Source organism: Halichoeres trimaculatus, unplaced genomic scaffold (genome assembly GCF_033239565.1).
Source record: "Halichoeres trimaculatus isolate MK-OKI-2021-1 unplaced genomic scaffold, fHalTri1.1 fHalTri1_scaffold_2, whole genome shotgun sequence".
Taxonomy (NCBI): domain Eukaryota; kingdom Metazoa; phylum Chordata; class Actinopteri; order Labriformes; family Labridae; genus Halichoeres; species Halichoeres trimaculatus.
This window is the reverse complement of record NW_027437180.1, coordinates 22,064,960-22,194,337: the sequence shown is the minus strand read 5'-3', so window position 1 is coordinate 22,194,337 and position 129,378 is coordinate 22,064,960. Positions and strand designations below refer to the sequence as shown.

At 40.5% G+C, this 129,378-nt stretch overlaps 8 protein-coding genes and 1 long non-coding RNA gene across 11 annotated transcripts; 5 read left to right on the top strand and 4 right to left on the bottom strand.

Moving 5' to 3' along the window:
* Window positions 1–21,554: 21,554 nt before the first annotated feature.
* myo15ab (myosin XVAb) lies at window positions 21,555–69,016 on the top strand. Its single transcript, XM_074661853.1, is given in 73 exon segments — window positions 21,555–23,022; window positions 23,128–23,236; window positions 23,239–23,666; window positions 23,921–24,118; window positions 24,291–24,532; window positions 25,228–25,621; window positions 25,973–26,055; window positions 26,444–26,507; window positions 26,605–26,714; window positions 27,306–27,380; window positions 27,679–27,769; window positions 27,894–27,899; window positions 28,399–28,502; window positions 29,111–29,174; window positions 29,455–29,568; window positions 31,718–31,879; window positions 32,116–32,229; window positions 32,399–32,457; window positions 32,754–32,877; window positions 32,981–33,076; window positions 34,400–34,531; window positions 35,140–35,265; window positions 37,962–38,039; window positions 38,299–38,450; window positions 39,114–39,159; window positions 39,258–39,382; window positions 40,140–40,257; window positions 40,348–40,523; window positions 41,353–41,437; window positions 41,558–41,590; window positions 41,676–41,757; window positions 41,993–42,123; window positions 42,451–42,546; window positions 42,884–43,012; window positions 43,119–43,225; window positions 43,338–43,516; window positions 44,160–44,232; window positions 44,350–44,541; window positions 45,356–45,429; window positions 45,521–45,594; window positions 48,697–48,805; window positions 49,710–49,778; window positions 49,877–49,941; window positions 50,025–50,423; window positions 51,479–51,560; window positions 51,702–51,797; window positions 51,975–52,035; window positions 52,418–52,511; window positions 52,646–52,763; window positions 54,844–54,959; window positions 55,049–55,108; window positions 55,256–55,331; window positions 55,448–55,563; window positions 55,670–55,788; window positions 57,043–57,184; window positions 57,737–57,848; window positions 58,030–58,104; window positions 59,904–60,109; window positions 60,198–60,316; window positions 61,446–61,515; window positions 61,628–61,700; window positions 61,932–62,005; window positions 62,146–62,228; window positions 62,344–62,474; window positions 62,570–62,664; window positions 64,331–64,408; window positions 64,504–64,600; window positions 65,359–65,519; window positions 65,596–65,729; window positions 67,324–67,457; window positions 68,059–68,192; window positions 68,333–68,473; window positions 68,562–69,016. Coding segments are annotated over 73 exon segments (10,038 nt in total). The 5' UTR covers window positions 21,555–21,570; the 3' UTR covers window positions 68,664–69,016.
* A 956-nt stretch (window positions 69,017–69,972) lies between these two features.
* Window positions 69,973–74,933, top strand: alkbh5 (alkB homolog 5, RNA demethylase). The gene is made up of 4 exons (XM_074665548.1): window positions 69,973–71,362; window positions 71,449–71,529; window positions 71,625–71,747; window positions 73,381–74,933. Exons 1-4 carry the CDS (start codon window positions 70,644–70,646, stop codon window positions 73,538–73,540), a joined length of 1,083 nt encoding a protein of 360 aa, XP_074521649.1. The 5' UTR covers window positions 69,973–70,643; the 3' UTR covers window positions 73,541–74,933.
* A 357-nt stretch (window positions 74,934–75,290) lies between these two features.
* On the top strand, window positions 75,291–83,879 carry mief2 (mitochondrial elongation factor 2). Its single transcript, XM_074682432.1, has 8 exons — window positions 75,291–75,482; window positions 78,869–79,029; window positions 79,488–79,653; window positions 79,738–79,835; window positions 80,900–81,076; window positions 81,183–81,346; window positions 81,922–82,074; window positions 82,575–83,879. The coding sequence occupies exons 2-8, from the start codon at window positions 78,892–78,894 to the stop codon at window positions 83,083–83,085; spliced, it is 1,407 nt and encodes a 468-aa protein (XP_074538533.1). The 5' UTR covers window positions 75,291–75,482; window positions 78,869–78,891; the 3' UTR covers window positions 83,086–83,879.
* A 2,498-nt stretch (window positions 83,880–86,377) lies between these two features.
* On the top strand, window positions 86,378–88,640 carry LOC141784268 (uncharacterized). 2 transcript variants are annotated; one of them, XR_012597428.1, is made up of 6 exons: window positions 86,378–86,615; window positions 87,216–87,269; window positions 87,360–87,521; window positions 87,626–87,762; window positions 87,858–87,941; window positions 88,105–88,640. It is a non-coding gene; the product is annotated as an uncharacterized LOC141784268 (long non-coding RNA). The 2 variants fall into 2 exon arrangements; XR_012597427.1 differs by having other exon boundaries at window positions 86,380–86,615; window positions 87,623–87,762.
* Window positions 88,641–89,153: 513 nt separating this feature from the next.
* smcr8b (Smith-Magenis syndrome chromosome region, candidate 8b) lies at window positions 89,154–99,834 on the top strand. 2 transcript variants are annotated; one of them, XM_074698906.1, is made up of 7 exons: window positions 89,154–89,329; window positions 89,585–89,837; window positions 91,773–92,185; window positions 95,489–96,249; window positions 96,593–97,051; window positions 97,421–97,925; window positions 98,658–99,834. In XM_074698906.1, the coding sequence occupies exons 2-7, from the start codon at window positions 89,655–89,657 to the stop codon at window positions 99,106–99,108; spliced, it is 2,772 nt and encodes a 923-aa protein (XP_074555007.1). In that variant the 5' UTR covers window positions 89,154–89,329; window positions 89,585–89,654; the 3' UTR covers window positions 99,109–99,834. The 2 variants fall into 2 exon arrangements, with proteins under 2 accessions (XP_074555007.1, XP_074555001.1); XM_074698900.1 differs by having other exon boundaries at window positions 89,154–89,837.
* Window positions 99,835–100,391: 557 nt separating this feature from the next.
* Window positions 100,392–109,428, bottom strand: LOC141811058 (uncharacterized). The gene is made up of 20 exons (XM_074698914.1): window positions 109,314–109,428; window positions 108,798–108,942; window positions 108,590–108,710; window positions 108,417–108,510; window positions 108,129–108,279; window positions 107,892–108,009; window positions 107,341–107,466; window positions 106,879–106,941; window positions 106,571–106,693; window positions 106,333–106,488; window positions 106,095–106,148; window positions 105,448–105,674; window positions 105,286–105,365; window positions 103,761–103,832; window positions 103,580–103,657; window positions 103,385–103,489; window positions 102,728–102,824; window positions 102,350–102,419; window positions 102,010–102,070; window positions 100,392–100,843 (listed from the first exon to the last, which is right to left on the bottom strand). The coding sequence occupies exons 2-19, from the start codon at window positions 108,919–108,921 to the stop codon at window positions 102,052–102,054; spliced, it is 1,878 nt and encodes a 625-aa protein (XP_074555015.1). The 5' UTR covers window positions 108,922–108,942; window positions 109,314–109,428; the 3' UTR covers window positions 100,392–100,843; window positions 102,010–102,051.
* A 1,079-nt stretch (window positions 109,429–110,507) lies between these two features.
* On the bottom strand, window positions 110,508–114,778 carry ptcd1 (pentatricopeptide repeat domain 1). Its single transcript, XM_074695052.1, is given in 9 exon segments — window positions 110,508–110,824; window positions 110,827–110,956; window positions 111,677–111,859; window positions 112,048–112,164; window positions 112,384–113,052; window positions 113,164–113,265; window positions 113,345–113,563; window positions 113,716–113,856; window positions 113,940–114,778. Coding segments are annotated over 9 exon segments (2,163 nt in total). The 5' UTR covers window positions 114,429–114,778; the 3' UTR covers window positions 110,508–110,711.
* Window positions 114,779–116,136: 1,358 nt separating this feature from the next.
* fbxl18 (F-box and leucine-rich repeat protein 18) lies at window positions 116,137–120,474 on the bottom strand. The gene is made up of 7 exons (XM_074695064.1): window positions 120,276–120,474; window positions 119,520–119,717; window positions 119,012–119,361; window positions 118,563–118,698; window positions 117,379–118,451; window positions 116,778–116,996; window positions 116,137–116,685 (listed from the first exon to the last, which is right to left on the bottom strand). The coding sequence occupies exons 1-7, from the start codon at window positions 120,294–120,296 to the stop codon at window positions 116,529–116,531; spliced, it is 2,154 nt and encodes a 717-aa protein (XP_074551165.1). The 5' UTR covers window positions 120,297–120,474; the 3' UTR covers window positions 116,137–116,528.
* Window positions 120,475–121,937: 1,463 nt separating this feature from the next.
* On the bottom strand, window positions 121,938–125,848 carry actb1 (actin, beta 1). The gene is made up of 7 exons (XM_074686880.1): window positions 125,691–125,848; window positions 124,504–124,629; window positions 124,158–124,397; window positions 123,365–123,611; window positions 123,078–123,269; window positions 122,793–122,974; window positions 121,938–122,615 (listed from the first exon to the last, which is right to left on the bottom strand). The coding sequence occupies exons 2-7, from the start codon at window positions 124,624–124,626 to the stop codon at window positions 122,472–122,474; spliced, it is 1,128 nt and encodes a 375-aa protein (XP_074542981.1). The 5' UTR covers window positions 124,627–124,629; window positions 125,691–125,848; the 3' UTR covers window positions 121,938–122,471.
* Window positions 125,849–129,378: the final 3,530 nt, after the last annotated feature.

Genomic DNA, 129,378 nt, shown 5'->3' with positions numbered 1-129,378 from the left:
TTGATTAAGTCATAAAATTTTAAATCAAAACAGCCTTGATTTGATGAGACATAGACTCCACTAGACCCAAAAATAGGTTGGGGGTTGGGTTTTATGACTCCAAGATCCTTTGACTCCTGGTAGTCGTAAAGTGGGACCCCCATGGATCGGACTTAGTTGTCTAGCAGCCTTTGGTTGGATAGAATTCTTAGGAACTGCAAGTTAAGACCTTGAACTCATAGTTTTCTAATGTTAACATACCCAATGTAGGCTTTTTTGTGCTGTGGACAGCGGTCAGTGACACCCAGACTGGGCTATGTGGAACCATAGACTGTAAATAAAAAATGAAGGTCATCTTGCTCGGCTCGAAGTGAGGTCGCCACAAAAACTGCTCCCCCTGGTGGCTGGCTGCGGTATAGGTAAAAAAATCTGACTCTCCAGTCATTCCACATGTGCTGTGGTCAAACTTTAAAAGGACTGTAAAATATGTTGGGAGGTTGAGCCAAGAAGAGATTAGACTCTGGAAAGAAAAAAATAATCATAATTTTTGTCACCTGGCTCCACTCAGATTCTCCCAGAATCCCTCACAGTCTAACTGAGCAGACTCTGGCCGCACAACTGCTACCAATGGCTGTGCCTGAGACAGGGGTATTTTGGCTACAAAACTGAACAATGGTAAATTGCCGAGCCACGCTGTCCACTCTATATACACTCTATATGTTACTCTATATAAAAACCTTTCTTTTTAGCGTTCCCTGAAGGCATTTAACCTTTTTGTAATCTTGTTGTTGTTTTTAACCTTTTTACTGTCGCACTTTGAGATCACTTTGATGAAAAGTGCTCTACAAATAAAATTTATTATTATAATTATTATATACAGTCTTTGTGTTGAACCCATACGCAGCAAACTGTGATGCACTGTGCCAAACTATCACCCTGTCAAAGTCACTCACACCTTTATAAATACTTTTTTTCCCTGCTTTCAACACATCACCTTCAAAATAAAATGCCCATTTGCTGCCGTATGTATCCCACCCACTGGCAGGTGCCATCATAAAGAAATATTAGGATTAAATTCAACAGTAAGTGGTCATAATGTTGTGAAAATTATATTATCATTTATCTCAATAACACAATTTTGTCTGATAAAAACAGCAGGTAAAAGCCATTTTCTTTACCTATTAAAAAGCCTACACATTCTGATACACAATCTGCCATTTCATGCAGAGAAAGAGAGGAAGCACAGCCGCAGCAGGCTGACAAGATAATAAGAATGATGTCCAATGTGTGGATTTTTTTTTTTTACATTTTTGGAGAATGAAAGAACTGCACAAAGTCCCTGAGCTTTGACACCCAGCAAAATCACACCTAACAATCAAAGGTGCAGAGTGCTTTATTGGCACCCTACCTCTATTTCCATTCAGACTGCAGCTGTGTGGTAATAGCCCAAGTATAAATCCTGTAACGCATCATGTTGGTGAAGTTTTTTCCCACTATGATTTTATCAAAGGCCATGAGATGGCCAGATGCCACCAGAAGTATTAAAGTGTAAGAAATAAGTTTAAAACATACAAATGTTACTTCTTATTATTATCAAACCACAGCAAAACAGTGTTAAAACATCTTGAATCTTTCAGATCCTGCATTAAGTTTATAAGCTGCATTAATGTTTGAGCTGGTCTGCAGCAATTAATGTGGCATTGCTAGGTAAAAAAAAATATGTTTATGGAAACGTTTAAACTTCTTACCCTCAAGTGCGCATAAACTACACAATTTACACAACAGTAGGAGGAAAATATAATGGTAATCTTATCAGTATAAGCTATTAGGGGCAAGTTTTTCTCAGTTATCAGTGCTGGATCAAAAATCATTTTTTCCCATCCGTTAGTGTGGGGATGGATAGATGTTTTAGAGATGAACAGAAGAAACAATCTGTGGTTGTGATGCACTTGCTTGTTCAACTAGGTGAAAGATTATCGTACTGCATGTAAAAAATGATTACGTTGACTACTGCAGAAATATAAAGTATAATTGCTGTATAGTGATCTTTATAAATCCATTTTTGTAACATCAGTCCTTTTCCATGAATGTAGACATAATTAATCATTTCAGTCAGGTACATTTGCAATATGGTAACCTTTAATTTCTAGGTCCACACATTCTGTGTTATATCACCTCATTAAGGGTTTGCACATTTCTTCAGTCTTCTATTATGAAAGATTACATGAGTAGATTGCTTTCTCAGTCAGTCAATTAAATAAATGTTGCTTAAATGGGCTTTCATACTGAGTGTATTAGTATAAATCTGTTTGTGTGCTGGTATGTTTTAGCCTGAGTCCCAGTTCGGTCATTTTATAATCTCATGCAGTCTGGTTTTGGGGACATTTTTCTCCTGAATGGGGAACTTGTCCATCTGCTGCATCTCCTAGAGGACCACTGAGAGTGAGGGAGACAGAGAGAGGGAGAGAGCTGGATGGCTACATTACAGTGTTAGACACAGTTGGATGCACACACACACACAAACACACAGTTACCTTTGTAAGGTGAAACTGTGTCATTTTCTTGGCACATACGGTCCAGTCAATGTGATCAGAGAAGGCCACATTTACATGGAGCAGTGGGACTATTTGTCTCTCACGGAAGGCAGTGTGTTTTCAACCTGCTGTGTAATCTTTTGTGACACGTTGTATGCAAATGCCCACAAGCTCCTATTAACCGTCCTTACACACCATCATGGGAACAACAAAAACAGGCTGTTATAGACTTTCACACTGCCAATGATATTAGAGCTCCAATACCTCAGAGAATGATATCAGTGAGGGGACTACACCGAGCAGGATTATTAGTATTGAACCATAACAACTAGATATACCTTTTTTCTCAATGTGTGTGAAAATGTTGGTTAATAAAATACTTCATTTTTTGAGTAAACATTGAGAGCATTTGTGTCTTGTAACCCCCTGTTTTGATCTGGTCTTGCCTTGGTCACGTCTTGATCTAAGGTATTTTGGTCTTGGTTACAACACTGCACTTGAATAATATCTAATTGATTGGGAGTAATTGCTGACTCAGCACTGATGCCTGTTTTGTGAAGATGAGGGCAGCATTTGATAGAGAAGGTGTTGAATCCTTTTGAATCTGTGTAAATTTCAGAGTGGAGGATAAGGAAGCTTACTTTTGTTTTAATTCCTTAATTGTGCAGAGCCCAGTTTTACTGTAAATCAATAATCCCACTTAGTGCCTCTTCAGCACATTTTCAAATCCAAGCTTCGAAGTGCCAAGTTTTTAAGAGAGCATTTCTACACATAATGAAGAAGTTTAACAGCTGTAAGGTTATTTTTTCCCATTTTACACCTTAGTTGTTCAAATTGCCAATTTTCCTTTGTTTTGTATTGTATTGAGAAAGTAAAAAAAAAAAAAAAAACTTTTTAAATGTTTTTGAAATCCTGTCTTTAATGTCATAATGATTGAAGTCAGAATTAGATTTTAGACCAACTTCTGCCAATTCAAGAGGTTGAATTCCAATTGTATTGGTTTTGTCTCTCAGCCCTACCTTCCATGTTTTTCTGTGGCCCTAATCCTCTTTATATACTTACTCATCTATTAATATTTGTTTTATTTTATATGTAAGTTATGCTTTGTACTCTAACTTGTGATCACTAATTAAAAAAATGATTTTGAACTTGTTTACCAATCTCGTTGTCTAACAGTCATGAGCGGCACATTTCATAAAGAGCTGCAGGTAACTTTTTAACAGAAGTATGGGAAGGTTCACATTTAACATGAGATGCTGCGGCTCAACCAATGCATTACTGAAAGATGACCTGAAAGACCTGTCAATGGTCAGCTGCAGAGCATGTGTGAGGCACCGTGGGTTATCAGACTCAAGGGGCAAGAGAGTGATGACAGGTTGTCTAAATCATTCATCACAGATAGAAATTTGTATTATAAAGATAGAAAAAAAAGTTTGAAGAAGTGGTTGTTATTAATTTTGGGTGGCTGAAAATATATCCAAGTGGTCTACCAAGGTATCACCCATGTGTAAACACTGGATTATTAGGGTGCAGTAGAGAAGCAACAAAGAAAGGATTCATATACAAACTGAAGGGTGTCTCTAATGATTTAAGGGTAAAACGTGTTACAGAAAGGTCCAGGAAAAACACACAAAAGTGGTCCTCCAAAACAAATTCATCAAACAAGACTCCAGGAAGTGGACCTGTAAGTAATGGGTGACTGATTAGGAACTGAGTACAAAGTGTGCAAGACCTGATTCAACAGAGCACCATTTGGCTGCAGTTGACTATCTTCTTACTTAAGATGACAACAACTAATTTCCATTTCAAGGAAACGTTTGCTTTGTGGTGTCAGGGCTGAACATATCCCTACAAATCCCTCCAAACTGGGAAGCAGGAGGTGGAAGTTGGAACAGTTGTGGAGATTAGAGAGGTACTTGGTAGTCAGGGAAAGACACAGAAAGAGCCTTTCTTAAACCAACCCCTGTGCTGAACAAATGAAACTGTTAGTCAAGTCTGGCTTGGAATATTCTGTGGTTTTAGTTTCAGGCCATAAAGCCCAGCCTACATCTTCTAAAATGAGCAGTAAATGACATTACACCTGTCCAGTAAGTAAGCAGCAATGTAGACTCACTATTTCAGGGTTAATCAACCCCAGTCTTATCCACACTCAGAGGTTTGGGACAGCACTCAAGTGTCGCATACCCTCCACACAAGCTTGGGTATTGAATAGGAGTGTGTGTGGAGAGGATGGAGAGGGTAGTTAGAGAAAGGCCCCACTTGTTTGGATGATAGCAAGTCTGGGGCGTAGGGTACACATTACACTTACCCCTGCTGTCATCAAACTAAATATCCAAAATTAAAGTAACTGACTGCTGGACTCAACAAACTTCATGTAATGTAATGTCAGACTTCAGTGACTTTGACCCCAGCTACTTCCCTGACTTTTGGCTGCCTGCCTGGTCCCTTGGTTCAGTTTGCCTCCGCTGACTGCCTACCTGTTTCCGACCATCCTGCTTTTTCACTGCTGATTTTATTTATTTATAACTCCCACCTACTGATTCTGCCTCTGGGTCTCACTCCAGAATTGTTGCAGTAATATGTAAATTTGAAAACTGCAATATTGTCTCAAAGGGGAGAACAATGTATTTAGTCTCACAGTGTACGTTTAAAGATCCATCCATTTTCTGCTGTGAGTTTATGTGCAGCTATTCATCTTTTTAAGTGTCCATTAGGCCAGACTCAGACCACAGGAGTTTTAAAATCTTAACTGATTAAAAAAAGCCTAGTTGCAACATACACAGATATTCTTCTATCTGATCTTAGGCATGAACCCAATGGAAGACATAAATAATGTGACCCAACTCTCAGAACAGAATACTGTTAAGGTTATGTGCAGGAGTGAAGGGGTATCTATCACTTTATGTGATCTTGCTTGACCTCATGGTGTAGCAGATGTAATCAAAGCCAAAACCTAACACCCTGTTCTTGTAATACTCTTCCAGGAAGGATAGACAATGAGAAATGTTTTATACTTTTGGATCACAAAATATTGGAGGGGGGATGCTGCTGGCACAGGTTATCTATTCTTCCGCAAACACTTGAGATGATATTTAACCTGTCCGTTGTTTGTCAGCAGTGTCATGCTAAAAAACGAATGCCTAGGGGAACAATGGGGAACAACAGCTTTGTCTCTGTCTCTTTCTCTCTCACTTGTTGGCTGTTATTGTTCACTCTGAAAGTGTTGCAAGTATTGAGCCAGGTTTCCAGTACAAAAAGTACAAATGTTTGAAATTATGAGGTAAGTTTAAGATCAAATCTGTAAAACCCTAATGATAATGGATAACGTACACTTACACCAACTAAGGGTCAAAATCAGATATTTAACAGATTTTCTGGAGGGCAAAAATCAAACTGATTTCCTGTAGTCTAAGTACAGCCTCAGATATCCTAGCATGTTCCCCCTTTTTCTATCAAGACCCCCTTCCTGTCTCCAGGCTTTCACTCTCCTACCCCACCAGCCCAAAGCCAGAAACTACCAAGCAAGTCTCTGATACTCCACATTTTCTACTGCAGCCTCGTTTCTGTATCTACCTGCCTGTGTTGGTGCCTTTGAACCCAGCAAGTTTTTTGGTATCTTGGCTGCCTGCCTGATCCCCTCTGGTCTTGTTTGCCTCTGCTGCCTGCCTACCTGTTGCTGACCTATATTCTCCCTTTTGACTAGTAAAGGCTGCTTTTGCACTATCACTCCTACCTGCTGATCTTGCTTCTGGGTCTCTATCCAAACTGTAACAGTGATAACCTAAATTTCGTTGCACCAAATTTTTTTAAATGTAGAGGCAGAGAGCACAGAAACCATGCCAACAATGGTAACAGCAGAGTCTACAAATGTTCTATTATATTCATTTCCAAACATTTTTCATCTCACCTCTTGTCAGGGGCAGGTCACAGTGACAGAAGTCTAAGCAAATCGACCAAATCATCTTTCTGCACTGTCCCATCCTCCTGTTTCTACTTTCTTTACTCCAGGCCGAAGCTATGGAATACAATATCTTGTGGATATTGAATTATTTAAATTCATATAAAATTCAATGTTACTGAAGGTACAGCTATGTCTGTTGTTTGCAGCTTTTGCACTGTAAAGTGAGATCTTGTGAAGAGCCCCGGAGGGGAGTGTTTATTCCTGCAGGCTGTTCGGTTCAATACAAGAGAATCCAAACTCATCCGAATGTTAAATTTCACATTAAAATTCATCACCCATCAGGGTCATTAAAACGCCAAATCTATCCCTGGAGTTCTATTTTCAAAAAATATATTTAGTATGCTTTTGTAGACTGTTCTTTGTTTCAGTGAGTCTGGAGAGTGAGTAACAGAGTGTGGGGCCACTGCAGGTCAGTCCCTCTGAATGTAAACTTATACAACACTCCAGTTCACATAGCATCAGTATGCAGAGAGTGATACAGAGCAATTTGATAAATTACAGCTGTATATCCTCTACATATCATGTATAATGTGAATAAATGTCTCAAATTGCAGCACAATTAGTCAAAGCACCAAGTCTGCCAAGTGTGAGGTTGCAGGTGTTCTTTATGCAGCGTGTCTGCTTTGTGTTTGAACAGATAATCAACACTGGTTGGACTGCCCACTTTTCTCTTTTTAAAAAGATCTTAAATGGTAATTTGTCTTAATCGAACAGGCTTATAAACTACATAAGCTTTCATATATACTTCATTTCTATGTTTCCGCATGCCAAGATAGGTGTTATCTCAATTCCACAGCACCAACATGAAAGTATGATCTCAGCACTGAGTGGTTGCTGCTGATCAAATAATCACCTGCTGTGCAGGAAACAACATGATAATTTCATCTCTGTTGCCCCTTTGCTCTCGTATACTCCTGAGTGGAGGGGATCTAATGCTGTGCTAAGCAAAACCCTCATTCTGCTGTGTTTTCAAAACACCCCAGAGGAAAAGATGTTAAATTCTTTAAGCTGTATCATGTTAAGCAGTCATTCAAAGAAATGCTCCCACATACTGAATGTATCTTGGTAGATCCTCTCTGAATGTTGTTTTAGATAAATACAGATTTACACAGAGATAAAAGAAAAAGCTTGTTACTGGGATTGATTTTTATTTTTATCCGTGTTCAACCAATCAAATAGCACTCAATGATGTGAGGTTATCACCCATTGAGAAAAGGAAAATTGTCATACATATTTCATGCTAATGTTGCTATAAAGCTGACAGAAGGAATCCTATGTCTAATGTACTTTGAACAAACTCCCCTCCCCTCTGAACACTTTGGAGGTTCCTAATTCCCAATGTCAAGACAAAGTGACGCATAATCTTGTTTATTCCCTGGAGGCTGCAGCACCTTACTACCCATCTAGTGTAATTCAAAGTCTTATAAATCATGAACAGGGAATGGACAGACAAGTGCAGTATTAGAATAATAACTGGAAATCACTTGCCAACATTTTTGAAAAACTGGTCTAATGATTTTTCCAATAAAAAAACTCAACCATTATTTTTTTGTTTGTTTTCAGTCTCTAATTTGTGAATTTTTGCTGTAATTATGGACCTTATTTGTAACAATGAGAGTCTTTGAGTTTTGATCTGTGACAAAAATATCAATTTTAAAAGCAGACTTTAGGCCCTCATAAAATCTTATGAGTTTCTTAATTTTTATTTTCTTTGTAAAATGTAAATAATCCATAACAGCTGCCCTATGCCAACATACTTAAAACTAAGTTTTGCAACTGCTGGAAATGGCCATCATGTTTTTTCTTCTGCTATGTATCTATTTCTGATCATTTGGTGTTACATGGATTGCTGTCTAAGCACTTTTATCTTAAATTGATTTAAGAACGGCATTAACGGACAGGAACATGTGAAACACAGATCTAGATGACTTAAACACAGTAATTATGGATTTATGGATCAATCCACAAACTGTAAAGATGGAATGCTGTGCTTTTAAACTAAAGTTGATGGATGTCTATACCAAGCATGTGCAGATTTTCAAATTGCTACATATTGTTATGTTGTAGAAATCTGGGAATCAGTCTGTACCAAGCCGCAACCTCTGGTCTAAAAATATGAGATGCGCAAGTGATGAAATCTGCAAGTTTTCCAGTGTCTGCTTGAGGTTTGCTCCAGAAGTACTGGAAATGACATACACACCGAGCCAGGTAGGCGTCATTGGTGTTACGGCCCAAACCCTGATGATTTGATTCAGAACTCTGTTTCAGAGACAGATGGGTGACATCACTGACACTACATCCATTTATCATGCAGCCTATGGTCAGTACACTGCTCAAATCGGTCCATTCCAAAAAGTAAAATGGGAGCTTAACAAGATCTTCATAAGAATTAAGAGGTCACTACATAAGAATGGCCTAAAAGGTTTGCAACACACAGGGGAGTCAGCCTTCAAATACCATGGTCTGCCCACAACGTCACCCTAAACAGGCTTCCAGCTGGCCAATCAGAGAGAAGGGTGTTTGTGGGTCAGGTAGCTTTAAGAGGACAGCAGCTGAAATGAAGCGTTGTAGACAAAGGCTGAATTAAAGATTTTTGAAAACACAAGTGTGAGAAAAACATGTTTCATTTTTAGTGGTCACTCAAAGGTAGCTACTAAGGGGATACCAGTGGGCCATTAAAAAACCACCCCCTTAAAAATTTCTCCAGACCTTTCTTGAATCATGAACACAATTTTTAAGCCTCCAGATTTAATCTGTGTTTGAATTTGCAATGGGAATCAAACAGATAATGAGTATCAATTATTTGTTACAGTTGTTTAAACTGATGGTGGACTAAAACATAGTAGGTATCAATGTCTAACTCAGTCCATTTTTTTCAATTTTGAGAATTTTCTATCACTCCTGTTGTATTTTTACCAATTTGTCCAACATGAGCGTTATTCTATGCGACTGACTTATCGTTTGTGTTTTCTATCAGCGCTACACTGATGACTCATATGTTTACTTACAAGGTCCATTGATTTCTAACATTTAATTTCCCCTGCGAAAATACTTGACAGTCACGCAATGTTGACACCAGAGAGTGAACTTCAAATTTTTGCCCTGGATCAGGGGAGCGGCAGTGGCTCAGTGGTAGACCCTGTCCGATATCAACAGTAAATCTATTCCCCCTAAATTTTAGATTTAATTTGGAGCTGTTGAAATTTAGTAAACATGTCAAGTCAGTGATTCAGTCTTGCTAATTCTACTTGAAAACTGTTACAAAAATGTTAACTGGTAATAGATAATCCACTACCCATTATACCCGCCAGGACGGAGGAACACACCCCTCAGTCAGGTTCATGAGTCACAACACTCAGTTTAACATTCAGTTAAAATTGTTCTCATTATTCATATGATCTTTAAGTCAGCTCCAGACTATATGTTCATGAACATTTACTGCACTCTACCCCTCTAGTCCTGTAAGTGGTTTACTAGCAGTCCTTTATTCAGGGCTAGAATTATGTGAGGACTGTGCCTTTTCTGTCCTGAGTCCCAGAATGTGGAACAGTGCCCTCCAGGGAGTCAGGTCAGCAAACCCTCTTGGGTACTTCCAGTCACAGCTGAGAAGCCATGCTTTCTGTGTTTTTGTCCTGGATTCATTTTTAACATTTAGATGGTGCTATCTGTAACTGCGTTTTAACATTGTGAGTAATGTGTCCTGTTCACATGTAGGTTATAAACAGTGTTGAAAAATAAAAATCAAACTTAGTTACTCCACTCTTACTTTTATCATGTATGCCAATTAAAAATGTGATAGTGTTCAGTTGAAGGTAGTTTAATGAACAGCCCTGCTATCACGCTTTTCGTGTTGTAATCTATTGTTATGTGTTTGTTATTTGAACATTTACAGAGCAGGCGAATGGAACAAGACCAGAACAGGCGGATATTTTTTTTTCTATGCAACAATTGGTTTTGCTGTCTTTTGTTTCATTTTTTAGATTAATGTTCTTCTTTGCTCTTTATAACTCTTTGAGGCTTTCCCTGATAGAAATATTGTACTCCTCTCTCTCCTGTAAGGCTCCTCTAATTCATCATTTAAGTCCACAGATACACTCTGCTGCTATGTATTCTTCTGACATTAATCTAATATTCAACAAATGCAGCTTCTTTTCCCCCTAAAGACTATTTGTCATTGTTTCATACCCTGAATACATAGAACAACTTTGGGACACTCACCTTTGCTTTATCCATCTTAGTGAGGGGACTGTGGTTGATGCAGGCAACGTGTCCATCCTTGTTCCCTTGCTGAGCTGTTTTGGAGCCATAATCTTGTCTGTAGAAAAAGACAGGTGCATTTAGCAAGTAATAGGGAAATATTCACTAAAGTTTTGAGTGAAACAGCAGTCAGGTGTGTCTCGTAACAGGCAGGAGTTCAACATGTGATTCAAGGATGCTTCAGAAGCAGCAGGGATTGTCGTGAACTGGTGGACACACAGCAGGACTCTTGCTTTCCAACAGCCTTGCTGTCCTCCACTTTCGAGTATCCAGGTGGAGCCTCATTTAAGTGGATATGGTTGGATGTAACCTGCTGCTTTTCCATCTATCTACCTATCTTTTTATCTATCTATTTTTTTTCTCTTTTGCTGTTATTAAAAAAAACACACATTAAAAAGAAAATTAACTGGTCTTCATCTATACCAGTGGGAGCTTATTGCAGTCACCCTCTGACCGGCTGTGGAGGCCATGTGTCTCTGAGCAGCTGCTCCAGCTTCAGACTCGGCTGACTCCTTCAGGAAGAAAACTAATGTTGGTGATCTGCTCGCTGATCTGTTGCCTGCTGTCAGACCAGCAGCTCCTAGTAGTGGGAAAGCTCACGACTGCATCAATTCCAAACTAAGAAGCATAGAGGCAGAGCTTTACTTCCTTTTTGAGAGATCAAAGTATGCATTTTTTTAATCTGTTTAAGATGATTTTGAGGCAACTGACATCTACAGTCTTTGTTCTAAAAATCTCTGACATTAATCTTTTATGATTGTGTACATTGCTTGTAATATACATCTTCAAATGCAACATTTTTCCTGCAGAAATATCACAACCTTCCTGAAAAAGGTTATGCTGTGTCTAATTCAAAAAAAGAGCTTGTGCCTGCAGGATGAAGCCATTACTTTCCTTGAATGATTCACAGAGCCCAGAGCTGGACAGGTCCCCTGGAACATGTCAAGTATTATAGATATTTACTGTTGAGGGCCCTGAGCTAGCTGATGTCAGGGGGCAACAATTTCCACTAGCTGCTCCTGTTGTAAACACTGCTTTCACAAAAACCAAATCATTCAGGTAAGACATGCTTCTAAGAAAGAACAAAATAGGTTCCACCTCATGGCTCTGTACAATCACAGCACAACACCAAAGAGATGGTCTGTATTAACATAGGATACAATTCCTCTAATTCAGAGGTTGCTGGTCCTTGTCATAGATTTTATAGACTGCACATTCATGATGAACTAAGAGTTATTCAGTTCCTTGAAATCTGTTTGACTTTGATTGGAAAAGTTAAGTTACCCATACATTAATCAGTAAAATGACAGTAAATTACAGGAAAGTCTGCTTCTAAATAGTCTTAAATCAAAGCTTGAGAACATCACATGTATAGAACTCACAGTGTGAGTGAGCCCAGGATTTTGGATTCTTTTACAGCATGTATTTCGTTTGATTGCCTAAACAGACTAACAAGTTATTTGCTGTTATTCAGTAACATGTATTAGAATTGAAGAAGTGCTCTGGCTTTCGGTTGGAAAACAAGCTGTCAGGCTGAGGACTGACCCCGACTTTGGCTGCCAGCTGCAGAATGTCAACGGTATACGAAGCTTGTTGACCCGAAACACAGCAAATTTGCCTATTGGTGGAAGTCTATGTATATCACTGTTTTAGGAACAGCGCTATAAATAGCCCACATGTGGCCAAAGGCTTATTTCTCTGAAGAACCAGCGAGGTCGTGCATCGTGGTTCTCCACGGTGGGTTTAATATCAAAGCCAAAACCTGTTAGGAAACGTGATGTGGGGGAGACGGCAAGGTCGTCTGGGTTATGGAGTGAATCCAGTGGAGATGCAGCAGTTTGTGGCTCTGCGCCGCTCGTTTGCTGTCAGCCGGGTCCATCTGGCGGACAACAGGAGGATTACTTATGTGGAGACGCTCACTGTAAACTCGTGTTGTAACGTTCACCTTCATCTGTTGTGCTGCACTCACCCCTTGAGTCATGGCACACTTTCTCACCATGTACAGTCCGGATGAGAGGAATCCGACTTCATCCGAAATCTGACAGAGTGATCTCCCAGACAACAGTCAGGTGTTTCCGGTGAGGGGTGAGGAGAGGGAAATGTGGCAGGGAAGGATTGGGGGCTAGGGGTACTAATCTTAAAATGTGATCATGGTTTTAGGTCAATATAAGTAATTCTAACACATCATGGCGGGGTGAAAACATACTGGACGCGTGTTACTAAATTTAGAAAGCAAGAACAGAAACGCGCAAGTTTAAAGCAACAAGCACCAAATCCCAGTGCCCAAATCAAAGTCAAAACTTCGTCTCAACAAAAGCAACTGTGGCTTCAAAAACAGCTGCAGCTGTGAACAAACCCCAACCGCAAATGCAGATTACGCATACAAAACGCCGCGTTAAACAACTGTGGCCAGCCAGCAGCTCCCTGATAGCTTCAATTAACATAACCCCGAGGTGAAGGCATATAAAATTAGCTTTCTTTGACAATACAAGCACAATTATCTTGTTCAGACATACACACCTTCCTTCTCGTCGTGATCGTCTCACTTTAGCGCTTTTACACAGGCCACTTTTTTGTTCGTTTGTTCTGCTGTTACGGTCACAGTTGGACACTGAATCGATTCATCTCCTTCAACACTTGAAGTCACAACGGTTTTAACAATGTAAAGTATTTCTTTCCCTCAAACTCTCACCTAACTCAACCAAACTGTCGCTTCCAACCAATCAAAAGTTTAACGAGCCCCATCTTTGCGTCATTTACGTCATCACGTAAATGAAAAACTAAACATGGTAGTTTTTTTCTTCTTGACGAATCGGTGATTTTGTGTAGAGTATGTGTTCTAATTTGATTCCATTAGATTTCGAAGAGAGTGTAATTTTACCTCAACTTCAAGGGAAACTTTATCGTATTTTTTTTGTATTTTAATATCTTAATACCCAGCTTGTTTATTTACCAGTGTGTACATCAGTGTGTAACACCGTGTAACCAACATTTCCCACCCGCAGTGCTTCTCACCGGAGTGTGTGGAACTCAAGCCCCCGGCTGGTCACCAAAGAATAGTGGTCGTTAAATATTCATTCTCCGTCCCGGTGGCACACTTTTCCCTCTCTACTGACCGACCCCTGCTGCTCTGAGCCCGGCTACACAAGAAACCGTTGAGGTGAGGAATGTGTGAGCTGTTAGAATGAGGAAATTGTCCAATTAACTGTATTAAGTTCCGGTCAACATTTTTACTTTTAATGTTTCAATTCGGCCTCTAAACTAAGTAGATGGAGAAACGTGACTACGGAACCCCGGTGACGTGAGAAACTTCCATGTGTGGGTCTGCCTGAAAAAAAGGTGAGTTTTGTGAGTGCGTACAACACTCCTCCACCTCCCCTCTCTTCGCTGATAGTTTTCCTCCTTACTCTGGTAAATCCTCATCTCCTAAAAGATAAATGTTTATCCTGGAGTCAAACAACCTGATAGACCTCCTCGCTCCTCGCATTGCAAGGCAAAATTCAATCGGATAAAGTAGGCTCTGCAAACTGTTCTGGTAACTGCATTGTGTTATGCAATCTTTGCACAAGCTACAGACATCCAGTCACCTGATACTTCTAACTTTTAGCTATTAGGATTGCTGCAGGTGTAGTGCTGGTCCACTAGATAGCAGCAGATTTCTGTGTGTGTGTGTGTGTGTGTGTGTGTGTGTGTGTGTGTGTGTGTGTGTGTGTGTGTGTGTGTGTGTGTGTGCAAATGGTCTTACAGCTCCCCCTTACCCCCAGGCCCTGAATGATTTTGATGAGCCTCATCAAGTCCAACTCTGTCACAAGTCTACTTGTCTCTCCCGGGCATGTATCCCAGTTCCTCTGTGTTGTCTCTCTTCTCTACAAATTCTATCAAAAGATGGGGGACCACCTGCCAGCAGTGATTGCTTTGGGAAGAGGGAGACAGTGGCTGCAACTGAAGAGCTTTTCACGTTTGATAGGGTCTTTTCATTCTGCATCAAAGGCAGATGTACTGGCAAAGACAAACCCAGGGAAATCCTGCAAAAAAACCCTTACATCTTCCTTTCCATCTTTTAAAGGGGCCACTCAGAGACATACTGTAGCCGTGGACAAGTATGCACACACACACACACACACACACGTGCACACTATATATGCTCCCAGCTTTTCAGTAATGATCACATAGACTCACAGCAAGGCCAAAAGATCAGGATCTGGCAACCCAACACCTACACTCTGTAACAGGACAGATCTGGCAATCCGACCCCTTCCTTCTGGAAGAGGAATAATTTGGTTGATGGCACTTATAATCACAGCCCTGTTACCGATCCTTTCCTGGCTCTAGGTGTGTGTGTGTTTGTGTGTGTGTGTGTGTGTGTGTGTGTGTGTGTGTGTGTGTGTGTGTGTGTGTGTGTGTGTGTGTGTGTGTGTGTGTGTGTGTGTGTGTGTGTGTGTATGTGTGTGTGTGCGTTGAGAGACTCAATACTCTGTTACTGATACCTGGAGCAAAGACGTCACATAACTAACTGGTGGGTGTTTCTCTTGCCTGTGCTTCTTCCCCTGCTGTTACGTATGTGGATGTGGGTTGCTGGCTGCCTGCATTGCTCATACTGATGCTGTTCGACAATGTTCAATGATACATCACCTTACTTTGCTCATACACAATCATAATGGTACACTGTATGTTATTATAGAAAAGAAAGGCTGACAAAAGATTAGAAACTGTTCTCTCATGCATAAGTGCACATACAACAAGCAGTTTTTTATGACTTGAGATTTTGGGGATTTGATTACATCTTACTGCCAGGCAAGCTTATCTTTTGCATCCCATATCTTTCTTTCTTTCTTTCTTTCTTTCTTTCTTTCTTTCTTTCTTTCTTTCTTTCTTTCTTTCTGTCTCTCTCCCTCTCCCTCTACCTTTTGTATTATTTATGCCCCGCCCCCTCAGCCGCCTAGAGCTCTCAAGTTTCACCTGTAGAGCCAGATGACAAATTAAGACTCCTTCTACTACCTGCCACAAGGAACTCCTCAAATGCACACAAACACATACACATATATGCATGGAAACACACACGCTAACTCACAAGATAGGCATCTCATTTGCTTTTCTCTCTCTCTCTCTCTCTCTCTCTCTCTCTCTTTCTCTCACACACATACACACACACACAAACTTCCTCTAAAACACACACTAGCTGTAACACACTCTGAGGAGGGCAGTGAGGACAGACAGTCGTGTTGAGTGAAGAAATGTGTTGTAGTGAGCAGCAGAAGAAGGAGTAGGTCAAACGAAGAAGTCTGACCTCAGAAACTGTCCTGGAGATTTTTTGCTTTTGCTTTTTTTGTAACCTACATTAGAAGAGACCCCAGCAAGGAAGGAAGGAAGGAAGGATTGAAGACACATTTGAAGACTGCAGAGATTCTGGAGACCAAAACACTCTCTTTTCTGTACTGTTTGTCATTGAATGAGGAGGTGACTAAGATGGAAAGCTGGCTTGATGAATGAGTGTGCTGGCAATGCCACAGGAGTTTGTGTATTCCTGCATCTCTGCTAGCTGGACAAAATAGAGGGTAGAGCTTAAGCTGGAGTATCAACTGCATGTTTTGTTTGTGTGCTTTTAATGGTTATTTGCAATTTACAGAGTGCCTCAAGGATTACACTGTGTTGAAATTAGTTATACCAACACAGAGAGTTTTCAGCCAGCTTTAGCTTGATAACGGTGTGAATTCTGCCAGTGTTAAGGGCTCTGATAAATTCAGACCTTTTACTTAAGGCTCTAGCTTTAGTGACAAATCCTGAAATGGGGCTTTGGGATGCACAGTTGAGGGGTTTAAATTCCTAATTAGGAGTTTGAGATCCTTGCTAAAGCAATGGTAACCCAATTTAAGAAGATTTCCAGTAGTTTTTATTGGAAAATCTAGGCCATAAACCAAGCAAAGATAAAGAAAAATTAGGACAATTTAACACATTATTTTTTTAAAGTTTTTAGCACCATAGAAGACTTTCAATACCCATGTGAATACCCAAGTGCTTCTGTATATACTTATCTAGATGAATGTGTGATTGTATTAAGGTTTCAAGGTTCCTGATTTTGAGCTTTGTTTTTCTGGGCAGGAGCCTTCATGGGGACCAGACTTTGGCAGGGCAGAACTGCTCTGGTCAGGCGGACCTGTCCCCTCACAGATACAAAACCTGCATATGTATTGCCAGAATAAAGTATACCAGACATATATAAACCAAGGAAACCTCAAAGGTCAGCCTACATATAATATTTTATTAACATACCACATCATCCAGATTTTTTTGTCTACCTATGAAATATTGTCTTTTTAAAAGACTGCTTATACTTTTTTTCTGTGTTAAACTTTTACAGCATAGCAGAAGGAAGGGAGGGCATGGTGTGTTCATAGCCACTCTTCAAAATGCCTGGCAAGAAAGACAACAAGAAGGACACAAAAAAAGGTGGAAAACCTGAACCAGAAAAAAAGAAAGAGGAGGAAAAGAAAGGCAAAGATGACAAAAAGGGGGGGAAAGAAGACAAGAAAGCTGGCAAGGATGACAAGAAAGGAGGAAAAGATGATAAGAAAGGTGGGAAGGATGACAAGAAAGGAGGGAAGAAGGGCAAAGAGGAGCCAACCAAGGGAAAAGATGATGGGAAAAAGCAAAAAGACAAAGGTAAAGGTAAAAAGGTGGAGTCTGAGGAGGAAGAGGAGGAGCTTCTGAGTGATGAAGAGGAGGAAGAGGAATTCAGTGATGAAGAATATGATGAAGATGAGGATGACAGACGGGGGAAAGGGCGAGGGGGGAAGGGGGCTAAAGGCAAGAAAGGGGGAAAATCTAGACGTGGGGAATACTCAGAAGAGGATGAAGATGAGGAGGATGAAGAGTATGACGAGTATGAAGAGGATTATGGCAGGTCCAAAAAGAAGGGGAAAGATCATCATAAAGGAGAGAGATCTGATGCTGATGCAAAGAAGAAGAAAGCCAAAAAGAAAGAGGAAGCTCTGCAGCTTCCTGTCAGAGAAATTCCAAAGAAAGGTCTGAAGAACATGTCAAGGATGTTCATGAAGTTTTCTGGCTTTAAAAGACGAAGAAACAGCAGGAAGAAGCTGAAAAGTACATCAAGACTGTTTTTGGGGCTTGGGAAGAGAAAGTTTCGCCTTGCTAAGAAGAAACGCCGGAAGTCCATGTTGAAGAACACCTCTCGATTCATGATGAGGTTCAAGGCTAGCAAAAAGAGAAAAAAGGAGAAAGAGGCCAAAGAGAGAGCAGCAGCAAATGGTGGGAAGAAACACACCTACATGCTACTACGGCTCGGAGGGAACTCAAGCGAAAAGAAAGGAGGGTTTTTCAAAGGCTTATTCAAAAAGAAGGATGGTGATGGGCCAAGCGATGACTTCAAAAACAGAAGTGCTTTACTGGGTAAAGTGGCAGCTGCAACTAACTGGCTGACCAAACGCTTCTTGTCCACTAAGATGCAAGGAAATGGAGGACGCCATGGCTGGGGCGGTCGTAGAGAACATAGGAGACAAGCCAGCTCTAGAGGTTATCTGCGTGGACACTATAACAATGGTTATGAGCATGAGGAAGAAGCTTATGGATATGGCCAGCAGGGTTATGGAGGCTACCATGACGGTTATGGAGATTATATGGACGATCCGAATGCAGCATATGGAGGCCAAGGTCAGTTTGGTTACTATGATGATGGGGTAGGTGGTGCTGACTATCAAGACCAAGGTTATTATGAGGAGGAAGGACTGTATGACCCAAATTTAGAATATTATAATGATGGTCTTTATGATGAGGGCATGGGGGACTACCTTGAGCCATATTCCACTGCCCAAGGGTATTATGACAGCCAGGAAGGGGACTACTATGGTTACCAGCATCAACAAGCAGCAGCAATGTATGGTGAAGGGGGTCTGGACTACTATGCACTGATGGGTGAGGGCCATGCGTACGCAGGTGAGGAAGATGGATTCTTTGACCCTCATGCTCAGGGTTACTATGACACAAATGGCCAAGGACTGTACTATCATGGACAGACAGGTTTATATGACAACTCGTATGCAGCAACTATGGGAATGCAAGGGGGATTTCCACCAGAGTATCAACTTAGATATAGTGATGCTGGTATGCCTTACCAAGACTTCAGCTCCCAGCAGGTCATTGGAATCCCACAAGGGGGCCAGCAAGTCTTTGGATTTGGAGGTCAAGGGGTAGATCAGGCACAGGGCATGTATGGGGACCAGTTTGCAGATCAGTTGGATCAATATGGAGATGATACAGGTGGAGTTCAGGGAGGGGAGATGACATTTAGAGTCCCAAGACCTCAAGTGCGCCTATTTGGGAAAGAGCGTCTAGAAGTGCCTCTACCTCCTCCACCTACTTTGCCACCAGATCCAGAATTTGAAAGTATGTCCGAAATCCAGTACGAAGACCAGATTCCTCTTGTGATGGGTCAACCTGGCGACATGATGTCATTACAGCAACAAATGGGAATGCCACCACAACAACATATGATGTTTCCTCAACAAATGATGATGCCTTCTCAGCAACAAACTATGATGCCCTCCCCTGATCAAATGATGCCTCCACTGGTAATGTCACCCCAGCAGCAGATAATGTCACCACAACAGCTGATGATGTCACCACAGCAGCAGATGATGTTACAGCAAGAACCAAGTATGTCCCCCCAAATGCTGCCATCACAGACTCTGTCCCCACAGCAACAAATGATGCTACCACAGCAACAAATGATGCCTCAGCCTGTAGTGTCTCCACAGCTACAAATGATGCCACAACAAATGATGTCACCACAAGAGCAGATGATGATGGCACAGCAACAGGCAGTGTCCCCACAAATGATGTCACCACAGGTAACTCTAGCTCTGTTGTATCACTGAACTTGCATGACCTACATGGCCCTTTAGAAGAAATTCCCCTGTACTTGCAGAGCCAATTACTCCTGGCCCTCCAAATAGCGGCTTGAATTTCACAGCCTGTAGTTCTTGATTTGAAGTTATCTCACACTAAAGAGATAAAGTTTTTTGCTTTCAAGTAGAGGAGAAAAGATATTTCTCGAGACAGGGTGTGACAATAGCGCTTTACTGAATAAAAAACATGTTTTGTATTTTTATGACTGCACAGCTTTGTTCTTGGTTGAAAAAAAGGCAGTCAACTTTACCTTTGCAGATCAGGGTAGGCTTTCTTTAAATTTAGTTTTCACAGCAATACAGGTTTTTGTTATCAGTTTACGTTGCTTAAACTGATCATTTGGTCAGGGTTAAATCCATCTATGTTGGTGAGTGGTGTTGATGACCCTTTCTAAAGAGCCCACTGCCCCTGTTTTCCAATTGCTCATTTAGAGACAATAGTTAAAAAAGAAACAGCTTCATTTCATTGACTTTCATTGGTACCACATGGCAATTTACAGTATTTTAGACCATATTTGGGACAAACCCGGGACTGGATGGCAACAATCAACACGCCCTCTATCTGCAAAATGATGAGATTGACCTTTTCCACTTTAATGCATTTTGTAGTAGACTCCTTTTAAGCCTGTCTTACATACACAGTGAGCCTTAAGATTTAGGGTTGTGAAGGAGTAATATTAAGGCTTTAGGAGTGCTTCAACTGCAGTTGACAAAATATATATAATAAAACCAGTATGGTTTTAGAACAATTCGTTTATGACACATTTAATTTCAAATAGTTACGTGTATAATGACTACATTACTGTGTCACATGAATTTTTTATAAATGATCAAGCAAACTTCATTCAAAACAATAAGGGTAAAATCCCAATAAGTAATACAGTGGTGAATTAATGCTCCATAACTTACCCTCCTCCTTAACAAGTTATGGTACTTTATCTCCATATGATAAACGTTAGGATAATCACCCATCATAGGGGTTGTCATATCTTATTCAACTGCCTGAAATTTTCAGTAATGTGTTCAATGAAAGTATAAACTATAAGTTGGTATGACTACACTGATACTGTTCAGCACTGCTTCTCATTTTGATAAATGAGATTTTGATTTTCAGTTAATGTGACTCATATTTCTGTTGTCTTTCTGTCAGCAAATGATAGCAGACCCAATGATAATGTCACAGCAAGAGGGTTACAGCCCAGTGCCAATCCCTACTCCAACTGCCATGATTATCAAGCAAGCAGGTATGTCCCCCCTTGCTGGGCGGCGCATGCAACCCTCTCCAGCTCTGTCTCGTCGTTCTGTTATGATGGCTTCACCAGTGATGCAGCGCCATCCATCTGCTGTTGCTTCCCCATTACCTTCTCCAATGCTACCACAGAGACGAAGCCCCTCTCCACAACCATCCATAAGAAGTGGATTCATCAATGCCCAACGACCCCCCTCTGTCCGATCCAGACGAATCTCACCCTCTCCATCTCCCATGGCTTCACCTCTTGCCCATCCTAGAATGCAACCTCAAAGGTCACCCTCTCCACTTGCCAGAAGACCTTCACCCCCCCACTCTCCCCGTGCTTCTATGGTTCGGCGAAGTCCTCCACCTTCACCAAGAGCGTCAATGAGACAGCGTTCTCCACCTCCCTCACCCCGTGCGTCAATGATGAGACAAAGCCCACCACCCTCTCCCGCCCCAGCCCGTAGCCCATTAGGGATGAGAAAGATGGCAGGACCAATCTCTCCTCCCCTCTCCCATGGTCATGCATCTCCCCATCTCTCTCCACAGATTAGTAGAAGACCATCTCCCTCTCCTTCTCTGTCTCGCCGCACTATGACCCCTGCAGGGCCACCATCCTCTCCCACTCTCTCCCGACGCTCAACTCGGCTGCTCAGGGATCCCACACCATTAGCTCGGCCAAGGATGGGTGGAAATGTTCCCCTAGGTACTGTCAGACCCTCACCTATGGGTTTGCGAGGAAGGCCAGTCCCCCCTCCCACCCAGAATGTGCGTCCGTTTCGTGCCTCCTCTGTTCGAAGCAACAGATCTTCTGTTCTTACGGTTGAATCCTCCCTCTCCTCCCCCTTTCACTCTCCACATATGGTTCACCGTGCACCCCTTGGTAGAAGAGAATCTGGCCGGTTTCCTCCTCGCCCCGTAGCTCGAGGTCGTCCCCTGATGGCCAGGCAGTCAATAAGAAGAATGTCCCCTGCTTCTCCACAGCCCTCCCTTAAACACATGTCACATCCTGCTTCCCCACACTTTTCTCCTAGGCTTTCCCGTCAATCCTCCCTTCTTCGATCACCTCAAGTTACCTATTCACCCACCTATGAACCAGAAACATTTGCAGATCCTTACCACGTACCACAGCAGTTTAGTCCTCCCTCTTCTCCCATGTTATCTGGAGCTTTGCAGAACCGGGCTATTCGACAGGCCTCTTATGCTTCCCCTCTAGGCCCACAGCCACCCCAGATAGCAGGCATGAGTGAGATGGCTGCAGAATATGGAGAGCCTTATGCTCCCTCATCACCACTACTTTCTGGTGCACTACAAAACCAAGCTATTCGGGATGCATCATATGTTTCCCCACTGCGTAGACCAGTGTCTCTTTATGAGCAGCCAATGGCCCCTACATCTCCCATGCTGTCTGAAGCGCTTCAGAATCAAGCCATACATGATGCATCTTATGTGTCCCCACTACAAAGACCAATGTCTCCTTATGAACAGCCAATACCCCCTTCCTCACCATTGCTGTCTGGGGCTCTGCAAAACCAGGCAGTAAGAGATGCCTCCTATGTGTCTCCTTTTCAAAGGCCTCAGTCTCCATATGCTGCATCTGTGCCTTCATCTCCAATGCTCCCTGGAGCCATGAGACATGGTCAGGCCCTACGAGGTGTTGCTTCTTATCAGACTCCAATGCTTCGTTCACCATACGGACCTACAGTTGTTACTCCTTATGATTACATTTCTGAACCTGGACCAGCCCCACTGCTTCATGATGCACTACAGAACCGGTCCGGACTTCAAAATGTTTCACATTTGAGATCACCTATGATGGGACGTCGTAACCCTTATGCACCAGCTGGGCCTCAGCTCCACCGTGCTCTTCAGCAAAACCCAAACCTTCGCCACGCATCATATCAGACACCTATGCAACTCAGACAGTCCCCATATGGACCCCTGCCACCATCTTCACCGATGTTAGGAAGTGCCCTACAAAATCCACAGTTGATGCAGGCATCGTACCGTCTGCCTGATGGAACCTTGGTGTCACCGTACGCATCAACACCTTCCTCCCCTTTACTTGGCCGTGCCTTGCAAAACCAACAAGTGCGTGGGGCTTCTTATACCTTGCCTGATGGATCAGTTATCAGGGTTAGTATGAAATTAACATCAACCTGTTTCATTTATTCATCTGCAAATGGAAAAGCATGTTTGTCATGACAGTTTTACCCCCTTTTTTCACTTCAACCTGCATAGGACCCCCGTGTGCCTCAGAAGCCCATGTCTCCCAGTCTCTCCAAAGCTCTACAGAACCAGGATCTCAGGAGTGCTACATACACTCTGCCTGATGGCACCATTGTGGATCCTAGACAGCAAGTAACCAAATTAAGCCTGTAATAAGTTTACCTCATGATCATCTGTGCTCTTATTTACTGTATTAACTGATATTTTTTCTTTTGCTATCTTTTCTTAACAAGCAACCCATTTCACCAAACCTGGCCAAGGCTCTAAACAATACAGCTCTTCGGGAAGCCTCCTATTCTCTGCCCGATGGTACCATTATTATTGATCCCAAGAAACCTAAATCCCCGAACCTTTCAGCAGCACTTCAGAACCCTTACCTGAAGAGTGCATCTTACACACTGCCAGATGGTACTATCATCATTGATCCACGGAAACCCGTCTCTCCTAACCTGTCTAACGCCCTTCAAAACTCTGCTCTGCGCAATGCCTCTTTCATACTACCAGAAGGAGTTCAAGATCCCAATACACCAATTTCACCAAACCTGGCTAAGGTAAACTCTGGGGTCAATGCACACAGGATCACAAGATTAAGAATTGAAAAGTAATGAAGTTTTTGTTTTGCAACCATCATTATTTATAACTTACCGGAAAAATTCAAACATAAGCCGGGCTCTTTATTTACTTTTCTGCAAAAGGCACCAGGCCTTAATATGAAGCAGATCTGTGTCAGAGACACATTGACGGTATTGTACCAATTGAATGACTCAGGCTAACCTGCACTGAAACCAAATTTTGTACTTGTTAGGCTCTAAATAACCCGGCTTTGAAAGGAGCTTCATACACCCTCCCTGATGGAACCATTATAGTGGACCCAAGGAAGCCAAAAAGCCCTACTTTGATCACCGCCCTGCATAACCCTTATCTCAAGGGTGTGTCCTACACACTACCAGATGGAACCATAATTATTGATCCACGGAAACCAACTGCCCCTGACCTGTCTAAAGTATGTGCCCTTTTGATTTAATTCCATTGAAGTTTGATGCAGCACAGCACCCGTTTGTTTGACAATCAACTATAACAGTTTTAGCATCACATACTCTCAAGTTACACACTGTACACAACTAAATATATTCCTTTTTCATGTATTTATGACGTCTTGGTGTCTTGCTCTGCAGGCTCTTTCGAATGAGCTCCTTCGTAATGCATCATACCAGCTCCCCGATGGTTCTCTAGTTCTCCCTGGTCAGAAGCCAACCTCTCCTAACCTTGCTGCTGCCTTAAGGCAAAACCAGGCCATGCGGTCTCCAGGTCTCTTTCATCTGTCAGACAACTCTGTACTTTCTGGTGCCCCCAAACCTTCTGCTCCTAGCATTGTCCGTGCACTGAAGAATGAAGACCTCCAGGGTGCCCATTACAGGTAGGAAACTTCCCTATTAATGGAAACTAGGGCAGAGAATGACACTATGAGCTGGTGCAGGTGTGGCACAGGATTAACTCTTGAGGAATCAAGCCAGACATTAACATTTTACCAAGGGGAAATGAAACAACGCTCTATCTGACCAAAAAGGCCCATCAAACTAAAGACTGACAAGGAGCCAAAAGACTACATTTGGATATCATTTATGTTGAATTCCTCTTTGAAAAACCCAGAATATTTCCAGATGACACATCAGCTGTACTATTAGTCATCTTACACACATAAAAGCAGCAGGACAGTATTTCTGTACACTGTAAACAACAATGCTCCCACTTAGAAGAAAACACACCATTGAAGAATCTAGCAATGTAATCCTATTTCTTAGTGCTCTGTGCCTCATCTAGCATCCAGATTGTGTGCCACTTAGCTCGCAGTATGTGAGCAATACACACTTATTTACTTTGTGCTGTGAGCTTCAATTGTTAAAACAAGTCTCTATGTAAAATAATTTTTTTGTCCAAGCATCGTCTCCTTGACTCCCTTTATGAAATATGAAAGCAGCTTCCCCAGTTTCTCCTCTTCTTCTGTCTCTAGTCTTTCTTCATTCTGACTACCCCTTTTCCTTAAAATGTTTTTGTCATTGGTGTACAACCTAATGGTACTTTTTTTGCTAAGGCTACTTTGGTGTTTGGCAGGCTCCCTGATGGCTCTCTTCTCTCACGACGGTTCCACAACCCAAGTTTGTCCAATGCCATCCAAAACCAGAATCTTCGCTATGCTTCGTACAGGGTGCCAACAGGCCTGCAGGGTGAGGATAACTGCTATGCTGTGGTTCCACCCTATGGTCCGCGCTCAGGACATTGGGCCAGAAATGCCCGAGGTGGAGAGGAGGGAGGGGAGGATGTTTGGGCAGCTGAGAGGGTTTTACCACATGGGACAATTCAGAATCTGTCAAAGTGGTCTATGTACAGAGAAGACGGGATGATGGAAAGATGTTCACCTGCACCCCGAGGTGTGGATGGAAAACTTCTGGAAGCAGATTGGACTCCTGAGAGGGAGCGAGTACCTGGTCAAAGCTGGTATGACAAGGTAATGAATTTAACTGTTTTCAGATGTTTTTGAAAGAGTTACCTTAATTATGAGTTGGTGGAATTAGAGAATTTCAATTTGGAAGCCCCATTGCACACAAAAACATTTTCCAGCACAGTTCACTGGAGTATTTGTTTCAGCATGTTTTAATCTGCTCTGGGTCAAGTAATGACAAGCTTTGACATTGTTGCGTGACATTGTTGGACTAATTACAAGCCACTATTTGTATTTGTGTGTGTGTGTGTGTGTGTGTGTGTGTGTGTGTGTGTGTGTGTGTGTGTGTGTGTGTGTGTGTGTGTGTGTGTGTGTGTGTGTGTGTGTGTGTGTGTGTGTGTGTGTGTGTATGCTCAGATCTACTCTGTCCTTAGCATGCCCACAACAAGCCACAGGGTGAAAAACTGGGCAGAGGGAATGGAGGACATGACACAGCTGCCGTAAGCACGATCCAGTATTAACAAACAGCCTCACAGCTCATTCATTCATCGCACACTCCAGCAAACATTTTGTTGCACCAGTGCAGAGCTGGTAACCAATTTGATGCCAAACTGCAATTACAAAATATTACCCACTGTTTTACACTGTTTGTGTGTTTTTGTTGCTCGGATTGCCTGCCAACTAGTCTTTTACTGACATGCTTAAAAAAAGAAAACTCAGGTCTGATATGACACCAGCAATTGCACTAGTTTTACAAAGATGTTGAAAAATAAAAATTACAAAAATCCATGATAAAAAGATGCCATGTGAGTGTGGAATTAGCTCTAGTGTGATAATAAGTCTTCTGTACATTTGAGTTTTTATCCCTTTGTTTGTTTTTAATTTCAGTGAGCTGAATGAGACAACCGTTCTGATGAACCTGAAGAAGCGCTATGATCAGGAACTTGTATATGTATGCTTCGTTTTAAATATGCAAAATCGATAAATATTATCTTTAAATGTCACACTCACTCTCTGGCCATCCTCTCCCTGTTTTTTCTTCCACTTAGACATACATTGGCAGCATCCTGGTGTCTGTGAATCCCTACAAGTTGTTGAATATTTATGGAACGGACATGGTGCTTCAGTACGAAGGCCATGGCTTGAGTGACAACCCTCCGTAAGAACTGGGAGTTTGTGTGTGTGTGTTTGGGTTTGGGTTTTAACTTAGAAATATGTGCATGATTTTGTTGCCATGACTTAGATTTTTTTATCTTTAGTTAGTCCATGTGTTAGGAAGCAGAACATCTTTAATTTCATGTTTATTTCTTTAAATCTGATGGAGGTAGGGCATAAGGCAAAGAAAAGCAATGTCCCTAGAGTCAGATAGCGACCTTTAGATAGTTTCAGTAAACATCAAGTAAACCGTCCGACCTTTGCTTGTAACCTTTAAGTTTCTGTCTTTGTCTGCTCGATGGTTCTGTTGTACATCAGTGTCTTTTTCTGTCACATTGAAAGCTGTGCTCGTAGATACAGTTTGGCTGTAAAAATAAAAGGTGTAAATGTCAGCACTCTCAGGTGTTCTTAAGAGACTCAGATTACACCGCTGTTGGTTGGTTGCCAAGGGAGAGTTTGGTTATGGATTTCACTACCACTTCTCTCTCACAAACACACACAGACATAAAAAACACGATGAGTCTTTCGCTCTTTCATACTGAAACAACTGATCAGCTTTTAAATGTGTTCATAAAAATGTCTCTTTGTGTTGCAGTCATCTTTTTGCCATTGCTAACCTCTCATATAATACCATGATGGATGCCAAAAAGGATCAGTGTATTGTGATCAGGTACAGAAGAAACTGAGAACATTATTTTTTCTTTGACAGAGCGGTCTTGATCTAATTTGCAGCACTAATTTGCAGCACTTTAACAAAACTCTAAAATCTATAACTGCTTTACACAGTAAAGTGTTATGTAAGTGTTTTAAATGCTTTTCTTCTCTTCATTTTGAATTTATTTCAACGCGATTTTTTAAAATACATTTTATTTTATTTCTTTAATTTTCTAATTTTGTCTTTAAAGTTAAAAGGATTTCAGGTTGTGCTATAAAAGACTCAAGTGAATCTGTTCTGTTTCTTTCAACAGCGGAGAAAGTGGATCAGGAAAGACAGAAGCAACTAAACTGATCCTGCGTTACCTTACAGCCATACATCACAAAAGTAACGTCACACAGCAGGTAGATACACGGTGCATTATGTGAGTGTTGGTTCAAATTAAAAAGTACTGGTGATGCTGTGGTCAGCTAACACTGTAATGTCTTCTCTTTCAATCTCTTTTTCTTCAACCGTTGTTTCCACTAGATAGAGGTAAGGTGTTTTTTTCTAATTGTTCAATGAATATAAAGCCTTAATTTATTCTTCTGTGGTGTCAAATCCACCCTATCGTAGGTGCAATAGGTTCACATGGTCTTGTTTGTTTGCATTAGCTTACCTTTAAGCATGATGAGCATCTCATTGAAGATGCAAATATGCATCTACACAAAGTGGACCTCAAGTTCTATGATTGGTCAGCTTGATAGCGTTGTATTTCCAATATCCACTGTGGTCATATTCCTCATCCTCTGATAGTCTTTTTGTCTTTGGATTACTTTAAAGTCAAGGTACTCATTGTTTAAAAGCAGTGAATGCAGCAGAACTGTTGGCTGGTGATAAAAGTAGCCTGGAAGTCATGCTGCTGGCTGGCATTAAAGCAAAGAACTGCAGAGCATCACAGAAACTCCATTGGCATAATGTCAGAAGTATAATGCAGGCTGAATTAAAACCACTCGCTAAAGTTTAACATGGTAACATTTCTGTCTTTGGTCAGATCCTAGAGGCCACACCACTGCTGGAGTCTTTTGGAAATGCCAAAACAGTGCGCAATGACAACTCTTCCCGTTTTGGCAAATATACACAGATCTTCATGGAGGGGTGAGTAAAACCAGCTCTAATGTATTTAGTTGCTCATTCACTTAATATCAACAACAGTTTTGAAATCTTTGGCCAAAGGTCATCCCACTGTGTCCAGTTTTTGTCATATGTGATGTATTAGGAAAATGATACAGCTAAAGTCGGCTGCTTTTTTTTTTTAACTGTGGGCTGTAGCAGTCCTATGTATCTCATAGCGAGATATATTTTTCCCCTTTGGCTGCAAGCCTCTGTCAAGATACTGAAAACAATGGGTCATGGATGCTGCTTTTAGCTGCAACAGCCTTAAAACAAACTTTGCAGTGGGCTATAACTTGTTTGTAGTGGATCTTGGCTGTGTTTTTTGGGGGATAAACATGGGCCCTTGTGAAGCTGGGAAGGAGCTTGTGCATGAGTACAAACATACACTGCAACACACTTATACAAAGAAGGTGGGCTTAGTGTAGAATAGGCTCACATGTCCTAGTGACACAGATAGAAGAGCAGTGGATCTTCTTCTACAACTGTGACTGACAAGATCACAGGACTTGACGGATGCATGACCTGTTATTTAACTCTGACTTACTTACTCATATGTATTTCTGTGTATACTTGTATGTGTCCTCTTCAAGGGGTGTTATTAGCGGTGCCATAACGTCTCAGTACCTTCTGGAGAAGTCTCGCATTGTCTTTCAGGTGAACAACTCTCTCAACCTCATACACATGAACTGTAACACACTCACACATGCATACTTGCACACACACTGCTGGTCAGGTGAGGTCTTCTTTCCTGTGAGAAATTGGAGATCACAGACGTAGCGTGCATGAGAGCATGTTGGACTGTTTTATGCAAAGTCTAGTCTGTTTATCCGTCACCCCATTGTTAATCAATGTGTTTTATTAACTGTAGATTTAATTTTTCATGCCAGTATGCTAAATATAACTCTTCTGGGTTTGTGTGTGTTTCTGTCCTCAGGCCAAATCAGAGAGGAACTATCACATCTTCTATGAGATGTTGGCCGGTCTTCCTCCACATGAGAAGAGCTCGCTGTATCTGCAGGAGGCTGAGACTTACTACTATCTGAATCAGGTGCTCAGAGAAATACATAACCCATTCCCTCTTCACACCCTGCAAGCACAAAGCGTAGATAGGGAGTGGTCACTGTAATCAATTTCAGAGTCACATTAACAAATTAGATGTCATTTCTTTGAAATGTGACATTTATTCTACTTGGTGATTAATGACACAAACTTAAGACTCATTGCGCTACCCAAGTACAGAGTGAGGGACCTTTGCAGTCCAGATTCCTTGTTCCTCTGAGATATTAAGTGATGAATGGAACCTGTGGGTATATAACTTTTTGTGTATACAGGAAAGGCTTCAGTGATTGATGGCATAACTTGGTATACTTTTCAGCAGTGGGTACAAACAACTTTATGCTTGATTCCAGCAAAGCATTGTGTGTTTGTCACTTCTAGACATGTGTTGCATACATCCTTAGTGTCTATGTAAGGAGAGCAGGGCTCTAATATTAAATGTTGTTTCAATTGAGGAACTGCTGAACCAAAAACAGCAATGTCATGGTTCATGTTATTGCTGTTGTAATACGAGCAAACAAGAAAAAAAAACATGTTTTTATTGCTGATCCCATTGGATAAGAGTTTCTACAAAAGCCCATTTTTTCATTTTTAACATCAGGAAGGTGTTTCTCAAGGTTACAAGATATCAATATTTTGTCAAGTGTTGCTGAAATCAATTTTTGAAATAGGCACAAGTCCAAACTCTTATAGAATAGAATAGAATAGAATAGAATAGAATAGAATAGAATAGAATAGAATAGAACTTTATTTGTCATTGCAACAAGTACAACAAAATTGCAAATACATTTTAAGACCGTCTATAAGTCTGTTTTCAACGCACTGGCTGGGAGAGCAGTTAGCTGCAGATACTGTGAGCGCCGCCATGGTAACGTGGTTAGAAACGAGCACTGTCTTTCTCAGCATAAGTAATTTACCTACTTGAAGTAAACATCGTCTAAGCTTTTACACTGTTTTGTTTTATGAAATAAATTTGAATCTAGCTACCAGCTTCTCACAAAATATCAAGTGAACAAATAACATTTTTTAACGATTTTGGATTCAGAAGGAATATGTTGCAAACAGATTTTGTGATGAAAAGCTCAAACACAGAAAGTTCAGAACGGACTAAGTTCCTTGTCACTTAAACAGAAATTTTAATTCTTAATCCAAAGTATCATGTGTTAGCAATGTTGGTATTTTAGGCCAACAATGATATCAAAGAATTTTTAATTGCTGTAAATGACCTACAGGCTGGTAATTCTGGTGCCAACTAGTGAGGAGATTAAACATGCTCATTCCTGATAGAAACTGTGAGTCTAAGCTAACATGGACTCTTTATATGGTCATAATATATTTGATCTGAGTACCTTCCTGTATTCTGGAATATGTTAGCTGTCCAACATGGCATGAATTGATAAAAATGTGAAATTATTTGGGTGAAATAGATCCCATTCTTTGTGTTTGCTCACTGGACCACACAATGGATTGCCATAAAGGTTGTACAGGCGTCCATGTTTAAAAGAAGAAAACTCAGTCATTAAAGCAGCCTCATGTTCAGCGTTTTTCCTATCCAACAGAGATAATGTTCATGTGATTGTTACATTGTTACTTTTGCCAGATTTGCTAACAAGATGAATCAATATCTGCTTCAGATGCTCTACAGAACGCTTGACAGATGTTTCTTCATTAGAGAAATTTTGCAGCCCTTTATGAAATATAGAAGACACTTTGGACAAAAAGTGTCAGTTTAATGATACTGTAAATATGATGAAACCCAAAGTAAAATATTGCTCATGGTAAGCTGGTTAAAGACCCTTAAATTCACTGTTAGTGGAGTGCGAGCCTGTGGTAACTACCACGAACACCAGTGGCTTAATTTCTAAGTACTACTGTAGCATCATGATGAAAGAATCATTTTCACTGCCTTCAATGGTGGAAAGTCTGAGCACTTATGTGCTTTCTTACAGGAGTAACTCTTGCAGTGAACTGATACACCTCTGAATCTTTGCAATGAGAGCAGTTAGACCACTTTAGTTGGCCCTATACCGACATGCTTATGATGCTTTTGATTAGAGCCCTGGTAAAACAAGCTGACAGGAAGTTACAGTGTTGCTAATTGCTTTGCTTGTACATTTGTTTTTGTGTGTGCATGATTTCAGGGAGGGGATTGTACCATAGAGGGCAAGGATGATGGGGAGGACTTTAGGCGTCTGCTGAGTGCCATGGACATCCTGTGTTTCACCCCAGAGGAGCTAGACGGCATCTACAGGCTGCTCTCCTCCGTCCTCCATCTGGGAAACGTATACTTTCAGCCACACCAGGTAATACACACACACACACACACACACACACACATAAACCCAAAGAGAAATAGGCTATGTGAATTAAGTTTCATGCCTGAATGGTAATTAAGGTGCTGATAGATGATGGTATTAATGAACATGCGTGCCTCTTTGTGTGTGTGTGTGTGTGTGTGTGTGTGTGTGTGTGTGTGTGTGTGTGTGTGTGTGTGTGTGTGTGTGTGTGTGTGTGTGTGTGTGTGGATGTGTCCCTGCAGGCTGAGGGTCAGGAGGTTGCGTCTGTGGTGAGCGCTCAAGAGCTGCGAGTGGTTGCAGAGCTGCTGCAGGTCTCACCTGATGGCCTGCAAAAGTCTGTCACCTTCAAAATGACTGTGAGCTAAACACACTTGTTACTAAACACACTTGTTACTAAACACACACACACACACACACACACACACACACACACACACACACACACACACACACACACACTACTGAAGTCATTATGTTGAAACAATTAGGAGGTGTTGTCAGATGACAGATGTGTGTACCCCACAGGATACAGGTAGAGAGAAGATCCTGACTCCACTCACAGTGGAGAGTGCTGTGGATGCCAGGTGAGTCGGTGAATAACAGTCTGAATATAGTATCTGCTAAATTAAATACTACCCTCCTGCTTCTGCCTGGAATAACCTGAAATAAAAGCACTTTTGAGTCCAACCTCTCTAAAGTTGTACCAAGAGACTACTGAGAGGGGGTGAGGACTCTTTGATATTCTTTTCAAATCTTTAGTAGAGCCATGTGAGGACAAAGGATGTCAGGGCTTGGGGAGAGATTTTTCAGATGTCCTCTGTTTCCATAGGAACCAGTTTTTCTGTTTCCATAGAAACCTTATTGTGTGTTTTTTTCATAGAGATGCTGTTGCCAAGATCCTGTACTCGCTGCTGTTTAGTTGGCTGACAGAGCGCATCAATGGTCGGGTCTACCCTCGCAATGAAGCCCTCTCCATCTCCATTTTGGATATTTATGGATTTGAGGTCAAGTGAAAATTTTTGAAGATGTTTCAGTGTGATGCATCTGAGCTGACCTGTGCTCACTAACTCCCAAACTCCCCTGTGTGTCCTCCTTTTAACCCTCCAGGAGCTACAGGTGAACAGCTTCGAGCAGCTATGCATCAACTATGCCAATGAAACTTTGCAGTTCTACTTTAACCGAGTCATCTTCCAGGAGGAACAGGTCAAGGAAACTACAAGCTAATGTTTCTTCTACTGACAAAGATTTTTCTTTTTCCACTAAGAATGCATTTGCATGCAGTGGTAAAAACTGGTCTACTGCACATGATGTATAGCATAAAGCTTATGTTACCAATAACGGCTAATCAGTGAGAAAAGGGATACTGAATAGAAATATAATCAGGACAAAAGGTAATTGAATGGAAATAACATAAAAACTAAAATGTTGTAACATCTGTATGAGAATATTGTGAACTTTGTGCTCACATCTCACTGAGCTCATACATCATAAAATAAAATCTCAAAGCTGCCCAGTAAAAAGGCCCTAGGTGGCCTCTGGTTCAAAATAACAATAGAACATTTCACATTGTGTTGTTAAAGCTTGATATGTATCAGACCCGAAATGTAACAAGACATATTTCCTTTTTGCCCAAAATGACAAGACTTGTTTCATTTTGGGTCACTTCCATTTTGTGTTTTATTACATTTTTTAATTACATTTCAGGCTCAGGACTTAAGTTAAATTATCTACCTGTTATTTTGTTTCAGGTTTGATAACATTTTCTTCATCACATTTTGGGTCGTTACACATCGGGCTCAAACAGGCCTGTTAGCTGCTCCCATGCAATCTGTGTTGAATAACACAAAATATTGTGTGCAGCCAAGACAAAACAGACCCTTGAGGTATGAGATCCGTGTAAATGCTGTTGATTTATTAGGTAAAAGTTAGACTTGAACAGTAATCTGATTTATTGAACACATTTCTGTCTCTTCTCCTGCCATAGCTCTGTTTTGTTGGCCACATATGCCTTATAAACACTTCCTGAAGAAAAACTGAAAAGAAAATCGTTAAATATTGAAACTATCTAATCATCAGAGCATATTTTGTTTTAGTTGCACAAACAGAATAATGATCAGTTTGTCAAAGGTTAGATTGAGGATAAGTGATCACAGATAAGGAGTGACCTAGGTTTTACTGTGGACGGGAACATAATGTGCACACAGACTGCTCTGCTGTTAAAAGAAAAGTTAACTCTGAACTTTAAAGTGCCTCAGAGTTATTCTTGGTATTTCTTTTTTTGTCTCCAAATCACTCGATTGTTTAACCTCCACGACTTGATTTTCACTAGAGCTAAGAAATGAAAATGTGAACAATCATATCTTGTAATATGGCTCAAATGCATTTAAACAAACTTTCAGAAACCCACAAGGTCATTAAAAACTACAAACTATAGAGAAAACAAACTTGCATCTAAAAAAAGGAATAAAAATAGAGCAAGAAAAAAGTTTTACACGCAGGAAGTTGAAAAACTTGTGCTGTGTGTAGGAGGAGTACATGCGGGAGCAGATCCAGTGGCAGCAGCAGCCCGTCAGCCACAACCAGGCCTGCCTTGACCTCATCGCTGCTAAGCCTCATGGGATACTACGCATCCTGGATGACCAGTGTGGTTTCCCTCAGGTACATCCCTTCACCTGTTGAACTAAACTCTTGTTTAATCAATTTTAGTGTAAGATAAAAGCTGATAATGATAGATGAAAACTGAAAGTAAGATTGATTATATCAATAATGGTTTTGATTGATTGATGGGTTTGTCAGACTGAGAGGATAAAAAATTCATACTTTTATCAACACTGAGTTTATGTGTGTCCATAAAACAAAGTTTTATGATGTTGACACACACGGTGTGTGTTGAAAAAAGAGAATAATTCAAATATTTAATATCTCAGTTTTGAAAAAACAGACAAAAACTCATCTCACTTATTGGATTTCTCATAAAACCTGCAGACTGAAGTGGATTGTTTAGCTGGCTCTGATCAATACAGCACTACCCCACATGTTCACTTAATTGCCTTCCTGCTGTTTGTTATTATTCCCAAGGCTCCTAATGTAAAAAGCTGACAGAGCTCATATTGAGATAAACGTATTACCAGGTGAAATATGAACATGCTGGAACACGAGTAATAGTCTGAAGCAGTCTACATGAAACGCAGACAACATGTGTTTGTGCTGTAGAGATTTAGTTTCCATGGCTCACCAACCCTTAACCGTCCCTTGATCATTGCTAGGCAACAGACCACACTTTCCTTCAGAAGTGCCACTATCACCATGGAAACAACCCACTGTATGCCAGGCCAAAGCTGCCTCTGCCAGAGTTCACGCTCAAACACTACGCCGGAAGGGTCACATATCAGGTAAAGGTGTACATTAAGGTGACTCAGTATATTTGTGACACTTTTAACCCCTCATAGTCTGAAAATGAGATGAAATACAGCTGCCATGTTTGTTGTACAACGTTCCAATTTCATGTTTGAATCATCTGAAATATTTCCGACACTTCTTCAACCTTGGAATTCAGCAGTTTTAGCCAAGATAACAGTGCCTTTCATCTAATCATTTGTCGACAGGGGAAAATGGGAGCACCAAATGATACATCAGAGAGTGAGGGAGGAAGTCAGCCAGCTGTTTACATTAGCTAATGTTACTTGTGGCTATTTGATTAGACTGAACAACCATTTAGACTTCCCTGTAGATTTAAAAATGACTATGACTCCCTAATTTGAAAATCTACAGGGAAGTTAATTTATTTTCTCAGCTGTGCCAGCATCATTGATACGAGATGCAAATACTCAAGTGTATCCTCATCAACTGAAGGCAAACATACAAATCACCTTTTCATCTTGAATGTTGATGAGCAGGGTACAGTTTTCTGAGCTACTTAAAACATGTAGGGACAGCCTAATACAAACTTTCAACAATTTGCCCCAAGAGTGCAACACTCTGCACAGTCAAGAACACAGAGCCTCATGTGAAGTGTCTTTTTTGTAATGGTTAGGAGGAAAAAATGCCAGATAAAAGATCAACTGAAACTAATGCCCCTCTCTGACCTTCAGAATCAAACAAGGCCCCAGAGTTATAAGGCTGGTAATTACTCTGTCATCATTTTTAATGTTTGAAACTACTGTTAGGGAAAAGGTGATAAATCAGAAGAGAAGATTAGTCTCTTGTCTGAAAACTTAACTTCCACATGAACAGATCAAGTAATAAGTAGGCGCAAAAGTGACTACAAACTAAAAATTCTTCACAGTAGCTTTAACGTGCAGGCTTTTTGATTGCTCCTGTGTGGCTTTAACACAATCAACACATGTACTGCTCTGGCTGTGCCATTTTTTCTCATTTGGGGATCTGTACTGCTGAACTAGGCACTGGACTTTCTACCATTAATGTACTTAAAGTTCAAAGTCTTTAACTTATGCACAGTTAGTGGGAGATCAAATGCAGAGACATGCAAAGACTTTAGGAGGGACAGGTGCTCAAAGTTAAAAAGGGGGCACATGGAGCACATGTTAAAATGCCACACAGAAAGTACATACCTTACAATATGAACGGCTGAGTTGTAGCAACCCATATTCATAAAGAATGTAACAGAATCACAACGTACCATATCATTGTCCAACACCTCATAGATTTCTTAGATGCCAGTGGAAAGCAAAAGTAGTGTATGTTTCACCTAATGGCTGAGGACACTGAGCAGCTTCTGTTCAGGGGTTGGTGAGGAGGGTGCTGGTGCTGATTTTGTTGAAAGTGGGCTGTATTCATCTGGGTGTATATACTCAAAAGAGCATGGGAGAAATAGTAACTGATTAAACAAGTGTTATGTGATCATGACAAGATGCAAAGATAAACAGCACTGAAAATGGCTCCCTGTGACTGACCTGTCAAACTGTTGATAGGGACCCTGCTTTCCATTTAAATCAAACTGGAGGACAAAAATGAAGCAGTTATGACAGCTCTTTATTTTAATTTCATAGCTTAATCTTTGATTTCACACCAAAATAACACACTAAATAGCTGTTTTGAACAAAAAGGGGGACATTAATATTTGGAGAAAATTAAGGAGGAGGTGTGTCTGTCTGTGTGTGTGTCTGTCTGTGTTTGTCAGTGTCTTTCTGTGTGTCTCTGTGTTTTTTACCCATCACAGTGACATTTTACGATGCTGCAATCATAACAGCAACTTTCTGTTGCTCTTACTCTAAAAAATGTCAAAAACTTCACTGAGAATGACTGGAATTTCCTTCTCAATTGCCAGTAAAAGAAGCTCAGACAACCTCTCCTCAGAGCAAAGTGTGTGACGTTTTGTTTTCGCTTCAGTTCGGAGAATGAACGTTCAACAATTGCTGAGATGTAGGATGCTTATTGCTCACTTTAACTTGAATCATCTGCAAAAATAAACCGTGCATAAACTAAACGCTGCTGTGCAAAACCTACTTTCCGGACCAGTTGATTCTCCCGATCATCGGCATCTGCAACGACAGCCAAGGCAAACTCAGGCATGTCAGGTCAGGGCAGGTCATGGATCAACTAAGGTCATGTGACCAAACAAGCTAAATCTGAATTATTTTAATTTAATATTAGATAATTTTAGGGCAACACAGCCAGATTTTCTCATGCACACTTACAAAAAAAAAAAAAAAAATCATCAATTTGGCAAAAGGGCACTTTGGGCATAGAGGGGCAAAGGGGCAGGTGCTCCAACACCCTCCGCCTCTACGTCTGCACGTGCCTGATCAAATGTATGTGCACAGCCAGCAGCGCAACACAGAAGAGAATATTTTTCAAATAAACCTTGACTTAGGAGCAGCCAGATGGAGAGGTTAATTCATGTATTATAAAGTAATAAGCGTGGGGCTGCCACTGAGGTGAGGTTTTCTCATAGTGTTTGGATATCATAAGAACAATGTCAAAATGTTAATTTAACATCTCTTGAAACAGGTGCTCAAGGACATAAAACCCTGATTTTTTTCTTTTTCATTTATTTTCATACAGTTTGATCTACTATGAGAATTTCCTGCTTTGAGTTTTGTTTGTCTTTTTCTAATCCATCGGGCAGGTGCACAAATTCTTGGATAAGAACTTCGACATGGTCCGCCAGGATGTTTTAGACCTCTTCATCCAGAGCAAGAATAAAGTGAGACACGCAACAACCCTTACTTTGTCTTATTGTTCTGTAAATGATGTTTAAATGTCATGGCTATTACTCATCATCTTATACTGAAGGAATGTGGCAGATTTATAATTATTGTTTAGCTTATTTGAAATTATGTATTCAGCACACATACCTGCTACAATTCTTGTCTGTTTACCATAAGACAGAGCACTCAAGATCAGGTATTTCCTCTTGAGCTTACCTCACTGTCCTCTGTGTGTGTACATGTGTGTATGTGCAGATGGTGTCCAGTCTCTTTATGAAGCACTCAGAAAACACGTCTCAACAGCAGTCTCATGTGCGACGCAGCAGTGCAGCTCGCCGTTATCAGGCCAACACTGTCAGCGCAAAGTTTCAGAGCAGCCTCTTGGAGCTACTGGAGAAGATGGAAAGGTTTGAATTAACACTTGCCTTTTAAAAGTATTTGGAAACTTGACATAACTTTTTTATTTGATGATGTTACTAGTAATGATAATTGTTTCTGTGTGAAGGGTTTTATTTTCCAAATGTCAAATGTGACACTCATTCCACATTAATGGCAGACTTCAAATTATTTGAGAAGGCAAACATAGATGTTGTACTCTCATAAAACTCCACCTGCACTGATTAAATAACTAAAATACCCAAGAGACAGAGAGTGTGTATGGTATTGATGCTTAGGTATGAGTGAAAGAGGGAGTGACAACAGCCCCTGTGCCTAAACAGACGATGAGTTTTGAATAATTCTCTTTGCCCTGGTGTATCATTGGACTACAGATCAGATCAGACAACCGTGTCAAGCTTCAGTGAGGTTTTTTATAGAAGCCATTTTTCTTGGGAAATGAACTTTATTAGTCTTGTTTTGAAATCAGTCATGTCTCATGTAGATGGAAGCAGGGCCCTAAAGGGGTTTCACTCTGAAACAGTTAAATATGACACTGTGACTGTAAACAATGCCATGCTCTGCAAATTTCACTTTAAAGTTGATTTATATCCTTGCAGAGGAACACTCTTCTGAGCCTTTATCAAATCATTCTTCCATTTATCCATCCATTCGTTCTCATCCATCTGTGACAGGTGTAACCCTTATTTTGTGCGATGCATCAAACCAAACCATCTTAAGGTATATTTGCAAGTTGGATGATATGTCAGGTTTGCAGTGTTTTGCCTTTTTATGTCCATGTGATCGGCTGCTACTGTTAATTATGTGTACATGTGTAGGAGCCAGGAGTGTTTGACATGGAGCTGGTCAACACTCAGCTGCATTACTCTGGTATCATGGACACCATCCATATCAGGAAGGAGGGATATCCAATCAGACTGCACTTTCAAATCTTCCTGGCAAGGTTGGTAAATGAACAATTTTACATTTTGGGAGCTTTGCTGACATCTTCATGTTATGTTTTTATATTGAGTCAGGTTAAAGTTTACATAACGCTACCATCCCAGCCTCCTGTTCTGCTTTCTTTACTACAAACTGTTGCTCTCTGCTCCTCGTTCACCTTTGGCTTTCCAAAACTGCCTGAAATATTGTCTTTCTTCTGGAAAGAGAACTATTCACACACCAATTTCCTCCTGCTGAAAAAGCCATCTGGTACTTGTCAGCTCCTGGGGCAGAAAAGCATCTGAAACCAATTGATCTCACAGCACCTCGGACCACTGGCTGCCAAAGTGGACTGGCTTACGCTGTTACTCAAAAACAGGTTTAGACTCATTTACAGGCAGTTATGGTGGAGTCATTCACAATCAGTTCGATTCACATTAAAACTGTGGCACTCAAACAAACATTTATCGACCCAAACCCAGAGGAACCAGAGTCATAATTAACCTTACACCTCTCAGAGTTGCTGCGAGTAACAACCTGCTGTAGGAGGTGCTGCAGCGTTGGCTTGTCGTGAACCTCTCTCTTGTTTACCACAGAATTCTCACTAGATAGTCTTTTATTAAAAAAAAGTGTGTGTGTGTGTGTGTGTGTGTGTGTGTGTGTGTGTGTGTGTGTGTGTGTGTGTGTGTGTGTGTGTGTGTGTGTGTTTATGTGTGTGTGTGTGTGTGTGTGTGTGTGTGTGTGTGTGTGTGTGTGTGTGTGTGTTTGGACATATGCAGGTATAAAGCCTTGCTGTGCCTGATCGATACTCCACCTGCAGATGGGGAAAACTGTGTCATCATGCTCCACAAGCTTGGTCCAGTTAAGAGCGGCTCCTATCAGCTGGGAGTCAGTAAGGTCAGCGCTAAAAACACGGTCAGATGAATCATGCATTAGAATCAAACTGTGTTGTAAAGCTTTGACTAACTTTGTGTGTGTCTGTTTTAGATTTTTCTGAAAGAGGAGTTGTATCACCTGTTGGAGGGGAAGCGTGACCGTGTGCTGAATATCGCTGCCATGACACTACAGAGATACACACGAATGTTTTTTGTGCGGAAGAATTTTGCCAAATTACGGCGGCGTGTGACTCTGTTTGAAGCACGCTGCAGAGGCTACCAGGCCAGGTGAAGTTCACCTCAGGGCTAGAGTCTGAAAATGTTAAAAGCTTTTTGAGCTAACAGATTATAAATCATTTAATAAAAAAAACAACAAATGAAAGCAAACACGGTTTTTAATCCTATGAATAAGTGCAAAAAGTGCAGGCAAATGCCTCGGATAAATGAAGAAAATTACTCATAGCTTTATTTAAGAGCAGCTCACTGACCCACTTGAGTGTGGTATTTCACTCCTGAGCTTGGCAATTAAGGCTTTAGAGTTTGGTTTCACAGAGCCAAATAGGTCAAAGCTGATCACTGACAACCTGCGTCTTCTGTTCTTGATGTGAAGAGACAGAGCCAGGGGATTCAGTCCGCGCTCATCCATCAAAGGCAAAGCTTTCTACACAAAACCTTGAGAAGTTATGCAAATTAGTATTTTATTGGAGTGCATAAAAAGTCGCTTACTAGCTTAATGAGGACACTAAAAATGGCTATCAAATCAAGGTCAAACATTTTGAATCTGTAATTATGTTTCAAAGAGCGTGTGTAACGCTCCATGATTTATGAAAAGGACCATCTACACACTGACACTAAAATGAATTCTCTAAGTGTGATTAACATAAATCTTGCTACACTCAGCACGCTGTCAGTCTTATTTACTCTGACTGACATTTTAGCACAGTGTCAGATGTAAATACTCTAACATTTCTGCATATTTCATGGAAATTTTTCTGCATCTCGTTGCCAAAAATGTTGAATTTTTGCATGCTGGTGTAGAACTCATTCAACTTTCTTCTCTTACTTTCTCTTTATCTGTATTTTGGTGAAAAATCAACTATTTGCTGTTCCTGAACAGGAAGAAGTACACTTTGAGGAGGAAGCACCTCATCAAGTTTCGCTCTGCTGTGCTGCTTATTGTCAACCGCCAGCGTTACATGAGGGTATGCACGCTTTGTGTCTCTGTGAACAGAGAAACTTCTGGGGACATTTTCAGTACTTGTGTTTGAATGAATAAGAAATGAACAAATGTGTGAAGTGTCATACTGTTGTCCTTCTGTCAGACAGTGGTGGAGCCTGCAAGGAAGGCAGAGGAGGTGAGTAAAGGGTGGAATAACGTTCACTTGTGTTAGTTCAAAGAAGATGAAACATTGGTGAATTTTTGTGTTTATGTTTGTGCAGGATCGCGTCAACAGAGAAGTGGTGAACGTGACTACACTGCCTATCCCTGCTGAGCTTGCAGCACTGCTACAGGCTGCATCAGGTGTGCACACACACTTATATGTTCAACACACTGATCCATATTCAGTCAGTGCTATAAATAAACTTCCATCAACAGACATGTTCCACCTTGTTTGCAGGCAAGTTCAGCAAATTTTCTGCTGTACTTTGCACATGACGCATTGCCTGCTGTTTGTGTATATCTGCTTATGTAATGTGTGTGTGTGTGTGTTTGTTTATGTGCGTGTGTGTGTGTGTGTGTGTGTCTGTACACACAGGAGGTGAGGAGTTGCATTCGGACTGCTTGGCTGTCGTCCAGGCTCCAAAGGTTCAGGTTGACCCCCAGCTGACCCTGCCCCTGGACATCAACAACTACCTCATGACACACTACATCAGGGCCATATTTAGGGTACAAAACACACTCACCAAAACAAACTCACAAACTCAGGCAGAGAAATAAACAGAAAAAGACTTTCTACTCGTGAAACTGTGGAAACACATGAATAAAACATAAATCGACCTCAGAGAACTCTGTTGGGTCGTGCACTGAGTTGTCTCTGTGGTTCAACAATGCACAGTCACTGTGTACAATCATTTATAAGTTGTGTGTGTGTGTGTGTGTGTGTGTGTGTGTGTGTGTGTGTGTGTGTGTGTGTGTGTGTGTGTGTGTGTGTGTGTGTGTGTGTGTGTGAGTGCATGTGTGCGTGTGTGCGTGTGTGTGTGTGTGTGTGTGTAGGAGCCAGTGTTTGGGATGCTGACAGCCCCGCTGGAGAACTCTCTTATTCGATCTGATGAGGAGCTGAAACAAAATTCTCTCAATGTTTTCATCCTGGTATGTGTTGAGTTTAAATGTTGCTGGGACTTTTTAGCACCTGGAGCATTCTTTTATTTGTCACCTCTACATTTATCTCTTTTGTTTTTACAAACCCCTGAGGCCTTTGTTTATTACAAGTACAATTAGTTTTAAAAATGAATATAAGCTTGTTTTTGAAAATAAGCAAATCAGAATATTCTGTCGACTTTATACTTAAAAGTAGCTGAATAAATTGATTAATGAAAGAGAAAATATGACGCACTGGTTGCCCTAACACAGAGCCTCTCAATTTTTAAAGATGTAATTTGACATGTGTACTTGTGCTATGTGTTGTAAATGCCTTCTGTTTTGATAGATATTAAGATTTATGGGTGACCCGAACTTGAATGGGGCTCAGGAGAATCTATTTGGGAACTACATCATACAGAGAGGACTTGCCAATCCCAATCTTAGAGATGAAATCCTGGTTCAGGTAGCAAATCAGGTAAGCTATTTTTTCTATTTTTTTAATCAGCAGGGTAAATGTGACAGATACGTCACGAGTGAAACACACCATTTATTTACCTTAATTTTTACCTTTTGTCCATCAGGTGTGGAGGAATCCGAATATTCTAAATTCAGAGCGGGGCTGGCTTCTGCTCTCCTCCTGTCTTTCTGCTTTTCTGCCCTCTGAAAGGCTGGCCAAGTACCTGCTGAAGTAAGGAAATCATACAGAGAGACATGTTTACATTACCTGTATTATAGAAAGTAACGCTTATGTCTCTGTATTTAGTTGAGGAGGAAACCAATTGTTGCTCATGTTGTTGTAGATTTGTGTCTGACTATGGGCCGGAGGGTTACGACTGTGTGTGTCAGCACCGTCTGCTCCAGGCACTGCAGCGGAGGAATGTTGGTGCAGAGTATGTGCGGACGTACCCGCCCTGTCTACTAGAGTGGACTGCCAATCGCAAGAGAGCTCACACCGTCCTGCACATACACTGCTTTGATGGTGAGAACACACACAAACCCACATACAGAAAAAAAGAGGGTTCAAAACTGATAAACTCTGAACTAGTGAGCTTGTGTGTAATTTTTTAAAATGTTTTTCACGCTACTTTTGTTTGAACTAATTTTTGTTTAATGTTTTTATGTTGTGCTCTGGTTTCAAACCTTTTATTTCATTTCCAAACGACTGTGACTCCTTCTCGTTGACCTCACCTCAACTCTATGCTCCCTTGTTTGTGTTTTTACCTGAGTCCCTGCAATCTACGCACTATTCAGCATGACATAGTTATCTGTCGGCCGTCGTCTCATTTCCTCCTCTCATCCAGCTAATCTGTCCTCTGGCCTTTTGGCAAGCCTACTGAGGATTAGACAACACCTGATACTCGCTCTGGTTCACTGGCTGTGTTTGTGTCTGTTTGTTGCTGCTGGTGTCTGTGTAAATCTCCACAGACAGACAGGAGAGGCTCCTAGCGACTTATTTTTGTGACACAGTTAGGGATTTATTTCTTAACCTGATTATAACGGCTTTTAATGCATTACAAGATAAAAGAACACCCAACATTGTGTCATATAGTCGTAGTTTCTGTTAAGTTTATATTGTGTACCTTTTCGATAGCTTCTTATCTACTGTTGTCTTTCTCCTCCAGCTGTGTCCTTCTTGTGTCCTCTACATTCCTGGACTACAGGAGAGGAAATGGCCAAAGACATTTTGCAACACAGGTATGATTAAGCTTTGCACTATTAACTGTTATTAGGCATGAAAAATTAAAATCAAATAACGATAGGATCTAGGATCTGTGGACCAACGTCTTTATGAGTGTATGTGTGTGTGTGCAGAGGTGTGGTGGAGGGCCGTCGGGGCTGGTCAGTGCTGCTGAAGGAGTCAGCTCAGTGGGTGGAGCTGGAGGGCTCAGACTATGTTCTAGACCTGATGTCAGACCTGGAGCTTCCCATTGATTTCCCCAAACATAGCAGCTACTTCATCATCTCTGCACAGGAACCAAGCAGAGTGAGGCCCAATGCCAGCATGTGAGAAACACACCTACTAATACACACACACACACACACACACACACTGATCAGCCAAAGAAAACAAGTTTAGTTTTTCAACATAACAATGTTGACCTTGTTAGTATTAATAGTTTGTGCTTCTTTACGATTCTACTGCACTATATTTTAAAGGTCTGATTAATTCAAACACTTGCTTCTATAGCCCACCCAATAATAGACTTTAAAGAACAGTTTGAATTTGCTGGTAACATAATAACATGATTTGCATAGTCTGCATGCAAAACCAGTCCCACTGTCAAACCGTTCCTGTTCCTCTTACACTGTTGTGTTTTTGCTCTGGTGTTGCAGAGTTGAGATGTCAAAGGTTAAAGCCAGACACAGATATCTGAATCCTGTCCTGTCCCAGCATTCAAGGATCACAGAAAACAGTGGTTGCTTTTTATTTTTAATAAGGTGCCATCCACTTCTGGTGTTAGTTGTTCTTGCACTTCATCTTTGACTCCTTCAACAACAAGGGTTGACCACATAAAGTTAAACAGGAAATGCAGGGAAATACAAATGTCACTCAATTTTTTAAGTACCACTCAGAGACACGCTGTTGCATCTGCAGCTGTAATGCTTCCAGTTAACTCTAGGTCAGATTCTAGATCGTAAGTGTACACCCATGACACAAAATTGTGTTTTTCCTGCCCCAAAGCATTTACAATTATGAAATGTTACTGACACCTTTTGGAATTGACTTGAAACAAGGTTTTTAGTTTCCCATCACTACTATAAGATTTAAAATAGAATGTAGGGGCTTGCTGTAAAAATGTTTTCTGTTTTTTAACAGAAGCCTTTTGGGAGGAGGATTTGATATGAGCGGTGATGTCATGTCTTCAGCCTTTCCCAGCTCTGATGGACAAGGTGCAGATTAAAGTTAACATATGACAGCTCACAAACACTGATTTTGATTACAGTTGACCTCGAAGTGCTCTCCCATCCTCTCCTGTCACAGACTTTGAGCCGCAGAGGGGGATGGATAATTATCTCGACAGCCTGTTTGACCCAGTGCTGTCTGACGGAGCCACGGTGAGTTACATAACTCTCTCACAATGTCACACTTGACCACCTGAGAGGGTAACCTGGTTACGGTGCAGATCAGGTTAAACTCTGTCAGCTCTTTAACGGAGTGACCTTTTATAATGAGCTTTAGAGTTAGGATGTATCAACAGATCAATTGTGTACTAGTACTGTGCATTCATCATCTATGATGCTTATCTCATTGGGGGAGTTGCAGGCAGATCTCAGCTGACTGGAAAAAGACAGAAAGAGGCGGGGTCTACTTTGGGCACACTGTCAGACTAACACCAAGAGACAAACATTCAACCACTGACACCTATCAGGAATTTAGTGTTACCTTAAAAGTAGTGTGACTTTCTGTCTGGTCTGGCATTCATCACTGAACCAGTGCTGATCAAAATAATTTATATAAATGTGTTTTTGGAGCTTAGGTCAGGAAGTTTTGGTTTTGAATTCTAAATTCAAGGTCAGAATTTTGACTTTTAAGTCTGAATTTTCACCCTTTTTTTTCTAAATCTTGACATTTTACTCAGAATCCATTAAAGGTGGGGTCTGTAGGAGTTTTTCTTACTTATTAGTAAACACAACATTCAAACTGGGCTCCTCCTCCTTGGGCCAGTGTCAGCAGCAGCACATACCCACAGCCTCCAACCGTGACTGCATTAACACACTCACTAGCCTAGCAACCACCTGTAGCATTGCGTTTCTACATTGGAGGGACTTGAGAGCCATGCACCTGACATGGCATGTTAGCACCGGCTAATCACTGATATTTGACACATACGTGGATAGCAAAAAGCCGACTCATGTCGCTCTTTATCCCGTGCCGCTCTCCAAGTGCCCGAAAGCGAGTGAAAGTTGAGAAAAGCATCACCCTCATTTCTGAAAAAGCTTAACCTGTTCGCCGTTTCGTTTCACTTTAGTTTTGCCTTTTTTCTTCTTCTGTGCTACATCCACTATCATAGCTGCTCTGATTAGCTTCCACTTGCAATCATCAATATACAAATTCACTTGTGCACTGGGTGCTCTGTGATTGGCTGATGTGACCACGCTTACTCTCCTCACAGAAACGTCCCAATACAACCAAAACATCAACATACAGGCTGAGTAGGGAGTTGAAACAGACACTGACACTGACACACATGTATAGAGGCCCGTAGGAGGCGAATGGATAGGATTATTCCTGTGAGAGTTGATGTTTTATTTTTTCGGAAAAACCCTGCAGACCCTACCTTTACAGCAAAGAATTCTGACTTTTTGTCAGAATTCTGGCTCTATTTAAATACTGACTGAGGCTGAATTCGAAGAGGAACATGAGTTCATTTCTGGGCGTTAGTTTGGACTAAAACACTACAAAATCTACACTTTAATAAACATCCTACCAAAAACTATGGGACAAAAACTTATTAAACAGGTGTCTGGAGTATTTTTTTTTGGCTTAGAGTCCCAGATAATCTTCATGATGATACAGATCATGCCTTAATATATTTCCCAAACTATGAGACATACATTTCTGATCGCATGTTGGTCAGACAGAAAAATTTAATGAGCTCCTTCTTAACCCACTCTTCCCCTTGTGCTCAGGTTTCAGGAAACCAAACTGTTTTTTCCCAAATCCTGCTGAAAGCTGAAAAACAACACAAGAAAATTATCCTCTCTGGAGGGATAATTACCTGACAAAGTTGTCACTGAACTAATAAAAACTGCAGGGGTCTTAACAGAGTCTTTTTCAGGTTACTCCCTCAATCTTTAGACCTTCTTAGGGCCCATTAAATACATTTACCTGTCACAGTTTTATAGGAAGCATTAAATTGAATCCTAGCTGTTGTAGTGGGAGAGTAAGTGCTTTACGTGACACTTACAGGTGACGTGAAGTGCAGGTAAAATCTGGTCTTCTAATTGTCAGTGTAACACAAGAAATTATTTTCTATTAAGCAGCTTACCTATTTAACTTACGCACTTTGATGAACGACACTAGACCGCAGTAAAACCGCTTTGTCAGCACATTTATACAGCTCCAGCACAAACTTTTTTTTTTTACCACTGTGGTGTAACTTCTAGTTTTAACAATGTCTGTTGGCTGCCGTCTGGGTTGAATTTGTTTTTATCTCGTCAGTAAAGTAAACAATGCCCTTGTTGGATCTATCACTCCTCTGCTGGGACAGTGATGTGGTGAATGTTAGCTGTGCTATCGGATGTAGCTGACAGGAATTAGCATGTATCAGATGTGTTGTACAGACCTCTCCCGCCCAGCAACCTATTACGTTACCCAGTTACCGTAACTGTCAGAGCCACTAGATCGCCACGGTGATTTCCCACCCCAGGCAACGCAAGGATCTGCTTACCAGGAACTGACACTCTGGCAAATGAAGGGCTTACTATTTAATGAGACATGGCTTAAAAACACACACACACACACACACACACGCACACACACACAGCGGTAGATTTATGGGTCAGTGGATGATTTCTGATGGAACGGCTGCACACTTAAGAGGGAGCTTCCTCTGATCTGACAGTCAAAATGTGCTCTTATTACACAAGTGTATGAATATTTTTAATGCTCCTCTTTGGTGCCGTTTGGGGAATACTCAAACAAATATTAGTTTTTAGTATGAAGTGATTCAGCTGTGGGTTTGATATACAGCTCAAGTGCCAAGCCAAGTTTTAATTGCCCCGGAGGAAAAATTATTGTATCTTACTTTAACAAATCATCCTTTAATTTCTTGTGAATATTTTCCACAGCATTCCAAAATATAATACATCAATGTTTTTCTTTTTGTCTTAAACGTCTTGATAAAAAGGTTGTCCGTATTATAATCAGAGACAAGCTTTTGAAATGAGAATTCATAAAATAAAAAATAAAAATGATCATCTGAATAAACAAAATCTGGTGTAAGGTTGATTTTGATGTCCTGGGTTGCTGTTAGATGAACTTAGAACCATCTAAGGTTGGGTATGATAAATGTGCTGTCTTTCCATTACTTTGCCAAAATAAGACACATAAACTGATCCGATTATCTTCAATTAAATCTTAGCCTGAGCTTTTTCTGTAGTCTTATGTGTTGATACATGGTATTAAACTCTGAATTTTCTTGTCTGTCTTCACAGGAAGCTGAATCTGCTGCAGGACTGGCCAGCAGGATCAAGGGGGGCGGAGGAGTTGGAGGGGGATGGGAACAGCAAGGACAGTCATCCAGACCCCCGCCTCCACCCGGGGGTCAGTGAAAAGTCATAAGTCTCACTCTGGATTCCTCCTTTTTTTTCCCCTCATTCACCATGTCCTTTCAAAAGAACGTACCCAAGGTCACGTTTTTGCAAATGGAAAATCTCCGTCTGGGTTAAATTGTTAAATAAGGCACAAAAGTCAAATCTTAACTTATCAAGCATACCCTATCATTTTGGTTAGATGCTACACAAACAATCACATTAAATCCCAGGCACAGTATGGCACAGGTGATCTCAATCCCCTACTGCTGCTGGAGAGAGCAGCCAGAATTTCTGACATGTAACTCAGAGCACCCACACCACCCCTGAGTTCCCAGTAGGAAATTCTGAGTTGAGGAGAAAACAGTAATTAAGCTCCTGTCAGATTCTTTTTATTTAAGAATCTCTGACTAGTGTTTGTCGCGATAAATCAGCAGTATACTTAGTATTGTTCGATGTTTATATACAGAAATACTGCTGTTATGGCAAGTTTTTCCAACTTGGGAACTGGAACACTTAACACTAAGATGACGTCATTCTCACTCCCAACTTCCCAGTTCTGAGCACAAATGGAGGCAGCAGAAGATACAAAGAGAAAAGAGAGATCACAACAAACTCAATAGCTCATGACAGTAGTTATGCTAGTTAACTCAACCGGGTGAGCAGGACCCTGATGCGAGCAGGGGGTCTTGTCTCAAAATTTAACTTTTATAGTGTACTAGAAAAGAAATAGTGAAAATACAAATCTCCAAAATGTTTTAGCTGTTTTTTATTTTTCAGTTTTGAGTCTTTTCGATTAAACACTTTCAGTAATAGCACCTTAATATTTTAACAAAGCATTTGCAAGTGTAATAAAACAAATGTTAAAATCTGACAGGGATGTGGCATGTGTGTTTTTGGTGTTTGTGTCTCCACAGCTGTGAGAGTCCTTCCAGTGGGAGGCGTGATGTCGCCTCCTGTCGCTGCAGTGGCACCTGTAACACCTGGTTTGTGTCAAGTGTGAAGAAAACTATGAAGAAAAAATAATTAAACATGATTTTCCTCCCCTATCGTGTTGATGTGTTGCTCCTCCTCTCCCCTCCAGATGCCCAGCAGGCTGTTTTGGCCCAGCAGCAGCAGGCAATCATGAACCAGCAGGCCATCATCATGGTAAATCTTCCATCTGCGTCTGTTTATGCTGCGATGATGCAGCGCTTTTGTTTCAAATAGATAACTCATTTTTGGTTTCTCAGGCCCAGCAGATGACCATGCAGGCCATGGCCATTGCCAGTAGCCCAGTGACCAGTCCCCCTACTTCGCCAATCACAAGCCCGCCAATGAGTCCCCTTCTGCATCACCCACCCAGCCCATACGCCCCTGCCAGCCCTTACGCTGTCGTCCCACCAAGTCCTTACGCTAACATCCCACCTAGCCCTTACGCCAACTTCACTCCCACTCCTTATGCTGAGGCAAACATCCCACCCAGTCCCTACCAACCACCCACTCGACAGGAGCTAACTCAAGCCCCTGGGCCCCAGACGCTGCCTGCAGCTCACCCCAAGCTTCAGGCCCCCAACCCAAACCCTCATCCAGGCTCTGCGAAAACCAGCAAAAGTGAAGCAACAGAGCCTAGAGCCAGCGCTGCTGCACAGGTCAGTAACTCTGAGACATGTGAGGGAACATCCTAGAATGACTCGTTACATAATGACGCAGTACTTTTTAATTCACAAAACTCCAACAACAACAGACCAGACAGCACTGACCCAAGAAACATGATACCCTAAAAACAGATGGAGTTTCCTTTAATTGACAGGGTGGTTTGTTTTCAGTGTGTTGTCGGGACGATAAGCAAAAGCTACTCCAGCAGTAGAAGTGCACCAACAGAACAAACCAAATATGAGACACTTTATAAATCCATCGCTGAACAAGAAGAACAAATGAAATAAAGTCATGTGTATGCTTCATTTAAACTCATTTAGAAACGTTGTGGAAGAGAAAGTAGGATTGGAAAAGCAAACAGCAAGAAAAACACAAGGACAAATAAATAAACCAAAAAAGCTGATGTAAAAACTAAGTTTAAATGGATTCAAAGGTAGAAAATAGCAAATCAGCCTGTAGGATGGAAATAAAATGACCCGGAAAGTCTCAAAAAAAGAAATGTAATAGGACTGGGACTCACAGCTGTGCTCAGCTGGGGGCATTTTTCCTCTTGTTCCAGTGTCACAGACAAATTTGGTTTGAATCATCTTGAGTCTTTGAGATACTGGCCAGTATTTCAGTATGATAAAACTTCAAAATGCTGCAATGTTTAGACGTCTTTTTATTATTTTCTATTTTTTAATTATGTTCCATTTAGAGTATTTGTTTTTAACATTTCAATGACCCTGGTTGACAGGAGCACATGAGAGTCCAGTTTGGCAAAACACACACACATTTTTTTAACACCACAGCCATCTATGCTTCAAAGATGTTGTCAAAATAAATTAAACGTGTATTATAAGATTTTCACCTTCAAATTTTCTCTTTATGTAACAACAGTTTTGCTTATTTAGGATAACACTACACATTTTATTGTCCTTCTTTTTGCCCTGACATTGCTCTGATTTCATCCAGAACCAGGACCAAATCACCCACGCTTGAGCGCTAACTCTCTGTCCTCCAACTGTGTTTCACTCATTTTTTTATTTATTTATTTATTTATTTTCAGGTTCAGTCAGATAAGGACAGCATCCCTCGCAGGAAAGCTCCCGGCGTTCCCATAAACAAGGACAAACCAGCCAGAAAGTTTGGTAAGAGAAAAAGAGACAGGAAACATGAGAGAGTGAGCAGGCAACAAAACAGAGAGCCAGTCCATTTAGCAGCAAAACTTATTCATGAGAGTTTTACACATGATGAATATAACACAGGATGACCACCTCTCTGTGATACAGACCCAGTGGGAACGGCTCCTCCTCCCTCTGCTGGAGAAGTGGTGAAGTACTCGGCACGGACTACAGACCATGTTGTCCCAAGCCAAGACATCCAAGGTAAGGGGATATTGTATTGCATTAACAAAACAGAGCTACATTATAAACAACTTGTCTATAGATTAACTTATTCTGACACTTGAAGACAAGTTGGCTCATATTTAGATATGAAATAGCAAAAGAAAATTATGTGGATATACTTCCAAATTCTTACAATGTAAAAATTGTTTTTCAAAGAAATCATCAGAAGATACAACTCCCCACCTCCACCACCCGACGTGCTGCCACCTGGAAAAAGGTGAGGTCCCCAATGCACACAGAAACACACAGACACACACTGATAAGGGCTGGGGGTTGATCACAGTTTTAAATTGCTTTGTCTTTGCTTGTAAATACATCACAGCAGTTGATGCTATCTTCAGTCAGAGAATTAACTGTGCATACTGTAAAACCCCGGCTTCAACAAGCCACCAGCAGATACCGACTGAGCACACAGCACCAGAATGATTGTGTTTACACAGATCACACACACACACACACACACAAACACACACACACACACACACACGCACACACGCACACACGCACACACACACACACACACAGATTATACAGAACACTGCATTTGTTGTTCCTGCAAACTGCACTGTGTGGTGTTCACACTGTGTGAATGTATTTAGGAGACCAGAGGGGAAGTTTAAGAAGAAGCAAACTCCTCGAGATGAAGCGCTACAAATCCTCAAACCCCAGATGGACAACCCTCCTGCACCACAGGTACACACACACACACACGTGCGCGCGTGCACACACACAAAATAAAAAGCTGCTCAAAGCAGTATGTGCACATTTACAGAGTTGTTGCACTGTTAGAAATCAGTGATGTAGAGGAAATGTTTGTTTTCATTCAGCCCAAACGTCCTGTTGCACCTGCATCGACTGTCTCTGCAATAAAAGAAGCAGGAGTCAAACCCACCAAGAGCTTGAAGTCGAGAGCACCTGACCGCCCGATCCCCAAACCTCCCCCAGGTACTCACACTCACTGGATAAATGCATTCAACATTGATCCAACACTGTTACTTTCTGATAACTAGATTTTTTTTTAATATGCTTTATTGAAAGACTTTTTTAAATTATCGTTTTGATCATTTCTTTCTTAAAAGCCTTGTTTTTAAGAGACTATGATGCCCTAAAAGCAAAAAAAAAAATCACAGGTTTCTCCACCTAAAACTTGAAGAGAGAACTTATCTATCGTCACAATTTATTGTAATCAAATGTTAACGCTCAAACCAAAATACCTCTGAGTAGGATAAAGTCTGGCAGAACAACCCAGACAAGTGTAATCACCATGATGCATTTCAGAGGTTGTAAACTGTTTTCAGGGGACAGCAAAATCTCCGATTTTTATTTTTAACCCAAAACTTTTCTTACTAGTTTTTCTGTAGATTTCTGTCCTGTACAGGGGAATGATTGGTCTCCCGGAGGAATAAAGATCGGCAGAGATTGGCTCTCAAGGACGTACTGTTTAGCTCTTTCTGCAGAAAATAGAAAGGAAAACAAAACCCCACAGAGGGTCATTGCCGTGCCATCGACCTCTCCTGGAATATGCCAAATGTCCTTACATACGCCCACCAGACATCATTTTGTCAGAGGACATCTCACATTATTCTGCATAAATTCTGCTTTGATTTTAACTAGAGTGACAGTTCTCCTCATTTACTTACCCACATGAAATCACAGCTGGCAATAACATCAAGCCTATTTGCTGATAATTTGCATGTGCAAGTCAAGGTCAGCTGTACAGCAGGGCATGAAACAGGGACACGCTCACCCTCACAGCATGCAGGTGGCAATGTGCCATGACATCTGACAGATATGCAGATTGTAAACACACATCTGTCCTGTCGTCTTGTGGGCACTTGACCTCAAAGTGTTCAAATTTCTGTAAACAGCATTAGCACAATGTCAGCAAAGGAGAGCAAAGCAGTGAGTGGCAATCTATGGGTACTAGAGCAGGACATCTTCAGATCATTAGGAAGAACTCACTTCAAGGCGCCGTTTGATTTCTGGGGGATGTATGAGTTCCTTACCAAAACTCCTGACTGTATATGAGAACAAAAACAACTATATATTAAAATACAGCTGTGACAGGCACACTCCAAAACAACTACTATCCCTTTTGGGCAATATACTTTATTACTTTAAGGTTAATTGCTTTATTCTACAAATTAACTCATTCTTCAACAGCCTAACCCAACCGAAACCTAGCTTCAGCTTCCCCATCTTCCTATCATGTCTTTTCCTGTCATCTCTTCCTATATGAAAATAGCTGATTACATTGAGATGGAGCATCCAGCTTTCCTCAGTCAGGATGAGTTCTGGCCCAACAATAGTCCACAAAAAGACCCAAAGGAAGTTACAAATACACCTTAAAAGACTTGACCATAGGGTTTATCATCAAACCACACAATACAAGATATTTAGAGTGTTATCTAGGGTCAGAAGAGAGGCAGATGGAATGATGCACCCATCATGCCTAGTGTCTACTGTCCAAGCCTGTGGGGGCAGTGCTATGGTCTGGGGTTGCTGCAGTTGGTCAAGTCTAGGTTCAGCAACAGTCTGTGCTCAAAGAATGAGGTCAGCTAACTACCTGAAAAAAACTGGATGACCAGGTTAGTCCATCAACAGATTTTTTCTTCCCTGATGGCATGGGCATATCCCAAGGTGACAATGCCAGGATTCATGGGGCTCGAATTGTAAAAGAGTGGTTCAGGGAGCATAAGACATCATTTTCACACATGGATTGGCCTCCACAGAGACCAGACCTTAACCACATTGAGAATCTCTGGGATGTGCTGGAGAAAGCTTTGCTCAGCGGTCAGACTCTACCATAGTCGATGCAAGATCTGGGTAGAAAATTAATGCAACACTGGATAGAAATTAATCTTGTGACATTGCAGAAGCTTATCAAAACAATGCCACAGCAAATGTGTGCTGTAATCAAAGCTAAAGGTGGTCCAACATAATTTTAGAGTGTGTGACCTTTTTTTGTGGCAGCTTTTTTTTTTGGCCAGGCGGTGTATAAGATACAAGAATTCTTCTGTTGCAGTTTCACGAGAGATTCCTGTAGAGACGGAGACGATCCTGACACAGCTTCATCAGAGCACCAACGAAGAGCACTACACCTACACCAATGTTCCATGGAGATTGTACCTCAGAAAAGAGGTGGGAACACAGCGTAAAAAGAAACACATGATTCACTACTAGAGTGTTTGTGTTCTATTCTCCTGTGAGTATTTTTCTGTCTCTTGCAGGTTTTTTATCCCAAAGACAGCTTCAACAATCCTCTGGTGCTAGATCTCATTTTCAAACAGGTAACTGCAGATTTAGGATGAATGTGTGCACTCAGTTCATTCACCTTCTTTTTCTGCTCTGTCGTTTTTTACCTGACAACAGTAAAATCTGAGACAGAACAAACTAAATAATTTCTAACACTTCCTGTCCTCTGTTCTCTCCTGCAGATAGTGAACGACACTCTGTCAGAGGCATGTGTTCGGATCACCCGGGATGAAAGGCAGAAAATGAAAGCTCTGTTTGGTACGCTTTCTGTTCTTGCCGCCAACATTTTTTTTTCTCTCCAAGACTGAACTCTCTAATCCTAACACATCTCTTTGACATTCATGAGCTCATGTGAATATTTGTGTGATTGACAGCTAAACACGGGGTAGAGCAGAATATGGATCCAGTGGAAGAGCATGTGAAGAAAACAGTTGTGACGGCAGCGAGGGAAACATGGGAAATATACTTCTCCCGGCTGTTTCCTGCATCGGTGAGGGTGATAATCCCCAGAGTATATTAATTACTGACAGTGTTGTGTTTCCTTTTCTTCTGAACCTCTCTTGTGTGTCTCTTTCTGTGTGTGTTTCTGTGTGCAGGGTAGTGTGGGAACAGGTGTGCAGGTTCTGTCCGTGTCTCACAGCGGAATTAAGCTGCTGAAGACGGTAAAAAGCAGCGCTGCAGCCCCAGACTACTTCAGAGTGCTCCGACCCTACACGTATGTGCTGTTTTTGCATTTTGTCACTTTCTTCTCTCTGTTTTTAAAAACTCCAGCTCTCTTCCTGCTGCTGTCGTGATGGAAAATAAAACTTACATTTGCATATTACTGTCAAGAAAAAACATACAAAAATTTAGTGGACAAGTCTTAAGTCATGCGCACTTTATGTCAATCAACACTACAAATTCACTAAAGTACTCTGAGTTTGAGCTATCACCAAAGAGCAAAGCATACAGATGCAGCTATCTGACTAATGTCAGCAGGAACCTGAATCACAAAAGCTAACAGAGCAATATTTCAGAGCAGGGAAATCACCACAGACCTGTGGCTGAAACTAAATATAAGCTGTTTTTGAATAGGTGATTGCTGACTGCAAGTCATCCATCATCTGGGAAGACTCATCTTAAGTTCAGCATGTCAAGACCAGTCATTTGCCTTAATGTTCAACTCCTTGATATGATTTTGTAAACTCTTCTCCAATGCAAAATGACAGTTTAAAAACAAGAAAATGACTGCAATGAGTTACTATTAAGTATTGATATTCTGGGATTAAATGTGGTTAATTTTATTTATTTATTTTTTTTGCTTTTAACAGCCCTGATATTAACATCAGGGGTAAATGTGCAGTAATATGTTAACGTGAATCATGGCTGCTTGTTGTTATACCACTGTATGCTGTGTGATGTTGGCTGGTTGAAGTCCTGGAATATTTTCTTTGACTTTCAGTTTATGTTTCTTAATAATTTAATGAGGGAGAGTCATGTATGTGACCACACGGGAAACTAAATTATTCATTATTTCTTTTATTCCTTCACAGAAATCATTGATGATAAAAATGCATACATTTGATTTTAACATTAGATATTACATAAATACATATCATGAATATATCAAATTGGCCTAAATTTTATGCCGTCATAATCCTCCTGTGTTCAGAATCTTTAGAGGTACTTTGGGCTAAGTTAAAATAGAGCTTAAAAAACAAAATTAAAAATAAAATTGTTTTAAATCAAGCTCAACAGTTTTGAGCTAAATGAATTACAGCATATCCATGACTTAATTCCACATTTTTCCTAAAAGTTATCACTGCTAAAGAGAAAAAATAATATCTTTTATGGTAAAGTTACTTTAAGTGTATTTGTGTTTTTCTTACAATTCTCTGGAATTGAAAAATTAACTGAATGGGCTGACATTTGTTTTCTAACTACCATGTGTTTATTTAATTGAGTTATATGATTTTGTTTTTTTTTTTAGATATGCAGACATCCTGTTTGTAACCATCCCCTCTGAAAACATGCTGGAGTTTAATCTGACCAATGAGAAGCTCATCCTGTTCTCAGCTAAAGCACCCCAAGTCAAACATCTCATAGACACTTTCATCAATGAGATCAAAAAGGTACAACACACATCTACACCAGGGCTGTCGCAGTAACTGCTGTTGACAATAACAGTCTTTGGAAAACAGTTTCTTGTGGTTGTGAAATTTTATCCCACCCGCTAAGTTTTCAATAAATATTGTAATACTAAAGTCAGCGTGATAATATTGAGCCATGATAATCATAAAGTGAAACTGGGACAGCCCTGATCTGTATACAACAACACAGGGTCCGTCATGCACCAAGTGATACATGAGGTTCTGCCGCTACAACATTTGTAATCCTCCAACTGTTTGACTTTTGTGTTTCCAGCGGAGCTATAAATGATTTTAACACATAAGACTTGAACAGCGTGTTCAATCACTATGACTGTTTCTGTTGCTACCTTCATCTGCATATGCAATACATAACAAACACCTTCCTATGAGTTTTGTTTCAGATGTAGTAAACTGAAACAGAAGTAGATATGTGTGTGAGACATTGAACACAAACTTAGGGAAATACATTAAATCTAATTAATATTAAAGTAAGATGTGAGACTGTACATGTTTTTCTTCTCGCTGCCCCCTCAGGACTCAGACTATGTGATTGCAGAGCGAAACTTTGTGACGGACGATCGGTCGATGCTTAATTTTCACAAAGGTGACGTCATCAGGCTCCAGGTTATGGATGGGCTGGAGAAAGGTGAGAAACTGTGGTGCACAAAGAATAAATCCTATTTTCTGTGAAGTTGATCAATGATCCAAGAGTGTGTGTGTGTGTGTGTGTGTGTGTGTGTGTGTGTGTGTGTGTGTGTGTGTGTGTGTGTGTGTGTGTGTGTGTGTGTGTGTGTGTGTGTGTGTGTGTGTGTGTCTGACTCCTCCAGGTTACAGCTATGGCTGCGTGGTGAGGAAGAAGGTGGTGTTTTTGGAGGAGCTGAAAAGAGACACTCAAGACTTTGGTGAGTGTTAAATTAAAACACTTAATTTGTTAAAATAGGATCATGATCTCCACCTGTTTGACAGTGTTAACCAGATGTTTAGTCACAGCCAGGGCCTGATGAAAAACAAGGTGACATTTCGGTTTGACAGCTTTGAGAGATTTTCTAACCTGAACCCCGGAGGTGTGATGAAGATATTTTGAGCCACGGAGAAATAGGTGCAGCAATGTTGACAGTGCCTAAAGCACTTTTAAGATAAAAAATTGTATCAGAAAATTATTTTTCAGATGGAAGATGGCAAGGCAATTTAAAACTATTGATTCATGTCATTTCTTTAGGACAGAAAAGATGGAATAAGACAGCAGACGAAAAGAGGTCACGTAGTTCCATTGATCAATCAACAGATACTGAATGGGTCAAACCAGTGTGTGCTCTCACACACATTTTTGTCATTTACTCTGATATTTTTATTTTGTATTCAAGTGAAGGGGCTTTGCTTTGAAGCTTTTCACTTTGTGGAAAGATTTTTGCACGTCCAACCCTTTAGCTTTAACTTATTTTAAAAGTATTTTTAAAGTATTGTTTTAATCGTTCTTGTGATCACTGCATTGTACTCATTTATTATAATGTGTGCTGCTAACCTCTTGGCCAGGTCACCCTTGTAAAAGAGATCTAGATCTCAATGGGTTTTATCTGGTGAAATAAAGGTTAAACAATGGCCAGGTTTTCTAAATTATAATCCAATGTCTACCATGAATTTACTGAGCTTTGTTACTTTGTTAAATTGTGAAAATGGTTTTCTAAAAGGATGGACAAAATATTAACTGAAGAGCAGAGCTGCATGGTTTTTTCAGAAGATATTTCTCCAAAAATGTTGGGGTTTTGATCAGTGTGCGTGTCATATTATAATCAACCGAGCTATCAATTAATCCTTCTCTCTGTATATACAGTGCTTATTAGACCACCTTCCATAAAACAAGAAATCACAAAGTGATTTACATAAATTTAATAATTTATCATTTTTCCATATTGAGAACAATGACATCAGTAATAAAGCATTCCTTACAAGAATTGTGAACCCGACACTCACCCCATCCAGATGACATCCCCATAACACCTTGACTAAGGTACCCCCGTATCAAACAGGGATCCACACACACGCAAAATAAAGAAACATAGCAAAATAAAACAAAAAGATTCTTTTTTACAGCAGAATAAATTGCTTAAAGCAGGATGTCTATAAAGGGTCTCACTCTCTCAGGTGATGGTAATCCAAAGCTTGGTCCCAGAAGGCAACTGGACTTAAGACCTTGTTTTCCTCACCTCTTGAGGATGCTCCAGTTCTTAACATAAGGAAAGTCTCCAAACATCTTTAAGATTTTCTCCTTATTTAGTTTCCTATCCGGTCAAGCTTTGCACTCAGACACTTGTCATCAAAGTCAGTTCAGTGACTCTATTGACTCAAGGGTTTGAGAGAGCGCTAAATACTCTCCATTTAGTTTACAAGACAGTTACTGATTTTATCTGTCAGCTGTTTGGTGCTGAGCTCAGTGCTCAATGTTTTTTTTGTACCTGTTGGTACAGATTTAGTTTACTAATGCTTGTTACTAAAAAGTTAACCATCAGTAAACAATAAATAGATAAATAAAAATGACTTTTTGACCTGCTCAATTAAGGAGTGTGTGTACTTTTCTGACAGGATTGTGTGTGTGTGTGTGTGTGTGTGTGTGTGTATGTGTGTGTGTGTGTGTGTGTGTGTGTGTGTGTGTGTGTGTGTGTGTGTGTGTGTGTGTGTGTGTGTGTGTGTGTGTGTGTGTTAGGTTGGAAGTTTGGTGCTGTGTTCAGCCGCTCTGGTGCTTTCCCCGCTGAATGTGTCCACCCCATAGCTGCTCCTGACTTCTTGTCACTGCCACTCGACCGCAAGGCAGAGCCTCGAGGAGGAGCAGGACAGTTTGCTGTGTCATCAGCTGTTGCTGTTGCTGTAGCATCCACCATGGCTGCACATGAGATAGATCAAACAATAGAGGTACACAGGGACCCACACACTCACATTTGGAGTGTTTCTTTCCCCTGTCAGTCAAAATGATGTTTCACTGTCATTCTTGTCATTTCAGAGGGTTTCTCTTGACGGCTTTGCTGATGGAGAACTGGATGAGACAGTGCTGCAGGACAGTAAATATGACATGTTGGAGTTTGCCAAGAAGTACTTCAGACAGCCAACCAACAAGACGGGGTGAGGCAAAGAATATGTGCACACGCAGGAGATTCTGGTGACACATGAAAAACCTTATGCAGTGCTTTCTAAAATCCAGTGCAGGGTTTCCTTTGGTCCTCTGCTGAGGTGTATTTTTAAGTTCCTATACTCTTAGTGTCACTAAGGTTTTGTTTATTTATATTCATTTAAAGATTATTTTATCATGAATATTTCCATTAAGATACAAAACCTCTTTTAGCTGATTTTTCCATTCAAGCCCATTTTTGTGTCACACATCCCACTTATTGTTGCACTACATTCATTTTCTGGCACAGTAATAAAAATCACCTCAAGTATATATTAAACTCTTAGAAAGATATAGTGTCTTGCTTAAAGATGCATTCATCTAATCAGGAAAAGGAGGAGCTGTTATGACAAGGGAACTGTTAGCGAGGACTAGAAATGGTGGAGTGTTTTGATTTCTAATATTTCTGTGTTCTTTTTTATCAAAATGGAATGAAATGTATGCTTTTAGATAACATTAATAAAAGGTTAATTTTTAAAGCCATCAGTGCACTCTAAGTTCAGCTATAAAAACAGAACTACATCTTGTTTTAATGTTTGTGTTGGGAGACCCCTAGTGGCAGAAATTAAATACTGTTCCCTTTACATCCAGGGTTGCAATTTGTCTCATTTTCTTATTTATAATTTATTTGTCAAGTAAACTGGGTTTTTTAAATGCATTAAATCCCTATCATTATATACCACCTTAAGCAACTACAGCATCAAGTTTACTGAACTATCTATCATTGTTATCTATTTTGTAACACTAAATCAAATCAGAAGAAGCCTCTTTTTTAATACACATTTTTGGGGCTTTTGTGCCTTTATTTAGAGAGGATTGGACAGATAATAGAGCAAGAAACAGGGAGGGAATGGGATGCTGATAAGGCTCCATAGGTAGGAATTGATCCCAGACCACCTCCCTCAGGACTCTGACCTCAAAATATGGCATACACCTTAACCACAAGGCCAAACAACAACCCCATATAAAAAAATTATTGATTTTATTTGTATTTGAGTTTTTTATACTTCACTAAACAATCTAAATACTTACCAAAATTAATTTTGATACTTAATTGCACTCGCTGACTTGTTTTGTTTTCAGAGATTCTTTGAAGAGCAAAAGCAAGAACAGAGAATCCAGAGAGCTCCCTGAGATGATCAAGTTCTCAAAGGTGCCTGTCATCTTACAACAACTTAAAATATCTTCATGCAACTGTCTTTGTGTTTAATGTTTAGCAGAGTGGTTTATATCATACTTACCTGGTGTGTTTACCTCCTTTCCAGACTCCTCTGACTGAGTCTCTGATAGAGTTTACAGACATAGCCATGAACAGAGTGGCAGCAGACCTCTTCTTGTGTGAGTTTCCTTCTTTAATTACATCGTCTTATTTCATCACTTTTATTGCATCCAGACTCTGATTCATCTGCCCAAGTGCAAGGGTTGGATGTCCAAGGATTTCTCTCATATTCAGTTCTGAGCAGTATGTGTGTGTGTGTGTGTGTGTGTGTGTGTGTGTGTGTGTGTGTGTGTGTGTGTGTGTGTGTGTGTGTGTGTGTGTGTGTGTGTGTGTGTGTGTGTGTGATGTAGCTGTGATGCGTTTCATGGGCGACTCTCCATTAAGGGGATCAACAGAACAAGAAGTGGTTAGCACATTCCTCAAGGTAAATACACTCATTCTTCTCATGAAACTATTCACCTCAGTTTACAGATAATTGTGTGTGTGTTTGTTTTCTATATGCTTGTATATGTGTGTTTGTTATTTGTACGCCTGTGTGTCCATATGTGTGTATCCTCCCTTCAGCTCATCAGAGAGTTCACCTTGATGCGGGATGAAGCTTACTGCCAGCTCCTCAAACAGCTTACCGCTAACACCAGCTCCAAACCGTACGTCTCCTCTAACACATTTACAACATACAAACCCCCCACGTACACACTGTGCTCCTCTCGCTTTCCTGAGCCTGTAATCCTGAGTGTGTCCATGCACTCATGTGTCATAAAGTGATAGTTGCCAACGAGGCTGGAGGCTGCTGTACATCCTGACTGCCTTCCAACGGTGCTCTGAGGTCCTCAAGCCGTTCCTGCTGAAATACCTGCAGCAAGCTTCTCGCAGTGCTGGGACTCAGTATCAGGGTAAAGCACGAAGACATACACAACCACAGAATGTAACACATGTATTCACATCACCAAAACCACCAGAATGGAATATTTTTCCTCACTTGTGACAGGAATCGCTAAAGCCTGTGAGCAGAATCTGAAGAAGACGTTTCAGTTTGGTGGTCGTGTTGTGCCGCCCAACAGCATGGAGCTGAAGGCAGTAATGGTCAGTGTCTTCTTAACAACCATACACAGATGATAACATGACAGTTCCCAAAGGTGAAGCCACAACATTTTAAGCTCTCCCTAGTAACTGACTCCTGTACAGGTCATAAAGCCTGTCTCCTTCATGTGAACAGATGGGACATGGGTTAAACTTTAAAACTAAATACACATCAAATAATTTTTTCTATAACATGATTCCATAAAGGAAAATGTCATCATGCAAATTTATATTTAAATGTCTTTTTCTCCAGGAAAAAAAAATGTTTGAATATGTTTTTATGCTATGAAAGCTAAAGCACTATGGCTGTCATGTGCCAAATGCTGCTACAGCAGCATGTAGCACCAGTATGAAAAGTTTAATCCTTGCTTCTCTGGGTGGGTATCACACACATGCATGGACCGCCTACAACGTTGCAAAGCCTCTGTTTACATGAAGTGCAATCACATCAGCACAATGAGACACAGACACTGTTACACTGCTACAACTTTAGGGACTTTTTGACTTATGGTAAGTCGTTTTAGCGTGACACAGCCCTCTAACACCCCTGCTTTGTTTGAAATGATTGTCCAGAGGTGCGCTCGCATCATGGATCATACGTGCTGTCCGCATGCTTGTGCTCGTACATGAAGTAAATCGTGCTGAAGCCCACCTCTCCGAAGCGTGCCAAAGCAGAGGAGTGAATCGTACTCAAGCACGGCACAGTTGCGGTTACACTGATCATTCCAAATGTGCTTTCGGGCTGAAGCCTCCTTAAGCACGGCACAGTTTGACAGTGTGACCGCGCTCTTGATGGCTCATCGTGCCTTTTAGCAGAAAAATTAAGTGTGTTGTTTGGTGTCTAGAAAAAGGGGCGGGACAGGAATACCTGCAGCCATTACTTACAACACAGACTCTGGCATCAAACATCATCCATCACCTGTACAATCTGGCAGCACCTGCATTTTAGCCTCACTTTTGTCCACCTAAGGATGTTAAAATGTGTTGTCCATCTTTATTAACAGTCACTGACAGGAACTTCAAGCCAGCTTTTTCTTGCAATACTTCATGAATGAAATCTGTCAACTAATGTAGTATGAACTCTATTAAAAGCCACTCTTAAAGGATAAGTCATAGATTTTTAAGTGATAAATACAAACACAACAGAACATCCAGCTTTTGTCTGTTAATTTTCGTTTTCACATTCAGAGTCTGTAACAAAGCCCTAAGGAGGCAAGTAGTTGTACTTAGTCACTTTTTAAAAAAAAACAAAAAACAATGAATGTTGGCAGTGTATCCTAAAAGTTGCCTACAACAAATGCACTAGTTCCTCAGCTTTAAGTAAGATTTGCCAAACACAACAGCACCCAGCTGTACCACAGATGAGCAGGGAGTAAAAAGTAATTAGAGAGGATGCAAAATTTGATTTCCACTTTTCAAAGGATTTGCTAAGTGAGGAAAAGTAAAGGACTTCATTGTCTTTTATCTTAGCTACTTTAGATGTTTGATTTCGTTGAATCTAAAACAGTAATGTCAAATTTACCAAGATGATTCTGTGTCATTTAGAAATTCTTTAACTAATGCACAAGTAGCTTGTTTGTCATTTGTAGTTTTCAAGCACTTTAAACAACCTTAGAGTTCAAGTGTTTGTAAACTGTTTGCTCATGAGGGTGTGTCCATACTTTTTCAGGCAGGACGCAGTTCAAAACGACAGCTGTTTCTCTTTCCAGGAGGCATCGAACGCCACGCCAAAATCAAAACATGCTCGGTGAGTTTCCTGACACTGTTTGGCACTTCACCACCGCCCCTGTCTATGAGGATATGGCTGTGATATAAATCTGTGTGTGTTGTTGTGTTTCTCAGGTTGCCCTGGAGGTGATTGAGGAGCTGTGTTATGAGATGGGTTTACACAGACTGGAGGCCATAGAAGAATACGCCATATTTTTAGTCACAAACAGAGGTGTGTTCACAGACCTCTAATCCCTTTTCTCTCACATGGAAACATTTTTCAAATGTTGTAAGAGCACATGGAGTCAATCAAGAAGCAGATTTGCTCTCAGATAGCATCACAGACTCTTCTTTGGTCTCTTGCTGCAAGAGGAAGTTTCTCATGTTCATGAATCCTGATGGAATTGTCATGTCAAAATAAGAGGTGGCTCAAAATCACGATGCAGTAACAATATAACATACATTTTTCCTCCTTATGACCCTTTATTGTGGTAACAAACAATCTACTGTGACAGCGTAGATGCACTTTACAAGGTCATACATAAACTGAATAGAAACACTGGTTTACATTAATAATGTTGCTACGCTCTGTGCTGCTAGCATCCTGTTTTGACTCTGCCCTTGAAGCGCTCGCACAGGCCTCTTGTGTTGTTTTTTTTCAGCCCTTGTTTGGCATTAAATATCTCCACATGATAACAGCTGGCAGCTGCTCTTGTTAGTGTACTATTCGGAAGCACAGCAGGTCACACAACATGTGGCTACACAAGTATTGGCGCCATCTTTGAAGCTGTTAGAGCCAGTAGTTTGGAAGGATTTTGGTGATGAGAAATCAGAAACTGATACTGGGTGTACAATTTTTTTATTCATTTGTCATTTGTTTGTCAGCAGACTATCCAGGAGAAGAAAGTAATGAAGTAAATAATCTGAATAATTGTTGGGGTTTTTTTGGTGTCGTAAAAAACATTGTATGTGTGTATTTGGTATGTTCAGGTCAGAATGTGCGTCCTCTGAACAAACACGAGTACATCCTTGATGTTGCGACAGAGGCTGAGTTGGTTGACACAAACTACAGCTTCTGGTTCAGACGAGTCATCTGGACTCAACAGCTCAAGTTTGATAACGAGCTGTGTGTGGCCATGCACTATAACCAGGTACATCAGGTGATGCTCTACATACAGGAAATAAAACCTAGATGTGTTTGTAACTGTTATGTTTGTGTATATTTAGATTCTACCAGACTACCGTAAGGGCCTGCTGAATGTTCTCCCACATGGAAAAGTGAGTGACCAGCAGTTCCATCAGATCTCCAAACTGGCCGCTCTGCAGCACAGAGCCAAAGACATCATCTTCATCCCGAGCATGTGAGCGAACACACTCATGTACAAATTGTAGAGGTGCTCTATAAGCGCCATGACGTAGCAAGTTCATCGATACACGCACCTGTTCCCATTAAACATTATTATTAAGCACAATATTTATAAGAGCTATATAGTTATACTCTTATGCAGTTTAACATGCATTCAAGGATGACCCAAGTTTTTACTTAAAATTTTATGCCGGAGCAAATAAGAAAAAGAAAATAACTTAAATAAAGAAACAAGCAAAGAAACAGAGAAGGAAAAAAAGACATTTTTAAATATACTGGGGGGAAATAACTTGTGCAATTTGGGGCAGGAGCCCAATGTAGAGAAAAGGAAAAAAAAACAGAAATAAAACAAAATTAAAGTGTTATAGTTGAGAGAAACAAACACAATCTGCAGTTTCAGCACCTCCCCCATGTTTGTATAGCTCAAATTGCTCTGATGTAAAGTTAAATTATGATACAGCAGAGAATATGAAACGCATCGTTCAATCTGGCCCCAAAAAACGCGCTTTCCATACTTTTTTTTATGATCCGTAAAAAAAAGCTGTCGATGTCTTTTGCGCTGCATACTTGTATTAAGTATAAACCTTGTTGGGTGCTGTATTTGATTGAAAACACCCTTAGATTGAGACAAGTGACCAGTAGAGGTGTGTGATGTGATGGTAGGGGACCAGGCCAATCTCAACTGTAGAAGCTGTAGCTAAAAAGGCAGTTAACTGTCAAATACAGATGCTATTAAAGAAAGCCCTGCAGAAACTGCACAATGAGGACTTTGCTTGAGGGGATGGAAAGAGTCACATATGAAGTCAGTTTCTGACTGTCACCCTCTTGGACTGTGTTGTATCCTTTCTCCCAAAGACAACCATTTACACTGCACGGATATTTAGCTACTACTACTACTACTACTACCTACTTCTAATCTCCTTCTCTCATTTAATGTGTTCCAATAATTCTTGCAATTTTTCTGCTTTCAGCTTCTATACAGCTTGCAGGACCCTGTTATTTTTTGTATCACATCTTCAGTAAAGCTTTGTAAATATCCAGATTTTTTTATTTAAAAATCTGAGGAGCTGTTTGACCTTTCTAATTTGCCCATTAACAACTATCTCAGTAGATTTTTACGTTAACAAGACAAGAAAAATGAAGATTAGAACAAATGTATCCAAAAGCCAACTGCAAATTTACACATAATTGTAAAACTGTTTTTCACTGTCATTATTTTAGCATGATTGTTTCATAATGCAGAAAGTCTGTAAACATCCACATACCGTAGTTCTTTCACAGCATCACTGAAGCTTTTATAGATTTTCCAATATACTCAGAGGTTCAACAACCACATAGAAACCAGCTCTTTGTTAAAGGGATAAAACAGCGCAGCACAGCCTATAGTTTTTGTGTTCAAAGTGCATGACACATTGTTTTCTCAGCTGTAAAATACTCACCTCCTTTCTTTCGGTTACCGTGGTTATCGCTGTGTCCTTCCTCCCACACTCACAGCAGACAGCCAAGCAGAACGGCTCACTGACTGAAATCATTCTGGGAAATCACAGAGTGAAGCAGACTTGTGTTTATCTTCTCCTCTTCTCCCCAAGACACGAGTTATCCGAGTACATCCCAGCACCTCTGTTTAAAAAGCAGCCACCCCAGCAGTGGGTTACCATGGTGACGCAGCACATGCAGCAAGTGCAGGCCCTGAACCAGCATCAGGCCCGGGCTCAGTTTCTGGGTAAGAGCTTTGTTTCATTAATTATGTCCATAAAGTTTTGTCGGCTCTATACCGATACCTAAAGGCTAAAAAGCCTTTTTTGTGGATACTATTAAAGAAACTTATAAAGCTTTCTAAAAAATGCACAAAAATTTTGATGACATACTGCACCTAGTTTTTATGTTCTCCCACTGTGACACATTTAACCAATCAAGCCATCATCTACATAAGCCCAGGGGCTGCTTGTTTTTTTTTTTTTATATTTACATTTCAACAGTTACAATAAAGGGAATTACAATATTGAACAAGTGAAGCCTGAAGTGTTCTTGTAATTTGGAATCCCTCCTCTGCTAATTACTGCAGAAGTTCCGTATGAAAACCTGCTATCAGATCACTCTGCTAATGGCCTGCGGGATAATTTGTTTCGACCTGATAAAGCTCCTTCTGAGAAAGAAGTTTTGCTGATGTCTGAGTCACCTCATGATTTCTTGGACGAATACATCACAAAATGTGGGAATTTCTGGAATAGAACTAGTTTTAATACCCGGTTCATTCAAAACCTCCTCTATAATAGATGCTGCTGATGATGTACTATCACTGAAAATAATATCTGTGTGTGCAGGGCTGGTCAGTGCATTCCCCATGTTCGGATCCTCGTTCTTCTACATCCACAGCAGCAGCTCCACCACCTTCTATGCCCCCTGTATTGTTGCTGTCAATCAACATGGGCTCCACTTCCTGCACAAAAACACACACGTAAGCAACCACCTGCCTACACACATCTATAGCACTGATATGACTCCGCTCGTCTTTACGGAAACATGAGCACAGAAGCAGAATCCCATAGTTTTATTTGACAGTTATATGTGCATTATAATGCTTGGCTTCTGTTTCAGGAGCCAATGGCAGTGGTCGCTCTGGTGGAGGTCCAGTCCAGTCGCACCCAGAGGCCCACTGCTGGAACCAGTTACCCATACGTAGACCTGACACTGGGGGATATCAACACACAGCGGGTCATCCAGCTGCAGTTAGAGCAGGTATCAGAAAAGCACCACAAGGACGCGTCTTATATATCATATATGATGTTTCAGTCTCTTTTCTCATGTCAACCACATTTGTCTTCAGGGCCTGGAGCTGTGTCGAGTCATCGCAATGCATGTGGAAAACATGATGTCTGTGCGGGAGAAGAGGCTCACTCTGCCACCCAGTGAAATCACTATGCTATAACATGCTCTAATGAAGACACACACAAGCACACACACATATCGGGAAAAAAACTCCAAAATACAGCCTACCTCTTCTTGCCTTCAGGTTTTTCTAGTGTGTCACATAAAAACACACACTTACTTGATCATTGACTGACTTGAATCATTACTTGATTGTTATAATGCTTTATCTGAACATGAAAGTCATTGTTAACACAGTCACTCAAAACATTTGTATTTGCACTTACTACTATAGTTTTAATTAATCAAACATTATATGTGTTTTATCTGCACAGAAGTTGTTGAAATTAACTGTGAGGAAGGTTTGTGAGCCTGTGCCTTTTCATTTAAATTTTTTATAAATGATATGCAATGTTTTTTATTTTTTTATTCATACTGTTTCTATGTTAAAAAAATAAAGGTTTGTGTTAAAAGTTATAGTAGAAATGTAAAGTACTGCTTTATTACTTTGTAAATAATATTTATCAAAATAAAATGAGCAAATTAGAGAGACTGCATGTTGTTACTTCTGTTGTGAGTGAGTAAATGCTTTGAAAACAAAACAATATTTAATGGCACATCTTTTTATTTAAATAGGCCCTCAGGTAAAAATCAAGTCTTTTTTAAATTTCACACCTAGCTGCTTTACATACAAAATTATAGAAAACATGGTCAAATAGTAAATCAAAAAGCAGACCAGAAGTTTTCTCCCATTTTCCTACCTATGGTAAACATTTGAGAATCGTTGTGAAACCCCATCGTTGTGCTATTTGATTTTAACTGACACTCACCTGAGTTAATTGTTGTCCAGCCAAAAAGCTAACTGTCTAAATGTCAGGTTTGTTTTCAGTTTTTTGTTTTGATTTGATTTGATTCGATTTAATTATTATTAAATTTAAACATAGAATTATGTCTATTGGCTGACACATTGCTTGATGTAGGTATTAAATGTAAAAAAAAATGAAATTTGGCATAAAATCCAAAAATCTAAATAATTTTAAGCAGCATCATAAAAGCAAAATTCATTCAGTTTCCAATACTAAACTTAAGAAGAAATTTACAAAAAGGAAGATACTTTTAGATTTTACTGTTGCATACAGAGATGATACATTGAATAGATTTTTGTAACATAAAGAAAAAACATGAATCCACCATATGATAAATAGAAAGACTACTTTCGCCTGATGTTCAAGTGTGCACAGTGTGAACTTTGAGGGAAGTAAATAAGAGGTAAGTGAGATAAAATTAGCAGTAGTCTGGCGCGTGCCCTCAAGGCTCCCAAAATGGATTTATGCATCTTCCGCTCAGGACACGTGACACATCCTCCTCAAACAGACAATCCATCACTGAGCATGCGCAAAGCTCCTGCAGGTTACACGAGTTTATTTTCAGCCTTTCTCTTGGATATTCGTTATGATGGTGTAAATCGACTGTGGCTAAGCTTAGTGCGAATGTGAAAAATGTACCTACTGGATACTTGAAGTTAAGACTTCAGTGAAAACGTTTCAGGAGCCCTCCGGAGTGGAAATTAGCGGTGACATGTGAAATGTTGCTGCGTGGTTTGTCGGTATTTGCAGGCGGCACCGGACAGACCAAGCCAGGCTAACGTTAGCTGAGCTAGCTGTAACGTTAGCCAAGAAGGTCGGCTTACCATCTTCAGCCGCTGGTGAGCGTGGTGTGCCATCGACCGAACGTTTAATACAGCTTTGCTTGTACCTGCTACATTATCTTAGTATTTTCAGTTTTCATACAAGAGCGTTTTTTCCACATCACACACAACAACAATGGAGCTTCTTAGCTAATGTTAGCTACTTTTGAATCCTGCAGCAAATGAGAGTTAGTCCTCGCTTATGCAAAAAGACATGACCAAGTAAGGCTCCCTTTGACATCGACTCATTTCACATTAATCACCTCCAGTGTAAACAGTGCTGAAATGCAGCGCTGATACGTGCTGTTAGCGAGGAGCTCACGTCACACTACCAGGGATACTGTTTTGGCTGACATGGCAGCCAGTGGATACTCTGACCTGAGGGAGAAGCTCAAATCCATGACACCGCACAGAGACGAGCAGAAAAACAAATACGTGGACAGGACGAGTAACGGCCGCGGAAAAGGTCGAAAGCGCAAGTTTCGCGAGTCTGACGACGACGATTATGATCACAGTGATGACAGCGCGGAGCTCCGGGAACAGGAGGCCGGCCGGGTGAAGAGCAGCATCCAACAGAAGAGCATCTTCACTCCCGAAGAGTGCGCCCTCATTGAGGAGAAGATCGACGACGTGGTGGCCAAAGGGGAGGCTGGACTTTACCGTGAGCACACCGTTGACAGAGCCCCCCTCCGGAACAAGTACTTCTTTGGGGAAGGATACACGTATGGAGCCCAGCTGGAGAAGCGTGGACCCGGCCAGGAGAGGCTTTACCGCAAGGGAGAGGTTGACGAGATCCCGAACTGGGTGCATGAGCTGGTGATCAAGCGTCTGGTGTCCAGTGGAGTGATACCAGAAGGTTTTGTGAACAGTGCAGTCATCAATGATTATCAACCAGGTGGCTGCATTGTGTCACATGTGGATCCTCTGCATATCTTTGCACGTCCCATAGTCTCAGTGTCCTTCTTCAGTGACAGCGCCCTCTGCTTTGGCTGTCGCTTCCAGTTCAAACCTATTCGGGTGTCAGAGCCAGTGTTTGTCCTGCCTGTGAGGAGAGGAAGTGTCACGGTGCTCAGGTGACAATGGCTAATATTTTTAGAGATGCACTGATATTATTGTTTCTGTGTGGATGTCAAAGGCTGAACTTGTCTTTCTTCTTCAGTGGCTACGCAGCTGATGACATCACTCACTGCATCCGACCTCAAGACATCAAAGAGCGGCGTGCCGTTATCATCCTCAGAAAGTGGGTCATGATGCTGTCAATAAAGTGATAATGTTGTTTGAAATTTTACTCTTGGCCTACATATTTATATTTGCACTCCTTCCTTTGTTTCACAGGACCAGACCTGATGCTCCTCGACTAGATGCAGACACACCTCTGAGCTCATCTCCAGTAGAGAGACCCATTCCTCTGAAAGCCAAACGCTCTCATCGTAGAGCAGACCCAGATGCTGCTCACAGGTAAACATCCACACCTGCACACAGAAAAGGTCTTTTTGAAGTCAAATAAAACCAACCCTATTGAAGATCAACTTGACATGCCTTGATAATTGAAAGATAGTCCAATCTTAAGAGCAATTAGTTAAGTACCTTTCATTTTTATTGTGTGTGGGAATCTCTGGATGTCATATTCAATAGGGGGGCCCAGGATACCAATAGTATCACCATTCACCAATTCCATCATATCATGGAATATCTTAATCTATTTTAGCTCAAGTATACGAAATTCTCTAAGATTATTGTGTTAATTTACTGCACTTGGTCTGACTTCACTGGGATGAAACAATGTTCATGTTTGAAGTCTGTAAATTAAATTTACTGATGTGTAGAAAAACTCTCAATTTTGTTAGGAAAATATGAATTCCTTAAAAAAAAATAGGCACATGTCAAAATGAATAAACACTGCTTAACAGGCTTCTTGTGATAGTTATTAAACACATTACATTATCAGAGTTGTTTGGATGCTCTTGGACTGACATTGACTCTGCATTACAGAAAGCAGCAGCTTCTTGTAAAAGCACCAGGCCTAATTCACCAACATCCTCTATGAATTCTCTTTATTTTTTTCTGAAGAGGTTTCTGAAGGAGAATTCAAAGGCAGATTCATGAACTATTTCTCTTCAAGAAGCAAATAACAAACGGCCTGATTTATCATACAAGGCTCCTTTTTTGTAGCACCATTAGTGGATACAACTAACATATTCACTGGTATCACTTGTTCAGAAAAGACTGATGAAAATGATCATCAGATGAAATAAAACAATAAAAATATCTATATATCTCAAGTCTGAGGGGATATCTTGATGAAAACAGAAGAAAGACAACCTGTCATGATAAAGAAAAAGTTCAGATCCAGCGTTAACGTTTTCTCCATTAAATTTTTGTATTTATAAATTACTTTTATGAATATTAAGGTGCATAATGACAGTAAACATTTTTCGCTAGCATATCATTTAAGAATTTAAGTATTCTTTAGTTTTTTTCTTAGCTAAGAAAAAAATCCCAAATTAGAAAACTGGATGTCAGAATTGTCTTAAAAACTATGCTCGCTGGTTTTTAAAAATACTCTTATTCTATAGAACAGTTGTTAAATGAGGCTCACAGACTTAAAATCAACTCCTACAAAAATGTAGCATCATCCCATGACTAATACAGCATTAGAATCTGCCTTTGTAAGACATGTTGGTGTCAATGTCAGCCATATAGCGTAGTAGTAGTAGTTTTTCAATCTAACATATTTATTCTTCAATATAGAACCGTGTAGTGCTGTGTTCATGTCCAGCATGGAAAATTGCCTACTCTCCTGCTTACCCTGACAGTCACAAAGATGTGTTTAGGTACCTAAACATAGTACTGTTTGATTTTATGTGAATCAATACTCGATAGAATTCGGTTGGTACCTATAAAAGTACTTCATTCGGTACCCATCCCTCGTCTTACTACAGCTAAAAAGAGCCTCAGATGTAACTAAAATGCTAAAATAGTTTTGTTATCTCTCTGCAGATGTTACCAAATTTGTAATTACAAAGTAGTGCAGAATGTAATAAATAATGATCCAAATTTGACTTCTTGTATTTCAATCTTTCTTCACCAGGCCAAGAGTTCTTGAGATGGACAAAGAAGAGAACAGACACCCATCGCTGTCCCGACATGGCCGTCACAGCGCCAGCTCAGAGAACTACTGGAGGCGTGGTCAAGACTCAAACAAACACAGAGATAGTTCAGGACGCAAAGTCAAAATGAGACGCCACTGAGCACTACTTCTTCCACACTTGTACACTTATATAAATATACCCAGTCATTTACGTATTTCAGTATTGTAACATTCTTTGTTCAGTCATTATTTTCTTGCTCATGGCGCTGAGTCATTATGTCTGCATTTTGATTTGAGTCTCAATCAGTTTGAGTGCGTATTCATTTCTAGCAGATGAAGCGACATCTCAGCCACAAACTGCAAATCCTCAAGTTACTTAGTGCAGTTGGTCTCTGTAAAGAAGCTGTTCAGTTACCTTAAATGAAACATTTCTTCTTTCTGTGTTCATAGAGACTTGATAATGGCATGTATTTTTTGTAGCCAAGATGTACAGACCACAAGAGATAAAAGGAAGATGTATGTATGGACTTGTACAAAAGGAGTTGTAATCTAACTTGTTATAATGTACATTACATTTGTAAAGTCTGATTGGGGGGACTTTTATGCAGAATGGAACATTTGTTTTTTGCACCCACAATTCTGACCCATACGTTTATGGTAATATCCTGGATATTTGCTTTTTGACCACAGCTGTTTCAGTTAAAACAAAGGGCAGGAAGTCTGACTGGGTTCTGATATGATCCTGAAGACTCAACCTTGAGTAAAACTTTTGTTTCTGTCTAAGGATGCTTTACCTGATATGATAAAAGGCCATGTTATCACAGTTCTGCATTAAATGAAAAGTTTTCCTTATTTTTTTGAGTGATATTTGAGTCAATCAGAAGTTTAAACTTGCAAAACTAACTCTTGTTCCTGTGGTTTGCTATGTAGACACAGATAAATGTGTTTCTTGCTCACTGTCAGACAGATATTGGCAGAGCTACTCATTAACTGGCTGCAAGGTTTGTCTGTAGTTACACATGAACCAAAATAACCTTGGTTCAGCTGATAAATTACTTTCTAAAAACAGGATGAGTTTTGTTTTTTGTTTTCTGGAGCTTTGCTACAGCTTCATACTCAAATAGACAAGGTTTAATATGTTTGCAAGTAGCAACTATGTCTTTAAACTTAGGGTAAGACACTCACACTGTGGACACAGTAGTAAAATATTTAACATTCCTCTGTGCCCATTTCATCTATAAAGCATTCAGAGTCTTCTTCACTCGTGTACAGATCATTAGTTAACATCCCCAGTTCATGGCCTCAGCTTAAACTCCTTCAGTTAAGTTAAGTCAGTTAAATTTATGTACACAAAGGAATGTATGTACATCTTTACTGGAGATTTGCTAAACTTGCTGCTTTTCTTTTCTTAAGTCTTGTATATCACCTTAAGCAGGAATGCAGAAAGGTGAGGCTTATTTTCAATGGAAAGAAACATCTAGTTCTGAAATGGCAAATGGAAAGTTCATCATTCAAGATAATCAGCAATATCAACCAGGGAAATATTTTGTCAGTGGTTCAAGAGGAAAAAACTTTAAATATTAGTTTCTGTGGTCATTCAAAATTCTTGCGATAAAATGGTCATTTTTACTGCATCTCTTGTAGTTGGGATTTTTTTTGTCTTCTACCCTAAAAAATAACTCCCATTTATTATATATAGTAATATTAATAATAATAATGGGCCTATTGCGGGGGAAACATGGGATGATGTGACTTAATTCATTCTGGAGGCAAATGTATGAATGCAATAAGGTATAAAAACACAACCAAACAACAACAATTACTTGTTAGGGAACTGACCCCGCAGTGAACGTGTTCTCTTGAGTCCTGATTTAGCGTGTGGTTGTGCTCCTCCTTCGGGGCGCTGTTGGTGGAAATCAGCCGCAATTGAAGAAGAAGAAGTCAACAGCTGTAAGCTAGCAGGTTGAGTTATATTTACTCCAAGTGCAGCAGACGTGAGAAAGTTATTAAACGATTTGTAGTGACAAGTGTCTCCTACGATCATCATTATCCAACGCTGATGGTGTTGTTTCAGCCTTTTGAATTTCTCTCTCTTCTCAGTGGTAAGTGTATTTCAAAGTAAGAACAAAGCTGTCACTGGATGCTAATGTGGCTAACTAACAGCTCGCTGGCCTGTTTGGCACGCTCACACTTTCTGCTAACAGACGTTTATCCGTTTGCTGCTGTTCTTAATACTGACGACCGTTAAACGGATAAAATTAGCCGGCCTATTCGTCTTATATGTTGAAATGGGTCGTTACAACCTCTCTTTTTCATGGTACTCTATGTTTGGTTCTCTGTAACTGTACAGAGCAGCTTGAAGATAGCATGTCATTGTGTCACGATACATTGTTAACCTTTGTTTGTGTATCTTGAGGCTGAATGTGCTGCTGCCAGGTGTCAATTACGCACTTCCTAAATACAAAAGTGTGACAGTAAAATCCAAAGCACATTATAAATTCAGTGTAAGCGTGCACTATCCCAGACAGAAAGGCTACCTGGGGTTCTACCTACAGAGGTGGTATGAAATATGTGTACACTTATATTACTCGCTTACCCTTTCTATATAATATATATAATACCTTTTTGACTATTATCATTCAGAATAATTTATTACTTGTGATGTGTATATTTTTTAAGTTTTTATTTTTATTTTTTGGCTTTTATGCCGTTAATAGGATAGGAGAGGGGACAGTGGACAGGGCGAGAGTGGGGAGTGACGTGCAGGAAAGAGGCCACGGCTGGATTCGAGCTTGGCCCAGCACAAAATTTGTTTGCTCTTTTTTGCTTTTTACATTTTTTTCTGAAATCATTATTAAATATTCATTCTTAGATGCCATATACAGACAACACTCTTTTTTGAATTTACTGTTCATTTTAAGTTAACAGCAAAAGAGTGGCAAAGCTGCAATGTAGGAGTGTTGTTTGTCATTCATTAGCTGGTGTCAGCATTCTTTAAATTTTGTGAGGTAGATTAGTCCTGATCCACAGACTCAACGACTGCATGGACCTTTCCAAGCTCGGGGTTGATTTAAAAAGATAACCTACTGAGCCGTTTTCATCCCATTCATTGCTTGTTCTCATACATGTCACTCTGTCAGTTCTACCACCATCAGAAGTTGATTTAGTCTATGAAAATGGTAAATGATATTTCAGTAACACATTTCTAGTCTTCAGACAACCCAAACACATTCGCTAATCACAGTTCAAACACTGACTAAAGAAACCATGTAAGGTGACCATCAGTTAAAAAAATCCCATTCATACACGTTCAAAAGTAGCTGGCCATGCTACTTGAGAACAACTTTTTATAACTGTTATTTCTGGAATATTAAAATGACAGTTTTGCACACTAGCAGCATGGCGCATTTGACTGACAGGTGACACCACAGCAGCTTTTTGCGAGGAGGTAAAAGACCCGCTTCAACTTTACCTTCTCGTCTCAAGCTAGGTTGAGTGAAAGTTAGATTGAGTCAATTTTTCCAACGTGATAACTGAGGAAGATCAGAAACCAATGAGTGATGTCACAAAGACTACATGCACATTAGATACAATCTTTAGATTACACCTCAGAAAGCTATTCAAGTGTGAAATTCCCTTTTAATTTAAACCCTTAAATAATAGAATAACAGATCACTAAATAAACAAGCTTAATGTGTTTATCTTTTAAACCATCTCCTACTGAGTCTGGAGTTAATTCTGTAGTTTGTGCTTTAGCCACAATCATAAAATCCACAGCAAAACAATGTAAGAAACAATTACATGTCTGACCATTGACAAAATTCTTTACTGAATTCTGATGAAACCAATCAGATTCGTTGTTTTTTTGTGGGGTATTTTTAGAATCATATAAGTAGACTGAGTTTGGCAGAAGTGTAAAGCCATTATAAAAGTCAATTGTGCAGATGTTGTGAGGAACATTTCTCTCCTTCTGTAGATAATTGTAGACTGCTAGTATGCATGTTGTTATAACAATGAGCAGAACACATTTATCACTTTTGATGGCTTTATTATGAGGAAACTAACCTCTCAGCAGATGTCTCTCACTGGCCTCTTCCTGGAATTTGAGGCCGTGTTTTTGTAAGCCAGCCATCATAATCTGTTTTTTATGAACACAAGGCTCCTAGTTTAATCCAACTCGATTTGAACGTATAAACAGAGGCCTGGGAATCATGTTTTAGTTTGTTTCTTTGGGCTGCGACAGAACAATAGAGGTTGTTCAAAACAAAGATAAGACTGTTTTGAGAAATATCATTCACAGTCCTATCAAACACAGAACATGATTTTTGTTATAATTAACACTTTAGAGACTGAACATTTACAATATGCCTATCTTTTTCAGCTCCAGGCACCTGAGATCCATAAATAGCGGCAGACCTGAGCATTAAACTATTTCAACCAAGTGTCTGTCCCTTCTGCCAGAGGTACAGCAGGCACCCAAGAATGGTGACATGCTCTATTTATAGACCAAATAAATGCCTGAGTCACACCAGCAGGGTCAAATATACAACAACCTTCCTGGTTTAGTTACAGCACAGTGTACGCCTGCTGCAGGTTGTCACGTCTGACACCAGAGCAGAGGTCAGTTTCTATTTAATGTTAGTGATATTGGAGTTCGTACAATCAGACCGAACAGAGGTCTCCTGCTGTTTACAGATGTTAATCAACATTGTAGCTTTAAACAGTGGAGTAACTGGCTATCAGATCAATAGGTCAACAGATACGTCATACCAGAAATGTTGTTGAAGCCTTCAGGATGTTGCTGTATCAACTATCAAAAATGTGCCGTTTAAGTACAAAATTGCAAAATAAAAACATTTGATGAAATTGCAGGGACACAGTGTTCAACAATGTGAAAAAAATAGAGACCAATTGCAAGACCACGCAAAATTAAGTGAGGTTTCTAATAACCTGTAAAATGATGACTTTTGGAAAAATTATCCACCATACAGTGTGTGATGATATATAAAGTAGCTTTTCAAATTAAACTATTTTTTTATGAACACTGTAAATGCTTTTATTTTTGCTGTAAAAATTTAATTGTTGTGTCATGGTTGGACAGTGGAGGGAAGCCAGATTATCAAGCTCCATGCTCAACCTCTCTACCTACAAAAATCCAACTTTCCCATCTGTACCTGCAGTGAACCGACACCTGTGGTGAAAAATAAAATCACACTGAGCTTTTGGTTGTTGTTTTTTTGCAGTATTCATTTTGCCATGGTCAGAAAAACAAACTCCAAAATGGCCTCTTTTATTGGATACGTTTTGAAATCACTTCTTTGCTGGTTACACATTACATACACTATTGAAATGCAAAATGTAACATATTAAGTTAAGAATTCTGACTTTTTAGCACTCATAAAAGGATGACTAGCATGATCAACAAATAAGGAAGTCGGCACCATGTCTTCTTTCTTCTCACTTTAACTTTAGGGGTTTTATTTTCCAGGCTAACCCCTAAGAGCAGAAGCAATGAACTTTCAGAGCAGTCGGAGGCGAGGCGAGGATGGCATTGCCATGGTGATTGACTTCCTGCTGTCGAATGCCCGGCTGGTTCTGGGAGTTGGTGGAGCTGCCATGCTAGGAATTGCTACTCTGGCAGTGAAACGGGTGAGTGTTTTTGAGGTTGTTAGTTTCACACTGAATGCTTCTTATCAACAATCTTTTCAAAATGTAGAAAACTCTTTTTTTTTTAAGGAGTTAAATGCAAAATTTCTGACCTGTGGCAAAAATACACGTTGAACTCCATGTAAATTAAGCTTGCTCCAAAAAAATTAGTTTCCACTGTGTGATGTTGTCAAATCACAGACTCACACTTCACCTGGAGAGTTTCTGTCAAACAAAAGCAACTCAGTGTTAAGACTTTTAACAGGTTAATGTCCCTACCAAGTTTTGGTGAATGGTCAAATTTTTCTGAAATCTATTAAACATCATTTTAGAGGAAGAACTTGAAGTTCCTTGAGGCCAAGTATAGCTTTGCTTGCAGGTTATGTGCTCGGTATTTGAGCAGCATATTGATAGTCCTCCAGAGCATCTCTGCACCTCTGACGTTGAGTGTTTGTGTTCAGCTGATAGAGCGCGCTGGTCGTGCTGCTGATGATGAAAAGGTGGAGCAGAAGATGGCTGAGAGCTGGGAGGAGCTGAGTCTGGTGTCTGCATCGCCCACACTGATCAAGAAGGGCATAAAGGGTGTGGTGATGAAACATGTCGCCAAGGCAACAAGACAGCAGAAAGGTATCGGGAACTCCTCAGCTACTAAAAAGTTTTCAGACTAAAACACACATGAACATTACAAAAGTATTGTGTTTCCTCAAACAGCTGACCTGAGCCAACAACCTCAGATGTCACCTCTGCAGGATCAGTCCAAACCTGAAACAACATCCAAGAGGCTCCAGCTGTGCGTCCTCAGCCTTCAGGTACACTCTGACCCACATTTCACCTCTGAGCTCTTCAAAGCACAGATTATACATTCAGTGTCAGCAGCTGCAGAACAAGCCCTGCTTAGCATTGGTTCATTCATTTATGCATGTGTACCATGTTTTTGAAATTACAGTTCTTCGGGGACACTTATTGTTATGCACAGGTTAGGCTGCGCAGAGCCCCAAGAGCCCTGCATAATGACATTCCTGAGGGGCTTGTTCACTCTCTCTATAGATAAAGTCAAACATGCGTGAAACAGATCTGAGTTAGGATGCAAACCATTCCCTCAGTAAGAAGTGCTGAGAATAGTGAAGTACTTGAAATATGAATTAAATTGGTCAGTAAGTTTGGGTAGAGCTGATAAAAAAGCAACAGTGGATGTTAAGAGGGGTTTAGAACAATGTCATTTACTCTTAAAGTTGCTAATGCATAGATTTTTTGGTGAGTTGCAAAGTTGAATCGCCCAACTAGCATCCACAGAAAGTGCCTTTTGTAAAGAGCACTGGGAAGTGAATGAACAATTTAAAAAAATGTCTAACTTTGTTTTCTTGGCCAAAACTTAAAAATTAAAAAAGAAGTTCTTTTTAAAAAAAACTGGATGAGATGGAGATTTGGCAATGAGGGCACAGCAGAATCAGCTGTGGCAGGCTCTGTGTTTAGCCCAGAGTTTTTATTGCAGCACTCCATAAAACTGTTTAATCTGTGCCCACACCAGTTTTGAGTGGCTGCTTTCCCCTCTAAACACTCTAAAAGTAGTTCCAAAACAATAATAACAAGAGTTTTTTTGTTGTTTACCACTCCTAGCGGCAACTAGTCAGGCAAAGTGTAATCCTGCCAGGATTCTTAAGTCCTCAGAGGCTCAAAATGATTTTTTTATTTCCCAAGAGACAGCTGCTCTGTTTTCCAAATTGAAGGATGAAAACCTCAAAACTGTTCTGCAACCTCACACTAGGGTCAAACACACTGTTTATGCCTCTCTGCAGAGTGCACACACAAGTGTAGTTGCTGTTCTGATTTGATATTTATTACCGTGCTGTGTTTCATGGGAAACTGTGTTTAGGAGCGACTGCAGCAGTACTATCATACCAGGGCAGCCCTTGCTCCACATGAGGTCCAGAGGGCTCAGTCACTGGCTCTAGACATCTGCACAGAGATCCAGGGCTTTCTGCACAGCCGACACCCTGACATGCCCCTGGGTGAAATGTGCCTCGGAGGCTCTTTACTGGATGATTTGCAGGTACACAGGCACAATATCTTGTTTCTCTGGCAGATAACCCAAACATTTTGTACCGCTATGTGTGTACTCATGTATGAATGCCACCTGGGTTTATTTCTGTGTTTAGGTGGTCAGTGCGGACCATGCATGTTTACTGATACCTCTACAGCTAGAAGCCTCTCTGTGGCGTCTTATCCCTGGAGAAGAAACGCTGCTCACACACCCACTGCATTGGATGGTCCGACGGCTCAATCTGGAGTATTTTCCCAGAGGGCGCAGCTACTGGGACAGGTGATCACAGCCACATCAAAACACCAAGTTTCTACCCATCAGGCAACCCACTTCTTCATGGTGTTTAGTTTACAAAAGAAATTCATATAAACCGGCAAATCCTAGTTTCTCCATGTTTTTTTTTTTTGCTTAGAAAAATAGAGCATCCAAATGACTGTTTCAACTTGCTTGTTTGCAATTTACAAAAAAAATATATATATATATTTTTTTTTTTTCATAATAATTTATATTTTTGGTGTTAGACGTTTGCTGATTAGTCTATGAGGAATCAATTTGAAATTGTGAAAAATGCAGTTTTGAAATTTATGTTTCCTGAAACCATTTAGTCACAAACTTACAAACAGTTAAACAGTTATTTGTCAAATATATTGTTTCAGACCCATCTAAATTAAAACTTCACAAGGTCTGGATGTTTGTTTTGTTTTGAAAACAGATTTTTAAATATAAAAGTAATGGGACTAACTCATTGTTGAACCTCAAAGTTGTTGTTATCAAAGTTCCAGGTAAAGTTACACAAGGAAAAATTCTGCTGGTTAAATAAAACTAACCTAGACCTGTGTCTTTGTGTCTTACAGGTACCTGGTGGGTGGTTACCTGTCTGCGGAAGCAGTTGTGAACATGTTTAATAAAACTGTCATGGAAACTATTAACTGGCCATCCATCAGCAGCACTATGGACTGCCTCGTCAGACCTGTATTGGGAGGACCAGAACTGAGGCTAGAGATACGGTACGCCTGAGTGGCCCATGATTTTAGTCTGTTGTCTTATGTTTACTTATTACAACAACATAAAAGTTGTTCACCTTCATGTTGTTGGAACTCTTTATGAAATATAATTTCAATACTGTTAATATTTGGTCTATTCAAACAATGACAAATGATAAGTTCAAGTAACATGTTTTGACCTTGATATAGCAATTATCAGTTTATAGCCCCAAAATAGTTCACATCTGAGAGGCTGTTGTCAGCGAAGTTTGATTTGTCTTCTCTGTAAAATACTTTAACTGTTTGGTCCATTAAAAAATGATTTTTTGATTAACTTTTGCAGCTCTAAAAAATTTTGGATTTGAACTTTGAGTTTCTTACAAAGTTAGAGAGGCAGCAGCTTTTTGGTTGGAAAAGATATGGACTTAAGTAGAGCTGAATCAAGTGTGTGTTTGATTTACACCCAACAGGAGCAGAAAGATTAACCCAGATGACTTTCTTCTTCTCTTATTGCAATCCTGTAGGCCCAGAGGAATAACAGAAGGAGAAGAAAGCACTGATCCACCGCTCTTCATCACCATGTTGCCTCTGCTGAGGGAGGAGGATGTGGGTCTGACCTGCCAGCCTGAGCTCACTGCTCCCTGGGTCAATGCCTGGCACCTGTCTCTCTACCCATGGGAGACTCAGCGCCTAGCCCAGCTTGACTCGGCTGATGACGGATGCCGCAGACACACACTTAAAATCCTCAAAGCGGTGTGCAAACTGAACCCGGCCCTACGATCACTCGAGGCAGCTCCGCTGGCCAACCTCATCCTGCACCTCAGTGACAGTGAGAGCGACTGGTCTGAGGGAAGCCTGGATGTGAGGTTCCAGCAGTGTATCACAGAGCTGATTGGCTACCTGGAACAAGGGGCGCTTCACAGCTACTTCAAGCCGGCTGTTAATCTGCTGAGCGGCTTGTCAGAGGACCAGGTGGACCAGATGGGCTTCATGCTGTACTGTGCTGTGTCAGAGCCAGAAATACTTCTCATATAAGACTTATGAGACCAACACAGATGCAAAGATGTAGTTTTCTTCAGCCAGTCCACTCTTGGTCATTAGCTCCTCCGTTCTTCCTAGATACAGGAATCATTACTGTGAGAGTGACAATATGGCAGGCACCATGCATCAACGTCTACTCTGAAGGAGAAGCGAACAGAAGACTGCGTATGCGAAAGTGATTGTTGAGCTAAGCTAATCATTTTGAGGAATTGAGAAGTGCCAAGGAAAGGAGCTGAGGATGTGGTTATTAAGAACAATGTGCCTAACCACACAAACAATAGACAAATCTGCATACAAGTGTCCATTATAATGAATTTTCACTGGTTGTCAGGGAGAAAAATAATAATCTTTCTATCATTAACAGCAGGGGAGCAGAGTTTATTGCTTTGGAGGTTCTGTCTGTCTTATAATCCATAGTCTGCTCTGCATATTTTCCCAAATCCCCCTGAATATATTGTAACTATGCAGAAAAATATGTTTTGCTGGAAAGTACCATGATTGGTTGCACTTGCACATAACCACTCAGTCAGTCTGAGTTGGACTTATTGATTCTTTGTATTAATTTTCTCATACTGGAACTAGCAGTAAAGCAGTGTTTTGTTTGTTTTGTTTATTGTTCAGTCTGTTGCACATCATGTTTGGGAAACTAACTCTCTAAATTATCGTTGCAGTTGCCTAATAATTTTAAGAACTTGCTTTTAAATATGGAATGAATGTTGTGGGTATTTCTTCAGTTGTGTTTTCTCGAGTGAAAGGAAAAAAAAGGGTTTTCTGTGAGAGCAGTAACAGCCTATGAAAATTAAAGCAATTGTTCAAATTCTCAGTTGCTTTCTCTTTTTGTTGGAAGAATTAATTCTCAGTTATGTGTTCTCATCGCAAAACACTTCATCCACTTTCATTCAATTGATAACTACATGAAGTATATCAACGTACTCACACCAGAATATGAGTTTTAACTTATGTGGGAGACAGCTTACTGTTATCAACATCGGCTCATAACCACAAAGCGATGTCATATGACACAGCCGCTGTACCTACACAAGTAATTTCAGCCAAAGCCTCAGGGATGAATTCACAAAGAATGTGTTAGGACTGCAAAAAGCATCATGACTTGTGCATCACTTGACGCCAAAACCTACTCTGTCTTGTCTGTCAGATAAAAAGGATGGTGCGGAGATTATATTCAGTATAAAAAGCCCACTTAGTTGTCTCTTGGTGTGACAGTCTCCACCTTGATTTGTGTCTCAGTGTGTTGTTCCAGGCAAAATGATGATGAGCTTGGAGGAAAAATCAGGCTGCTCTTTTTCTGACTGAGTGTGAAGCCCAGACTCCACTGATGTGATAATAGCTTTTCACTGAAAGAACACTAATGTATGCATAGTGGCTGATTCAATTATGTGCAAACAGCACTAAAGCACTGAGCCAACAGGGAAAATTACAGACCACTGGAGGCTGGGAGAATGATAACCAAGACATTTTTTATTTATTATTTAGTTAGACACTGCTTACATTTAAATTGACAACGTATCCATACAATTATCTTTAAAGCCATCGTCAGCAAGACACCAACAGATTAAACTTTATCCACAAGTTTTTTAAGCTTTCTTTCCAACTTCATCATCAATTTCAAGAGTTCAGAGAAAGAACTACAACCCAGAAGATATGTGAGTATATAACCCTATAACGGTTAAAATACATTTGTTTAAGGCAAATTTGTGGTGCTTGAAAGAGGTTTTGTGATTTTAGGTCTTTTCACATTTGCTTTGAAATCAGGTTGACTGTTTACTGAGTTATTAGGCTTTTCACAGGTGCACAGTGGTCTTCACTGGTTTGAGAACAGTTTTAAAAGGCTTGCAAGACAGTTTCCCTGAGGTGTTATATCTGGTTCAAAGAAAGTTTATTAATAAGTTAAATTGGGATAACTAAAGTATAACAGTTTTTTTCCCTTCTGCCTTCATAATACTACCCTAACTCGCATAAATTAGATTTAAGTTGAATCCAGCAGCTCTACAAACCATAATGACCTTACAGGTGAGTTGTTGAATACCACAAAACGTCATTTAAGAAGGACTGGTTGTAGGAAAGCTGTGTAAGGCTGTCTTAGCTTTTTGTAATTGTACATGGGCCTGAAATATCACGTTTGTCCTCTCACACTTGTAAATGTCCTCTGTGCACAACATTATAGTAGAGGTGATAAACCATTTGTGTTTGTGCTATACTGTAAACCGAGCTGCCTTTGGAGAAAAATCTGTAAAACAAAAAGAAAATGACAAATTTTCTGTAGGCTACGGAAGCCGTGCGTCATGTCATTTTGACTGTTTCTTAAGTAATTTTGGGATAACAAGTAGTACTTTACCTATTAACTCTTTCACTGCCATTGATGTATATCGACGTCATTTCAGTGCGGAACGTTGCCCGCTAAAGAACAGAAAAAGGTAGAGACAATCTTTTTTTCTGATGAAAGAAGAGCGTCTACTCCATATTTCAGTTTTCTGTGTTTACAAAGTCATAGAACTCAATATTCTGTGGGTCTTACAAGATAGGTCAAAATGTGCTAACCCTAGTAACACAGAACGTAAAGGGAATGTTAGCTTTTGGTTGTCTAAAGGTTAGTTACAACCAAACCAAGATCTAATGTTCGGAGAACGTTCCTCCTTGGTTACACTGCAACCACACAAAGCCTTACGTTCCCTTAACGTAAAGAGAACAGAAACGTTCTCCAGTGGTTGCAGTCCTACCTTCACACAACATTGGGTGGGTTGTCGTTTGGTTGTTTTTTGGTTAACCGAGAACGATGAGTAACTGTGCTAACAAAATGATGATTTACACATTGCCACATGAATGCTGTCAGAGTTTTTGCCAATTTTTGTTGCTTTTAGTTTCATTTGTTTTTAGCTTTAATGTCCTGAAATGCACTATATAAAAACTTTCTTTAATATTTGTTGTAAGCACAGTGTGCCTACTTTGTCATACGTTTCCTCTAAGTCCTCTTAAGGAAGCCAATAAAATAAAGTGTATGTATTGGGAAAAACTGCTGAAAGCAGAAAAACAGAACACTTCTCATTTAGGATTTAAGACCAACTGCTTGATCCACAAGCACACACCAGTACAGTAGGTGGCGCTATTGCAACTTTCAGCTGATTTGCCACAGGACAAAAAGACTCTCAAGAAGAAGAGGGAGATGAATGGAGAAAAGTTGGGTCAGATGAATGCGTTGTGTCTACGTGTTTCTGCATCGGTCCAAGTAGGTCATCAACACGGTAAGTGTTTGTCTTTCAATAGAAGAAAAACTTTTTATTAAATGGCGTTGTGAGAGGAACCCACAAATGCTCTTGCTTTTTCGCAATAAAGACTCCGTTTCCCATGAGCCCTTGTTTCTCTATGTCGTAAGACCTCAGTGGCGCGCTTCTTTGTTTGGAGTGAGGCAAATGAATGGAGAGCAGAGGCTCCTTCTACACGGTCTTTTTTTCGCCACGTTTCTTCGTCTATGATAACTTTCTTAACTGGAAAACTACGCGAAAAAGGTAATTTATTAATCAGAAGTCGCTAGGCGCTATCTTAGATGTTGAAATGAACTTTGTAAACTCGGGTGGGAACGTCCTGAAGTCACCGTTGATGTATTGTTACTCTACAGCCCACCGCTGTGAGACGTGTTCTTAACTTGTACTTTTAGTAAATCCTTGTTATGTTCTACTAGAAGAGCTAACGTGACCTGGCTCTTAATTTCATCTATAGACACTCGCGTTTTAACAGACCACAGCAGAATAACTGCTGCATGTGGGCTGGAATGAACACAAACACACAAGCCTTTTTCGCCTGTAGCTCCTGTTGTAGCCTCACTGTCCGTTTAAACTTTATCTCTACGTTCATCTTAAAAAAGCTCAATGCGGTTTAGTTAGTCTAGAGCTGCCACGCTCACTTATTGAGAGAGATTAACAACACACTAAAGTGGGTGCTACTATGCAATCTATAGGTATTTAAATCCTATCTACAAGTTATTTGATGTTTTGTTTTTAGGTAATTTTTATTGCTGTATAAGAGTTTTCCATTTCCAAGTTTTGATACAATTTCAGAACCAGGAATTTTAAAATAAACTTTTTATTTCTATATTTTTCTTCATTCAGTAATGATTCATGATGGAGAGGAATGTTTCTCAGTCATGGCCACCATTTAGAAGAGTAAGTATTTTACACACACCTAAGTTGTTCACATAGGAAAGTATATTGTGTGTAAAAATTCACATGAACTTCTTCCAAATGTCCCTATAGTATAGGAGCACACATGGCCTGCCTGATGAAGAGGATCAAAACCACAGCAGTGGTTGAGGCTGTTTCTGCATGAAAAACCTGTTGCTTTCACCATGCAGAACAGTGAGTGAACTGGAGAAGCTGGACCGAAGTCTTACACAACAGGAGAGGGAGAACAAAATGGTAATTACATGCCAATAATCTTATCTGAACTGATTTATCTTACAGAATTAGAATATAAAGGCTCTCAATATTCGTCTTACTTGCATGATTGTTTTTTTCAGCAGCACTTCCTCTGAACTTTGGGAGGTGCAAACGGACAGCTGCCATGTGCTGTGTTGAGTGGATACTGCTGATGTATTGCTGCGGTGAAAAAGTTCCAAAAAGCCTTTCCTGGATCTGACTCTCTTCAAGATTATAACAGGCATGTGTTAATGCATTGTTCACATTATCTTACACCAATTGACTGACAAAATTATGATGTTTAAGTGAACAATTTCATTTTCACTTCCACCCTAGCGGCCTGTCTCAAGAATTCCATTGGCCAGAGGCAGAAATTGAGGACGTCACTGGGCAAGCACTTACATTCGCCCCCCACTGAAGGTAAATTAGAATCCTTCTATTTGTCTCGGCTGGTGAATGTATCAAGTAATGAAATTATTTAGAAATCTTTAAACCACTTGTGGTGATCACAAAATCAGGGATGTTAGGGTTATTTGTCATGCTTTTGTGGACTAATGCTCTAACTTGTCTTTTTCTTTTAAAGCCAGCTCAAAAGGGATGAGGACACACCTGACCAGACATGCCTATTTTTGCTCCCATTTTAATTTTTTTATCAGCTAAGAAGGAATGAAGACACCAACTGGACAAGACATCCCAACTGCAGAACATTATTGTTATTGTTTGTATTTTGCTATCTTTTCATGGCTTTTCATTGTAATTGGTTTGATTATTTTTTGTTGCGTTATTTGTATTTCACTATATTGTAATAAAAAGTGCTGCTAGACTTGCATTTTCATCCATTACTGACTACTTGTTCATAGTACAGGTATGAATACAATTATGGGGGTTTGAAGGTTGGGACTTTAAAATACAACCAAAAGATAACCAAAAACTAACATTCCCTAAGGGTTAGGGGAAGGTTGAGAGATGGCAATTTAACCAAAAATAAACGTCAGGGGAACGTTTTGGGAACCAAACATATCACCAACACAGAACGTTAAGAGAACGTAACGCAAACTTTCCATGGGAACGTATGGACAACCTGAAATCAAACCAAAAGGCACTCTTCCGGGAACGTCAGAGCTTTTGTTCCTAGAACATTCTGGGAACCAAAAATTGTTAGTAGGGAAAATGGCTTGCAGTGAATGAGTTAATGAGGATTAATTTCTGTAATTAACACACACACGCGCTCACAATGTTTCTGATAGTAACAGTAATTAGGGGGATCTGGGGATCTAGTAAACAATTAACTGGACACTGTAATGGACTAGACCACACGTCATAAGGCCATCCTCTTGACTAGTTAAGACTGTCTCTTTGCTTTGTGCTTTTGAAACTATCCAGTACAAGTTGTGCTCCTCTGACATGATGTCGACATCTTTAGTCGTGAAAACAACTCAAACTCAGCGTCACGTAAAACATGAATATGTAGTGTAGTTTAGTTATGACTTTTGAACATTCTTTCGATAAAGTTTGAGCTAATACAAACGAATTGCAAATCCAGCGGACATGAATGTAAAGATATCTTATTTTGGAACTAACAAGCGGAAGTGTCTCGTAAGACTTTGACTCGGGAGCTCCAGCCTGCTTCACTATGAAGTGCAGCTTTCTACACCGACTCGTCCCCCGGTCGGCCAGCTGTCACATGGTTAAATATGGGTGTCGACGGTTCAGTTTACCGGTCCAAAACGTGACGCCCGGGCTCAGGTTTTAGGCTGAAGTGTAGCTCAACAATAACGGAAAAGAGGAACACAAATCCCGGGACAAAGGTTAGCGTGCCGTGTGACTCTCTGGCGCCCGCGGGGAACTTTCACTTCTCCGTTAAGTTTCTCTGTTTGTTCTGTGAAACGTCGCCTGTTTACGAGACCGTTGTAGTGGAAAGAAACAGTTTGAGAAAGTGTTGGATGTTTACTTTTATGTCGTTGAACTATTTGTATTCTTGGTTAGGGTTATCTTCAGTAAACATCGGTACAGTTTTGTTTTTGACTCGCCGGTTGTTGATGTTATAACGGGTGTGTGAACAGCTGACTCGCCGACGTAGGGCTGCTACGGGGCACAGCGATGTTTTGATCAAAGACCCCCAACTGCCTGACGATGATCGGGTCCCCGGACCTGTTGGCCTTCACCGGCACTGGGTTTGGAGAAGGAGAGGATGACCCAGTGGCTCAGGGTTTACCTGAAGAGCTGTCTGTCCCCCTTACGCCTCCGCCTAACCCCTGGAACACCTCTGCACAGTTTCACAGAGACTTCATCCTGGTGGCTGAGTTCTCAGAGCAGGTGAGAGGTTTTAACTTCGACAACAATACTGCACCTGGTGTGATAGTGAAGAAGTGTATATGAGGAACTTCAAAACCCTTAAAAACATTCAACTCTAGACATTAAAAACACACAAGGGAATCCTCCAAACACCTTCGGTCTTTTACAATGTAAAGGTTAGTCAAATTAAAAGGGAGGAAAGCAGAAATATTTGATATACCACAACTGACCCCATCTTGAAATTAAAATAGTACAAAATAAGTTTATGAAATAGCCATTATAAATTTAATTCTGAATCTAAAAAGTGGAAAAGTTAAAGGAGCTGTATAGACAAGGAAAAAAACTGAAGAAGCCAGCATAGTGTTATAAGAAGATGTGTGGATGTCATTATTTTGTTGTGTAATCTTCTTGGACTCAATTGAAGTGGCATGTTTTTATTTTTTTCCACACAAATGCCTCTTTGCTGTTTCTGATATACTTTCTGATGTATTTCATTTCAATAAGGCAAGGAAGTAAACACATTTTTGTGGCTTTTGATGGTTCCGTTTTTACAAGTTGATACTGGTGTGTTGTTTTGTGTTGGCTGGTGCTGTTGCTCAGTTCATGTCACTGCCCAGGAAGTATCCATACAGTATAGATGTCTTTTACGAGAATGATCCAAGAGAAAGAAACCCATTTCATGTTCACATGATGATGAGTCAGAAAAAACAGGCTTCAGACAGAGAGAAAGACTACTAATAGCCATAATATTAAAAAAAATGCAGTTGAAACTTAATGTATGAAATTATATATGTTTAAAATAAAGCACAGCAAGAAAGTACTCAAAAACAACTTTCCCAGTTTAGAGTTGGTATTAGGAGCTTGTAAAATAAAAACTTTTACCTGGTGTTAGACTCTTGAGTTTGAATGTCTCGTGTTAACAGGGACTGCAGGGTTTGTTCCAACCTTCCTCCAAGCTGCAATGATCATGATACATGATTAAGTTGCTTTTTGCATCACAGCTGCGAAGTGGCATATAAACCAAACAGTAAACAACATGAGAAAAAGCGAACTGCAGTGTTTACAAAAATCAAATAAAATGATATAAATATTTGAAAAAATGAAAGCACAAGGTCCAGCAAGTTAATTCACAGCAGCAAAGGAAATGATTACACAGTGTACAAAGGTAGGCCACTGTTTCTTTAACACTCTAATAAAGTCCTGCAGCCCAGGCTCAGATCCTAAAATTACCTTCTTGTAGTATCAGCTGTGTTTAAATATTGTTTATTATTTACTTATATGGCAAACAAACTGTTAAAACAGACCACTGTATGCTAGTCAGAGGAATAATTAATTACCATCAGCAAGAGTGACACCAAAGATGACAAGACCACACATGTCATAACAAATCAAATCATGGAGAGGAGTTCCTAAAGCAAAATATCAGTGTCTGTTAGCCATCTAAGGCAAAACTGAGGCATTTTATTTATTATGTCAGCATTTTAAACAGATAGGTTAGAAAAGCAGTACTCTCAGTTCATTTTGAGAGCACATTTCAAATATGGAGTTAAGGGGCGACCAGTCAACAGAAGAAGAAAAAAGATAAGAGGAGAGAAACAGCACAAAAACTTTTTAGGGATGTTAAACCCACATAGAGAACTGAGAGAAAGAGACGTCAGACATATAAAAGAAGAACTGACACAAGGCAAGCACAAACTGCAACATGATATGAGCTTTGGCAGAGTAACAGAAATGGTGGAGTGGGAAGGAAAATGTTTAGCTGGATGTTGATTTGGCAAGTCGACTGACAAGGATGTGTTACTATGGAAGCGTCACAAACCATTGAACTTCCATTCATCAAACTTGTTTTTGAATCAACACTGTGTGTTAACTTTGTGTTCACTGGATTAATGGATTTCTTTGAGCTCAGTTGAATGTTTACACAAGAATCACTCATCACTACTTTTTTGTTTCCAGGTGGGTCCGAAGCCTGTGCTGACAATACCAGATGACCCTAGAGCCATTGGATCTTTTGATCTCAATCACTTCTCTGTTCGCATCATGTCTGTGGACTACCAAGCATCCGGCCCCGGCCACGCACCACCAGCCTCCCCCGGGCCCCGTCTCAACTTCAGCGAGGACTCCAAAGTGGTTCTTGGAGACTCTGCAGAGAGCGCATTTGCATATGTTCATCACATGACCCTGTATGACCTGGAGGCTCGTGGGATGGTGCGTCCCTTCTGCATGGCGTACGTGTGTTCTGATGAGGGAAAACTCATGGAGAACTACGCTGAGCTGTCGACGTGTTTCTCTCAGGCTGCTGACAGCCTCAAGACGGGGAACAGACAAGCCTTTTCCATGGAGCTGCAGAGGAAATTACAGGAACTGGAGTAAGATCAGGATGTTTTTCTATACATAGATGTATTACAGCATGAGGGGTTTCTTCATCCACCACCGGTTACATGTATTGACCCAGCAATCCCTATATTTGTTGGGCTCTACATGAGGGATTATGTGTAGTGAGCAGCTTGGTATAACCCAGTTTGAGAGAAACCCTTTCACTTTGTTTTCCTATTCCTTTTGCTTCTGAATTCCACGTCACAGATAATGGAAACCTGCTCAATAAACATTGTCTTGTTTATTTCGCGGCTGACTAAAGAAATCAGAAGTTTGGCTGCTTTGGCCACAGTATTGATATCCAACTCTCTCTCAAAGAAAACCTTTCAATTTCCAGTGAAGCTGTAAAAACCCATAGCCCTTTATAGCTGATGCTCACAGGTACTCAGTTACTCATGCTTTTGTGTTTGTTGTTTTCTCTCTCCTTTCTTCTGTTCTCTGCTAATCCAGTGAGCTTAGTCCTCCAGGCGCCACATTTGTCAACAGAGCTCTGGATTTTTGTGTTGAATGCTATTTCTCAGTGAACAAATAGAACTAAGCTTTGCAGCAAGTGATCTCTCATCCACATAAATCAGCATGTTTATTTTTGTAAAGACTGACCCATCAAAAAATAGCGAGAAAATTCTAATTTTATGGAACTGGGATGTTTATTAACCCTTTCAACAAAGTCCACAAAAATATTGCTATGTAATTGTGTTTAGCATATAATTTTTATCACTTTTGGTAAATTGGGCAGTTTTGATAACTTTTTAGTAAAGATTTTAGTAAAAGTGCATTCTTTCAATGCAGGAAATTTTTATTCTAAAAAATCAGTATTATCATTCAGATATTATCAATCAGATGTTTTTCTTACGACAACTTCTTGAAAAAGCAAAGATTTTCCTAAAAAAAAGTGTGTTGATGATTTCATAAGAGCAGCCATTTTTTCTGTAGTGGAATGATTATCCTCAAGGGGGTAGTGTATATATAACTGCATATATGTATGTTACATTTTTTATCAGGTTTTTCAGATCACTATTTATCATGTTAATGAGATAGAGGTCTTTGAAACTCATGTAGTCAAATTTGATATGTTTGGCAATATGGGGTTCTACAGTTCTACAGTTTCATTTCCAGATGCTTTTGTCCAAAGAGACATAAGTAAGACACAAGCAAGAATTTAGACAGAAGGGTAAACCTTCGTGCTCCAAAGTGCTACAAGTTATTAGGCTGCAGGTGCTGCCATTAAGTGCAAGAAGTAACGTTTTGTTTTTTTTCCCCCATATTGAATAATTTAGCCATAGCTAACCACAATTAATCGCTGCAACAATATAGTTCAACATTCAATAATAAGTGATAGATATTAACTTTGAGCTTGGCCTGAGACTTTGTGACTCGTACTACCCCTGAAGACAAAGAAGAGAAGGCTCAGTTTGAGTGCCAAAGTGTTCCCTGAACAGATAAGTGTTCAGACATCTCTCAAAAGTAGAAAGGGACTCTGTGGATAGTATAGAGTTAGGTAATTCATTCCACCATTTGGGCACGACAGAGGAGGAAAGTCTGGCTAGAGATTTTGAGCCGCGCTGGGCTGGGAGCACAAGGTGTCTTTCACAAGCAAAGTATAGTGGGTGAGAAGGAGTATAGACCTGGGTTGGGGACCCCAGGTAGGCAGGAGCTGTTCTTGTCAATGTTTTGTAAGCCAGAAGAAGAGCTTTGAATTTGATTTGAGCTGCCACTGGAAGCCAGGGTTAAACATAACAATAAAGATGAAAATTATCTTTGAGAGTGGCACATGGCTTGGAGCAAAGAGAAATCAGTCTTTGATGTTGACCTGCAGGTCATCTATCCTTTTCTGTTTTTTTGTTTGTTTTTTGGTGATTACCAGGATTCCTTTCATATTGAAATCATACTTTTAAAGCCTCTAGACCGAAGGAACAACAGTCAGTTTGCTGTCTTTTGCAGCATCCTACTACACAGAAACAGAAAAGATTGCTGTATACTGTAAGTGACCAACCAGAATTGAGTATTCAACACAGCCCATGTTTATACAGAGTATTAACACCTCTTTGATTGAGTAGGTTTGTGTGAACAGATTCACACGTGTTTTTTGAAAGTCAAACATTCTTAATGTAATTTTGCATCAATCCTTCATATTGTTGTCTTGTTTCTAATTAAATCCCAATGAAACTGGTCCAATAGACGGTTTCAGACGTACCTCATTACAGATCAGACTTCACCTTTGTTCAGCTCATGGGCATGTTGACTAATAGAAACACTGCTACAAAAGCAGAATGTAGAAATTCAGTAATCATAAATCCTACTTGTATTAAAGCAGTATAAAGTACATGATGATAATACCAAACTTAAACTCTTATAACCTGTGCATGCACTGAAGTAAGAGGATGTAGAATGACAGCTTCTGGTGCAGAGTTCTAAGTAGAACACCATTTGTCTTTTCAAGGCCAGGCCTTGGCTTTGTTTAGCTCTCCTTATTGTACCCTTTGACATGTGTGCAGACCCTTTTCATGTTAAGGTGCTCCGTGCAGTCTCACACTGAGTGGACCCTTGCTCATATAAGTTGCTGTTGAAATGTGTGTTACTCCAGCCATAATCTGATGTACAAAGTATAATCAGTAGTTTTGGCTGATTTACCACTCAGAGGGTTTGTATTTTTCATCAATAGGTTAATTTTTGGCAAAACATGTAACTAAAATCATTAAAAAAATTGCAAACAACAGCTTTTTCATGAACAAAGTTACATGTTGAATTTGCTGGCTTTGTTCAGAAACTAGGTTAAAACAGAGAAAGCAGCTAATCTTCTTCTTTTTAGAAACTCTACTAAGAGTATTTCAGTAAGTAAGTAACCTCATGTTGTAATGGTTTATTCCAGCAACAGAACATTGTCTTTGTTCAGCGTCTTGGCTGACCTCATCACTTCTCTTAGGTTTATTTTACAAGAAGAGTTTGAGGAGTGATGAGGTCATAATTATGACCCCTCAGCCTCAGCCTGCAGGTGGATGCTGGAGCTGAAAGTATGAGCACAAGTGTGTAGCAGTGCAGGTCCAGTTGTCGGCTTGTTCAAAAGTTCAACTTGACAGAAGCCCCACATAATTAAGTGTCTGAACAACCTTCTCAATATTTTTCTCACCAATATAAAGGCTCTGCAATTATATTCAGCCACCAAAACATGGACCTGGGTTTTCAAACTGCACGTGATGTTTGTTCCATGCAGCACTGAATGAATGAATGAATTTAATTTTTTCTTTAAGCGTTATTTTCTCAGTCCACTGACCAAATCTTATCTTCGATTATTTCAGGTACACGCGGCTGACTCTGCAACAGGACCCAAAGCATTCAAGGGCAGTAAATGGAACTACAGAAGAAGATGAGACGGAAAATGAAATCAAAGCTGTGGAGCGTTTGATCACCAATCACAGAGACCTCCTGCGCCAGGTCACTTCCTACCCAAACAGGAAATTAAAGCAGCCTGACTTCCTGCCATATGATCCAGCTGACTCCCTCACTGATCTGTCAGCATTAATGCCTCTTGAGCCCTGCCCTCCTTTTGCCTTCTTCTCCTCTGGCTCCTGCAGGTCTGACCGTGAACTGAAGCCTCTGCAGGAGCTTTGTAACTCCTACTTTCTCTCACTGATGAAGGAGCAGCTCGCTGACACAGAGCGCCGCCTGCGTGGTGACAGGGGTGCATTACGAACTGCTCGCCTCACACGCTCCTTATCCAGGAAGCTCGAGCTGGTCAACTTCCTGTTTGAGCTGTGGAGCCCAGAAGACCGCGAGGAGGAGGAGCGAGAGAGCGCAGAGGCAGAGCAGCTGAAGGAGGCGGGGAAGAGGAGCAGCGTGGATGAGCTTCGGTCAGAGCCGATGAGCCTGGAGTCGTTCTCCTCCTGCGTCGAAGAGATTCCCATAAAGCTGGAGGTGATACAGGTTGGGACTAGGACCCCAGACTCTAATGTTGCCATGGAGATGGCAGGAAGTGTAAGCAGCGGGGACAGCATTGAAGTTCTTGGGACTGAGAGGTCTTATCGGACGCAGCATGTTGATACTGGAGCTGACAGCAGAGGTAGGGTAATACGGTTTGTGCTGGGGATCGTAACTTATCATTGCACATACCTTATATGAATTCAACCCTAACCAAACTTTAATAAATCTGTTTATCAGGTCTCTTGAGTGATTTAAATACTCCTTCTACTGCTATTTTTAATGTATTATAATTTTTTAGCTTCACAAAACACTTGCGTCATTTTGATTGTATCTTTAGTTGGAAGCGAGGTTATTTAGGGATAACAAGTTTTAGCAGGTCGATCCTGTCAGGATTATACTACACATAACCATCAGTTTATTGTAGCTTTGCACCAGGCTTTCAAACAACAGGACCAGTTGACTCTTTCGTTTCTCATCAACAGAGGCATCTGTAGGGACGGTGGACACCTCTTCCAGGCGACCTGTAGTAGACCCATGTGTCAGGCGTGTGCGAGCGTACGCCAAACGAGCCAACAGTGAAGACAGCATCGAGGTGCTGAGCACCACTGAGTCCATCTTCCCTGAAGACCTCACTGCCATCACAGAGGAAGAAGCAGAGCACCAACCGTTGACAAATGGCTTTTCAAGCCAGGAAGAGAAAGTCAGCCAGTGTAAATCCAATGAGGGCGTCAAAGTGGAGAGGAATTATAGTCCAACTGGTTCAGTGAATGAGGCTGAAACTGAAGAGGCTGACCAGGGAGAAGTTAAAAAAGATGAGTTATCAAAGCAAACCACTGTCAATGGTGAGATGTTATCTGAGGACAAGCAGGTCACCGAGTGTTTGAAGAGCAATCAAATCTACAAAGACAAAGATCCTGAAAAGGCACTTAAAACACTGCAAGGTATTAAATCTGCAGCACCATTCATGCCTAAAGCCACGATCAGCACCACATTTTTAATGTTTATCCTAATTCAAAAAGTACTGACTTTGGCACATTGTTGTAATTTGTATTTCTTCAAGAACCAGCTAACTTTATTAAAACTTGTTGATTGAAACTTGATGTTATCACCAGAGAATTTGAGAGGTTTTTAGAGAACTAGTCTGATCAAGTGATGGCTTTTTTTTGTTTCTGTGAATGACATTGTCGGTATTGACCCAACAAGTACTGTGTTATTGGTACTGACAGGAATAAGGAATAAAACCTAATCAGACCTGTATTTGTGCACAAATATCCTTCGATGCATTGTAAAATTGTTTTTATTGCTTTCAGTTGAAGAAGCAGTGGAGTCGATGTCTCTCTGCTCTGACGTTCATCAGAAAGTGCAGCCTGTCCCCAACCTCCACGTGTACTTCTCTCCTCCTGTTACCATGGGGGAGGTTGAGATCTGGACCCGGCCTGGTGCTCCTCTCAGGCTGCTCAGCATCGAGGAGGCCTCGGACTGCACCAGCTTCACTGGCTCTTCTGACCCACCCTCTCCCACACAGAATATTTACAGCAGCATCCAATCACATAAGAGAAGGAGAAGGAAGGCTGGACTCAGAGCCCTCAGGTTCCTCAAACAGAACTCTTTCTCCCAGCATGCCTTGTTTTGTCTTCTAAGTGGCCGGCCGCTGGTGGTCATTGGAGGAGATGAGAGTTTGGTGAGAAAGATGGTGGATGCTCTTAGTCTCTTCTTGCCTGCTCCAGGCCCTGAAAGAAGTGCTGTGATGCCAAGTCTGACTGCCCCACTACAGCTGACAGACCTGCTCACCTGGAGACTGATAGGAATACACAGGTACTACACAAGAGACATCACAGAGGGGACATCTCTTTGTGAGAGGTGTTTCCAGCTTTATAGTTACAGTCTGTGTGCTTTTATGCTATAGTCTAGCACACATTTTTGTTTTTCCAGATTTTGTCATGCGTTTTCCCAGATTTTACTTAATCATGTGACTGCTGATACCCCAGCAGAATCAATGGTTACAGTTTTTAATCATTCATCCTCCACAGCCTATGCAGTTCAGGATCACAGGTGGCTGGAGCCTATTTCAGCTGTCTTAGGGGGAAACGCAGGGTACACCCTGGGCTGGTCGCCAGTCAACCACAGAGACAGACAACCTTTCATGTACACACTCTACACCTCCGGGCAATTAAGAGTCACCAGTTAACCTGATGAGCATGTTTTTGGACTGTGGAAGGGAGCTGGAGTACCTGGAACCAGTGAAAGAACAGTGTTTTCCTTAATTCCTTGAAACAGCACATTCTTGGCTATGAATCTGACCCGGACTTATGAACAAATTAAGGAAAATCTTACAAAAATATAATGCCCATTGTTTGGGGTCGGTGAAACAGGAGAACCATGTGGAAAACTTAAGCAGAAACATAATTTCAATTACCAATTCCACTGCCTTTGATAGTGTTTTCTGTTTTGATACATAATTCTGTCAGGAATACAACTCTTAGTGTAAGGAAAAAAGATGTTTAATGCACCAACCAATTCATCAATTCTTTCTGGTTCTTCCTCCAGATCGTCCTCAAACTCTTTGTCCAGCATCCTTCCCTCCATATCCCGCTACAGTCGTTATTTGGCACTGTTAGACCTGGACCAGAGGACACTGCACTGCCCTTCATACTCTGGCTCTCTCATCGGCAAACTAGCCAACCCCAGCACTGGGATCAGCCGGGGAATCACCTACCTGCTGCACCTGGAGAGCTGCCTAACCGCACTGACCAACCAAGCTCTGCTGTACACATTTAACCCTGCTGTAAGACAAAATCCAAATGCTGCTGAGAGAAAGAGCAGTACAGAGAAGGAGGATTCACAGTCAGCACAAGGACTGTGTACCACTGAGAGCGATTTGAGTGTGATACAGTTCCTGTCTGACCTCATCAGTCAGCGCCACGCAGGACGTGGACCACCAGTTTTAAGATACTCCTTTAGCTCTGTGCTCCTACATAGAAATATAAACACAGCTTAAACACAGTAAGGACAAAAACATTTCATTATTTATGAAGATGCTCTATCCTGATATCTTTAACCAAATGCACTGATTTCTTTATTACTCTGATACAAAACACTTTAAAAACATGTCACTGTGAACATAATATGCATGTTTTTATCTGAAGTGTTGAAAGAGCATGTATGCGTGAGTTTTAATTTATGATACTGTTGTAGGGTTTGTCTCTGAATTACTGAACACAAATGCACTTGTGCCTCACTGGCACCGAATACTCCACATGCTGACAGCTCCCACAGATAGAACACTGGACTGAAGATGAATTATGAGCCTTTGAAATGAAGGATTATTCCCGAATAACATGTGAACTTAGATATATATACACACATGATTTTATATACACACATCTGCACAAGATAACCGAGTCTTTATGATGAAAACATTATATATTAAGCAGCTAAAAAAAAAGATCTGACATGAATGTCCAATCTGTGTGATGTTACTGAAGCCTTGTTTATCTCAATGGTCTGAAACTACTGGACTGATGGTGATTATCTTAAAATAGTCTATAAAGTGTGTTGGTCTGTTTAAACTGTTTAGATGCAGTTTCAAATGTGTTCAGACTGCTTTTGTTTATGCAATCAAGATTCAACATGATTGTTCTCTAAAAATATCAAAGTTGTATTGTATGTTGATTTTATGTAACACCAGATAATAAAACAAAAATGTCCTCACACTTTTAAAATAATAACAACATCAAACTGACGTGTGAAGGTGGAAATCTGTTATTTAGAATACTGGTGATTTTTTGAGCTGGCTGGACTGGCAAATTCAAAGTGAAGCAATCACAAACCACCAATGTTAGGGTCCTTCTGGAAAAATATGAGACACTGCAGAAGTGCTAAAATAGGAGTTGCAGTTGGTCGTGTCTGCTTGAGGCTGGCTCCAGAAGTACTGGAAATCACTAACACTACAGATCAAACAAAGACATTTGCACAGCAGAAATAAACACGTTTTCAGCCTGGTATAAAAAATAGTATTGAGGAATAGCTAATTTCATTGATGGCACACACTGAGCAGAGGATGTTTTTATTCTAACTCAGTACTTTAGAAGATATTTCACCCAATCAGACACAGCTCATCTGATTGACAGCCCGCCCCATTCACAACATGGCTGCTGTTGATTTGCTTCAGGACTGTATCAGACACAGACGGGTGAGATTACTTTTTTTAGGTCTTTTTTTTTTTAGTATAAATTTATGTATAATGCAAGGATCTCTAATAAGTCAAAAAAATGATAATCATCAAATCAAACCTCTTTATTCTTCTTCTTTCAACACCATTCTTGTATTTTTAGTTTTTGAACATGAATAAAACATAGTCCTAACCCCAAAGGTTTGTTAACAAGAAGCAAAAGGACAAAACAACAGTTGAATTTAAAAAAATAAACTCCACAGTTCAGAATTAAACATTCATTTAAGACCAACAGCAGAATCCACCAACACTGACATAGCCAGATAATGATAAATCAATTTAAAGTGACTCAGTAACGTTTTCAATCTATCCTTCTGATCACAGCTGGCCTTTTGTGGAGAACTCTGATGTCTGTGTAAAAAAAAAACGCTTCAACATAGAATCTTTCAGCTCCCAAGGATTCGTCTCTCTGTTGACCTTGAGCCTGACCACATTAGTGTTTGCTGCAGTCCCTGTGGTTGCCACAACATCCGGCAATGACAGCAGGCTGGATTACAAACTCCTGAAAAATGTTGAAAAGAATTAAAACAATTACACATATCAGGACTCATTTAATGGTATGTAGAATCAGAGGTTGAGTTCTTCACTACAAATCTGCGCCAGTGTCTCTTTGATGTCAACATGTCTTCTTTAAAGGTCCCAAATTATGAAAAAATCACTTTATTAAGTCTTTTAGTGAAATTTGTGGGTCTTAGGCTTTCCTCTCAGCCCACAAAATGTGATATTTGATGACAAAACCTGTACTTAGTAGTGCTTGTGAATGTAAAATCCTGACCAAAAACAAGCTGTTTGGATTTTGGGGATTTGCTGACGTCAGTAATTCCCTTTTTTGACCAATCAGGAGCAAGTCTGACCTGATTGGTCCACCAGAGCAGATATCCCCAAACCCCCTCCCCGCTCATTCCCCTCCCCGCTGCTGTTCAGAATGCAAAAGCTGAAGCGCTGCTCTGTTTTTGGCTGTAAACAGCCACATAGTTTCATGCACAAGCTTCCCATCTCGGAAGAAGACAAGTGGCTAGAGTTCATTTATCAAGGAAATGTTCCAGCTACACTCAGTAAAGTAAAACTGTGCATGTGTGCTGGTCACTTCACGGCGGACTGCTTTTCCAACTTTGGACAGTACAACAGAGGGCTAGAGAATAGACTGGTCCTGAATCCAGGTGCATTACCAACCATCCGCCAACAAACCTCAGACCCTGGAAATGTGAGTATTTTAAATGCTGTGTGCTGTGGAGCAGATGTAAGAGCTTTTCCTCAGTGTCCCCCCTGTCTCTGTGTTAGCTTCAAGATGCGCTCTAGCTGTAGTTAGCCTGTTGTTTTAGCCTGTAATGTTATTGAAAACGAGCTTTGCTGCTTTCTAAACATTGTGCACTCGGAGCTCGTGGTGCCACTCTCAGTGACGCTGAAGAGTGGGGCGGTATCAGCGGTAGGTCATTTACATCTGAAGGTCACACCCACTAAATCAGACTGCTCTGAACAGAGGGGCTATGAGAGCCTGGAAACAATGCTGCTGTGCTTGATTTATTGGCTTTTTGGACCAAAACATGTTACTACCATTTCATGAAGACATCAATGATCCATATTAAACTGGAGAAAAGAAGCACAATATGGGACCTTTAAAAACTGAACATAGAGGACAGGTTGGCTGATGGAAGATGTCGGACTTACGGCAGATGTGGCATAGGGACCTTCACTTGAGAAGAGAAGAGTTTAACACCCACTGGACAGCCTGCATAAGGGGAAAACAAAACTTTTATCATCACTTCACAATTCATGACCCACAGTGAAGATCACCACATGTGAGGGAACCACTTACAGTAAGTGCTGACCACCACCACATCAAAGGAGGGCATGGAAAATAAAGCAACAGATCAGATTCAAAGGCTTCTACTGACGTATTAATGACTAAAACTAAAAGGATAACAACACTACAACATGAAATGATAAAGCTCAAAGGCTTCTTTTGTTGATATTTATTACAGAAAGTGCTAAATTAAAAATGACTCACTGGTCCCAGCCCTCTGCTGAAGACGACAGAGTGGATTCAACAGACCGAAGCAAGGGTATGGATTTCCCGTCTAGGGGAGAGAAATAAACATTACTTTTGCATCTGTGACTTAAGCCCCATTTAATTTATGAAAAATATCTGGCTCAGTTAAATTTTGCCATGAGAGGTGTTGGTTTCTTTTTTTTAATCACAGCATCAAGTGAATGTTGGTGTAATAAATTTGTGTAGTTTTGTAATAATGACACAAGAGGTCGCCAAATTGTTGAGCTATCAGTTCTTGAGAAACATCAAACCCAAAATATGTTCTCATAAACTCTCCGAAAATCAGACAAGAAAAAAAAATCACATTATTTATTAAACTGTGGAGAAAATACACACCTGTTTTTTCCATCTCCTGTGTGGCCTGTTGCATGAAGGAGCAGAGGCGCTCTGCCGGCAAACTCTGCATCAAATACTTGAAAGCCCAGTCATTATCCTACCAGAAGGAAACAGAGGGAGAAAGGTCTTCATTAATCATGAAGGATGTCTTTCTGACCTTTTATTAAACCTAACTACATTATATCTGCATAACAGCTGCTGCACTGATATTCACAAAATCCCATGAGTAGGGATCCCAATCTTTATATAACTTGAGTCACATAAGCATATGAAATAAAGAGGGGACTTAAATCCTACAACATCTGAAGTGTATTTCCACCATAGGCACCAGAGACTTTAGGGGGAAATCACAGATATCCAAGGCAAAGCAAGGTAAAGACCAGCGACTACAGGGACTTGTTAATCCCAAAAGGTTCCTGCCGGCTCCTCACATTTCTGATACTGAGACTTCTTGGTAGTTGTGGTTGGTATTCGAATGGGAAATTTTCTTCCTCTATATGTCTGTGTGCTTGATCTAAATTGGTCATTGGACCTTTCCAGAAATGCAGACATCAGTGTGCAGAAGAAACCTTTTAATCCGTTGAAAAGTAACTTCTTTGCTCAAAGGCCCCCACTGTCTTTGGCAGAAATGCAGTTAAAGGAAGAGAAATATATTACCTTAAAAGTATCAAGAACAGGGGCAGCTGGACTTAAAACACCATCAAGGATCCTCATAGCTAAAGCCCCGATCACCAACAGCAACAAGGCCTGATCTGGGTAAACCTGTAAACACAAACCCAGACATAGAGACATTTTATCATCTTCTGACTCCATGTGTTTATTGAGTGCACGTTTGGATAATGACAGATGAACCTCCAGAAAGAAACGTGGGATGTATGTCTTTGACCCATCCATGTCGAGTAGTATTGACTTTATCACATCTTCTGCTTCCTGGAGTAAAACATAAAAAACAGAAAAGTGGGATTAAAGAACTGATTAAAAAAAGGAAATGTATTTTTTTAAAAACCCTTAGGAACAAATGAGAAATACAGACCTGAAGAAACTGTGGGCTTGGTGGTGGTAGAGGAGTGTTAACGGCAGAGAGTAAACTGGTCCAACACTGAGACTAAAAATAGAAAAGGACAATCAGACTTTAGAAAGGGAAAATTTAGAAACGTTTAATTAATAAAGTGTGAGGAAACTAAAACAGCTTTTACAAGAATATAATCCTAATCCTATAACAGGGTATATGCTGAAATCCTGAGGTTAAATTCAATACTTTTTCAAGACTTTTTTAAAAACCTTTCAAAAAGTCTTAAAACCTTACCGCGACTTTAAGCTGCTGTTAGCGACCAATCTTTGATGATTGTAGTTTGCATTTTAACATAAATTAGATAAGCTGAGAAGGAATAAAGCTTGAAAGTATAAATGAAACTAAAGGCAGGTTTGTTGATATTCCCATTCCCACAACAACAGCTATTTAAGGCCAACCTGCATAAAATACATACGGATGGCTACTAAACTACTGTACGAACTGAGTCTGTTGTCACATCAGCCTACGGATATGTTGGGCTGCTAGCGATACATATTGCCGGCGCCTCACAAAATTACAACTTTGCTTGTTGTCACATCTCAAACAACAGCGTTACGTAACTGTATTGATAAATACCTTATCTCATCGCGAAGTATCCAGTAAAAAGGTGATTTTAACAAAGAAAATTTGTTCCAAAACAACTAAGAACAGGAGAAGCTGGGGAAAGCTTCCTCTTAATTGTAAGAATCCAAGATCCCAGGTCATCAAAAGTCTGAGAAATTTTCTCAGGAGGCTTGAGAAACTCTTATGATCTAGAGTGAAATATTTTGAGACGCTAAAGCTTTTTCCAGGTCCTCACGCTGGTCTGTGATGAGTGTGACAAGCAAAATGATCGTCCAATCACCAGGTGTGATTATTTTTGAAGGTTCAGACCCTGAAAACATTTTCGAATCAGATGGACTATTTCTGTGGCGGATATATGGAACTGTCTGTCTGGCGTGTCAGATTAACATGTAACAGTCGCAAGGAGGAAAATAAATATTCATTTTGGAGTCAAAGCTTGAATAGCAATAAAATTTAATACCTCGTAACATTATGATTAAGACTTTTTAATACTTTTTAAGGGCCTTAAGTTTCCCACAATTGATTTATCAACTTTTAATACTTTTTAAGACCCAGTGGACACCCTGTATAAGAGTACCTTAACCAGGATTAGCTTGTTTCAAACCACTTAAACCTTGTATTCTATTGATAATATTGTAAAAAAAAAAAAAAAAAAAAAAAAAAGATGTTACAAGTGTTCAATCAGAAGTAAAGGTGGGAACAGGTTCATCACTTGGTGAGGCTGGGTGAGGAAATGGTTCAACAATTTCTGAATATTGTTCCTGAGCATGAAATCACCAAGAGTTCAGAAACTCTGGAAAAATCTTGCAGAGGGACTAAGACATTAATAATCACCATCAGAACAAGCATGCAGTGATGTGATGCGATGTGAAATGCTGCGATGTGAACTGACAATAAACAGAGATAAGGTTCGTGTACTCACATCAGTGGAAACAGCAGAGCAGCACCTCTGAGCCCTGAGAGCAAACCTGACCAGCTCAGCCCTCTTCAGAGGCTCAGCCCCTGCAGAGAGGACAGAGTTTCACATCTTGTACAGAGAACACTAGCTGTAGAAATAAATACTTTAAGATAATTAATGTCTGACCTTTGATTGGCTCCCACGATGCACCAGAATGACTGAGCTGATGAGGCTGACTGACTGTTATCTTTGGTGCTGTTGCTGTTTTAAAGATGTGGAAATAACAGAGGAAGAGACTCGGGGTGAAGCGAGAGGCGGGGGCGTTCACTGAGGGGAACAAACTGCCCAGACCTGACAGTAAATTTCCACCCAGACAGGTGAAGAAAGGGATGAGGTCCTGTAGCTGCTGGAAACTTCCAGAAACAAAATAAAATCAAACAAGCTTCAGTTACATCCCAAAAATTCTGAATGTTTCATGACATTTATTTTTACAACACATTTAAAAACAAAGGCCATCCTCTGTATGTTTAGCTATTATATCTAAGGATACAGAGGCCCATACCTTTTTTGTTATCCAGTTTAAGTGACTTGGTCAGAGGAGCAGTTCATGAAGCTAATTACTGTTAGCTATTATACAATCTGAAACACTCAAATCCTAACTGGATCAACAAAATGTGGGAAAATATTGAAAAAGAGTCTTTAACTCTAAGCTTTTAAAATTCCTCTTTTTCTGTGTTGGTTGCATGCTCATATTTAATCAATAAGAAGACTTGCTTATCTTTAAATTAACAGAAAAACAAATCATTAAAGGATGCAAGATTCCAAAAACTCACAGTTGGGAATCATCTGTTTGGACGACTCGAAGGTAGCGGCACAATTCTCTGTACCTGCAGACAGCAAAAACCTCAGGTGTAATTTTATCAGTAGTATGTGTCTGTTATAAATAAATACACACTATGTGTTAGTGTGTGTGTGTGTGTGTGTGTGTGTGTGTGTGTGTGTGTGTGTGTGTGTGTGTGTGTGTGTGTGTGTGTGTGTGTGTGTGTGTGTGTGTGTGTGTCAATTTTGTACCTCTGCTGTTTCTGTAAAAGTTCTGTTCTCAGCAAAACTATAGAAATCTTCTCCATCAGGACATCTTTCTTGCCTTTGTCTTTGCGTACACCTGTCACATTCTGCCCCTTCAGCACAGACACCAGCAGGACATCATCCCAGGGACGCACACAAAGGCTGAGGAACCAACAAGAACACAATACGTTTTAGAAATACACGAAGAAAACACATCAAGTACAACCTTGGGAGATTCCCACACCTGTACTTCATGCTCTTCAGCTCAGCAGGGAAGTACAAACTCAAGTAAAAAACCTGCAGTTTGTGGATGAACTCCGGAGTAAAGTCAGCCATCACCATCTGTCTCTGCAGTGATGATATGATCCTGACCACACACACACACAGACACACAGACACAGACATACACAAACACAGACACACACAAACACACACACACACACACACACACACACATTCACACGCGCGCGTGCGCGTGCGACAAAGTTAAAAACCCAAATGAATAAGCTACTGACAGTAGGCAGGTTCTGTGTGTGTGGTGTGTCGTTATACCTTTGTAGTAACATCACTTTGGCCTTGGCAACATTGGCTGTTGGAGACTGTACAATGAAATCCCTGAGGAGAAACATATCGATCACAGGAGATCAGTTCACAGGTATACAAACTGTTATCATAACCATTAGCAAAGAAGAAGGAATACTACTTTTGTAACATAAGTAACTGTGTGGTACAGCTTGACTTGTTTCTCATTTGTAGGTACATTTCCCAGAATCTGTTTTCTCTGCTAATGGGATCCTCTAAACCTCCCTCTGAGCAAATGTGGCCCAGCTGTCTGAGAAGTGCTCTCAGGTGACTGGCAGCTCAGTCACACACATTCAGTAGCCAACTGCAATACCGAAAATTGAGTTACTAGTGTTTTTAAACATCCTTTTATATTTGCTCAGTGCTCTAGAAACCTCAGAACACTATGCAGCGTCTGCGTGAAAGGTTCTGTGTTTGTGTGTGTGTTATTACCCTGAGCCTTGATAGTGTCTGATACAGTCCCTAGCAGCTCCCAGGTACATGATGGCTGCCGCTCTTCCACCAAGTTTATCCGCCTTGTTAAGGAAGGATGAAATGAATGCATAAACTTCTGTGTAACTGTAAAGAAAAACAAACCAAAACAACCTGTTATTTGAAAATGCACCTTTTATCTCTACCTACTGTTGTACTTGCATTGTGGAATAATCCAAAGTAAGAACAAACAATGACAGTAAAATCAGCAGCTTTTCTAGGCTGTTTGAATCATTAAATGGCATGATACGTTATAAATGATCAAATCCTGAATTCTAACACTTTTCTGTGTTGACTTTTTATGATGAAATTTAATCATACACAATATATGTGTAAAGGCACATTTTCAGAAAAGAGTAGAAAACATCAAAGTATTTACTATTTTCTAGCAACACATCAGTTTCACGCTCTGTATCAGGACTTCATTGTGTAGCACTACCCTTATATACACTCCATTCAGTTCAATTAGAGAAGGATAACAACAGCACGGACAGCTCTGCTCAGTCACTTACTCGTGGACACCGCCTTCCATGTTGAATAAACTCAGACCGATTTTCTGCACATCTATTCCTGCCAGGAATGAAGAAAACCTGACAGCGAGCTCTTGGCTGAAGCTTTGCAGCATTGCATCTGGACAAGAGTAAGAGAGATCTGAGGCAGGGATATTATATGAAATAGTAATCGCATGATAAGAAGTTTTATCTGAGCTGATATTAACTTGGTTAAACTGTTTGAGTAAGAGCACGTACCTGCATCTCTGAGCTGAGCGTCTATTTCAGACAGAGTGAGATTGAAATGCTTTAGACCTCCCAGCAGCGCCGAGTTTCTGCGATTATGCCAGAAGTCACTTTTCTTGTGGCTGTTGCAGTGACACACACCACTGTAACACCACATTACACACTGGCACATGCACACACACACAGAAATACATGACTTGATTTTTCCAGAGTGACAAGCCTCTAATACCACAATTTTCTTTTAAAATAAATCCCAAAAGTTTTCCATGCTTGCAGTTCACAGACTGCTTCAATGCGTACCGATGAAGCCAGCTTGTCGCACACATAACAGAAGCACTGATCACAAATGAGACTGTTTTCAGCAACTGGAGCCCCAACCTCAGAAACTGTAGCCCTGAGAAGGACAGACAAGAGATAGTGTCAAAAATATAGTTAAAAAATATTCTGTCAATCAGTTCTGGTTATTAGCTTACGTGAAGGGATATATGGGGCAGTCGAAGCGTGCATGAGGCAGCACCTCAGCACGCCGGGAGAAGGTCACAACTAGGTCCTCTTCAAGTGCAGTGGGAGGTAAAACACAATCTGTAAGACAGTCTGTAACATACAGGAAGAATTGTGGTCAGAAACATATAGCATTTACCGACACATAGAGCTGGTGGTAAACAGTGATATACTTGTTACCATTCTTTTTCATCTCCTCCTCCACAATAAGAACTGAGGGTTCATTGCATGAGATTTCATTGTCACATTCCTGGTTTTCATAATCCTCGTCATCACTGAGGATGATTATTTCTCCATTTTCCATCGTTGTAAAAATCGGAGACTCCTAGAAAATCACAGAAAAACTGCATTAACATACTCAAACATGTAAGCTCATTTCCCAATGTGGTCATTAAAGTTGTCACAAAAACAGACACTTGGTAGGTGCTTTTCTGATTAATTGGTATTCAGAGGAAGGCCCAGTGCTCCTGTAGCTCTAACTTTACTCAACATCACAAGACATGCACTGAGTTGTTCTTAGATTTAGCCATTTAGCAGACGGTGGGTTTCGTTTCTGCAGAAATGTTGAGTAAGTCGCAGTTTGTGTTGGCATCAAAAGTGGTGACGCGGTTCATATTGACTTTGACATGAAATGACATGTTAATTTATCATTAGTTTAAACCACTAGTTGAGTTTGAAACCTGAGACTTTTCTTACCTTTGTCGTCCGTTCAGACAAAATAAATAACTTTTTTTGGCGCAAGAAACACTCAAATCTGGCTGTTTCCGGATGTGACGTTGTTCTTATTCGTTGTATGGTGGAGTCGGTTTACACACTGAAAGGATTATTACCGCCACCAACGGGCCTTGGGATGCAATGTATGCTTCAATCCGAAACGTAAAAAATTGCCGGACCTAGGGGCCCTAATTGTTTAAAAAAATCTCTTGTCCATAACCCTCTTACCTTAAACACTGCAAGCCTGAATAATGCTAAACCATAAGACCAAATAGGGGCAGGCCGCCATTGGTACTGCTGCACCCACTACATGGAACAAGTTTACTACACCCTAACTACACCCAAGCTGTCTCCTTTATATGGGTGTTTGTCAAGACAGGCTTAAAAAATCGCATTGTATCTATTCAAAAATAGGAATATCTCAAAAGAGGCATGGTTTTGCAAATGTAACAGCGTTTTTAATGTATTAGTAAATATTTTTGCTTTCTTTTCTTTTTTCTTTTTGCTTTATAAGCACTACTGCTGTGAGTATGGCAAACAAAGGTTGCCTGGTTTAATAGCATTTTCTCTTCCACTGCTATTGACCTATCAAATCTGTCGCAACCCCTTCAGTTTTTTAAAAAAAATAATTTTGCCCTGAATTGCAAAACAAAACTGTTTTTTTTTTTTTTTTGCAATTTCTTTTGTGTTTTTAAGATTTTTTTTTTCTGCACTACAGGGCTAATCAATCACTTACTTGGTTAATTCTTTAAGCAATTTGTGATTGTTTCACCTACTCAGTGACACCAATAGTGAAAAAAACACATTTTTAACATATAACTGTGACATAACATTTCCTAACCAGGAAGTAATGATTTTTTGTTTAGAATAAATATAACAGAAATATACAGGCAGATAATTGAGTAATTAAATGCAATCCATCCAAAATAAAATTCATTTACTTATATCATATATTTATGCACTAACTCCATGCACCGTTTTAAAGCTACAACACACTGCAAATTTATGTTTGCTTTCAACCACAAAGTGTTTCCTGATAAAATACGATGCATGACACAACAATGCATTGTTTTTATCATTTCATTTTGATCTACCTGTAAAGCACTTTGTCTACAGCTGTGGTTGTTTTTAAAAGTGCTCTATAAATAAAACTGGTATGGTATGGTAAAGCTGGTACAAAATAAAAAAATAGATTTAATGAGTAGAGAATCATGTTGTGGAAGTTTAATTTTATTTTAAATTTGTTATAAATAGCAAAAACATCTGAATTTCTTCAAATATCTGAAGGAAGCTCTGAAGATAAATATTGAATGTCACTCATGGCTGATCACAGCTAAACTTTAGCAGATCAGCATAATGTGGAAGAGAGAAATCAGTGACTCATTCAGGAGTGCCATTACAGAGCATGGAGCTCATCTTGTCCTTCTCGTTAGAGTTAGCCCTTCTTGATGCAGCTCGGGAGTTTTGCCGTCTGCAGTCCCTGTTTTCAGCACTGCAGCATCTGTTGCTGTGCACAGCGTTGCTTGCTCGTCCTCAGGGCTCTGAGCTGGCATGTATCTCAACCACTGTTGGTAGTAACCACGAAAACTATTGATTTGGATCAGGTAGTTGTTTCTTGATTCGTACTGGAAAAGATGGATAGAAAGAGAACTGATGAGAATGAGGTGAAATGCAGGGACAATAAAAAAAGGAAACATCATGAACCTGAAGTTTTTAAAGCCTGTTTTTACACATCAGTCTTCTCAGAGGACACATCCATATTACTAAGGAGGCGTGGTTGACCCTGTTGATACTGACACACAAAAAGTACTCCTCTGTGCTAACTTCATTCAAAAAATTAAATATCATAATTTTGTAATAACTTATATTTCCAGCAATATGGCTTTGTTATGTTAGCAGGAGATGTGCATGCAGGCATTATACCTGCATGATCCAATCAGCAGCCTTCAAACAAGTCCCTGGCATCTTCATGTGTGCTGAGATGCAATCACTCAACCAACACATGATGATAGTTTATGAGGTATTCCTTCACATTGGTCTGATACACTCATTTATCCAAATTTAATGTAACATTCAGTGTTTCAATGCATTTCTCCTATGCCTCACCCAAAGTCCCTCTCACTACTCCTCACAATGTTTCACCCAAAATGCTTCTTAAGGGTTAAGAAGACATCATGGTTCTGAGATTTTTCCTGGATCCTCACTGGGAGAAAATCTTGGAACTAGGAAGCTGAATGAACATAGCCAAAGCTTTCAACATCATCAATGACCACACTGTTTACTAAATGTTCCCTTTGTTGTTTTTCAGGTACCTATATACAAAATTGTGTGAAATGGTAGCTTACCTGGTTATAGTTTGGTGGATACTGTGAGGCAAACTCCAGCTGTCTGATGATGACCTCATTAGGCCACACTTTCAACCTGCTCATACTTGAGAGGATTGTCTTGAGGTAGCTGTAGTCCAGTCTACGAGTTGCTCGGCCAATAAGAGCAGAGAATACACGGACATTTGGCTTAAGTCCCGCCTCCTGTGATGAAAACAAGTGAATATATCAGAACAGCAAACTGGAGTCAGACAAAGGTCTTTCATTTGCACCACTTCTGTGCTTGATATGTAAACCTTCACACAAGAAAAATAAAAAATGCAAAAGCAGTGACAGCATTTAGATGGGTTTACAGTCCTTGAACATGCAAATATATAGTTATTTTTAATCACCTCCATGTCTTCCAGCAGCTGAAGGGCATCCTTCTCTCGCTCACACCCCAATGCAAGGCATCCAAATGTCTGCACATTCATGTTTACATGATGCTGTCGCATCACACTCAACACATCCTGAGGAGAGAGGAAGAGCATCAAAAATGTGCAAAAACTTAACTTGTCATCTCAATAAATGACAAGTTCTCCCCCAACACCATGGCTATGAAGTGTAAAAAATTGGCGTTAAGAAAAAATGTTTCACAAGAATTTGAGTGTGTGTGTGTGTGTGTGTGTGTGTGTGTGTGTGTGTGTGTGTGTGTGTGTGTGTGTGTGTGTGTGTGTGTGTGTGTGTACCCTTGCCCCCTCCAGGTCACCAGCCCTAGCTGCTCTACGAATCACAGAGTTAAAGAACGTGACGTCGAGCTTCACTTTGTGCAGTTTGGCGACCTTCAGAAGCATCTGTAACGACTCGTGGCTTGGCTCCATTGTGTCAGCCAGCAGGGTCAGCGTTCTGAGGTCTGGACTGAGACTGTTAGCCACCATCCTCTCCAGGAAACCCTCGGCTCCTCCAATCAGAGTAAGCCTATCTGATGGTCCTTCCACAGTGCCGAGAGACACCAAAGCACCTCTCTTGCCTTCAAAAATGTCCAGCAGGTTAGGAGCTGGAGAGAAACCAGCTCCTGGGTCCACAGGCAAGGAGACAGTCTGCCTGACAGGCACCAACTGAGTCGAGTCTTTGCTGATTAAAGATTTATCCTCCTCGTCACCTCTGCTGTCCATTTGATGATTGCTGAGAGGATCAGGCTGGAGGAACAACTGTCTCTCAAGGAAATCAATGTCTATCAGATCCTTGTGTTGAGGATGTGACTTAACATGTTCCCTTTCACATTTACTGTCAGGGCTCAGCAGCATGCGAGTTGCCAGAGCAGGATCACCTATCCCACAATCCCGTGCAGTCCGTAAGAGTAGGTTATAGTTCTTAGCATCTGGATGAAGCCCTGCCCTTAGCATCTGCTGCCAAACCTGAGACATATGAAAACAATAACACATTTCATAGTCTCAATATTTTGCTGTCGTTTTTACTTATATCGTCTCACAAAATATTTTTTAAGTCCCCCTAAATCATGAATGTACCTGTAGAGCACGTCTGAATCCTGCTTCTTTGTCTTTTAAACAGCCCATCAACAGGTAGTGAAATGTCTCCTGAGTCACCACATGACCGTTCTGCAGCATCTCCTGTGAACAAACACTGATTCATTTAGAAAAATCAACACAATTCAGCAGAGTAACCATCCAAGAGTGTCCCCTGTCATACCCTGAGAGTGTGAAAGCAGGCTTGGAGGTGGTTGGTGATGGCATGAGTCTTGAGGAGGGCGTGGTATGTGATAGTGCTGAGGGGATAGTTTTTGCGACGGAGTTCTTGCTCCAACTTCAGCGCTTGCTGGAGGCCGGCTTGCTTGTGTGGTGACTCGGCACAGGCATTGAATAGCGCAGTGTAGGTAGCATCTGTAGCTTCCAGACCTCGCTTCTTCAGCTGGAAGATATATGCACACTGGATTAGATTATATTTGCTTTCCCTCCTATTTGATCAAAATCATACAGATATTTTTTCCTGCTGAGATATGGAAAGCCCTCACGATATTAAGAAAATAATATCAACAAAGTGTATAAATAAAGTATTCATACATCATTATAGAGTTTGAATGCTCTCTTCAGCTGTCCTGCTCGACCACAGCCACCAATCAGGACAGAGTAGTTGAACTCCTCTGGCTGCAGCCTCTCACCCTGCAGCATGTCTCTACTGAACAATTCCAGGGCTTCCTGCAGCTGTGAGAGGAGAAGCAAACGCTTATACACACAAAAAGTAGCGGAGAAGGCAAATATGTGCAGCAACACTGAAATGTACAAACCTTTTTCTCTTTTATCAGCCTCTTGCACTGTAAAAAGTACCAGTAGGGTGTGTTTCTCTTTCCAGGTCTCCTGTAAGATCTATCCTGGTCCTCCTCGTCCTCGCCATCCCCCTCTTGGTGCCGCATATCCCGAATTTCTGGTCTGCTTTTCCTGAACGACCTCCTGGAGGCCATGTCACTAGAGAGGGAACCGAAGTCCCCCACGTCTGGACGGTCGCCCTCGGCTGCCGTCAATTGGTCAACCCGAGTGTCCGAATCTCCATAAGAAGCAGCGGACAGGAACACAGTTCTGAAATTTGGTCCGGTTGACAGTTGGGAGAAAGCCGGTGTGTGGAGGCTGGGTGACCGATGTTGTGAAGAATTTAGAACCCGAGTCAGATTAAGGCTTCTGGGTGGTTTTCTAACCGCTGAGCAGAAGGAAAACTTGGCCACGGGGACTGAGACTTGTCTACCGTTTCGCACACACGAGCTGGCAACGGACACTAACATAATTGGAAGAATTATCTTACCAACTTAATATAAACAAGATTTTGTTTTGTTTTGTTTTGCGCTGTAAAAAAGATAATTTCACAAAGTCATACTGGCTAGCTCTGCTGTACACGACATGCTGTGCGCTCCATGTTGCCTCAATGACGAAAAGTAAGTTAGACCTGAACAATAGATATGAAACCACACACCACCCCATTCGATGCTTCAGACCACTAAAGACAATAATACGGGCATAATGGCTTTATGTATCAAAGCGTATTTTACAGGAATGTATAATTTGTTTGGGAATAAGCTTGCTTTACTTGCTTTTGCTTTGCTTTGCTTAAGAGGTCGAACACCGATCATCTGCTTCGGTCATCGATTAGTATGCCTGGGCGTACCCAGAGAAACGTCACATCTCAAGTCCTTGCAGGCTCATGTAGTTTTCTATTGGCTTATCAAGTATTAAACATATTTTAAACCGTAATTATCCAGATTTCATCACAGAAAGCTGGAAGAGGGGATTTGTGTAAACAGGGTCTGAATTTAAATGACCACACTGAATACTGAGCTCCAGTCAGGATCTGAAATTTTTTTCTGACCTACAGAAAATATTATAGTGCTTTGTATAGCTGTACATAGTCTCAGAACCGAAAAATTAATCTCAGTGTTTACTTTATACTCTTAACTTAAAATAAGCATTTAAATCTTCTTGATGAACAAAACCAGGCATGTAATATCGAAGTGCAAATCGAACTACGTAAAAGAAACCTATCCTGTCCTTTATCAGTATCAGTGTTTCCACTTGTTCACCAGGGGGCTCCAAAACCTATTTTTCAGAATATGAGTTAAAATATTGCTGTCATAGTGCTTAATTCTTCACCACCTTTCATATGGCTACGTCCCGTTATCTCGTTGATGAATTTGTTTGTTCTACAGAGAAATTTAGATTTTTCCTTCTGTGAGGACTAAATGTTTGTTTTGATTTAGAGGACATGCCTTGAAATAGTTTAGTCTTCCATCTCTGCTAATATCCCATGTAATTCTTTTTTAAAACATTAAATTCGTGAATATTTGCAGTTGACTCTTTTTTTAAATCAAGTTTCTTCAGAATGAGTCTCTTTCCAAGTCCTACCCTTATAAATAAAAGTGTACTAAAGTTTTCTCAAAGTACTGCAAACTGTCTCATTTGATACATCCATCTTCACAGAAGTTGATAATGGGAAATTTTAATGAGAGATCAGCACATTTTGTCATTTGGAGACGGAAATTAGCTTTGTGTCTACTGTTTGCCAGTGATCAGTACACTTGCGCAATGTGGAGACTTCGTTGTCTAGCTTTACAATAATAATAGTAGTAGTAGTAGCAGTATGAGAAATACTAGTACTGGAAATACTAGTACTTGAGTGTTTTTAGAGCTCGCCCGTGAAGATATTACTTTTTTATTGAACCATATGACACACAAATGTAAAAACCAGGTTGTGTGAGTTTTGTTGGAGAGCAAAGACTAAACTACCACTTTGTTATGAGTAGCACGTCTTTATCAGATTCTCAGGAAATGTCAAATCTAAATTGCAACTCTCTAAACTTATTTCAATGAACTATAGAAATGAAAAACCACCTCCAGTAAAGTGCAATAATTTAAAAGAAAAATACAATATGAAAAAAAAGGCAGAGACTACAAACAAATTATTTAGAACTTATTACATGACTTTATTCAATTCACCTTTACACGATTTATGAACAGTTACATCCTTTTAATTTCATTTTTTTGGCACTTATTATTTTATCAGCAGATGTGATTGACACGAAAAAATAATTTTTGACCAGGCTTCAAGTTTAGCATGGCTTAATGCCCAGATAAGAAATGTTCTGGATCAATGAGATGAAAAAGTCCCTTAGAAGACCATAATTACTCAGACATATACATGTAAACCATTGTGGTCAACTTTTTTTTTTGTTGTTGTTGTAAAACAGCCCTGAAGCAGTTGCTGAATCATAAATGAAACAATAAGAAATCCCTGCTCATGTGACAATCACTCTGCCAACTTCATTTGCAGCAGACAAAAAGAGCACCTTATCATGTTGTGCCCCCATCACAGCAAAGCTTTCTTAGTGAGGTCACAACGGTGATAAATGAGGTGGTTGGGCCACATGACTCTGGAACAAAGTTATCCGATCCAGCAGAGTCAGTGGGATGTCTCTGATGACTGAAGGTAGGTCCTCATGATGTAAAGGATAGATGACCACACTCAGAGCTGAGCGCTCAGGTGAGAATCTAACAAGGAAAAACAAAACAAAGACAAGGAATATTTGGCATTCATGTTATTATCTAATGCATAGTTAATTCTTAAATTCACAAGTACTGACCTGTCCAGCAGTGTCTTCCGCAGCTTGCGACAAGCTACCAAAGTGCCGCCCATGAACATATGGCACATGATGACATGGCAGCAGCGCTCCATGAAGCTTTCAGTGGCATCTGGGTCAAAGGTGCCACTGCGTGAGATGAGGCAGAGACGCTGCAGACGGGAGCAACGAGATAGAGCCTCAAAGAATGATGCATTGGCATTCAGATAGGGCTGCTCTAACCTGAAAAGGAAACACACAGACAAGGTTAACTAAGTGAAAACAACAGGCTGAGCTAAAATATGAACTTTTTGTGGAAGTAACTTCTTAGAAAAAAAAAACAAAAATACTACAACATTTTACAGAGAAAGTCCTAGTAAATGAAATGCCAGGCTTCACATAAGTAACAGAAATATAATTTACAGAACTTGTTTAGAAGTACCTCAAAAATGAAAATACATCAAACCTTAGTAAAGGTTGACAGAATTTTGATAAAAGAAACCCTCTATAATCAAACTTCAACTGCTATCACATATAAAATTTAGCCTGGAATTACCAATAAAATGTTTGATTTTGCTTTGTGTCTTATTCATATGAATTAAGGAAACAAGAATCATTTTCAAACCTCAGTTCCTGTAGTTGCGTGCACTGTCTGAGTGTTTCAAGCAATGCTGAATCATAGTTCATAGTTTTTAATGATCCAATGTTGGCGAGAGATAATATCCTTAAGTCTTTGCATTGCCTGGTCAGCTGTACCAGCCCTGTCCCCCTCAAAACCCCAGGAAGCCCAGCCAGAGTCAGGCGCTGTAATTGTGGCAAAGCCTCAAGTGTTGCCAAGTGGGAATCACCAACCCCTCGTGCCCACGCACACATTCCACGAGGCTCCACGCAGGCACGAGAACAGGGCTCGAGACGAGGCAACACAGAGACAAAACCTGGACCAATCAGCTCTAATGTCTGTAAACTGTGGCAGCCAATTAAGAGCTGAGAGAGCCCTGAGGTGCTGTCTCCTGATAAAGAGGCATCTGAGTCAGGTCTGTAGTTCTGGAGCCCGACACGAGGAGTCTTCTTTAACCCCATGAACAACCCTGAGGAGGTGTTGTTTGTAGGGATCTGATGTGTAAAACCATCAGACAGAGCACACACAGGTAGAGTGAGAGAGCGCAGGTGTCTGAATTTGGCCAAGCTTTCACATAAGTGTCTTTCTCCAGATAGCCCTGGCGAGTTTTCATGATGATAGTGTGTGTGCATTAAGTTTAAATGTTTTAAGTTGGAACAGCCAACTGCGAGCTGGGCCATCGTCCCAGGAACCAGCTGGTCATCTGCACTCCTGCACTCCGAGTACAGGATCTGATTAATCCCGCTGAGGTTCAAGCTTATCAGCTGAGTGGAATCTCGAACTCCTCCATCCAGTAGGGACTGAAACACCTGAGGCCACAATGATGGGCAGCGACTGAAACTGAGGTGTTTCGGACTGTTTCCCTCCAGGGCTCGCTTCAAGGACAAGGAATCTAGCCAGGAGCGAGGGAGCTGTAGGGCCTCCAGGTCACCACGTTGACTCAAACTCTGGGCCACTGATGGGGCGGCAGGCCAGTGAACAGGATTTGGTCCAGGAATCGACACCAAGAAAACTCTGAGGCGCTTTGGAACATGAACGCTGAACACAGCCAGGTAGAGCAGCAACAAGGTCTGGTTCACCTGAAGATATCACCACACAGATACACCACTTACAGACTAATCAGCAGTAATGTAAATATCTCAGATACTGTATGAGGCAAATATTAAGCACATGCACATAAATGGAGTCACCTCTCCTGGAGCCAGCCTGGCTGTGAACTCTTCCAGCTGCTGGTAATGTGGCACACTGCTCTGACCAACCATCAACTGACAGCAAACACCTACACCCTCTCTGGTCACATCAGGGATGTCAAACTGCAGCATCAGCCTGAAGAACAGAAAGACACTCACATTTAATACAGCGGAGGTTAATAAGTAACATAATCAATTCTTACCATTTAATGTTAACAAAAATAGATGGTTGTCATCATATCCCAAACAGCATCAAAACCTGATGTTTTTAAGTAAGTGTAGTAAATTGTTAGACTTTTTAGTTTTAAGCTTACCCGTAGAAAATGTATTTTTGAAAAGTAGAATTTATAATCTAATGATAATAAACTCATATGACATAAAATAGATAAATAAGTGTACTCTGGACTTGAGGTCTGGTGTAAAAACTTGGTCATCTGAGAGATTCTCACTTGCGGAGCTGGGCACAGCACGGTACCACGCCGTAACTCGGACTCAACAGTGTTTGTCTGAGCTCCAACAGGCGGCTAAGAGAATCCACTGCTTCTGAACTGAGCTGAGCAGAGTTAAAGCCTGGCATCACATCAAAAGCAAGAGATCTGAGCAGAGAGAGAGAGGAGAGGAGACGGGAGAGACGAAGGGAAGTGATGCGACAGCCGGTGACATCAAGGTGCGTTACTCCTCTGCAGCGAGCAAGAAGCTCCATTGTAGAACCTGAGAGCCAGTAGCAGCCATTCAGGCTGAGAGACTGCACATGACTGGCTAGCTTCTTCAACATGTGCCGAACTAAGAGGTCATCAGCCTGAAAAAGAAAGAAAATATTATCTTATTGTTTGTCTGGAATGCAACAAGTATTTCTGAGTGCTACTGAAGAAACATTCTAAAAATCATACAGCAAGTCCCTCAGACATGCATGAAAAATCAGTGTTTAGTAAAAAATAATTTTGTGGTCATTTTTACCAGATACTCTTCGGACAGGCTGACATTTGTGAGCAGGGTCTTGTCATGGCACAGTGTGCGTAACTTATGGCAGACATTGGCCACATTCATCAGCAGGTCACACACCGGGACATAGCGGAGGATGCACAGCAGGATTTCATCAGACAAATCTGACATCCCAACAGAGCTGGGGGACATTGTGTCCTCATCAGATACGGCCTGGGACAGGGAGAAACCATTGTCATGGCTGGGTGACAGGCTATTATTTAGACACTAGATTATGGTTGAGTAGGATGTTGTAGCAGTTACTCATTTATGGACGTTATTGCCAATTTGTATATACTTAGAAGGCGCATATTTTTTAGGACACAGAGCACTAATGCAAATCAGTTATCAACACTACTCTGTAGCAGAGCAGAATAAACGCTATGTAATGCTTGTGTTTTACTGAATCAAAAAAGGCGGAGACGATAATAATTAAAGTGTATTTGTGTGAACAGTTTTTCACTTAAAAGGTCAAAACTTGGGAAATGGGTGTGTCTTTAGGCACACTGCAGTAGAATATTTAGCTTTAAGTCTTGTAATTGAGTGTAAGCAACTGAGAAAAACTGCAAAGAATTTTGGTCGCATACAGGTTTAATTAAGCACTGAAGTGTAACTTGGTTGCAGTGTGGTGTAATAGTACAAAGCTGGTCCTTGTTGGCGTAACCGTTGACAACCATTTACTGTACGTTCACAACTATCGCTACGTGTAGTGTAGTCTGTCGGTTTACACACCTGTTGAATTTGTCGATGCATGTCCTCTAAAATCTCTCTCACGATCCCCCGCCCTTTATCCGCAGGATTTCAAATGTCCATCAGACAGGACACAGCCCCATGCCTCCCGATAAATGCTGAACGGTGGTCTGCAGCAGGATGATCACTGAGTAGCTGACAGGGCGGACTGCTTTCAGTGCTGCACACAGACGGAAGCTTGTCATCGTTGGACAAACTTCCGGTCGGTTTCACTAACTTATCAATTAGCTTGTCTGATATAAGACACGTAAATATAATCAAAATACCCAACATAGAAACATCCGTTTCACATTTAATGCTGATAACATTAGAGATAGACAAAGTAGATGGTTTTCTTTCCAAAGATTACAACTACGCTGCTAGAGATAAAAGTATTCGTCGGTAGAAGTCTGGTAAAAGTATTGCGCAAAACCTTTTTTTAGACTGGGCTATGAAGTGACCTTAATTATAGCAGTGCGGCACTTTTGTAAAAGTCGTACTCTCCAACCGTATTTTGTAAATAGAAGTGCTTGTTAAAATTGATTGTTACAAATTTACATATTTAGTTTTTCTGAATAATTTTATGTAAATGTAAATTACTAAACTTGAAATTAAATATTCCTTAATTCATTCATTTATTTATTCATTTATGTACGTCAACAGTAAGGGATTAAAATAGGTGACATAATTTTTAAGTATAACTTCAGTGTATTGTTCAAGGCAAATTGTTGATGTTCCTGAACACAAACTGCGTTTTTAAGAAAGCGTATTAATAGCCTGAAATAAAAATATAATAGGTGCAAGGAAGTAGCCTAAAAAAACAAGCAATATTTATATCATGCCAAACAAACAGCTGATTGTTTACAACATTTAAAGTTCACATAATTATTAGAATAAAAAAATATATATATCAAAATTATTGCACATCATAAATCTCTTTGTTTAAATAAGCAACAGTAACAGCACTGACTTACATCCAAGAATATGCAAATCGCCTCCTACCCTTTATATGCATTTAATGGTTAACAGTACCTTTTTAAAATTATTTTCATTAATTATCCTATAAACTCAATCAAGTGTGAATTAGTAATAAGAAAAGATAGAGTGAAATGAGAGGCTACGGAAACAGTAAGTATGATTGTGTTAGATGATAACTGCATAGTAAATGAGTTCTTGATAGTGTTATCTACAATTGTTACGACAGAATCTGATCTCTGGTCTGGAGGAAAGGTCACTGCTGAACTTCTCAATTCAAGAGTTCAGAAATAACGGAAGTGTTCCATTGTTAGACAAGGAAACATACCAACATTCTGATCACATTTTTTTATCAACATTACTTATTATGCAATACATTGAGATTGTTTTTGTTATTATTATTATTTTTATTTGACACTGGTATTGGCCTTTTTTTCTCAGCAGCTTCTGACTGAAGTTTGGCCATGTTCTGTAAAGGATCTCTTACAGGAGTCCCAACAGAATAATAATACCTAACATTTTAGCATTTACATGTCATCCCCCCTCCCCCATATACTCAACTTTATTTACTGTAAAATCATGCTCAGATGTCTAGTTTCATATACTTCATTTTAAATATGGTATGTGTTTTTATTAAATCTGGTCATGAAATGTACTTCCTGTGGTTTAATAAATACAAAGTACACAAACTGGAATCTCAGACATGTGCGCTTTATTGGGTTGTTGTGTACACCAGAGGCTTGAAGCCTCATGCACAAACCTTCATGTACCCCCATACAAGGTAGAAGCTTTGTCTTGCATAATGACAAAAACAAACTGGACCAAGTATCGTTTAAGGCTGAAAGTACAAAAACAAAACAAGTTTCAGATTACATAATTTACATATTAAGCAAAACTACAGATCTGTTGGGCAGTGGGCCCACCAGAGAATAAACCTTCATAGAGGCAAATAAGGTGGTGAACAAACACATCTGGAATGACCTACACAAACACGACAATGGACATCATGTTTCTCACACATTCACACCGCCTGGGATGCTCTGTACCTCCTGCAGAGTTTCTCCCCATCAGGGGGCATAGTGCCTTAGCCATTGTGATGAGGGGAAATGGGAACAGGTGTTATGGGCTCCACATACACCAGTGTGTTGGTGTAGGCATGTATGCAGAGCTGGTCGTTTGGGTTTGTAGCAGTGTGTGTTTTGGGCGAGAGGACAGACAGTCTGTTTAGAAGCACTTCCTGTGGACAATGCTGGGGCCAGACTCATCATACTCCTGCTTGCTGATCCACATCTGCTGGAAGGTAGAGAGGGAAGCCAGGATGGAGCCTCCAATCCATACAGAGTACTTCCTCTCAGGGGGAGCAATGATCTGCAGGGAGCAAATTAGGAAAAAAAAAATCAGTATTTTTATCTGTATGCTTTGTTTAGCAAAAAAGACTAGCTAGAGATTGTAAATGTATTTTATAATGTTCATCCACCAGGTGGCAGTAGAGCTCAAAGCTCTTTCTAGAAGGATCTGAGCCTGAATTTTGAGGAGGAGTTATACCTTGATCTTCATGGTGGTGGGTGCCAGGGCTGTGATTTCCTTCTGCATACGATCAGCGATGCCAGGGTACATGGTGGTACCTCCAGACAGCACAGTGTTGGCATACAGGTCTTTACGGATGTCGACATCACACTTCATGATGCTGTTGAAAGTGGTTTCGTGGATACCACAAGATTCCATACCTGGGGGCAGAGGATGTTAAAGTTAGTTTAAGATACAACCCCTTTAATGTTCCAACCTCTACATTTCTAGATTTAGATCTAAGAATTCCTTGACTTAACCTACCAAGGAAAGAAGGCTGGAAGAGGGCCTCAGGGCAACGGAACCTCTCATTTCCAATAGTAATGACCTGCCCATCAGGCAGCTCGTAGCTCTTCTCCAGGGATGATGAGGAAGCAGCTGTGCCCATCTCCTGTTCAAAGTCCAGTGCAACGTAACACAGCTTCTCCTTGATGTCACGCACAATCTCACGCTCAGCTGTTTGACAAAAAAAATACAGATATTAGTCTTGGGGTTTCTTTTTAGGTTTCTCTAGTTTCAAACATTTACACAACTTGCATTTCAGTTTTTACCTGTGGTTGTGAAGCTGTAACCCCTCTCAGTCAGGATCTTCATGAGGTAGTCTGTGAGGTCCCTGCCAGCCAGGTCCAACCTCAGGATGGCGTGAGGAAGAGCGTAGCCTTCATAGATGGGCACTGTGTGGGTCACACCATCACCAGAGTCCATGACAATACCAGTGGTACGACCAGAGGCGTACAAGGACAGCACAGCCTGGATGGCCACGTACATGGCAGGAGTGTTGAAGGTTTCAAACATGATCTGGAAAGAAGAGAGAGATGAAGGATGAGTCATTAAAAAACACTGACTAACATGCTGTAAGTGAGCTAGTATGGTTAGTACAGTCAGACCAAGAGAAGCACAGCACACTGGCAGTTTTGTTTTGAGTATCAACACCATCCTGAAACCAGTCATTACAGTAATCTGCCCTTTACTTTGGTCATAGTGAATGTTCAAGATGAGTTTAGAGACCCTACTCTATAGACACCTGTTGCACCATGCACCAGTGTAGTAAGATACTTCCTTGTCTGCACTAGAGTCTGAAACAAGCTGATAAAGAAAATGGTAGTGATCATGCTGCAGCAAGTCATTTCTGATGCATCACATTGCAAAGAGATATAAACCTGAAGCATCCAAGGAGATGAAAAGATCAGCACAGGACAGAGGAAACCTGGAGGTTTATGAAGTAGGAGGGTATTAAAAGATTGAGCAGCAGAAGAAATTCCCAAGAGGTTCCTGTTGCAGCACCCTGTCATTGAGCTGAATGAGTTTCTTGATATGAGTGATAAGTGTTGGAGCCTTTATTACCTGGGTCATCTTTTCCCTGTTGGCCTTGGGGTTCAGGGGGGCCTCAGTGAGCAGGACTGGGTGCTCCTCAGGGGCAACTCTCAGCTCATTGTAGAAGGTGTGATGCCAGATCTTCTCCATGTCATCCCAGTTGGTGACAATACCGTGCTCAATGGGGTACTTCAGGGTCAGGATTCCTCTTTTGCTCTGTGCCTCGTCACCAACATAGCTGTCTTTCTGTCCCATTCCTACCATCACACCCTAGAAAGCAAACAAGAAAATTTGTTAAAATCATAAATAAAAATCAACAAAACTTTGTAGAAAAATTGTGAATAAGAAAAAATTAATAATATTTAAGAAACATTACCTGATGTCTGGGACGTCCAACAATGGAGGGGAACACAGCACGTGGAGCATCATCTCCTGCAAAGCCAGCTTTGCACATTCCAGATCCGTTGTCAACAACGAGGGCGGCGATTTCGTCTTCCATTTTCTGGAGGAGAGAGGAGGAGGGGAGAAGAAAAGGGCGAGACAGTTGAAAACAGATGCTCTTTGACAGTTAATGTGTTACATCTGGCAAACATCAACTGGGTTAAGTCATGTCATTATTCAGACTGGACGCTGGATGTCGCAGTGGCGCAGGTTACGGTCCAAATCTAGAGCTCGGAAACAAAGGCAGTTTCTGCCTCAGTCTGGCCATGGCCATATAAGGCAAAAGTGAGAGCAGCTTAGAGACGGCGGCAGGCAGCCCGGCCCGAGAAGCCGCCCCGTGTGTCGTTAAACCTCAAATGACACCGACGACCGGCCACTCCCTTCAAGTAGATCATTACTGAATTATCAGCCTCTACATCCCCAACGTAAGCTTTTCACAGAGGTTTTATACAATGAAGGTGAATGAACTTTTATCCCATCTAGCGGCATTCATCAGGTGCTCGGTTATGTCGTGACCACGGTGGTTAACTTACAAGGTTATAGAGAAAAAAATAAACTTATGACGAAATTACGTTGATTGTATTATCTGGCCACTTATGGTGATCTGTCTCTTTTTATTACTTCTTAAAAAAATGTATTAGTCTTTGAACGTTCATCCGCCTAATCAGCTTTTAACCGCCCGTTTTTTCATGTGTGAAATGTGAGACAGCAGACCGGGACATCGTGCCAAAGCAGATGGTTACATGTAAGCAAGAAGGTCAAGCTATTCAACACAATCTGATTTGATGAAAGCGATGACAACCGGGAGCAGTCGGGTTATTTCACACATTCATGAATCGCAGAACAGCAAGAGTACTGGATTTAATCGTTACCGGTTGATGCTTTGAACAGTAATTTTTACATCTGGCTTCAAATCAAAAGGATGCAACAGTAATAAATACTCAAAGGCTCGTGACAGTGCAAATTTAAGTTTGAACAGTTGGTTTAACTTGAGGAAATTTAAAAAATGAAACCTCATATGAAAATTGGTGGTCAAAATTCAGTCTACTGTTACAAATATTTCACACCAATACACAACAGAATTACATTTAATTCATGCAAATAACTTTAATTTTGACTTACCTGTGTGAGGGAGGGTTGTCGGCTTTGAAGGACTTAGGCTGAGCGCTACACTCCGGTAGGATTTAGTGTCTGAATGTGACTGCAATGGAGGCCAATAATTTGCAGGATTTTATCAGAGCTCGTGCTGCAGCCCCTCTCCATAAAAGGAGAACTTTCCGCACAGCGCCTTCTGATTGGTTCTGCTGCAACCACTGGGTGTGGCGCATGCAGATAACGCTGCTGTGCTCTGACAGGATAGAGGGGACAGGCAACATGAAGACTAACCTATATACTATCGATATTATCAATCTGGGATTGCCCCTTGTTCAATGAAACATATATAATAGCCCTTAACAATTATCATTAACGCAATAGGATTGGTATACACGTGTTGCAACAAATCACATAGTTCTTGCAGCTAATCACATAGTCCAGTCCTTAAGTTTAAAATAAGTTTAGATGCGTGCTTTGATATACTTCGCCATGGTACTTTGAGGTAACGAGCATATTTTAAAGTAATTCAGGCAAGGACAATACATTAAATACATGTATTACGAGAAGGGGCCTACATTTAAGCACTGATAGATTTGTATATTCTGTTCTGTCATGACTGATTAGTAAGTGAAGGGCATGAAAGGAATAAAACAGCACTGAACTTCAGTGAAGACTGTGCTAATGCATTTGCAAAGCAGCATTCCCTCATTCATGGCCGATGCTTGTGGTGGTTAGCAGTGCCAGGACACAGGGGTGGTTGCAGTCTCAGGGTCACTGACAGCAGTGTTAACACCCCAGCTGACACGACTGCCCTAGCATACCAGTGTCTCACACCCCACACATACACACATATACAGAGAGGGGTGACACTGATACATGTAGTCAAACTGAGGTATGTTCACAGCAAACACTGGAGGCTGTAAATCTCCTATCTTTCATCACTGAGTTAGAACTGTTGGAGTGAAAGGTTGGAGCAGATTAACTTTAGTTGCCTCAATGAAATGTGACAAAACAGCTGATTTATTTCCGGTGACACACCTATAATTGGTGCTGCAAAACCTATGAGGGGTCAAGGCTCACTTTGATATGCATTTACACACCTGCACATGCACACACCCAACTATGTCACACAAGGCAGCTCCTTGTGTGTCGTACAAGTTGACCAAAGACTAAGTGGGTGGGTCAGGGTGCTTTCAACTCAATAAGGGCACTGGACAAAGACTCATAAATGTACTCAAGGGATTCTCACTGGCCCTATGTGTTCCTAATAAGGATATTTAGGAGCAAGCTCAAGAAAAAGACAGGAAGTAGGTTTCACAGGGCTTCAATGCTGCAGATACATGCAGGAAGTGATCAGAAACAGATTTACTAATGCACACAAACGTCCATATGTCAAGAGGTTATAGAGCAGCTCAGGGCAGCATAGAGGGGGGTGAATTAGCTGATCAGGGAATTACCTCCAGACTAGTATTATCCTGCTCCAGAGACACACATGTACACGTATACGCGCACACACACACACACACACACACACACACACACACACACACACACACACACACACACACACACACCCACACACCAAGTATAGACCCAAGGCAGGACAACCATCCCTTTAAGAGTTCCTTTGGATGACGTCCATATAAGGAGATATTGGAGCAAGTCACATGGGGGGAAGAATGCACTGCTCAGGTCATGTGACCAGTCTGAGGAAATGAATGAATCTCCCTTTATAAGGCTGTTTAGTATGTATGCAAGTGTGTAAATGCTGTTTATAGTTTCACTTTGATTTCCATATCATTCCCCAGCACCCATATAACAGAGGATGTAAAAAAAAAAGAAGATAAAAGTGAATTTTCTCTTTTTAAACTTTGCACTCATTTACTAAACCCCTCCCAGACTTAACAGAGATTTCTCAACATTTCCTCTGCACACTCATACCATTTCAAAAGCTTGCTATCCTGCATGACTCACACATGCTTTGCAACACACACATACACACCCTCCCTGCATTGGTCACTCACACAGTCAGAGAAATTCACAGGCCTGGCTCTTGGCTCTGACTAAGACCGTATATGGAAGAAGCTAGCAGGTAGCTTCTGTCCACTTTTCACTCATCATCCCTCTTCCTATCTCTGGCACGCGCACGCTCTCTCTCTTAACACACATTCATTCTCTTCCTTTAATCACCACACTTCCTGTCTCTTTAAAATCAATCACTCTCTTATTTCTTTTTCCCAGAACAAGGACATTTATAGGAGAGCAATGTCAGGTCGGTGAACATTTTTTACCCTCTCCCAATCTTTCCCAGTCTTTTATGGCATCACATTCCAGCTGGGTTTCATACAAAACACTCAGGGGAGGGGCTTGTGGAGTAACATGTAATAGTCTTTTAATTGCAATGTAACATACCAATTTTATATCAGTGATCCTAAAGTGGGAGGGTGTGGGGCTTATCCCTCTGCAGTGCTAGCAAAGCATGGCCTGTTTTTTGAAGTGAAATGTAAGGCTGTCACTGAGACTTCCCCAAATGTCACAACTACTAAAACAAAGGCAAGAAATTCTGAGTCATACCTCACCCAGACTTGCAACCGTGGGTCACCCACATGTTGAAAAATTTCATAGTTGCATGTTACAGTGCCACATATGCTTCCTCCATTTTAGTGGTTCACTGTTTATTTAGGTCAATGCTACATGCTGAAGTGGCAATGCTGGATTTTTTTGCAAGAGTGTTTCCAAATAGCTTTAGAGACAGGAAATTGTTCACAAAGAATGTGTCTGATTGTCTCTTTGTGCAAGGGGGGTTTCCATACTTTTAAGCTCTTTAGCCTCACTGTCCTATAGGGTGGTCAATGCTCTGACAGGCTGTTCCAAAAGAAAAAAATAACTACAAAAAATAAAAAGCTAGAAGCACACAGTAGTCCTCATGTTAAGGCGGTGGTTGGTCATACATATAGATTAAAAGTGATGAACAAATTATACTGGTTTATGGCTAAAAAACTTAATGTAGCTGGCCCGCAAGAAATAAGCCAAACTTTATCCACATGTCCCTGTACTGCTGTGAATTAACCGGCTGCTATTGACTTTTTTTGTCAGAATACACCTTGGGGTCATGTGAAAACATGGAAAGCAGAAAATTGACTAAATATTTTTTTTTAGTTTCACGGGTTTATTTGAAGGAAACTTCTATTTGGTTTTACCACCAACAAATGCAAGAATGAGTGCCTCAATACATTTGCAGTAAATCAATACAACCCGCCTCTGTGACCACTTGTCAGAGGTTTTGGCACAATTTTAACCCAGAGGTCGTCCACCATTAGAGCCACATCAACCTTGCAGGTAATTTTTTTGTGAACCCAAGTCCCAAAAGTTTAATTGTTTTTTCATTGTCTTTTTATGGTTCCCCACTGTATTGTCTTGATACGTGATTACTCTACATTGTGATTTGACATTTTGTTGTACAGCTCCAGGAGTATAAGGTACCACAGCTGCAATGGCTCACGGAAATAAAACTTATTTTTTTTTTTTTTTTTGAGATTAGGAACTGTATTACAGCAGAACACACCCTAGCTGTAAATGTACTTGCACAACAAAAAAATGTGATCATTCAAATTATGCACAAACAATCTCAGGCTTTTGGGGCCCTTTAAACTTTGGAGCTGATAATCCAGTTTTTCCAGGAACAATCTTCCACAAGAAGATTGGATGGATAAAG

Coding starts and splice junctions, on each gene's coding strand:
- alkbh5 (XM_074665548.1), top strand. CDS start 70,644: ATGGCAGCCAGTGGATACTCTGACCTGAGGGAGAAGCTCAAATCCATG. Junction 71,363..71,448: donor GGAAGTGTCACGGTGCTCAG/GTGACAATGGCT, acceptor TTTCTTCTTCAG/TGGCTACGCAGCTGATGACA. Junction 71,748..73,380: donor GACCCAGATGCTGCTCACAG/GTAAACATCCAC, acceptor TTTCTTCACCAG/GCCAAGAGTTCTTGAGATGG.
- mief2 (XM_074682432.1), top strand. CDS start 78,892: ATGAACTTTCAGAGCAGTCGGAGGCGAGGCGAGGATGGCATTGCCATG. Junction 79,836..80,899: donor TGTGCGTCCTCAGCCTTCAG/GTACACTCTGAC, acceptor AACTGTGTTTAG/GAGCGACTGCAGCAGTACTA. Junction 81,077..81,182: donor CTTTACTGGATGATTTGCAG/GTACACAGGCAC, acceptor TTCTGTGTTTAG/GTGGTCAGTGCGGACCATGC.
- smcr8b (XM_074698906.1), top strand. CDS start 89,655: ATGATCGGGTCCCCGGACCTGTTGGCCTTCACCGGCACTGGGTTTGGA. Junction 96,250..96,592: donor TACTGGAGCTGACAGCAGAG/GTAGGGTAATAC, acceptor TCTCATCAACAG/AGGCATCTGTAGGGACGGTG. Junction 97,052..97,420: donor GGCACTTAAAACACTGCAAG/GTATTAAATCTG, acceptor TATTGCTTTCAG/TTGAAGAAGCAGTGGAGTCG.
- LOC141811058 (XM_074698914.1), bottom strand. CDS start 108,921: ATGGAAAATGGAGAAATAATCATCCTCAGTGATGACGAGGATTATGAA. Junction 108,280..108,416: donor GCGACAAGCTGGCTTCATCG/GTACGCATTGAA, acceptor TGCATGTGCCAG/TGTGTAATGTGGTGTTACAG. Junction 106,149..106,332: donor CTTTTACAGAAACAGCAGAG/GTACAAAATTGA, acceptor TGCTGTCTGCAG/GTACAGAGAATTGTGCCGCT.
- fbxl18 (XM_074695064.1), bottom strand. CDS start 120,296: ATGCATCGACAAATTCAACAG. Junction 119,362..119,519: donor GCCTGTCCGAAGAGTATCTG/GTAAAAATGACC, acceptor TTTCTTTTTCAG/GCTGATGACCTCTTAGTTCG. Junction 116,997..117,378: donor ACGCAACTACAGGAACTGAG/GTTTGAAAATGA, acceptor TTTCCTTTTCAG/GTTAGAGCAGCCCTATCTGA.
- actb1 (XM_074686880.1), bottom strand. CDS start 124,626: ATGGAAGACGAAATCGCCGCCCTCGTTGTTGACAACGGATCTGGAATG. Junction 124,398..124,503: donor TTGGACGTCCCAGACATCAG/GTAATGTTTCTT, acceptor TTTGCTTTCTAG/GGTGTGATGGTAGGAATGGG. Junction 123,612..124,157: donor ACAGGGAAAAGATGACCCAG/GTAATAAAGGCT, acceptor TCTTCTTTCCAG/ATCATGTTTGAAACCTTCAA.